At 40.0% G+C, this 144,179-nt stretch overlaps 1 protein-coding gene across 1 annotated transcript; it reads right to left on the minus strand.

Annotated features, from left to right (window-relative positions):
- Positions 1–40,674: 40,674 nt before the first annotated feature.
- On the minus strand, positions 40,675–111,923 carry LOC121523180 (teashirt homolog 1-like). Its single transcript, XM_041807955.1, has 3 exons — positions 111,385–111,923; positions 110,817–111,288; positions 40,675–44,974 (listed from the first exon to the last, which is right to left on the minus strand). The coding sequence occupies exons 2-3, from the start codon at positions 110,854–110,856 to the stop codon at positions 41,646–41,648; spliced, it is 3,369 nt and encodes a 1,122-aa protein (XP_041663889.1). The 5' UTR covers positions 110,857–111,288; positions 111,385–111,923; the 3' UTR covers positions 40,675–41,645.
- Positions 111,924–144,179: the final 32,256 nt, after the last annotated feature.

The following is a 144,179-nucleotide window of genomic DNA, read 5'->3' on the forward strand; positions in this document are numbered from 1 at the left end:
TTTTGGTATTTTATTTTTTTATTTAGTGATGCAAGACAACACAAACAATAACGGAATAGTGAAAAACAAGATCCAATCCTACAAATAAAGACTAATAAAGACATAATTTAAGAATCACAGAAAAACCATCAACAAGTCCAGGGTCTACCCCGCCTCACTTATTTGATATTCCACGTTTTTCTGTGTTTTTGCTTAAATCACTCAGCGGGTTGATCTGAGGTCTAATTTTGACTCTACAGAGGTCTGAATTTAGAAAGATTCTTTTACTGAAAAATGTTGATGTAGAACTGAGAGAGATAATGGAGCATTATTTTAATTTTTGTTCTTCCTTTTTTCATTTGGCTTGTCTCGTCTTCCTTTGGCATTAAGAACATATTTTTGTATGATGACTCCTGTTTACTCTGCAGAGCTAACGTTCAGATAAAATGTCTGTTCGAGCCATAAAAAGGTCTTGATTGTTTTCAGACTGATTCACTGTTGATTGTGCTGACAGTTTCAGAAATGGTTGTCATCCTGGTTGTGATTTCAGTAGAAACATTAAGATGTATGGTCTAAAAATATGGACTGGTTTTAAGTCTTATGGTTTAGTTTTAACAGGGATTTAGACTGGAGCTGCACGGTGGTGCAGAGGTTAGTGCTGCTACCCCACAGCCAGAAGGTTCCTGGTTCTCCTCCTGGTCAGGGCCTTTCTGAGTGGACTTTGCATGTTCTACCCGTGCATGTGTGGGTTCTTTCCAAGTTCCTCCCAACATCAAATAATAAATATATATGCTTATATTGAGTATATTTCACTTCTTTTTAGGCTATAGGAAATTCAGTTTTAATCAATCTCAGCTTAAATCAGCATTTCTGCTTATTTTCACCCTTTTGAAGCTTATTTCTAGATTTAACAATCTTATTTCAAGTTGTCTTGCCAAGTCAAATTATGTCTCTGCATGGAGAGATAGTTTCACCAGTTTTGAGTACGTTTCTTCCCAGATTCAGCGTTTTTATCTTGTATCATCTTTTTTTTTTTTTTTGCAGCGCAGAAACCCTCTTCAGAATAATTTGAGTGTTTTTATGCCTTTATTTACAGAGAAGGAAGAGCCAGAGATGAGAGAGTGAGGAATAGCATGTGGAAAAGGAGCCACAGGCCAGAGTTGATCCTGGGCACCTGCAGACATGGGGGCCAACCTAACCACTAGTCCACCTGTACCCTGTTTTCATGAGCTATTAAGGTCTTTGCACACTGAGTCAATTAACCCCCCCCACACACACACCCAAACCTTGCACACTGAGTCCATTGTGTTTATTTGTATTGACTTTGGAAAGTGGTAGCATGACTGGGACTCAGTGAGGATGGGCCTGTGGGTCAGTCTGGGTCCCTCCATCCTGACAGAGATACAGCACATGCTCAGACATCCCAACTGTGCAGAGAGGAGAGAAACTGTTAGTTGGCTGTGAGAACAATCTTTATCTGGTATATTTCCATGGTTGATATTCACATACGGTATATAAGGTTAGAGTGCATGTGAGGGGACGGGCGAGTGAGCGAGAGAGAGAGAGAGGGCAGGAAGCAGAATGCCCTGTTTTACCCACCAAGCATCTAAATGACTTTGACTGATAAAGAAATTCTCATAAGATCAAATCTGCTCTAAAAATAATAGCAGACAAAAGTTTAGGCTTCAGCTTGCACACAAGATTAGGACGACAAGATTATTTATTTATTTTTAACTTGTGACAAGGAAAGACAGGTGTGTGTGCTAAGGCCTCTAGTCTGGGTGGGACAGTTGTTTGACTGCAGTCTATTATGACGTCTGTTTTCCTTTAAAAACATGAATTTTGAGACCTCTTTTTGGTTTAGAAGGAGGAAGATATTTCATTCTGAATATTGGTTTCTTTTGTGGGCTCAGATTTTCCATCTGGTTCTACTGTATGTATGTTTATTTTATTTACTGAAAATATCCTCTCCTCTCTGAAGTCTCCCGTTGGATCCAGATTTATTGTGTCCAAAAAAAATGAATTTCTGTCCACCCTGGTTGAAAATGTAAATGACTCCTCCCCCTCTCTTCGATGGCTTATTTCTGCCTCTAATGCATCCTGATAGGAGCAGCTGAATTATATTTACTTTGACTTTCTTGTCAACACCAAGTTCAGCAGCCATCCTGTAATGTTTGAGGCTAATAAAGCAGAGTGGATAAAAGAGAACAACATTTCAGTGAAGAGACACTAATTCAAACACTTCATAATAAAAAAGACAACAGAATACTCAGGATGTCAGTGTGGGGAAAACCTTCCAAAAACAAATGGACGTATCTTTCCTACAGGAATGAAAAATGGCATCCCATAATAACCCTCAGTGATGCTAAGCTACTTAATGTAAATTCTGCCCTGGAGCAGCAGAAAGCTGCCCAGTCTGACCGGTACAAGGACGTCCACCCATCACAGCACGGCGCAGGAGTGAGTCTGGGAAGAGAAGAGGAGGAAAATTGATTTCAAGTCCTGTCAGTGACGATGAAGACAAGAAAACAACCTCTGTGCACCACACTGCCGGCACAAAACAAAAAGTGTGCCATTAAAGGTATAATAGGATTATGGTTTCTGTTTGTTTGTCACGGTGGATCAGGAAATTACAGTTAAGAGAAGAGCTTAGAGCCACATTGTTATCGCTGCTTTGGAGAAAAAACAGAAGCAGACACGCACAATTTACATATTCATTTAGTGCCTTAGAAATGCACCTTTTTAATTAGGCTGAGTGGAACAATCACTTCATATCTGAACAACACTGAGAGCTCTGGAAACTCCACATCCTCAGCTGCTCTACCTTTAAAAACAATCACTTCATATCTGAACAACACTGAGAGCTCTGGAAACTCCACATCCTCAGCTGCTCTACCTTTAAAAACAATCACTTCATATCTGAACAACACTGAGAGCTCTGGAAACTCCACATCCTCAGCTGCTCTACCTTTAAAAACAATCACTTCATATCTGAACAACACTGAGAGCTCTGGAAACTCCACATCCTCAGCTGCTCTACCTTTAAAAACAATCACTTCATATCTGAACAACACTGAGAGCTCTGGAAACTCCACATCCTCAGCTGCTGCACCTCTAAAAACAATCACTTCATATCTAACATGCCAGACGTGTCATGTCTAATTTCTCCTGTTTTCTCAGAGCTGCATGTGAAGAGCCGTTGATCAGACCACAGATTGTTACAGAAACCGGTGATGACAAGAGGAGCATCAGTCTGATGTAAATGTGTGTTCATTATCTGTACATCTGTCACTGCTGATCATCAAAGAATGTCAGAGAGTAGAGAAACCACTCCACTGCTCTGACAGAGGACTGGCTGCTGTCGGCATGATTCAGTGATGTCTAAAAAGAGACAGAGCTGAACTTAGTCCTGACAAGTTAGTCCTGACAAGTTAGTCCTGACAAGTTAGTTCTGACATGTTAGTTCTGACATGTTAGTCCTGACAAGTTAGTCCTGACAAGTTAGTCCTGACAAGTTAGTCCTGACAAGTTAGTTCTGACATGTTAGTCCTGACAAGTTAGTCCTGACAAGTTAGTTCTGACATGTTAGTCCTGACAAGTTAGTCCTGACAAGTTAGTCCTGACAAGTTAGTTCTGACATGTTAGTCCTGACAAGTTAGTCCTGACAAGTTAGTCCTGACAAGTTAGTTCTGACAAGTTAGTTCTGACATGTTAGTCCTGACAAGTTAGTCCTGACAAGTTAGTCCTGACAAGTTAGTTCTGACAAGTTAGTCCTGACAAGTTAGTCCTGACAAGTTAGTCCTGACAAGTTAGTTCTGACATGTTAGTCCTGACAAGTTAGTCCTGACAAGTTAGTCCTGACAAGTTAGTCCTGACAAGTTAGTCCTGACGTGTTAGTCCTGACAAGTTAGTTCTGACATGTTAGTCCTGACTTGTTAGTCCTGACATGTTAGTCCTGACATGTTAGTCCTGACAAGTTAGTTCTGACAAGTTAGTCCTGACAAGTTAGTCCTGACAAGTTAGTTCTGACAAGTTAGTCCTGACAAGTTAGTCCTGACAAGTTAGTCCTGACGTGTTAGTCCTGACAAGTTAGTTCTGACATGTTAGTCCTGACAAGTTAGTTCTGACATGTTAGTCCTGACGTGTTAGTCCTGACATGTTAGTTCTGACATGTTAGTCCTGACGTGTTAGTCCTGACAAGTTAGTCCTGACAAGTTAGTCCTGACAAGTTAGTTCTGACATGTTAGTCCTGACAAGTTAGTCCTGACAAGTTAGTCCTGACAAGTTAGTTCTGACATGTTAGTCCTGACAAGTTAGTCCTGACAAGTTAGTCCTGACAAGTTAGTCCTGACAAGTTAGTTCTGACATGTTAGTCCTGACTTGTTAGTCCTGACATGTTAGTCCTGACAAGTTAGTTCTGACATGTTAGTCCTGACAAGTTAGTTCTGACATGTTAGTCCTGACAAGTTAGTCCTGACAAGTTAGTCCTGACAAGTTAGTTCTGACATGTTAGTCCTGACAAGTTAGTCCTGACAAGTTAGTCCTGACAAGTTAGTCCTGACAAGTTAGTTCTGACATGTTAGTCCTGACTTGTTAGTCCTGACTTGTTAGTCCTGACAAGTTAGTTCTGACATGTTAGTCCTGACAAGTTAGTCCTGACAAGTTAGTCCTGACAAGTTAGTCCTGACGTGTTAGTCCTGACAAGTTAGTCCTGACAAGTTAGTCCTGACAAGTTAGTCCTGACATGTTAGTCCTGACAAGTTAGTCCTGACAAGTTAGTCCTGACAAGTTAGTCCTGACATGTTAGTCCTGACAAGTTAGTTCTGACATGTTAGTCCTGACAAGTTAGTCCTGACATGTTAGTCCTGACGTGTTAGTCCTGACAAGTTAGTCCTGACAAGTTAGTCCTGACGTGTTAGTCCTGACAAGTTAGTCCTGACAAGTTAGTCCTGACAAGTTAGTCCTGACATGTTAGTCCTGACAAGTTAGTCCTGACAAGTTAGTCCTGACAAGTTAGTCCTGACATGTTAGTCCTGACAAGTTAGTTCTGACATGTTAGTCCTGACAAGTTAGTCCTGACAAGTTAGTCCTGACAAGTTAGTCCTGACATGTTAGTCCTGACAAGTTAGTTCTGACATGTTAGTCCTGACAAGTTAGTCCTGACATGTTAGTCCTGACGTGTTAGTCCTGACAAGTTAGTCCTGACAAGTTAGTCCTGACAAGTTAGTCCTGATGTGTTAGTCCTGACGTGTTAGTCCTGACAAGTTAGTTCTAACATGTTAGTCCTGAAATGTCAGGACTGAAATGTCAGGACTGACATGTCAGGACTAACATGTCAGGACTGAAATGTCAGGACTAACATGTCAGGACTAATTGGTCAAGACTAATGTGTCAGGACTGACATGTCAGGACTAACATGTCAGGACTAATTGGTCAAGACTAATGTGTCAGGACTGACATGTCAGGACTAACTTTGCCCAGTGTTGGTCTTCACCCAGCAGATCTGGAAGCTTCTGTTGGTGTTCATCCTGGTGAATTTGTTTGTGTTTGCTGGTGAAGAGTGGAAAGAACATGTCTCTGATGTTTCTGTCCAATGGGCAGGTGGTTAGAAAATGGAGCTCTGTTCAGCCTCCTGTTGGCTCCGGTGTGTCCTCTTTAGGGATCCAGCTTAGTCTGTGGCGTCCTCTCTCAATGGATAGGTTACTTAGCTGTACATATAGGTTACATGTTAAAACTTCAGTAGGTGTAGAAAGTCAAGCCCCAAATCCCTTTGCACACACGATTTAGACCAGTGGTACTCAACGTGTGGCTCTTCAGCCACATGTGGCTCTTTTGTGTCTACATTGAAAATATTATACCCCAGAAAACCTTCAAACAGAGAAGCTTTGACCTCAGAAATTATCCAATGCAAGTCACATTGATCAGTTTATTTCCTACACTTATACAGACGGCTTTTCCATTTCCATTGCCCTTATTTGCAATGTTTTTGGAACTTTTAATACATTTTTGCTGCCTATAGCCCATTTTTGCTGCTTTTATTGCCACTTTCTGCCAATTTTTGCCCTTTTTAACCAGTTTTTGCCTCTTTTATTCTGCTGTTTGCTATTTGCATTTTTTCCCTTGTTCCTTTTCTTGTTTGTTGTTTTGTTTTGTTTTTACCATTTTTTTGTCCATTCTAGCTGCCTTTTGCCATTAAATGCCACTTTTTGGCCTATTTTTTGTCACTCTGCTGCTTTTTACCTATTTAAGTCACTTTCCACTCATTTTTTTTGCTACGTTTTTGTCGCTTTTTTTTTTACCATTTTTCCCACCTGTGACTTAGTTTTTTCACTTCTCACCCATTTCTGCCAGTTATTATCCCAATTTTTGTCACTTTCACCAATTTTTGACACTTTTTTGCTGCTTTTAGACCTTTTGTTGTCAACTCAAAATTAATTTATCGCCACTTTTCACCACTTAGATCGTGGCTCTTGCAGTTGTATTTTTCAACAGTTTGGCTCTTTGCTTGAGCAGGGTTGAGTAACACTGATTTAGACACTACCCTGTATGCAGTCTAGGCCTGTTATTTCTGTTATTTTACATTAACGCTCTGTCAAGACTTTCTTCTTCAGGCCTTTTTCTCGGTATTTTCAAAAACTAATTTCAGCTCAGACTGTTTTGGTCTTATTTTGTTTGAATCAAAAACATCTGTAGTTATGAATTAGAAACCAAATTCAGGTTACAGAGGACTAAACATGCAGCATTCTGGGTAATATTAGATCAAACAAACTGAGACTGAAGCTTAAAATCTCTGTCAGAACCAACATCAGTCCAACAGTCAAAGAATAAATGAGACAATAATTTAGTTTCTTAAAATAATTCAGGAAGATGATGTTTGAAGACGGCTGTTTTTCCCTCTCATTGTTCAGACTGATGACAGCTGGGCTCGTATGACTGACAGAGAGACTCAGACGACATGACAGATGTGATTTCATTTCTGCTGCTTGTTTTCCTCTGTTTGGACAGGACAGAATGAGAGGATCGATTGAACGCAATATCTTCTGACGGCTGTTTTTACCCTCACAGCTTGTTTTGTTTCTGAACTGTCACAGCATTTTGGTCTTTTTATTGTTAAGAATTAAACACTGCACCAGCATGGGACAAATGAGCATGGTGAAGATGTGAGCCATGCCCAGATTTAAGGTTTGAACTCCATAGTGGGGTTTTAGCCACAGCGTAGCATTAATCTAGCTAAAGGTGTTTCAAACTTTGTCGTAACTGCTCATCTTCCATCATCCATCGTTTCAGGATGACATTCCCAGCCTCTTGTTTGTTTTTTGGGGATATTCCCGACATTTCTTGTCAGGAAATGAAGCCAATTCACAGAGTTCTGTGTAACCAAGCCTGTTATTCTCCAGGCCGCTGTGGAGCACTTCCTGACATGTTTGACGTGTTAGCACGTCTCGGTGTGATGTGAGCGTGCATCAATAACAGCTCTGAATATTTCTGTGTGCACTTTAAGGATGGGGGTCCTCCTGCAGCGCCGTCTTGTCGCCGTGTTTCTGGCTGACAGGTCTGATCAGAAAGTGACGACAGCCTATGATTGTCAAACGGCCTTCTCTGAGTGGCAGCTCGGTGTTCATCGCGCCCTTATTTTCCACTTCCCTCCCCCCTGGTTTTTGTCACATCTCTTTCCCAGCAGCCGTGAGGTCGGCTTAACTCAGAGTGAAGGTAAGCAGAGACTCGTATTTGTAGCGTGAGGAACTCAATCTCGGCATGTTGTGTTGAGGCCGTTGTGGATGTCAGCCGTTAATACTCCCACGGCGGTGCAGGAGCCAGCCGGGTAGTGACAGTGTGGGAGTTAAAGCAGGAGCAGGAGAGCTGAGTTTGGAGAGTGTCGAGACAAACAACACGCTCCTTTGCATTGTGTGCTGGACAGGTATGACAAGAGCAGAGAATGGAGCTTCACTGGAAGATTGCTCCCACCCAGGAAGTCTAAATGGAGCACCAGACATTTAAATATCTCAGATTATAAAAGGGGCGACTGTTTTCAAGAGCTACAGTCAGTGACGGGCCGTGAAAGGGTTAACAGGCTGCTCTAAAGGTACAAGAGGTAAAGTTTAAGCTCTGAAATGACCACATTTATTAAAAAACGATGATTCCTATGTAAAATTCTTTAGTTCACAGCGTCCGAAGGAGGTCATTATTTCAATATCCATTATGGTCACACACCTGCATCAATCCAGAGATCTGTGGAGAACATTTAAAGATGTGAACAAAACCTGATCTGGACGTAAATGGTGATGGTGTCCTCATACAGACTGTAGAAGTCCTCCGAGAGACTGTAGATGTCCTCATAGAGACTGTAGATGTCCTCATAGAGACTGTAGATGTCCTCATAGAGACTGTAGATGTCCTCATAGAGACTGTAGATGTCCTCACAAAGACTGTAGATGTCCTCATAGAGACTGTAGATGTCCTCATAGAGACTGTAGATGTCCTCATAGAGACTGTAGATGTCCTCATAGAGACTGTAGATGTCCTCATAGAGACTGTAGATGTCCTCATAGAGACTGTAGATGTCCTCATAGAGACTGTAGATGTCCTCACAAAGACTGTAGATGTCCTCCTAGAGACTGTAGATGTCCTCTTAGAGACTGTAGATGTCCTCATAGAGACTGTAGATGTCCTCATAGAGACTGTAGATGTCCTCATAGAGACTGTAGATGTCCTCATAGAGACTGTAGATGTCCTCATAGAGACTGTAGATGTCCTCACAGAGACTGTAGATGTCCTCACAGAGACTGTAAATGTCCTCATAGAGACTGTAAATGTCCTCATAGAGACTGTAGATGTCCTCATAGAGACTGTAGATGTCCTCACAGAGACTGTAGATGTCCTCATAGAGACTGTAGATATTTATAGAGACTGTAGATGTCCTCATAGAGTCTGTAGATGTCCTCATAGAGACTGTTGATGTCCTCATAGAGACCGTAGATATTTATAGAGACTGTTGACGTCCTCATAGAGACTGTCGATGTCCTCATAGAGACTGTAGATGTCCTCATAGAGACTGTAGATGTCCTCATAGAGACTGTAGATATTTATAGAGACTGTTGACGTCCTCATAGAGACTGTAGATGTCCTCATAGAGACCGTAGATATTTATAGAGACTGTTGATGTCCTCATAGAGACTGTAGATGTCCTCATAGAGACCGTAGATATTTATAGAGACTGTTGATGTCCTCATAGAGACTGTCGATGTCCTCATAGAGACTGTAAATGTCCTCATAGAGACTGTAGATGTCCTCACAGAGACTGTAGATGTCCTCATAGAGACTGTAAATGTCCTCATAGAGACTGTAAATGTCCTCATAGAGACTGTAGATGTCCTCACAGAGACTGTAGATGTCCTCATAGAGACTGTAAATGTCCTCATAGAGAATGTAAATGTCCTCATAGAGACTGTAGATGTCCTCATAGAGACTGTAAATGTCCTCATAGAGAATGTAAATGTCCTCATAGAGACTGTAGGTGTCCTCATACAGACTTTAGGTGTCCTCATACAGACTGTAGGTGTCCTCATAGAGACTGTAGATGTCCTCACAAAGACTGTAGATGTCCTCACACAGACTGTAGGTGTCCTCATACAGACTTTAGGTGTCCTCACACAGACTGTAGGTGTCCTCCTAGAGACTGTAGATGTCCTCATAGAGACTGTAGATGTCCTCCTAGAGACTGTAGATGTCCTCATAGAGACTGTAGGTGTCCTCTTAGAGACTGTAGATGTCCTCATAGAGACTGTAGATGTCCTCACAAAGACTGTAGATGTCCTCATAGAGACTGTAGATATTTATAGAGACTGTAGATGTCCTCATAGAGTCTGTAGATGTCCTCATAGAGACTGTTGATGTCCTCATAGAGACCGTAGATATTTATAGAGACTGTTGACGTCCTCATAGAGACTGTCGATGTCCTCATAGAGACTGTAGATGTCCTCATAGAGACTGTAGATGTCCTCATAGAGACTGTAGATATTTATAGAGACTGTTGACGTCCTCATAGAGGCTGTAGATGTCCTCATAGAGACTGTAGATGTCCTCATAGAGACCGTAGATATTTATAGAGACTGTTGATGTCCTCATAGAGACTGTCGATGTCCTCATAGAGACTGTAGATGTCCTCATAGAGACTGTAGATATTTATAGAGACTGTTGACGTCCTCATAGAGACTGTAGATGTCCTCATAGAGACTGTAGATGTCCTCATAGAGACTGTAGATGTCCTCATAGAGGCTGTAAATGTCCTCATAGAGACTGTAGATGTCCTCATAGAGACTGTAGATGTCCTCATAGAGACTGTAGATATTTATAGAGACTGTTGACGTCCTCATAGAGGCTGTAGATGTCCTCATAGAGACTGTAGATGTCCTCATAGAGACCGTAGATATTTATAGAGACTGTTGATGTCCTCATAGAGACTGTCGATGTCCTCATAGAGACTGTAGATGTCCTCATAGAGACTGTAGATATTTATAGAGACTGTTGACGTCCTCATAGAGACTGTAGATGTCCTCATAGAGACTGTAGATGTCCTCATAGAGACTGTAGATGTCCTCATAGAGGCTGTAAATGTCCTCATAGAGACTGTAGATATTTATAGAGACTGTTGACGTCCTCATAGAGACTGTAGATGTCCTCATAGAGACTGTAGATGTCCTCATAGAGGCTGTAGATGTCCTCATAGAGTCTGTAGATGTCCTCATAGAGACTGTAGATGTCCTCATAGAGACTGTAGATGTCCTCATAGAGACTGTAGATGTCCTCATAGAGACTGTAGATATTTATAGAGACTGTTGACGTCCTCATAGAGACTGTAGATGTCCTCATAGAGACCGTAGATATTTATAGAGACTGTTGATGTCCTCATAGAGACTGTAGATGTCCTCATAGAGACCGTAGATATTTATAGAGACTGTTGATGTCCTCATAGAGACTGTCGATGTCCTCATAGAGACTGTAAATGTCCTCATAGAGACTGTAGATGTCCTCACAGAGACTGTAGATGTCCTCATAGAGACTGTAAATGTCCTCATAGAGACTGTAAATGTCCTCATAGAGACTGTAGATGTCCTCACAGAGACTGTAGATGTCCTCATAGAGACTGTAAATGTCCTCATAGAGAATGTAAATGTCCTCATAGAGACTGTAGATGTCCTCATAGAGACTGTAAATGTCCTCATAGAGAATGTAAATGTCCTCATAGAGACTGTAGATGTCCTCACAGAGACTGTAGATGTCCTCATAGAGACTGTAAATGTCCTCATAGAGACTGTAGATGTCCTCATAGAGACTGTAGATGTCCTCATAGAGACTGTAGATGTCCTCATAGAGACTGTAAATGTCCTCATAGAGACTGTAGATGTCCTCACAGAGACTGTAGATGTCCTCACAGAGACTGTAGATGTCCTCATAGAGACTGTAGATATTTATAGAGACTGTAGATGTCCTCATAGAGTCTGTAGATGTCCTCATAGAGACTGTTGATGTCCTCATAGAGACCGTAGATATTTATAGAGACTGTTGACGTCCTCATAGAGACTGTCGATGTCCTCATAGAGACTGTAGATGTCCTCATAGAGACTGTAGATGTCCTCATAGAGACTGTAGATATTTATAGAGACTGTTGACGTCCTCATAGAGGCTGTAGATGTCCTCATAGAGACTGTAGATGTCCTCATAGAGACCGTAGATATTTATAGAGACTGTTGATGTCCTCATAGAGACTGTCGATGTCCTCATAGAGACTGTAGATGTCCTCATAGAGACTGTAGATATTTATAGAGACTGTTGACGTCCTCATAGAGACTGTAGATGTCCTCATAGAGACTGTAGATGTCCTCATAGAGACTGTAGATGTCCTCATAGAGGCTGTAAATGTCCTCATAGAGACTGTAGATGTCCTCATAGAGACTGTAGATGTCCTCATAGAGACTGTAGATATTTATAGAGACTGTTGACGTCCTCATAGAGGCTGTAGATGTCCTCATAGAGACTGTAGATGTCCTCATAGAGACAGATATTTATAGAGACTGTTGATGTCCTCATAGAGACTGTCGATGTCCTCATAGAGACTGTAGATGTCCTCATAGAGACTGTAGATATTTATAGAGACTGTTGACGTCCTCATAGAGACTGTAGATGTCCTCATAGAGACTGTAGATGTCCTCATAGAGACTGTAGATGTCCTCATAGAGGCTGTAAATGTCCTCATAGAGACTGTAGATATTTATAGAGACTGTTGACGTCCTCATAGAGACTGTAGATGTCCTCATAGAGACTGTAGATGTCCTCATAGAGGCTGTAGATGTCCTCATAGAGTCTGTAGATGTCCTCATAGAGACTGTAGATGTCCTCGTAGCGACTGCAGATTTTGATGCAGATGTCACCCCCTCCCCTACCTTGTTTCTCCAGTACCCTGACCATGTTTTGTCACGGCCCTACAAGATTTTCACAGGTCAAGTACTGTAACTCGCCTCCATTCTGTCCACCTCTGCTGCTTGATATTTTGAACTCAGGAGCCGTCCTAATAGAACCAGAACAATGCAAACTAACTAAGGTGTTTTTAAAGCAGTGTTTCCTTTTTTGATTTTTTTGCATAATGAGGTTGAATTTCTGATTCAGGAAGAGCATGGCTAGAAATGTCCATGTCTAACCTTTAAAATATTTAAATTAGCCTCTCAGCTCAGTTCTTCTGGTCTCAGGTTAAATAGATCCAGTTTGTTCAGGGCATTAATAATCTTAAACTTACTCAGAATCATTTTTTCTGCTGAGTCCACACTCGTCACCAGGCTGCCATTCCTCTCACCCTTATTTTACTCTGATTGTGATCAGGATTTTTGGTTTGCTGTTGCTCCCACAGTTAGGCTCTGACTGTAGTATATGTGGTGAATCTAGAGAGAAAGGAAGATGGAGGCCTTGGCTGACTCTGCAGGATCAAGGACACAACTCTCCCTCAGTGGAGATGTTAGAGAAGGCAGAAGTGACAGACCAACATCCATCCGCCTCCTCCACCTGTCTATTTATATGGGTATTCATATTCATGAGCTATTGGACCATGGGCTGTTGGTGCTGCATTTAGCGTTATTGGAGAAAACGAATCTCGGTCCTTCCCCCTGGCGACTGACAGAGAAAGATTGCAGTGCCTAAGTGACGAAGGCCTGGCAGGGCCTGGTGCTAAATCATGGTCCTGATGTGTGCAGTGAGAGCAGAATCTCTCCTCCAGACTTTACAGACGACTCCACCCTTCAGTCTGGTAGAGGAGCTGTGGAAGTCTTTTGAGGGATATTTGGGGATTTTTGAAGTTGGGTGGTATGAGGTGCTTGGCGTTAGCCTCCAGTGATTTCTGTGAAAGTTGCTTCGGTGGATATTATGAGCTCAGAGAAATCTGGAGTATAGTGGCTGTAGAACATTTTATTCATGTAGTCTAATGAGTTTTATGTAAAAATGTGCCAATAAAATATGTTGGCTCACCTTTATGCTGTGTGGAAAAACACACAAAGCGATTCATTCTCCCAAAAAAAACCTCTGTGTCAGGTGCTAACTTACGATGCAGCTGTAGGCATTTCGTCTCCTTCCACCTCTGCGCACTGATATCCTCTGACCAGCTGTGTGGGTCTGCAGCCTTCTACAGGGATATTAACATCACACCAAGCAAGAGAATATGAGCGATTTAGACTCAAGTGATGATAACGTGGCGTTTACTGTGGATATGAGAGGATATTTGTATGAACCGGAATACAACAAAGAACTACAGATGGAGAGTCAGCGGGCTGAAAGAGAGAGCAGAGAAACTTCGTTTGAGAGTTTTGATTAGGAAAGATCCTGAGCATGGGTTTGCATATTCCACACCTACATCACCAGATAACTCAAGATCCCCCTGCTAGCTCAGGACAGATGATATGTTTTGAGCGTGGGGATGTGGGCCAGAAATGCTGTCAGTGAGAGCGTAGTGAGTGCCGTGACTACAGTAGCCACGCCTGTTTCCTCTTGGTGGCTACTGCCTCCGTGCCAGTTGCCGGCAGGTCGTCAGCGGGAGTGATAAATTGTGCTCAGAGGAGTGTGGAAACCTGTAACGCTGGGCCACAGCCTGATCATAGAAATGTTGAGAAGGAGAAAGAGGACATGGAGCTTCATAGTAGTGAGAGGACATAAACGAGGGTCGAGAAACCATCCCTGATCTGGAGGAAAACATCGATACCTCTAATCCTAGCACAGGTCCCTTACTGCAGGAGAAGAGGCTGGAGCTGAGCTCTTTCCTGCAAGAGAGAGTGAAAGGAGCCCTGGTTAGATCTGGCTTCCTCTAGCTGAAGGACATGGATGCACCAAGCTCCTTTCTCTTCAACCTGGAGAAATCAGTGGCCCAGAGGAAGCTCATGGCATGTCTAAAGCTCCCAGGAGGCAGGATAACCAGTCCTGCAGAGATGAGGGGACATGCAGTGGACTTCTATGCTGATCTGTTTGGAGCAGAACACTGTGATGCTGGGAGTCAGAGACCAGGTCCTTCTGAAGAACTGGAGGCTGGTGGTCCTGCTGGGCATGGACTGTAAAATCCTTTCTAGAGCTCTATCAAACAGACTGAGGGAGGTCCTAGGAAGAATCATACACACCAATCAAAGCTACTGTATGCAGGATTGAACAATCATGGACAATATTTTCTTGGTCAGAGATGTTACTGATGTGTGTGGACTCTATGATGTCAGTGCTGGGATCGTGTCTTTGGACCAGGAGAAGGCTTTTGACAGGGTGGATCATTCCTATTTGTTTTCTACTCTCAGGGCTTTTGGTTTTGGTCAGGTTTTTGTTCCATGGGTTTGTTTATTGTACTCTAATGCACAGTGTTTGGTGGAGATGGGGGCAGGGCTGAGTCGGCCAATCCCTGTGTGGCAGGGGATCAGACAGGGCTGTCCCATCTCCAGCCAGTTATATAGCATAGCTATTGAGCCCTTTGTGCACAGACTGAGGGGCCGGCTCAGTGGGCTGTCTTTGCCTGGGTCCTGTGGCTTTGAGTGTCCCCCTACTGTCTCTGCCTCTGCAGATGATGTTAATGTGTTTGTCTCCAGTCAGGGGGACATTCAGGGTCTTAAGGACACCCTGTCCCAGTATGAGAGGGCTACATCAGCAAGGGTGAACTGGGCGAAGAGTGGAGCTCTGCTGTTTAGATGCTGGAGAGATCAGGCAGTGCCCAGTCTGGTGGACTCAGGTGGACTCAGGTGGGGGAGGGAGGGATTAAAGGTGCTGGGAGTGTTTTTGGGCACTGAGGGCTTCAAGGCCAAAAACTGGGAGGGAGTTAAGGAGAAGGTGTGTGCTCGGTTGTCTATGTGGAAATGGTTGCTACCACAGCTGTCGTATAGGGGGAGAGTCCTGGTTGCTAATAACTTGGTCGCCTTGACTCTTTGGCATCGTCTCATCGCTCTGTCTCCACCAAAAGGTCTCACAGAGGACATCCAAAAAGCCATCTTGGACTTTTTCTGGTCAGGCAAGCACTGGATCCAGGTGGCAGCCTTCTACCTGCCTGTGGCTGGAGGAGGGCAGGGGTTGGTTGACATCAAGTAGAAGATCACATCCTTCAGAGTGCAGACTGCTCAAAGTCTCCTCTACAGCTGTGGTCCCAGTTGGTTGGACTCTGCTTGACTGCTGCTGAGCAGGGCCGGACGGCTGGGCTACAGCAGACAGTGATTCTACTAAAGCTTGAGGATGTGGACCTCACTGGACTAACACCTTTCTAAACCTCAGTGCTGCAGGCCTGGCAGATCTTCAAGGCCACAAGAGCTACAGGTGAGAGACCAGGAATGTGGGTCTTTGAGGAGCCGCTCTTCTTTAAGACCTCCTTAAGGACTCAGACCTTACAATCAGCCAGTCTTTGGACCAGCTTCAGAGCAGCAGGATGCTCCAAACTTGGTCATCTGGTGGCCCTGACATCTTCATCTGTGGACACCCTGAAACATCGGACTATCATAACCTCCAGCAAGCTGGTCCACAGAGTGGCGGAGGAAGTCTTTGCTGCCCTTCCACATTACCTGAAGGCGTTTGTCAGGAACAAGGACGACGTTGAACAGTGGAGTGAGGACAGTGAGTACAGTTCCCCCCCCCTGTCTGTTACTCCTGCTGTTGGGGAGTGGCAGGAAGGAGAGGGTGGGCTACTGTCCTGTCCCTAACCTGACATGCCAGATGGATGTGTGAAACACATCCATCTGGGAAAGCTTCAATAGGAAACATTTGGGAAAAGGCAGAGGCTTTGAAAAAAGCTCGGAGTGTGATTGGATGAATGTTCTGTCTGTCACATCTTTACAGGCCAATCAGAGCAACAAAACACGTGACGTAGCCGCTATCGAGCTGCGCGTGCGCAGCTACGGAGAAATAACGTGAACCATGGCGACTGTAGACATGTCAGTACTCGACTTTTGTGGTTTAAGAAAAGAAAACAACTCACTGCTGTTCTCTGTTCTTCTTTTAACAAAGAAATGTTGTCAAGTTCTGATAAAACTGGCGCTTTAGCAGCATCCACGCTAATCTCTTCCTCCACAATTTCACCAGCCTCTTGTTGCCGCTTGCTTACGTCACGACTCTGCCGCGCCTGAAAGTACTGCCCCTCATCGCTGATTGGTCCTGTCACTTTCTAACCAGGCCAAAATGGTTCAGATGGGAGCTTTGCAAGATGGATTCACCAGTGAGAAACAAGGAAACAGGCGTATCCGTCTGCTTTGCAAGGTCATCAAAATCCCTCTTCTGGAGAAATACAGGACATGGGATAAAAGGCTCTCTACCAGTCATGAGTTAAGGTCCTTAATCTGCGTTCCCTGTCTGGAGTGAAGGAGTCAAGGTGGATTGAGCTTTTTGGCCCAGATATTTCCCCCAAAGGCAGCTGGTGGTTCCTGTACAAACTGCCCGCTGAAAGCAGACAGCAGACCTCCAGTGGAGGGTGGTCCATAAGGCTATAGCTACAAACAGATACAGAGCACACATGGATCCTGGGCTGGGAGAGGAGTGTTGTTTCTGTTCACAGACTGACACCCTTCCTCAGGCTGGGGTCCTTGTTTGAGTTTATGAAAGAAGCTCTAATCTAATCAGCTCTAATCAATTTATCCCCTACTATTCCCTCTTTTCTCCTCCTCTCTCACCTCCTCCTCTCTCCTCCTCCTCCTCTCTCTCTCTCTCTCTCCTCTCCTCTCTCTCTCCTCCTCTCTCTACTCTCTCCTCCTCCTCCCTCTATCTCCTCCTCTCTCCTCTGTCTCTTCTCTGTCTCTTTTCCTCTTTAGTCTCACCTCTCTCTCCTCCTCCTCCCTCTATCTCCTCCCTCCTCTCTCTCTCTCTCCTCTTCTCTCTCTCTCTCTCTCTCTCTCTCTCCTCCCTCTCTCCTCCTCCTCCCTCTCTCTCCTCCTCTCTCTCTTCTAGGTTCCTCTAGGGCTATCTGTCAGAGCTGCAGACTCTCTCATCTCTCCTCCTCTCTCTTCCTCTCTGTCTCCTCTCTCTCCTCCCTCTCCTCCTGTCTGTCTCCTCTCTCTCCTCCTCATCCTGTTTCTCCACTCTCCTATTCCTCCTGTCTTTCCTCTCTCCTCCTTTCCCCTCTCTCTCTCTCTCCCCCTCCCTCTCTCTTCCGGTCTCTCCTCTTTCTCCTCCTCCTGTTTCTCCTCTCTCCTCTTCCTCCTGTCTTTCCTCTCCTCCTTCTCCCTTTCTCTTCTCTCTCCTCCGCTCTCCTCCTCTCTGTCTCCTCTCCCTCCTCCTCCTCTCTATCTCCTCTCTCCTACCTCTCTCTCTCCTTATCTCTCTCTTCTCAGTTCCTCCAGCGCTCTCTGTCAGAGCTGCAGTCTCTCTTCATCTCTCTCTTCCTCCTCTCTCTCCTCCCTCTCCTCCTCTCTGTCTCCCTTCCTCCTCCTCCTCTCTCTCCTCCTCTCTGTCTCCTTTCTCTCCTCCTCTCTGTCTCATCTCTCTCTCTCTCCTCCGCTCTCCTCCACTCTGTCTCCCTTCCCTCCTCCACCTCTCTCTCCTCCTCTCTGTCTCCTCTCTCTCCTCCTCTCTCTCCTCCTCCTTCTGTCTCTCCTATCTCCTCCTTCTTCCTTTCTCTCCTCTCGATCTCCTGTCTCTCTCTTTTCCTCCTCTCTCTCTCTCCTCTCTCTCTCCCTCCTCCTCCTCTCTGTCTCCTCTCTCCTCCCTCTCTCTCTCCTTATCTCTCTTCTCTCAGTTCCTCCAGCTCTCTCTGTCAGAGCTGCAGTCTCTCTCTCTTCATCTCTCTCTTCCTCCTCTCTCTCCTCCCTCTCCTCCTCTCTGTCTCCCTTCCTCCTCCTCCTCTCTCTCCTCCTCTCTGTCTCCTTTCTCTCCTCCTCTCTGTCTCATCTCTCTCTCTCCTCCACTCTCCTCCACTCTGTCTCCCTTCCCTCCTCCACCTCTCTCTCCTCCTCTCTGTCTCCTCTCTCTCCACCTCTCTCTCCTCCTCCTTCTGTCTCTCCTATCTCCTCCTTCTTCCTTTCTCTCCTCTCGATCTCCTGTCTCTCTCTTTTCCTTCTCTCTCTCTCTCCTCTCTCTCTCCTCCTGAGATCCCCTCTGTCTCCTCTCTCCTCCCTTCCCTCCTCCTCCTCTCTCTCCTCCTCTGTCCCCTCTCTCTCCTCTCTCTCTACTTCTCTGTCTCTCTCTCACTCTCCTCTCTCTCCTCCTCCCTGTCTCCCTTCCCTCCTCCACCTCTCTCTCCTCTCTCTCCTCCTCTCTGTCTCCTCTCTGTCTCCTCTCTCTCTACTTCTCTGTCTCCTCTCTCTCCTCCTCCTCCTCTCTCTCCTCCTCCTCCTGTCTCTCCTATCTCCTGTCTCTCTCTTTTCCTCCTCTCTCTCTCTCCTCCCCTGTCTCTCCTCTTTCTCCTCTCTCCTCCCTCTCTCTCTCCTCATCTCTCTCTTCTCAGTTCCTCCAGCGCTCTGTCAGAGCTGCAGTCTCTCTCTCTTCCCCTCTCTCTCTCCTCTCTCCTCCTCCTCTCTCTCCTCCCTCTCCTCCTCTCTGTCTCCTCTCTCTCTCTCCTCCTCTCTGTCTCCCTTTCCTCCTCCTCCTCTCTCTCCTCCTCCTTCTGTCTCTCCTCTCTCCTCCCCCTTCTCTGTCTCTCTCTCTCCTCCTCTCTGTCTCCCTTCCCTCCTCCTCCTCTCTCTCCTCTCTCTCCTCCCTCTCTATTCCTCTCGCTCTCCTCTCTCTCTACTTCTCTGTCTCTCTCTCACTCTCCTCTCTCTCTCCTCCTCAGTTCCCCTCTGTCTCCTCTCTCCTTCTCCTCTCTCCCCTCCTCTCTCTCTTCTCAGTTTCTCCAGCACTCCCTGTCAGAGCTAAAGTCTCTCTCTCTCCTCCTCCTGTCTCACCTCTCTCCTCCTTCTCAATTTATCTCCTCTCTCTCCTCCTCCTGTCTCTCCTCTCTCCTCCATCTCCCTTTCTCTCCTCTCTCTCTATTCCTCCTTTCTCACCTCTCCCCTCTTCCTCCTGTCTCTCCTCTTTCTCCAACTCCTGTCCCTCCTCTCTCCTCCTTCTCCCTTTCTCTCCTCTCCCCTCCTCCTTCTGTCTCTCCTCTTTCTCCTCCTCCTATCGTTCCTCTCTCCTCCTTCTCCCTCTCTCTCTCCCCCTCCTTCTTCCGGTCTCTCTCCTTTCTCCTCCTCCTGTCACTCCTCTCTCCTCCTGTCTCCCTTTATCTCCTCTCTTTCCTCCTTTTGTCTCCCCTCTCTCCTCCCCCTTCTGTCTCCCCTCTCCCCTCTTCCTCCTGTCTCTCCTCTTTCTCCTCCTCCTCCTCCTGTCTCTCCTCCATCTCCTCCTCCTCTCTCTCCTTTCTCCTCCTTCTCCCTTTTCTCTATCTCTCTCCTCCTCTCTGTCTCCTCTCTCTCCTCCCTCTCCCTTCCTCTCGCTCTCCTCTCTCTATCCTCTCTCTCTCCTCCTCAGTTCCCCTCTGTCTCCTCTCTCCTCCCTCTCTCTCCCCTCCTCTCTCTCTTCTCAGTTCCGCCAGCGCTCTCTGTCAGAGCTGCAGTCTCTCTCTCTCCTCCTCCTCTTTCTCCTATCTCTACTCCTCTCTGTCTCCTCTCCCTCTCCTCCTCTCTGTCTCCTCTCCCTCCTCCTCCTCTCTCTCCTCCCTCTCCTCCTCGCTGTCTCCTATCTCTACTCTCGCTCCTCCTCTCTCCTCCTCCTCTCTCTCCTGTTTCTCCTCTCTCCTACTCCTCCTGTCTTTCCTCCTCCCTCCTTCTCCCTCTCTCTTCCTGTCTCTCCTCTTTCTCCTCCTTCTGTCTCTCCTCTCTCCTCCCCTTTCTGTGTCTCCTCTCCCCTCCTCTTCCTTTCTCTCCTCTTTCTCCTCCTCCTGTCTGTCCTCTCTCCTCCCTCTCCATTTCTCTCCTCTCTCTCCCCTTCCTGTGTCACCTCTCCCCTCCTCCTTCTGTCTCTCCTCTTTCTCCTCCTCCTGTCTCTCCTCTCTCCTCCTTCTCCCTTTCTCTCCTCTCTCCTCTTCCTGTGTCACCTCTCCCCTCCTCCTCCTGTCTCTCCTCTTTCTCCTCCTCCCGTCTCTCCTCTCTCCTCCTTCTCCCTTTCTCTCCTCTCTCTCCTCCTCCTGTCTCACCTCTCCCCTCCTCCTTCTGTCTCTCCTCTTTCTCCTCCTCCTCTCTCTCTCTCTCCACTCTCTCCTCCCCCTCTCTCCTCCTCTCTCCCTCAGTTCCTCTCTGTCAGGGCTTCACATAAAGATAGCGATACCTTTGCATAATGTGGATGCTGCTTGTGTAGGTCGACTGGAGCTCCTTCGACATGTGTCAGAAGCTCGCCGTGCAGGCTTGTACTAATGATGGCACGGCGAGCCGGCCCACTGGCCCTCAGCGTATGCCCACTCTCACATACAGCTCTGTGTGAGCGCGCATGCATTGGGTGGCAGGGGTTCTTCACGCTGATTAAAAGCACCCCCCCCCTTCACAGAACCCCTCAGAAAAAGACAGCAGGGAACATGAACCACTGTCAGGTCGGCCCAGATGAGGACACAGGATCTGTGTCACCTGAATTTACCGGCCTAATATGACAGCCCAGTTGTGATCCCTTGTCTGGGACGTGTCACGTTTGCACAGTTTTGGTGCTTATTCTCATGCAAATGATGTCAGCTTTGGACAGAATGTGAATGAGACTCGTCACGCTGTCCACGAGTCTGAACCAAAAACACATGACAGCAGTTTCCTCGCCCAGCTCACGATGAAATAAAGATGACATTTGACATTCAAACCTGGCAACCCGTGCCAGGAATAGTTCCAAATAATGAGGAGCAGCATGAGTGTAACCTATTTACCTTTTCTTAGGTCCATAATAGCACATTTCCAGACTCCAAAAGGAATGAGGGGAAGCAGTGGTGGAGGATCGTAGTCTGACAAACCCACCTCCAATAACAAGTCTAAGGGCCGCTCTAAGTCATTCTATGATTTAACAAGCTCTAATATATGCTTCTGTTACAATAATTGATGGGTTTGATCTGAATCAGCATCATAGCGGTGGGTTCTTGTTGTCCAGGCTGGTTTACTGATGTAGGCTGGTTCACTGATGTAGGCTGGTACACTGATGTAGGCTGGTTCACTGATGTAGGCTGGTTCGGTGATGTAGGCTGGTTCCCTGATGTAGGCTTGTTCGCTGATGTAGGCTGGTTCCCTGATGTAGGCTTGTTCGCTGATGTAGGCTGGTTCCCTGATGTAGGCTGATTCACTGATGTAGGCTGGTTCCCTGATGAAGGCTGGTTCCCTGATGTAGGCTGGTTCGCTTATGAAGACTGGTTCACTGATGTAGGCTGGTACACTGATGTAGGCTGGTTCGCTGATGTAGGCTGGTTCGCTGATGTAGGCTGGTTCGCTGATGTAGGCTGGTACGCTGATGTAGGCTGGTTCGCTGATGTAGGCTGGTACACTGATGTAGGCTGGTTCGCTGATATAGGCTGGTTCACTGATGTAGGCTGGTTCGCTGATGTAGGCTGGTTCGCTGATGTAGGCTGGTACACTGATGTAGGCTGGTTCGCTGATGTAGGCTGGTACACTGATGTAGGCTGGTTCGCTGATGTAGGCTGGTTCACTGATGTAGGCTGATTCGCTGATGTAGGCTGGTTCACTGATGTAGGCTGGTACACTGATGTAGGCTGGTTCACTGATGTAGGCTGGTTCACTGATGTAGGCTGGTACACTGATGTAGGCTGGTTCGCTGATGTAGGCTGGTTCACTGATGTAGGCTGGTTCACTGATGTAGGCTGGTTCACTGATGTAGGCTGGTTCGCTGATGTAGGCTGGTTCACTGATGTAGGCTGGTTCACTGATGTAGGCTGGTTCACTGATGTAGGCTGGTTCGCTGATGTAGGCTGGTTCGCTGATGTAGGCTGGTTCACTGATGTAGGCTGGTTCGCTGATGTAGGCTGGTACACTGATGTAGGCTGGTTCGCTGATGTAGGCTGGTTCGCTGATGTAGGCTGGTTCACTGATGTAGGCTGGTTCACTGATGTAGGCTGGTTCACTGATATAGGTTGGTTCACTGATGTAGGCTGGTTCACTGATATAGGTTGGTTCACTGATGTAGGCTGGTTCGCTGATGTAGGCTGGTTCACTGATGTAGGCTGGTTCACTGATGAAGGCTGGTTCACTGATATAGGTTGGTTCACTGATGTAGGCTGGTTCACTGATATAGGTTGGTTCACTGATGTAGGCTGGTACACTGATGTAGGCTGGTTCGCTGATGTAGGCTGGTTCACTGATGTAGGCTGGTTCACTGATATAGGCTGGTTCACTGATGTAGGCTGGTTCACTGATGTAGGCTGGTTCACTGATGTAGGCTGGTACACTGATGTAGGCTGGTTCACTGATGTAGGCTGGTTCACTGATGTAGGCTGGTTCACTGATGTAGGCTGGTTCACTGATATAGGTTGGTTCACTGATGTAGGCTGGTTCACTGATATAGGTTGGTTCACTGATGTAGGCTGGTACACTGATGTAGGCTGGTTCACTGATGTAGGCTGGTTCACTGATATAGGTTGGTTCACTGATATAGGTTGGTTCACTGATGTAGGCTGGTTCACTGATATAGGCTGGTTCACTGATGTAGGCTGGTACACTGATGTAGGCTGGTTCGCTGATGTAGGCTGGTTCACTGATGTAGGCTGGTTCACTGATGTAGGCTGGTTCACTGATATAGGTTGGTTCACTGATGTAGGCTGGTACACTGATGTAGGCTGGTACACTGATGTAGGCCTGTTCGCTGATGTAGGTTGGTTCACTGATGTAGGCTGGTTCACTGATATAGGTTGGTTCACTGATGTAGGCTGGTACACTGATGTAGGCTGGTACACTGATGTAGGCCTGTTCGCTGATGTAGGCTGGTACACTGATGTAGGCTGGTTCACTGATGTAGGCTGGTGCCTAAGTGGACTCTCATCAGTAAGTGTATTTGTTTGTGATGGGGACTACATATGGGTGGTTCCTGAAGATTTCTACCAGTGTTGGGATAACAACAATCATAGCTGCCCTGATGTATTCAGACTGAACCAAATTAACACTTTATCAGGTTAAACAGAGCTAAATCAAACTGATGGGCACACATCCAACCGTCCTGTGGCTCAGTGGGTAGAGTGGGTCTTTCTACAGTCAGACAGATGTGGGTTTGATCCCCATCTCCTGTAATCAGCCAGAATACCATGTTTAATGGTGGAAAATAAACCCAGTGTCTTCTCAGTGCCTCCTATGATGAAAGTAAGGATCCACTGACAGGATGGTGTAATGAATCCTTGATCCTGGTTCTGATGTAGTCCTGATCTCTGAGGTGAAGAGAAACATTTCACGGCTATGTGACATCCTTTTCTATTTTCTGCATTGATTAAATAAAAGAGATTAAGATGTTAACTCCTGGTCTGCTTCTAAAAACATCTGAATAAATATCTCAATATTGGTGACATTTCCACTCATCACACCTGTGCAGCAGAGAGGAGAGGCTCTTAAAGACTCTATCCATTCAGCACGCTGGCAGCCATCATTATTCTCTGAAGAATCCACTTTGTCACTTCTCCATTCTTCAGGAGCCTCGGTCTGATGAATGATGTCATGTGTATCTTCCAAAACAAGGCTCGTTCCTGACAGGTACACAACACTTTACACGATGGTTCTGACTGCCTGCAGATCTCAGCGGGGACTGGCGTGTCAACCAGCGCTCAGATTGAACTCTCTGTCCATGATGAGATTTCTCAGGTGACTTTAAACCTTCAGCTTCTCATCAAATCCTGCACCAAGGCCTCATGTTCCAACTGGAACTTAAGGTGTTATATTGTTTTAGCTGTCAGACAGAAGCCGGTCTGACACCTCAGGTATTTTTATTTGGTATGATAGCTCACATCTTAACACAGACAGGCATCTCTGGTACCAGCTAACAGTCTGAGTTCTCAGCAGTAAACTCATTTCTGTGAATATTTCTCAACATTGTTCAAGCACGTGTTCCTCCTCCACATAGGTTACCTGCTGAAAGTTGTTTGCCTGTCCTTTTAGAAAACTGAAGACTGAAAGAAAGGCCTGGGAAATACCATCACATAGATATACTGCATATACACGGATTGGTGCAGTTCCTTTTTAAACAAACATTGTTTTTGGCCTGATTATTAGTATCCTGTTAAGAAGACAATGCTGCATGTCTGTGTCATAGACAGAGAATAGAGCCTCTCTGCTAGAGTCCGTGTCAGTGTTGTAGACAAACCAAATATTTGAATTTAACATTTTAATCCTGATGAGATTAGGGTCCAAAATAAATACATTCAATTCTTTAAATTGGCATTAATTGTATGTAGGAAACTGTAGCTGAAGGACAAATGGATGCTGGCATCTCCTTGCTCACTAAAGCCAGGTGTACACTGTGCCATTTCATGTTAAATCCTGTAAACTCCACTGTACGAGTGAAGTAAGGACGGACTGTAACAGAAATCCATGGAGATAACAGATGTAACTCTCCATGCATGTACAGATGTAACTCTCCATGCATGTACACGTAACTCTCCGTTCATGTACAGACGTGACTCTCCATTCATGTACAGACAAAATTCTCCATGTATGTACAGACATTACTCTCCATGTATGTACAGACATAACTCTCCATGTATGTACAGACGTAACTCTCCATGCATGTACACGTAACTCTCCGTTCATGTACAGACGTGACTCTCCATTCATGTACAGACAAAATTCTCCATGTATGTACAGACATTACTCTCCATGTATGTACAGACATAACTCTCCATGTATGTACAGACATTACTCTCCATGTATGTACAGACATAACTCTCCATGTATGTACAGACATTACTCTCCATGTATGTACAGACATAACTCTCCATGTATGTACAGACATAACTCTCCATGTATGTACAGACATAACTCTCCATGCATGTACAGATGTAACTCTGTTCATGTACAGGCATAACTCTCCATGTATGTACAGACGTAACACTCCATGCATGTACACATGACTCTCCATGTATTTACAGACATAACTCTCCATGTATGTACAGACGTAACTCACCATGTATGTACTGACGTAACACTCCATGCATGTACAGACGTAAATCTTCATGCATGTACAGAAGTAACTCTCCATGCATGTACAGACATAACTCTCCATGCATGTACAGACATAACTCTCCATGTAAGTACAGACATAACTCTCCATGCATGTACAGACATAACTCTCCATGCATGTACAGACATAACTCTCCATGTAAGTACAGACGTAATTCTCATGCATGTACAGATGTAACTCTCCATGCATGTACAGATGTAACTTTGTTCATGTACAGGCATAACTCTCCATGTATGTACTGACGTAATTCTCATGCATGTACAGATGTAACTTTGTTCATGTACAGGCATAACTCTACATGCATGTACTGACGTTACTCTCCATGCATGTACAGATGTAACTCTGTTCATGTACAAGCATAACTCTCTATGTATGTACAGATGTAACACTCCATGCATGTACAGACGTAACTCTCCATGCATGTGCAGTCGTAACTCTCCATGTATGTACAGACATAACTCTCCATGCATGTACATGTAACTCTCCATGTATGTACAGTCTTGACTCTACATGTATAAAGAGATCCAACTCTCCATGCATGTACAGACATAACTCTCCATGCATGTACAGATGTAACTCTGTTCATGTACAGGCATAACTCTCCATGTATGTACAGATGTAACACTCCATGCATATACAGACTTTACTCCATGCATGTACACTTAACTCTCCATGTATGTACACTCGTAACTCTCTATGCATGTACAGACATAACTCTCCATGTATGTACAGACATAACTCTCCATGTAAGTACAGATGTAACTCTGTTCATGTACAGACATAACTCTCCCTGTATGTACAGATGTTACCCTCCATGCATGTAAATACCTTTCTCCATGCATGTACAAGTATCTCTCCATGTAAGTACTGACATACCTCTCCATGCATGTACAGACGTTACTCTCCATGCATGTACACATAACTCTCCATGTATTTACAGACGTTACTCTCCATGTTTTTACAGACATAACTCTCCATGCATGTACACGTAACTCTCCATGCATGTACAGACGTAACACTCCATGCATGTACAGACGTCACTCCCCATGTATGTACAGTCGTGACTCTACATGTACGAGATCCAACTCTCCACGTATGTACAGACGTAACTCTCCACGTATGTACAGGCATAACTCTCCATGTATGTACAGACATAACTCTCCATGTATGTACACGTAACTCTCCATGTATGTAGAGATGTAACTCTCCATGCATGTACAGACGTTACTCCATGCATGTACACATGACTCTCCATGTATTTACAGACATAACTCTCCATGTATGTACAGACGTAACTCACCATGTATGTACTGACGTAACACTCCATGCATGTACAGACGTAAATCTTCATGCATGTACAGAAGTAACTCTCCATGCATGTACAGACATAACTCTCCATGCATGTACAGACATAACTCTCCATGTAAGTACAGACGTAATTCTCATGCATGTACAGACGTAACTCTCCATGCATGTACAGATGTAACTTTGTTCATGTACAGGCATAACTCTCCATGTATGTACTGACGTAATTCTCATGCATGTACAGATGTAACTTTGTTCATGTACAGGCATAACTCTACATGCATGTACTGACGTTACTCTCCATGCATGTACAGATGTAACTCTGTTCATGTACAAGCATAACTCTCTATGTATGTACAGATGTAACACTCCATGCATGTACAGACGTACTCTCTATGTATGTACAGACATAACTCTCCATGCATGTACACGTAACTCTCCGTTCACGTACAGACGTGACTCTCTTTTCATGTACAGACAAAATTCTCCTTGCAAGTACAGACATTACACTCCATGCATGTACAGACGTAACTCTCCATGTATGTACAGACGTAACTCTCATGTATGTACAGACATAACTCTCCATGTATTTACAGACGTTACTCTCCATGTTTTTACAGACATAACTCTCCATGCATGTACAGACATCAACCTCCATGCATGTACACGTAACTCTCCATGCATGTACAGACGTAACTCTCCATGCATGTACAGACGTCACTCCCCATGTATGTACAGTTGTGACTCTACATGTATAAAGAGATCCAACTCTCCACGTATGTACAGACGTAACTCTCCATGTATGTAGAGATGTAACTCTCCACGTATGTACAGACGTAATTCTCCATGCATGTACACGTGACTCTCCGTTCATGTACAGACGTAACACTCCATGCATGTACAGACGTTAACTTCCATGCATGTACACATAACTCTCCATGTATGTACAGTCGTAACTCTCCATCTATGTAGAGATGTAACTCTCCATGCATGTACAGACATAACTCTCCATGCATGTCCAGACATAACTTTCATTGCATGTACAGACGTACCTCTCCATCTATGTAGAGATGTAACTCTCCATGTATGAACAGACGTAACTCTCCATGTATGTACAGACGTAACTCTCCAGGCATGTACAGACAGAACTCTCTATGTATTTACAGACGTCACTCTCCATGCATGTACAGACGTAACTCTCCATGCACGTAGAGATGTAAATCTCCATGTTTGTACAAACGTAACTCTCCAAGCATGTGCAGTTGTAACTCTCCATGTATGTACACACATAACTCTCCATGCATGTACAGACATAACTCTCCATGCATGTAAAGGTAATTCTCCATGTATGTACAGACGTAACTCTCCAGGCATGTACGGACAGAACTCTCTATGTATTTACAGACGTCACTCTCCATGTATGTACAGATGTAACTCTCCACATATGTACGGACATAACTCTCCATGCATGTACAGACGTAACTCTCCATGTATGTATACAAGTAAATCTCCACGGATGTACAGACATAACTCTCCATGTATGTGCAGACGTCAACCTCCATGCATGTACAGATGTAACTTTCCATGTATGTAGAGACCTAACTCTCCATGCATGTACAGACATCACTCCCCATGTATGTACAGACATTACTCTCCATGCATGTACAGACGTGATTCTCCATGTATGTACAGACGTAAACCTCCATGCATGTACAGATGTAACTCTCCATGCATGTGCAGTCGTAACTCTCCATGTATGTACTGACATAACACTCCATGCATGTACAGACGTAAACCTCCATGCATGTACAGATGTAACTCTCCATGCATGTGCAGACGCAATTCTCCATGCATGTACACGTAACTCTCCGTTCATGTACAGACGTAACACTCCATGCATGTACAGACATAACTCTCCAGGCATGTACAGACAGAACTCTCTATGTGTTTACAGACGTCACTCTCCATGTATGTACAGATGTAACTCTCCACATATGTACAGACATAACTCTCCATGCATGTACAGACGTAACTCTCCATGCACGTAGAGATGTAAATCTCCATGTTTGTACAAAAGTAACTCTCCAAGCATGTCCAGACGTAACTCTCCATGTATGTACAGACATAAACCTCCATGCATGTACAAATGTAACTCTTCATGCATGTGCAGTTGTAACTCTCCATGCATGTAGAGACATAACTCTCCATGCATGTAAAGGTAATTCTCCATGTATGTACAGACGTAACTCTCCATGTATGTATACAAGTAAATCTCCACGGATGTACAGACATAACTCTCCATGTATGTGCAGAGGTCAACCTCCATGCATGTACAGATGTAACTTTCCATGTATGTAGAGACCTAACTCTCCATGCATGTACAGACATCACTCCCCATGTATGTTCAGACGTGACTCTCCATGTATGTACAGACGTAAAGCTCCATGCATGTACAGATGTAACTCTCCGTGCATGTGCAGTCGTAACTCTCCATGTATGTACTGACATAACACTCCATGCATGTACAGATGTAAACCTCCATGCATGTACAGATGTACATGCACGTAACACTCCATGCATGTACAGAATTCAACCTCCATGCATGTACACGTAACTCTTCAGGTATGTACAGTCGTACCTCTCCATGTATGTACAGACATAACTCTCCATGCATGTACAGACGTAACTCTCCATGTATGTACACATAACTCTCCATGTATGTACAGTCGTAACTCTCCATGTATGTAGAGATGTAACTCTCCACGTATGTACAGACGTAACTCTCCATGTATGTACAGGTAACTCTCCATGTAGTTAGAGATGTAACTCTCCATGTATGTACAGACGTACTCTTCATGTATGTACAGACGTAACTCTCCATGTATGTACACGTAACTCCCCATGCATGTACAGATGTAACTCTCCATGCATGTACAGATGTAACTCTTCATGCATGTACACCTAACTCTCCACGTATGTACAGTCGTGACTCTCCATGTATGTAGAGATGTAACTCTCCACGTATGTACAGTCGTGACTCTCCATGTATGTACAGACATTACTCTCCATGTATGTACAGTCGTAACTCTCCATGTATGTAGAGATGTAACTCTCCACGTATGTACAGACGTAACTCTCCATGTATGTACACGTAACTCTCCATATATGTAGAGATGTAACTCTCCATGTATGTACAGACGTACTCTTCATGTATGTACAGACGTAACTCTCCAGGCATGTACAGACATAACTCTCCATGTATTTACAGACGTAACTCTCCATGCATGTCCAGACGTAACTCACCATGTATGAGCACACGTAACTCTCCATGTATGTACAGACGTAACTCTCCATGTATGTACAGTCATAACTCTCCATGCATGTACAGACGTACCTCTCCATGCATGTACAGAAGTAACTTTCCATGTATGTAAAGACGTAACACTCCATGTATATGCAGATGTAACTCTCCATGTATGTACAGATGTACCTCTTCATGTATGTACAGATGTAACTATCCATGCATGTACAGACGTACCTCTCCATGCATGTACAGATGTAACTTTCCATGTATGTACAGACGTGACTCTTCATGTTTGTACAGACATAACCCACCATATACGTATATGCAACTCTCCATGTATGTACATGTAACACCCCATGTATGTACAGACAGAACGCTCATGTATGTACAGACGAAACACTCCATGTATGTTCACCTATCTCTCCACGTATGTACAGACGTAACTCTCCATGTATTTACAGACGTAACCCTCCATATACGTACATGCAACTCTCCATGTATGTACAGACGTAACTCTTCATGTATGTACACGTAACTCCATGTATGTACAGATGTAACTCTTCATGTATGTATAGATCTCACTCTCCATGCATGTACAGAAGTAACTCTCCATGCATGTACAGATGTCACTCTCCATGTATGTACAGACGTAACACTCCATGCATGTACAGACGTAACTCTCCATGCATTTACTAAAGCTGGGTGTACACTGTGCCTTTTCAAGTTAACTCAATTACAGCCGCATTATTCATGTGCTCACACTATACGGGCTAATAGTCATGCACGACCAGATCGCTCCCACTGTACGAGTGACGTAAGGACGGACTGTATCAGACATCTATGGATTTCACAGATGTAACTCCCTCTGCATGTACAGACGTAACTCTCCATGCATGTACAGATTATCTTACACAGTTTAACATAACCCTTTTCATGTTAGTCACTAGTCACTAACTGCTGATAGATCAATATTTATAGATTCATATCCTGTTTCTTTGCAATGGGGTCCTGACTGACCTTAAACATCTTGCCAGTTCATCTTTAAAACAGTGTGGGTACTTGTACAACGTTTGAAGATTACTCTGCAAAGTTTTTCCTTAGATGTGCTTTAAAGAAGAGCAGATGGATGCATGGACTAAATGTTTTTTATGAGCATACATAAAGACAACCTGAAGAAATGCGGGCATCAGTCATGGTTTGATCAGCACAGATGCAGACAGAGGACAAAAGAAAGCCTCCAGAGTTACTTTCAGGCTCTTTTCACCACAGTAGATGTACAGTATTTGTCTCTACCTAAAGAGTCTTCAGAAAGTAAGAAAGTTTTCCATTATCTATCCTGTTTATAGTGAACATTCCCTGTTCCTCACGCTGTCTAACTTCCTCTTGTGCTCCTGAACGTCCCCGTTCATGGTTTGTGACTTGCATTGTGCCTCTTTTCTGCATCTCTCTGCTGCTTCTTATTTTCAGAGCGTGCTGGGAGGCTCTGGAATGCCATTGTTTCTTGGGAAAAGTGCCTGGGGCTAGTGTTGAAGAGCTGCGTGGGGAGGGAGCATGTCGACTTAAATAGCGTCAGTGGAGACATGCCACGGCCTCTTTTATCAGGTGTCTCAGCACTGAACTATAAAGCTTAGCTCTGTGTTAAACCATGAAGTCAAATCCTGTTTTTTCATGACGATGTTTTATTCACTCTTTCTCCCAAACAGGGATAATGTCTCCATTCCAGACTGCTCATACACATTTAAAGATTTGGCTTTATCATAGGGCTGAGTTTAAAAGCTCACATTAACTTCAACTTTAAAGGTGTCACATTACCCAAGAGGCCGTGTTCTAAAGGTGTCACACTAACCAAGGGGCAGCGTTCTAAAGGTGTCACACTAACCAAGGGGCAGCGTTCTAAAGGTGTCACACTTACCAAGGGGCCGTGCTCTAAAGATGTCACACTACCCAAGAGGGCAGGATCTAAAGGTGTCACACTAACCAAGGGGGCAGGATCTAAAGGTGTCACACTAACCAAGGGGGTAGGATCTAAAGGTGTCACACTAACCAAGGGGCCACGTTCTAATGGTGTCACACTAACCAAGGGGCCAGGTACAAAAGGTGTCACATAAACCAAGGGGCCAGGTACTAAAGGTGTCACATAAACCAAGGGGCCAGGTTCTAACGGAGTCACACTAACCAAGGGGCCGTGTTCTAAAGGTATCACACTGACCAAGGGGCCGTGTTCTAAAGGTATCACACTAACCAAGGGGCCGTGTTCTAAAGGTATCACACTGACCAAGGGGCCGTGTTCTAAAGGTATCACACTAACCAAGGGGGCAGGATCTAAAGGTATCACACTGACCAAGGGGCCGTGTTCCAAAGGTGTCACACTAACCAAGGGGCCAGGTACTAAAGATGTCACACTAACCAAGGGGGCAGGATCTAAAGGTGTCACACTAACCAAGGGGCCATGTTCTAAAGGTGTCACACTAACCAAGGGGCCGTGTTCTAAAGGTGTCACACTAACCAAGGGGCCGTGTTCTAAAGGTATCACACTGACCAAGGGGCCGTGTTCTAAAGGTATCACACTAACCAAGGGGGCAGGATCTAAAGGTATCACACTGACCAAGGGGCCGTGTTCCAAAGGTGTCACACTAACCAAGGGGCCAGGTACTAAAGATGTCACACTAACCAAGGGGGCAGGATCTAAAGGTGTCACACTAACCAAGGGGCCATGTTCTAAAGGTGTCACACTAACCAAGGGGCCGTGTTCTAAAGGTGTCACACTAACCAAGGGGCCGTGTTCTAAAGGTGTCACACTTACCAAGTAGCAGCGTTCTAAAGGTGTCACAATAACCAAGGGAAGCATTCTAAAGGTCACACTAACCAAGTAGCAGCGTTCTAAAGGTGTCACACTAACCAAGGGAAGCATTCTAAAGATGTCACACCTACCAAGGGGCAGCGTTCTAAAGGTGTCACACTAACCAAAGGGCCACGTTCTAAAGTTGTCACACTAACCAAGGGCCAGTTTCCAGATGTGTCACACTCACACAGGGTTGTGGTCTAAGGGTATTTTTTTTTTTTTTTTAGGTGTTATTAAAAACAAGGCAGGAAAGGTTGGTAGGTTAAAGGTAGGCATTAGTGTTATTTTTACATTTTCCCCCTCTCTCTTTCTAGGGAAACATGTTTTCATTAGTTTTTTATATGTTAAGTTTTAATGATCTCAAAGGGAGTGGTTTTAGACCAACTCAAGAATTTTCTACACATTTTATTAAGGTCATAAATACATCACTTTTCTATCTCAGAAACAGAGTTTACTTTCTTAAAACAAAACAACACTGAAATTGTAATTCACAGTATCTTATAACCAACCATTTAGATTATTGTATCCCTCTTTCTTACCTCCGCCAAGGAGGTTATGTGATCAGGTGGGTTTGTCTGTTTGTTTGTTCATTTGTTTGTTAGCAACATAACTCAAAAAGTCATGGACGGATTTTCATGAAATTTTCAGGAAATGTCAGAAATGGCATAAGGAAGAACTGATAAGATTTTAGGAGTGATCCAGATCACCGTCTGGATCCAGGAATTTTTTTAAAGGATTCTTTACTATTGGGAGATAGGGCTGATGGCCGAGGTCTGCACTTTACCACTTTTTTTTTCAGGAGATGGTGGACATGAGTAACTTCAATCTCAGCAGCATTTTTGGGTGTGTGTGAGACGAGTTGGAGCGTAACAGAGAGAAAGACAGTGAACTGTAGCAAGAATACTCACAATGCTGGGAGGAACAGAGGAATATTCACCCTCTGACATGACTTCCAGTTGTCTGGTCAGACCATGGGTGCTTCCGCCATGACAGTCCACGCGTAGCAAAGCCAATGCTTTGCCTCACTGTGTCTCCACCCCACCAGGGAGGGAGTAATCGTCAGATTAGATTTTGGGAGTGATCTGGATCATCGTCTGGATCCAACATTCTTTTAATTGAATGGGGGTTGGAACCTAGACCTAATTAAAACAACGAGCTGCATTAATGTTTTTAAAGGGAAAATAAAGACACCTGGCTTTAACATGGATTCATTGTAGGGGAGACTGGGGGCAATTGTTAGAGCTCAGCAAGAGTTCAGTCATGAAGACTGTGATTTATTAGTCACAACTTCTTCATATCTCTCCCTTCTCTCACACTTCTCTCTTCCCACTCTAGTGATCAGCTGTTCATTCTCTTTACGCTTCGTTCCAAATTATTATGCAAAATTATATTTTTCTCTGATTTTCCTAAATAGTCGATGCAATTAACAGTCAGTATAATTTTCAAGTCATGAACTGTTAGAACATAATTTAAATTTTATTGAACAAACCTCCCAATGATAACTTTTTTTCTTTCCAAAATAAAAAAAAAACCTCAAAATGCACTGTTCCATATTATTAAGCACAACAGAGTGTCTAAACGTTTTATTGGTTGTAAAGAACTGAAAATGGTCATTTGTTGAGTTTGCAGCATTAGGAGGTCATATTTAGTGAAATCAAAGCTATTTCAATCAAAAACATCTGAACAGGCCAAGTTCATGTTAACATAGGAGCCCTTCTCTGATATCACCTTCACTATTCTTGCATCCATTGAACTTGTGAGTTTTTGGAGAGTTTCTGCTTGAATTTCTTTGCAGGATGTCAGAATATCCTCCCAGAGCTGCTGTTTTGATGTGAACTGCCTCCCACCCTCATAGATCTTTAGCTTGAGGATGCTCCAAAGGTTCTCAGTAGGGTTAAAGGTCAGGGGAGGATGGGGGCCACACCATGAGTTTCTCTCCTTTTATGCCCATAGCAGCCAATGACACAGAGGGATTCTTTGCTGCATGAGATGGTTCATTGTCATGCATGAAGATCATTCTGCTACAGAAGGCACGGTTCTTCTTTTTGTACCATGGAAGAAAGTGGTCAGTCAGAAACTCTATATACTGTGTCGAGGTCATTTTCACACCTTCAGGGACCCTAAAGGGGCCTACCAGCTCTTGTCCCATGATTCTAGCCCGAACATAACTCCGCCCCCTCCTTGCTGACATCACAGCCTCATTGGGACATGGTGGCCATCCACCAACCATCCACTACTCCTCCATCTGGACCATCCAGGGTTGCACGGCACTCATCAGTAAACCAGACTGTTTGAAAATGAGTCTTCATGTATTTGTGGGCCCACTGCAACCGTTTCTGCTTGTGAGCATTGGTTAGGGGGGGCTGAATAGTAGGTTTATACACGACTGCAAGCCTCTGGAGGATCCTACACCTTGAGGTTGGTGGGACTCCAGAGACACCAGCAGCTTCAAATACTAGTTTGCTGCTTTGTAATGGTATTTTAGCATCTGCTCTCTTAATCTGATGAATTTGTCTGTCAGAAACCTTCCTCATTATGTCTTTATCTGCAGGAACCCGTCTGTGCTCTGAATCAGACACTAATTTCTTCACAGTATGATGATCACGATTAATTTTTCCTGAAATATCGAATGTTTTTATTCCTTGTCCAAGGCATTACACTATTCATGGCTTTTGAGCAGCAGAGAGATCCTTTTTCTTTCCCCTATTGCTGAAACCTGTGGCCTGCTTAATAATGTGGAACGTTCTTCTTCAGCAGTTTTCCTTTAACTGGGCTCATCTGGCAAAGTAATGATCACAGGTGTCTGAGATATAATAATAATAATAATAATAATAATAATAATATAATATAATAATAATCTGGAACACGCTGTGGTACAAAGCTCATCAGATTCTGCCACAGCCTGGTCTGACCAATCATCATGCACCTACCATATTTTAAATCTGTCCTCCTCCACCCCAGCCACCTCCATTCAGTTCATCAGCATGTAGTCCAGATCCTAACAGGTCTCCTGCTCATCTAATCCTGCACAACTCTGTGTCCTCCTCCAAGCTATCCCATCAGCTTCTCAGAAGTCTCCTCCTCATCTGATCCCTCATCAACACCACCACCAGAGTCTAGACTCCATAGGAGACCCCCTTAGTGTGGTGGAGTCTGGTCACCAAAGACTGCACATTTGCCTTTCATTCAAATGCCTAGAATCAATTACTGTTTAACTTGTATTGAGTCCCTCTTGATTGAATTGTCTGGTAAACAACAAGTAATAAAGGAGAACTGTCTCTCATTCAGGAGCCAGTCCTGTCCTTCAGAATAAGGGGCTGGCTCTCAGAACACCAGTGACACATCACTACTGGTTTTAACCTGTTGTCTTGAATAATTTTGACCCAATGTGAACCCCACCCGTTGATTGGTCAGTTACTGGGCCTCTAAAGCAGTGGTCCCAGTGCTGGTCTTAGTGAGTCATCAATTTGTTTCTGCAAAAAAAAAAAAAAAAAAATGGTGGCAAAAAGTCAGTGAGGTACTAAACCCCATAGTGGACATGAACATGCATCCATAGATTTGATTTCACCCTAGTTTTATGGAGATAATGGCTGTTTTTTTTTCAATGTTTCAACCCTTTTAACTCCCTTTTCTTTGCTTTTCCCAACAAAGTGAGGTAATTCTTTGAGATTTGAAACAACATGGACAAAAATGAAGGTTATCATGGGTGTCAGACGGGTTTATGTCCTATCTTTTTCAGTCATGTGTTTAGTTCGATCCAAGATTCAAACAGCAACATTTTTCCAAAATGTGGGCCTAAAGTTGCCTTTATAGACCAGTGTTCATTTTGTCAACAGAAACCAAGACTACAATGATTCATCAACAGCCTTTTTTACCATGAAAAAAACTAGACCAAGACTACCAAAAATAGATCTGTGATGACTGAAACAAGAATAAGACTACCAAAAATAGATCTGTGATGACTGAAACTAGACTAAACTAGACTAATACTAACAAAAATAGATCTGTGATGACTAAAACTAGACTAAGACTAACAAAAATAGATCTGTGATGACTAAAACTAGACTAAAACTAACAAAAATAGATCTGTGATGACTGAAACTAGACTGAGACTACCAAAAATAGATCTGTGATGACTGAAACTAGACTGAGACTACCAAAAATAGATCTGTGATGACTGAAACTAGACTAAGACTAACAAAAATAGATCTGTGATGACTAAAACTAGACTAAAACTAACAAAAATAGATCTGTGATGACAAAAACTAGACTAAGACTAACAAAAATAGATCTGTGATGACTAAAACTAGACTAAGACTAACAAAAATAGTTCTGTGATGACTGAAGCTGACTAAAACTAGACTAAGACTAACAAAAATAGATCTGTGATGACTAAAACTAGACTAAGACTAACAAAAATAGATCTGTGATGACTAAAACTAGACTAAGACTAACAAAAATAGATCTGTGATGACTAAAACTAGACTAAGACTAACAAAAATAGATCTGTGATGACTGAAACTGACTAAAACTAGACTAAGACTAACAAAAATAGATCTGTGATGACTAAAACTAGACTAAGACTAACAAAAATAGATCTGTGATGACTGAAACTGACTAAAACTAGACTAAGACTAACAAAAATAGATCTGTGATGACTAAAACTAGACTAAGACTAACAAAAATAGATCTGTGATGACTAAAACTAGACTAAGACTAACAAAAATAGATCTGTGATGACTAAAACTAGACTAAGACTGACAAAAATAGATCTGTGATGACTGAAACTAGACTAAGACTAACAAAAATAGATCTGTGATGACTGAAACTAGACTAAGACTAACAAAAATAGATCTGTGATGACTAAAACTAGACTAAGACTAACAAAAATAGATCTGTGATGACTGAAACTAGACTAAGACTGACAAAAATAGATCTGTGATGACTAAAACTAGACTAAGACTGACAAAAATAGATCTGTGATGACTGAAACTAGACTAAGACTAACAAAAATAGATCTGTGATGACTAAAACTAGACTAAGACTAACAAAAATAGATCTGTGATGACTAAAACTAGACCAAGACTAGAAGAAATAGAACTGTGATGACTAAAACTAGACTAAGACTGACAAAAATAGAGCTGTGATGACTGAAACTAGACTAAGACTAACAAAAATAGATCTGTGATGACTGAAACTAGACTAAGACTAACAAAAATAGATCTGTGATGACTAAAACTAGACTAAGACTAACAAAAATAGATCTTTGATGACTAAAACTAGACTGAGACTAACAAAAATAGATCTGTGATGACTAAAACTAGACTAAGACTAACAAAAATAGATCTGTGATGACTAAAACTAGACTAAGACTAACAAAAATAGATCTGTGATGACTAAAACTAGACTAAGACTAACAAAAATAGATCTGTGATGACTAAAACTAGACTAAGACTAACAAAAATAGATCTGTGATGACTAAAACTAGACCAAGACTAGAAGAAATAGAACTGTGATGACTAAAACTAGACTAAGACTAACAAAAATAGAGCTGTGATGACTGAAACTAGACTAAGACTAACAAAAATAGATCTTTGATGACTAAAACTAGACTAAGACTAACAAAAATAGATCTGTGATGACTAAAACTAGACCAAGACTAGAAGAAATAGAACTGTGATGACTAAAACTAGACTAAGACTGACAAAAATAGAGCTGTGATGACTAAAACTAGACTAAGACTGACAAAAATAGAGCTGTGATGACTGAAACTAGACTAAGACTAACAAAAATAGATCTGTGATGACTAAAAATAGACTAAGACTAACAAAAATAGATCTTTGATGACTAAAACTAGACTGAGACTAACAAAAATAGATCTGTGATGACTAAAACTAGACTAAGACTAACAAAAATAGATCTTTGATGACTAAAACTAGACTGAGACTAACAAAAATAGATCTGTGATGACTAAAACTAGACTAAGACTAACAAAAATAGATCTGTGATGACTAAAACTAGACTGAGACTAACAAAAATAGATCTGTGATGACTAAAACTAGACTAAGACTAACAAAAATAGTTCTGTGATGACTGAAGCTGACTAAAACTAGACTAAGACTAACAAAAATAGATCTGTGATGACTAAAACTAGACTAAGACTAACAAAAATAGATCTGTGATGACTAAAACTAGACTAAGACTAACAAAAATAGATCTGTGATGACTAAAACTAGACTAAGACTAACAAAAATAGATCTGTGATGACTAAAACTAGACCAAGACTAGAAGAAATAGAACTGTGATGACTAAAACTAGACTAAGACTGACAAAAATAGAGCTGTGATGACTAAAACTAGACTAAGACTGACAAAAATAGAGCTGTGATGACTGAAACTAGACTAAGACTAACAAAAATAGATCTGTGATGACTAAAACTAGACTAAGACTAACAAAAATAGATCTGTGATGACTAAAACTAGACCAAGACTAACAAAAATAGAACTGTGATGACTGAAACTAGACTAAGACTAACAAAAATAGATCTGTGATGACTGAAACTAGAATAAGACTAACAAAAATAGATCTGTGATGACTAAAACTAGACTGAGACTAACAAAAATAGATCTGTGATGACTAAAACTAGACTAAGACTAACAAAAATAGATCTGTGATGACTAAAACTAGACTAAGACTAACAAAAATAGTTCTGTGATGACTGAAGCTGACTAAAACTAGACTAAGACTAACAAAAAAAGATCTGTGATGACTAAAACTGACAAAAACTATGTTTTGTTTTTGTCAAAATGACTAAAACTAGACAAAAATGTTTTTGGCGGACATTCTAAATCTGTGATATTTCTCCTCTACAGGTAAATCCGTCAAAATGTATTGCATTGGAATTTCCCCCTGTGGGACAAATAAGGAATGTCTTATCTGTATCTATTCTGCTTCTCAGCTGTGGAAAGCAGGGACCCCAGGTTAGACAGAGAACACACTACCATGATTTGGAACCAGATTTAGACAAGAAAATAAATACTTGGATTAAAAGTAAAGACTTCAGTAAAGATGTGAGGACTTTTTAAGGTCTAAAACTAGACTAAAATGTTTTGAGTTTCCGTTGACTGAAACTAGACTTAAACTAGAAAGGGTAGAAAAGACTAAAATGGGACTAAAACTGAAATGCATTTGATTTAAAGACTAAAATTAATAATAACTGCCAAAATTAACACTTTTATAAAGACTGTGGTGGGTCCGAAGACAAGACCAGTTGAGAACCGCTGGTCTAAAGACCTGTTGATGAAAAAATGAAGGAGAAAAGCTGCTAAAAAGAAGCTGATAGCCTCTTAGGTAATGGATAATTTGCTGCTGTTCATTCTTAATGACAGTTTAATGATGAACAGTTAACATGAGAGCCACTGCAGTGATGACTGTTACTGATAAGAGGAGGGCAGGTGAGTCTGGTCGCAGGTAGTCACTGATGTGCTTTTGTTCATGTGTAGTGTGGATGCATGTTCCAACTCCAAAAAACTTGGTACCCAAGAGCCCACTGTACTCTCATAAACCCATGCAACACAGATGGACATCCCCCTCCTCCAAAAAGAGCCAAAGAACGCAGGTGGATCCAGGACACTGAATTTATTTGACAACTGAGGATAAAAGAATGTTATTCTGAATAATCATGTGGATGATAAAACCTGGAAATCTGTTTTAATGCTATATACAGTACCATGCATCAGAGACGATGCCTGTAGAGTTATTTTATGTAAAGCACATTGGAGGACCGACTTTTTACTGAAAAAGGACAATGTGGTCCAACAATAATCTGTAGTTTTATACCATGTTTGTCTAGAAAATAACATTATCAAAATGCACACAGTACAAATTACGTTGGACTGTACAGAGCAAGATATGCTAACATACATGTACACATACTTGCCATATTCATAGAAGTTTTAAACGTCATTATTTTTACAACTTTAGCTTCACAATAATCAAACCAGTGGCCTACGAACTCAAATACTGTACATCATGGAACAACCAGGAAGTAATGGTCACGAGGGGAACACGTGTGATTTAATGCTTAACGACATCTTCGTTAGTCCGTCAGCTGCCTGATGACCGAGGGGATGAAGAGTCAAAGATGTGATGTGTTCTCATTTTTACCCATAATTCTTCATCACTTCTTTAAAGTGCTGGGCCGTCTACAGTTTCACTTCATCTTCATCCATAAACCTTCACAGAGACACCTCTATTCTCATGTATTCATGATAAACATGCACACACTGTCTCATAAATAATATTTATGTGTTGAAACAGTCATGTAAAAGCATTCAGTGATCAATTAAGAGCATGGTCCAGTTTAAAACAACAGATGGACATTTACCCAGGAAGGCTCAGGTAAGATGCAGTGCATTAGAAAAGCAACAATCAGTCAGTGCCTACATAGTGCCATGGCTGCTGCACCGCTACGCTCAGTTTAACAGTAATGGGAACGTCATAGTTAGCTAGCATGTTCTCAGAACTCCTGACACTTGTGGCACTATCTATTATGACAGATTGTAGCTTAGAGATTTAGTGCAACAAGAAACTGTCGTGCTCTCTGCTTTCTCTTCATTGTGTGTCAGACTTTTCCAGCTCTTTCACAAAGCTCAGATGGTCTTCTGGGGTTTTCCCATGTGTTTTGCAAAGGTGCAATTTGATTGCATGTTTGCTGGCAAATGTCCGACTGCAGAGTTTGCACTGATAAATTAATCCTGTGTCTTCTTCAGAGAGTCCAGAGGAAATGAAAGTCTTGTCATCTAACCTGCTGACCGCCTGCTGTTCTAATAAATCGATGGAAAGCTTGGAGAGGTCCTTCAGGGTAAACCCCAGATGGGTCTCCAGATGGTGAATGTAGGACGATGGAGTCCTGAACTGGGAAGCACAGTCACTGCATAAAAACAACGGCTGACCAGAGTCGATATTTTTTAGGAACTTTGTGCCTCCTGTGCGCTTTAACTGGTACTTTACATTGGCCAGCCAATGAGAGATAGTAGTCATGGAGAGACCGGTGAATTTACAAATGTGGACCCGTTCTTGGGGCCCCAAGTCACTAATCACAAATTTTCCTTCAGGAGTTTCCCTGAGACTGGAGGCGAACTGGGCCTGAAGAATCAGGAGGTGCTGGGGATTCCAGTTGGACTGTCTGCCTTTCCGTCTCTGGATGGGGGATAACTCCTCCAAACTGTCCTCAAAAGCACAGCCGTCTACGTCGGACTTTTCAGAGACAGACGACGGGGTCGTAGACTTTGGCGTCAGACGGCCAGTCAGGTTTTTGACCATGTCTGAAATGTCCATCAGAGCATTCTCCCTCAGAGGTGGAGATGAAGACTGAGAGAAACTTTTAAAGGCTGGTTTAGTGTTCATGCTGCCGTTTGGTGCTGTGGTCCCCCTAACAGGACTTCCGTTGGTGGGTTTGGATTTGGTCAGGTCCATGGGCTGATCATCGTTGTGGTACTGACCCGCAGGCTCTGCAGGCTTCATCTGAGCAGCATTACTGTTGATCTTATACAGCATTGAGAACGGGTCTATGAAAGGGGTGGCCACTTTGGCAGCTTTGCCCAGGTGATTGTTCATGATGGACTGCAGAGCGCTGAGAGGGTTGACGGAGGGTTGTTCAGGGGAGTGATCAGTGATGATGCTCAGGCGACTGCAGCCATTACTGACTGGCCTTTTTGGTGAATCAGCTTCCCTCTTTATCTGAGCATCTGTTTCTCTCTGCTCTCCTTCTTTACTTTTGGAGCCGGTCTGCTCCTCTGCTGTACTCACGGCCTTTAAGGCGGTATCTGGACTGGGTGAAACCTGTTTGTCCTTAGGTACTGGTAATGGAGACTTTACAGACCTGGTTTTAGTCTCTATGGGGTGCTCTTCCTTTTCATTCTTGGCTGAAGTTTTCCCTGTCACCTTCTCCACCAGCTCCTCCATGGCCAGAACGTTACTCCTGTGGTTTGGAGGTGGAGAGGGGCTGTTAGGGGAGTGGATCAGGGTGCCAGTGTCAGAGGGAAATACCTTCAAACTGTTGCTACTGAATAAAGGTTGGACCTGTGCACATGAAGGTAAGGTGGACTTTAAAGACCCGTGAAGCTGATATGCAGCATGAATGCTCGGGTATCCTCCCCAGGTTGGGGTGCCTGTTTGGGCCTTGCTGATTGCACTGGACACTGTATTCTCTAAAGACTTTAGGATGTCCAAGCCTCCTTTTGGCGTCTCTTCCAAGTCTTCTTCTGTCAGATATTGGTAAGTTCTGGTCTTTACAGGTTTCTCAGCTTTTTCTGAAACTTCTTCCTTCTCCTCTTTGATTTTTGCCACTGGTTCCTGAGCGTCCAGGTTCTCTCCCTCTGGCTCTTCCTCTTTCTTCTCTTCATTCTCCTCCTCCGGACTCGGAGGCTGCAGGGGAGAGTCAGGCTGGGACTTCTCGTTTGGTGCTGGGAGTCGTGTGGTTGTTGGTGGCAGTGGAATCGACTGAATTTTCTCCTCAACCACAGGATCAAAAACCAACTGCTTCCCCTTCTTGGAGGCTGAATTAGTGACTTTGAGAAAGTGCCCAGTGACCATCATGTGGGCTGTTAGCTGCTGCAGGGTGTCATGTGAACTTCCACACTCCATGCATTTGAGGATTTGTGCCTTGCGTGCTTCAAACTGCCAGGTGTAACTGGCACCGTTTTGGTAACCGTATCGATTGTTCGGGGTGACGTATGGATTGGCCACTTTTTGGTCTTTGGGAGACTCTCCTAGAAGTATTCCAGACGAGATGGACTCTGGTGAACTTGGGGATATGATCAAGTCTTGAAAGGCTCGTTTTTTAGTTGGGGGGACTAACTTTGAGGTGAGGGCTGGCATTGGTTCTTTGAGAGGCACTTTCTGATAATGTTTTGTTTTGATCATGTGGACACTGAGGTCTTGCAGGGACTCAAAAGAGTGACCACAGTACATGCATTTAAGAACTTTCTGGGCATCTTCTTTGCCCTCCATCTCCATCAGAGAACGCTTCCGTGGCTTAGACCATTTCTTGCTGCGATCATCCTCAGTGTCCTTGTTGTCATCACGGTAGTGACCCGTTTCATTCATGTGCACTGTCAAGCCCACTAAAGTGTCGTAGGCTGCGCTGCAGTCTTTGCACCTGAACTTGCTGGCTCCTGTAAACACGGGGCCATAGAGCTTATTGTTCTGTCTGTAGAGCTGCACTGTGCTGAACAGGCTTGGCTCAGGGAGGAGCTGGTATGGGGTATGTTGCAGGGTCTTTGCCAGCGCTGCCTGGTGCCAGTCATAGGCTAGTCCTCCAGTGCTACCAGAGCTGACACTGGTGCCACTGGTGCTGTTGCTGGATACTGCTCTGGTGGTAGTACTGCTGGTGGTGGTGTTGGTGGTGGTTGAGGCGTTGCTCGTGCTACATCTACTCTTCACATTGACGTTGCCTGGGCTGTGACTGCGCAGAAACCCATTGCTCCCTTTATAACTGCTTCCATTTCCATTGCTAGCTGTGTAACTGTTTCCTTGTTTGCTTTTCAGTATATCCAGAGCGATGCTGGACCAGGAAGCATCAGAGATGAGGTTTGCATAGACAGCTTTCATTTGTGCCAGACTGTCCTGTAGCGAGAGCCCATTGATGGAGTCTGTGCTCTCCCCTAATCTGTCCTTCATCTTCTCCTCATCACTGTGGGAGGGTGTGGTCTTATGGTCCACCATATGATCGCTGGTGGTGCTGAGTGGAGATGCATACCCAGCGTCCGGGTTAGTGCCATTGCTGAGGGGAGAGTTCTGACAGCTGAAGCGATCCCCAGCCTCCTCGTCATCGTTGAAGAGGAAGTCTGCATCCTGGCCATCCAGGGACAGACCGTCGTCCTGCAGATGTTCCTCTTCATCAGTTTTATCAACCTTGAATTCATCTTCAGGTCCATAAGCTGAAAAACACAAAAGAAGAGAAATGTAACATTAGAGCAGTGATACTCAACGTGTGGCTCTAGAATCACATGTGGCTCTTTTATGGTGATTTGTGGATCTTTTATGTCTAAATGTTAAATATTATACCCCAGAAAACCTTCAAACAGAGAAGCTTTGACCTCAGAAACTATCCAGTGCAAGTCACACTGATCCGTTTATTTCCCATACTTATACAGCAGGCTTTAACTGTCAAACTTAATTTTCAACCTTTATTTTTTGTGTGTATATTTCATTTGCCTGTATTTGTAATTTTTGCCACTTTTTAACTACTTTTGCCACCTGTAACTTAGTTTTTTGTCACTTTTAACCCATTTCTGCCACTTGTTATCCCAATTTTTGTCATTTTCACCAATTTTTTGCCACTTTTAGTAATTTTTGCTGCTTTAAGTCCAATTTTGCTGCTTCTTTTTGCCTTTTATTTTATAATTTTTTTCCCACTTTTATCCCATTTTTTGCCCTTTTTAACCAGTTATTGCCTCTTTCATTCTGCTTTTTGCTATTTGCATTCCCCCCTTTTTTAACCATTTTTTCAAGCTGCCTTTTGCCATTAAATGCCACTTTTTTGCCTATTTCTTTGCGGCTTTTTGCCCTTTTAAGTCACTTTCCACTCATTTTTGCTACATTTTTGCCACCTGTAACTTAGTTTTTTGTCACTTCTCACTCATTTTTGCCACTCATCCCAATTTTTGTAATTTTTCACCAATTTTGGCCACTCTTTGCTGCTTTTGCCCATTTCCACCCATTTTTGCTGCTTTTTGACTCTTTTTGCCACCTGTAACTTAGTTTTTTTGCCACTTCTCACCCATATCTGCCACTTATTATCCCCATTTTTGTCACTTTTCACCCATTTTGCCACTTTTTTGCCGCTTTTAGACCTTTTTGTCAGCTTAAACTTGATTTATTGCCACTTTAACACGTTTTCACCCCTTAGATTGTGGCTCTTGCAATTGTATTTTTGAACAATTTGGCTCTTAGCTTGAGCAGGGTTGAGTAACGCTGCATTAGACCCTTCTGTGAGTACAGTTTTTTAACACAAGCCCTAAGTAGATGAAGGTGGTATCTGCAATCATCCCTACAGAAATTTCTGTCAGTAGTCCCAGCAGAGGACACTGGTTTGCACTAATAAAGTGGCAAACATCCATATGTTGACAATGACAGATCGTCCTCTTCACTGCTCTGCCTAATGAAGCTATTGAACACTGCAGAGACCAAGGGCACAGAGACGAGCTGCAGAAATGTCTCTGCTTACTTTAAACATTTAAAATCAGCATGTTTTCATAGAACACAAGGGAACTTTCTAGGGAGAACAGGAGTCATATAAATCATGATGTGAGAAATCAGAACAGTTTGTCTTTTAGGACTAAAAGGAAATATTCCTCATTTCTGACCAAACAGTCACTCTGATGCTGCTTTCACAGTAGACACCAGTGCTCACAGTAAATACACTGACTTTCCGATCAGAGTGTTCATTGGCCGGCTTTTCTGCTGTATGGTTGCTATGGATCTATCACGCCACACAAACTATGGATTCACAAGTAAGAGATAGTGGAGGAAGATGCCAGATGCATCCTCTGTGCCAAGCCACGGTTGGCTGGAGTCGACTTGGCATCGTCTGTGGAAGTCCTCACAGCGTGATGCTAGGAAATGGCCAGTGGACATGACAGGCTGTGTTGTTCCCGCCTGTGCTCCTCCAGTACCCACGGCTTCAAGTGTGCCATTTTAAAAGAACGCTGAGATTTCTGCACGCTTTCTGGGACTGTCTGCAGATTGTATTTATTCATTAAAATCTGCATTATAATTATTCTAATCTTAGATGGAGATGCAACAATGACACGTCCATCAAAGTGTTTCAATCTGATCTGCAAGCAGATTAAAAGAGAGATTTTATAGGGAGAGAGAAAAATGGAGGGTTAAATATGCGAAGGCAGCTCTCCCATCTATTCCTCATAGATGCTTGTCTGAGATGCCAGAATCAGTCTCCAGTGAGGAGGCAGATGTGCTGTCAGCTTCAAACAGCATGCAGCTCTCTCTGCCATAATGGAAGTGGACATAATACCTGATGTTTGTGAGGAGCCAGTGACGACTGCCTGGGAAAGCTGAGGGTCCAACAGCTGCAGCGCTGCCGTTATGTTAGACTCATTAAACTACTGCTGCACTAATCTGTTGTCACATTTCACTCCCACACAGGTCACACTTAAACCAGTCACCTCTGGTGTCTTCTCAACTAGTGGATTTGAACCTGCACCAACGCAGATGCACAGCTTTCTTCCACCTGTCTTCTTGTTGTGGAGATTCAGCCCACTGTTTGTAACAAATGCAGGAGTACGCCTGTTCAAAGTCAGCGTGGTAGAGGAGGTAAAGACAAAGCAGCTCAGAGAGCTGACACTCCACTAACGCCATCCTCTGTATGTTTCTCTGACAGGCGTCAGTGTCAGGACCATGTCAGTGTCGGCCCGAGGAGGTGTCGGTGTCCACACAAACAGCCCTGAGAGGAGAACAACAACAAACACTAGTCAGCCCTTTCTCCCTCCTCCTCCTCCTCCTTCACCATCTGTGTCAGGAAAGCTGCGGGTGCCACCGCCGGCTAATAAGGCAATCAGAGATGGAAAAGATGCTGACACGGCGGCTTTCCAGCGTCACTCAGAACAAAAGAGGAAGAGGAGAGGGAGGGAGGGGATTAGAGGGGGGGAGGAGGATGGGGGAGAGGTGTCTGTTGTGGTTGTCAGTCAGAAACGTAAGCCCACTTTATGCTGTCAGCAAGTAAGGGGAGGTGAAGGGAGGAGACAGGGAGAGGGGAGGTGAAGGAGGAGAGGGACGATAGGGGAAGAGAGGGGAGGATGGGAAGGAGAGGGAGGTGAGGGGAGGATAGGGGAAGAGAGGGAGGAGAGGGGAGGTGAGGAGAGGGGAGGTGAGGGAGGAGAGGAGAGGTGAGGGGAGGTGAGGGAGGAGAGGGGAGGTGAGTGAGGAAAGGGGAGGATGGGGAGGAGAGGGGAGAAGAGAGAGGAGAGGGAGGTGAGGAGGAGAGGGAAGAGAGGAGGAAGGAGAGGGGAGGTGAGGAGAGGGGAGGTGAGGGAGGAAAGGGGAGGATGGGGAGGAGAGGGGAGAAGAGAGAGGAGAGGGAGGTGAGGGAGGAGAGGGAAGAGAGGAGGAAGGAGAGGGGAGGTGAGGAGAGGGGAGGTGAGGGAGGAGAGGGAAGAGAGGGAGGAGAGGGGAGGTGACGAGAGGGGAGGTGAGGGCGGAGAGGGAGGAGACGGAGGAGGGGGGAGGTGACGAGAGGGGAGGGGAGGGAGTAGAGGGAGGAGAGGGGAGGTGAGAGAAGAGAGGGAGGAGAGGGGAGGAGAGGGTAGGAGGGGGAGGAGAGGGGCGGAGAGGGAGGTGAGGGGAGGTGCGGGAGGAGGGGGAGGTGAGGACGGTGAGGGTGGCGGAGGAGGAGAGGGGAGGTGAGGGGAGATGAGTGAGGAGAGGGGAGGAGGGGGAGCAGAGGGGAGCAGAGGGAGGAGAGGGGGGAAGAGGGAGGAGAGGGAGGTGAGGGAGGAGAGGGAAGAGAGGAGGAAGGAGAGGGGAGGTAGGAGGAGAGGGAGGTGAGGAGGAGGAGAGGAGGAGGGGAGGTGAGGAGAGGGGAGGTGAGGGAGTCTAGGGAGGAGAGGGGAGGTGAGAGAGGAGCGGGAGGAGAGGGGGGGAGAGTGAGGAGAGGGTAGGGGGGGGCGGGGAGGGGAGGAGAGGGAGGAGAGGGAGGAGCGGGGAGGTGCGGGGTGGTGCGGGTGGAGAGGGAGGGGAGGAAGGTGAAGGAGGAGAAGGAGGAGAGGGGAGGTGAGGGAAGGTGAGTGAGGAGAGGGGAGGAGGGGAGGAGAGGGGAGGAGAGGGAGGAAAGGGAGGAGAGGGCGGAGAGGGGGGGTGAGGGAGGAGAAGAAGGATAGGGAGGAGAGGGAGAAGAGGGAGGAGAAGGACGAAAGGGAGGAGAGGGAGGAAAGGGAGTTGAGGTAGGAGAAGGAGGAGACGGAGGAGTGGGAGGAGAGGGAGGAGCGGGAGGAGAAGGAGGATAGGGAGGAGGGGGAGGAGAGGGAGGAGAAGGAGGAGAGGGAGGAGAAGGAGGATAGGGAGGAGAGGGAAGGTGAGGGGAGGTGAGGTAAGGGAGGAGAGGGAGGAGAGGGGAGGATAGGGAAGAGAGGGAGGAGAGGGGAGGAGAGGGGAGGTGAGGAGAGAGGGGAGGAGAGGGGAGGTAAGGGGAGGTGAGTGAGGAGAGGGTAGGAGGGGAGGAGAGGGGAGGAGAGGGAGGAGAGGAAGGTGAGGGAGGAGGGGGAGGTGAGGGGAGGAGAGGGAGGTGAGGGAGGAGAGGGGAGGTGCGGGAGGAGAGGGAGGTGAGGGGAGGAGAGGGAGGAGAGGGAGGAGAGGGAGGTGAGGGAGGAGAGAGAGGAAAGGGAGGAGAGGGAGGAGAGGGAGGTGAGGGAGGAGAAGGAGGAGAAGGAGGATAGGGAGGAGGGGGAGGAGAGGGAGGAGAAGGAGGAAAGGGAGGAGAGGGAGGAGAGGGAGGTGAGGGAGGAGAAGGAGGATAGGGAGGAGGGGGAGGAGAGGGAGGAGACGGAGGAAAGGGAGGAGAGGGAGGAAAGGGAGTTGAGGGAGGAGAAGGAGGATAGGGAGGAGGGGGAGGAGAGGGAGGTGAGGGAGGAGAAGGAGGATAGGGAAGAGGGGGAGGAGAGGGAGGAGAAGGAGGATAGGGAGGTGAGGGAGGTGAGGGAGGTGAGGGAGGAGAGGGGCGGTGCGGGAGGCGAGGGAGGTGAGGGCGGAGAAGAAGGAGAGGGGAGGTGAGGGAGGTGAGTGAGGAGAGGAGGAGAGGGAGGAGAGGGGAGGAGAGGGGAGGTGCAGGAGGAGAGGGAGGTGAGGGAGGAGAGGGAGGAAAGGGAGGAGAGGGAGATGAGGGAGGAGAAGGAGGATAGGGAGGAGGGGGAGGAGAGGGAGGAGAAGGAGGAAAGGGAGGAAAGGGAGTTGAGGGAGGAGAAGGAGGATAGGGAGGAGGGGGAGGAGAGGGAGGAGAAGGAGGAGAGGGAGGAAAGGGAGTTGAGGGAGGAGAAGGAGGATAGGGAGGAGGGGGAGGAGAGGGAGGTGATGGAGGAGAGGGAGGATCGGGAGGTGAGGGAGGAGAGGGAGGTGAGGGAGGAGAAGAAGGAGAGGGGAGGTGAGGGGAGGTGAGTGAGAAGAGGGGAGGAGAGGGAGGTGAGGGAGGAGAGGGAGGAGAGGGGAGGAGAGGGGAGGTGAGGGAGGAGAGGGAGGTGAGGGAGGAGAAGAAGGAGAGGGGAGGAGAGGGGAGGTGAGTGAGGAGAGGGGAGGAGAGGGAGGAGAGGGAGGTGAGGGAGGAGAGGGAGGAAAGGGAGGAGAGGGAGGTGAGGGAGGAGAAGGAGGATAGGGAGGAGGGGGAGGAGAGGGAGGAGACGGAGGAAAGGGAGGAAAGGGAGGAAAGGGAGTTGAGGGAGGAGAAGGAGGATAGGGAGGAGGGGGAGGAGAGGGAGGTGAGGGAGGAGAAGGAGGATAGGGAAGAGGGGGAGGAGAGAGGAGAAGGAGGATAGGGAGGAGGGGGAGGAGAGGGAGGGGAGGAGAGGGAGGAGGTGCGGGAGGAGAGGGAGGTGAGGGAGGAGAAGAAGGAGAGGGGAGGTGAGGGGAGGTGAGTGAGAAGAGGGGAGGAGAAGGAGGTGAGGGAGGAGAGGGAGGAGAGGGGAGGAGAGGGGAGGTGCGGGGGGAGAGGGAGGTGTGGGTGGAGATGAAGGAGAGGGGAGGTGAGGGGAGGTGAGTGAGGAGAGGGGAGGAGAAGGAGGTGAGGGAGGAGAGGGAGGAAAGGGAGGAGAGGGAGGAGAGGGAGGTGAGGGAGGAGAAGGAGGATAGGGAGGAGGGGGAGGAGAGGGAGGAGAAGGAGGAAAGGGAGGAAAGGGAGGAAAGGGAGTTGAGGGAGGAGAAGGAGGATAGGGAGGAGGGGGAGGAGAGGGAGGTGAGGGAGGAGAAGGAGGATAGGGAAGAGGGGGAGGAGAGGGGAGGAGAGGGAGGAGAAGGAGGATAGGGAGGTGAGGGAGGAGAAGGAGGACTGGGAGGACGGGGAGGAGAGGGAGGAGAGGGAGGTATATTGCGGTATGCTGATTATGGCAGTATTGCTGTATTGTGATACTCTGGTGTATTGGTGTGGTATTGTGAGGCACCCTGTGAGTCCCACCCCTAATATACAGTTCCTATAAAAACTATTGAGCCCCATAAATGTTTGACACCTTTACTGATTTCAGACGTCAATCATGGTCAGTATGATTTAACCTTTTTAAAAAAAACTTTGAAGAAATTTGTTTTCACTTTGACGTTAAAGCGGAGTTTTTTTCATAAAACTTGATTTATAAAATCAATAAGAGTAAAACATCCAAGAGGGTTAGTATTTTAATACAGTGGCTCTTAAACTGGGGTCCAGGGACCCCTGGGGTTCTGCGAGCCACAGCTTGGGGGTCGTCCATGAAATAATTCAAAATAAATGATTACAGAAATGTCATGTCATTAAAAATCATATAAATACATAGAAGGACCACAGCGCCATAAAACAACCAAACTAAACCAAGGACTCTGACATCAGTCAGCTTTGGCCAATCAAAACTCAGATATGATTGTGACATCACATAAATCCATCACTCCTCAGGCATCAGTCACTTAGCTCAGGACATGAGGCGTGCAGGTCCAGCTAGCAACGATGGGTAAACATTTAACTGTGGCTGCTTCATCAAGTGATGCTCAGCCCAAAGAAGCTAAACTGAAAAACTGACGACAGCCGTCTGGAGTTTGGTTTTACTGAGAACAGAGACAGAAGGCCGTCTGGAGTTTGGTTTTACTGAGAACAGAGACAGAAGGCCGTCTGGAGTTTGGTTTTACTGAGAACAGAGACAGAAGGCCGTCTGGAGTTTGGTTTTACTGAGAACAGAGACAGAAGGCCGTCTGGAGTTTGGTTTTACTGAGAACAGAGACAGAAGGCCGTCTGGAGGTTGGTGTTACTGAGAACAGAGACAGAAGGCCGTCTGGAGTTTGGTTTTACTGAGAACAGAGACAGAAGGCCGTCTGGAGTTTGGTTTTACTGAGAACAGAGACAGAAGGCCGTCTGGAGTTTGGTTTTACTGAGAACAGAGACAGAAGGCCGTCTGGAGTTTGGTTTTACTGAGAACAGAGACAGAAGGCCGTCTGGAGTTTGGTTTTACTGAGAACAGAGACAGAAGGCCGTCTGGAGTTTGGTTTTACTGAGAACAGAGACAGAAGGCCGTCTGGAGTTTGGTTTTAGTGAGAACAGCAGCAGAAGGCCGTCTGGAGTTTGGTTTTACTGAGAACAGAGACAGAAGGCCGTCTGGAGTTTGGTTTTACTGAGAACAGAGACAGAAGGCCGTCTGGAGTTTGGTTTTACTGAGAACAGAGACAGAAGGCCGTCTGGAGTTTGGTTTTACTGAGAACAGAGACAGAAGGCCGTCTGGAGTTTGGTTTTACTGAGAACAGAGACAGAAGGCCGTCTGGAGTTTGGTTTTACTGAGAACAGAGACAGAAGGCCGTCTGGAGTTTGGTTTTACTGAGAACAGAGACAGAAGGCCGTCTGGAGTTTGGTTTTACTGAGAACAGAGACAGAAGGCCGTCTGGAGTTTGGTTTTACTGAGAACAGAGACAGAAGGCCGTCTGGAGTTTGGTTTTACTGAGAACAGAGACAGAAGGCCGTCTGGAGTTTGGTTTTACTGAGAACAGAGACAGAAGGCCGTCTGGAGTTTGGTTTTACTGAGAACAGAGACAGAAGGCCGTCTGGAGTTTGGTTTTACTGAGAACAGAGACAGAAGGCCGTCTGGAGTTTGGTTTTAGTGAGAACAGCAGCAGAAGGCCGTCTGGAGTTTGGTTTTACTGAGAACAGAGACAGAAGGCCGTCTGGAGTTTGGTTTTACTGAGAACAGAGACAGAAGGCCGTCTGGAGTTTGGTTTTACTGAGAACAGAGACAGAAGGCCGTCTGGAGTTTGGTTTTAGTGAGAACAGCAGCAGAAGGCTGTCTGGAGTTTGGTTTTAGTGAGAACAGAGACAGAAGGCTGTCTGGAGTTTGGTTTTAGTGAGAACAGAGACAGAAGGCTGTCTGGAGTTTGGTTTTACTGAGAACAGAGACAGAAGGCTGTCTGGAGTTTGGTTTTAGTGAGAACAGAGACAGAAGGCTGTCTGGAGTTTGGTTTTACTGAGAACAGAGACAGAAGGCCGTCTGGAGTTTGGTTTCAGTGAGAACAGCAGCAGAAGGCTGTCTGGAGTTTGGTTTTAGTGAGAACAGCAGCAGAAGGCTGTCTGGAGTTTGGTTTTACTGAGAACAGAGACAGAAGGCTGTCTGGAGTTTGGTTTTACTGAGAACAGAGACAGAAGGCCGTCTGGAGTTTGGTTTTACTGAGAACAGAGACAGAAGGCCGTCTGGAGTTTGGTTTTACTGAGAACAGAGACAGAAGGCCGTCTGGAGTTTGGTTTTACTGAGAACAGAGACAGAAGGCCGTCTGGAGTTTGGTTTTACTGAGAACAGAGACAGAAGGCCGTCTGGAGTTTGGTTTTAGTGAGAACAGCAGCAGAAGGCCGTCTGGAGTTTGGTTTTAGTGAGAACAGAGACAGAAGGCCGTCTGGAGTTTGGTTTTACTGAGAACAGAGACAGAAGGCCGTCTGGAGTTTGGTTTTAGTGAGAACAGAGACAGAAGGCCGTCTGGAGTTTGGTTTTAGTGAGAACAGCAGCAGAAGGCTGTCTGGAGTTTGGTTTTAGTGAGAACAGAGACAGAAGGCTGTCTGGAGTTTGGTTTTAGTGAGAACAGAGACAGAAGGCCGTCTGGAGTTTGGTTTTAGTGAGAACAGAGACAGAAGGCTGTCTGGAGTTTGGTTTTAGTGAGAACAGAGACAGAAGGCCGTCTGGAGTTTGGTTTTACTGAGAACAGAGACAGAAGGCTGTCTGGAGTTTGGTTTTAGTGAGAACAGAGACAGAAGGCTGTCTGGAGTTTGGTTTTACTGAGAACAGAGACAGAAGGCCGTCTGGAGTTTGGTTTCAGTGAGAACAGCAGCAGAAGGCTGTCTGGAGTTTGGTTTCAGTGAGAACAGCAGCAGAAGGCTGTCTGGAGTTTGGTTTTAGTGAGAACAGCAGCAGAAGGCTGTCTGGAGTTTGGTTTTACTGAGAACAGAGACAGAAGGCTGTCTGGAGTTTGGTTTTACTGAGAACAGAGACAGAAGGCCGTCTGGAGTTTGGTTTTACTGAGAACAGAGACAGAAGGCTGTCTGGAGTTTGGTTTTACTGAGAACAGAGACAGAAGGCTGTCTGGAGTTTGGTTTCAGTGAGAACAGCAGCAGAAGGCTGTCTGGAGTTTGGTTTCAGTGAGAACAGCAGCAGAAGGCCAACATGTGTCTTCATGTGAAACCATGAAGCCCACCAAGCTAAAGCGTTGTCTGATAACAAAGCATGCAGAGTTTAAGAATTTATTCAGACCAAAGAGTGAGGAATACATCCACCAGAAAACGTGAATGCTGAACCTGACCACACCCTCAGAGAAGCACAGAGGGATTCTGATTGGCTGCTCAAAGGATCGCAGAAAGTAAGAAGCCACACTCAACTGGACCAGAGCTTGTGTTTAGGTTGAAGAGTTTAAAATAGCATCTAGGAGTACAGATAGGGGTGTGACGAGACACTTATCTCACCAGACGAAACGAGACGAGATGAGATTTTACACTTTTTTCAATTTTGGAAAAAAAAAATCATGAGTGGATAATATGTCCTTTATACAACTGAAAGTGATAATTACAACGCATTCAGGTCTATTCAAAAATGTTTGAATTGAGTACTGAATAGGCTTTTAATGCTTCCAAAGAGTATGTTTAGTCTAACTTTGACTCAAACTGTACCTTTTAATGCTCTTCAAATCAAACCTTTCGTTTTAACAGCCTACAAAACCTCTAATTTACTACACTATGCTCTCATTGCTACAATTACAATAACTATTTTTAATATTAAAAACAACATAATATTATTATACTTAATTACATATATTAAAAAATGTCGATTATTTAAAAGTACTTTAAGCACTGTTTACAACAGGCTGAAATGTAAAGAGCTGCATCAGTAAAATCAAACTATTTCTCATCCTCTTTAAGGACATCCATATTTAAAACACTAAAAAGAAATATTTCTGTCAATAACAGGTTTGCTGTAATTTAAAGAAACAGATTAGCTTATTGTTTTGTGGTCTTTCTCATATGAGCTTTGACAGTGTTGGACACGACACACAGATGAGCGTGTGTTAATGTGTGTGCATTTGTGAGTGCGTGTGTCTCTCTGCTCTGTCTGCTGTCAGACAGCAAACAAGACGCGTTTAACTGGAGCTCTAACTTCGCTTTTGGGAGCTACTCTATGGTGCTCATACAGAGTTTGTTTTGCTAAGTTTACTGCTGCAGTATGCAGATCCGTTGCACTACTCATGTTAAGCTTCTGATTGATGATAGCACAGCCAACAGCTGATGATGACATGACGAAGCAGCGACTCAGAGTTACAAAGTCACAAACAGCGGCACTACCCGCATGTTTGCGCGCATATACGAGCTAATTAAATGCTGTATTCTCCTCATGAAGAAGGCACAGGCTTTCACCTGCAGCATTTTATCAGTTCACACTGTTAGGATGATGCATAGGCGGATCATGTGCGGCTCAAGTAGCGCACAAGGGGGTGTGGGAGGTCGGATACCGGATCAGCTCCATTTCCTCATTTGCTCTCTCACCAACAGTTTATAGTGTCCAGAGCATCTTTGTGATCTTTTATAACTTCCAGTTTGGTATCGTCTTCTGTAAGGAGAGCTGCTGCTCCAAGTGTCTGAACAACATTGATCTCGCGAGATTGATTTTTTGAGAAATCTTGTGGCGTTTTGATCTCGTCACACCCCTAAAGTTAACATTTGTTTAGTCAGCATGAGGGTTATGTGGGGGTCCTTGGAACATTTCCTGCCCTTTAAGGGGCCCCTAGCCCCCAAAAGTTTGAGAACCTGGGTTACCACCTACACCTGAAGGTACGGTCTAGTTTCCTAAAGGCAGGTATATATCTGCTGTAAATCCTGGCAGAAATGCTCATATCTGCTGATAATACCGTTCATCCCTGCAGAATCATGCTGTCATTAAATAATCCTGTTAGTGTTAGGGAGGTGGACCAGTTCCCTGGTGAGATAGCTCAGATATCTGTAGAACAATCAGCCCCCCCCTCTCCAGGACTCACCCCCCGCCCCCCTGAACCCTCTTCATTTATTCATGCTGTCTCTGAGAACAGACCAATCCTGGCTCTCATTTGCAGTGCTAATGTCCAATCCCTGCTGATTTAGCCTGCGTGGCTGAGCGCTGCACTTGGAGCGGGCCAACCCTCACAGCGTTTAGCATCTCTTCAGAGTGGAAGCTGTGGCGTGGCAGTCTTATTTCTCTCTCTCGTTTCGCTTTGTCACCGGCCGCTCCATTCGCTGCCACTCACCTCTGATGGCTTTGGACAGGCCTGATCAGTGTGTGGCAGTGACCTGCAGCCGTGCACCAGTGAGTGTGGGTTTGGGCTGTAAATAAAATGACATTATTATTTCCTCTGTCCTATCATGTAGAAAAGCCAATTATGGTAATGCTTAGTATGTCAGGCAATCTCTGTCTCCCTGTCCTCTTCATTCTGGCTCTCTCTTTCTCTCAGGGACGGTCGAGGCTGTGCTTTCATAGGAGCTGACACTCTGTAAAGACGGCCACTGAGGAGAACGGTCACAAAACAGCCGTCTGAGCTCAGCCCAGGGCCAGGCTTACATTAACACCAGAGGAATCATGGGAGATTTCTCTGTAAACGAATACCTTTACTGATCAGACAGTCAGGCTTCCGAATATCAAAAAAAAAAAAAAAAAAAAAAAAAGTGTTTGTAAAGTGAAGGGAAGAACATCTCTGCTGCAGAAATGTATGAAAGCGCTGTTAGGACAAACTTTACCATGAAATACAGAACCTTCAGAGATTTATGAAACATGTGGTGGACTGACCACGGAAAAATCAACATTTCTATTAACAGAACAACCCCATCTAACACCCTAGTCCACCCTAGTCCTCTAACCCTCATGGAATAGTCCACCCTAGTCCTCTAACCCTCATGGAATAGTCCACCTCTCCTAACCCTCATGGAATAGTCCATCCTAGTCCTCTAACCCTCATGGAATAGACCACCTCTCCTCTAACCCTCATGGAATAGTCCATCCTAGTCCTCTAACCCTCATGGAATAGTCCACCTCTCCTAACCCTCATGGAATAGTCCATCCTAGTCCTCTAACCCTCATGGAATAGTCCACCTCTCCTAACCCTCATGGAATAGTCCACCTCTCCTCTAACCCTCATGGAATAGTCCACCTCTCCTAACCCTCATGGAATAGTCCACCTCTCCTCTAACCCTCATGGAATAGACCACCTCTCCTCTAACCCTCATGGAATAGTCCATCCTAGTCCTCTAACCCTCATGGAATAGTCCACCTCTCCTAACCCTCATGGAATAGTCCACCTCTCCTCTAACCCTCATGGAATAGTCCACCTCTCCTAACCCTCATGGAATAGTCCACCTCTCCTCTAACCCTCATGGAATAGACCACCTCTCCTCTAACCCTCATGGAATAGTCCATCCTAGTCCTCTAACCCTCATGGAATAGTCCACCTCTCCTCTAACCCTCATGGAATAGACCACCTCTCCTTTAACCCTCATGGAATAGTCCATCCTAGTCCTCTAACCCTCATGGAATAGTCCACCTTTCCTAACCCTCATGGAATAGTCCACCTCTCCTCTAACCCTCATGGAATAGACCACCTCTCCTCTAACCCTCATGGAATAGTCCACCTCTCCTAACCCTCATGGAATAGTCCACTTCTCCTCTAACCCTCATGGAATAGACCACCTCTCCTCTAACCCTCATGGAATAGTCCACCTCTCCTCTAACCCTCATGGAATAGACCACCTCTCCTCTAACCCTCATGGAATAGTCCACCCTAGTCCTCTAACCCTCATGGAATAGTCCACCCTAGTCCTCTAACCCTCATGGAATAGTCCACCTCTACTAACCCTCATGGAATAGTCCACCTCTCCTCTAACCCTCATGGAATGGTCCACCTCTCCTCTAACCCTCATGGAATAGACCACCTCTCCTCTAACCCTCATGGAATAGTCCACCTCTCCTCTAACCCTCATGGAATAGTCCACCCTAGTCCTCTAACCCTCATGGAACAGTCCACCTCTACTAACCCTCATGGAACAGTCCACCTCTACTAACCCTCATGGAATAGTCCACCTCTACTAACCCTCATGGAATAGTCCACCTCTCCTCTAACCCTCATGGAATAGTCCACCTCTCCTCTAACCCTCATGGAATAGTCCACCTCTCCTCTAACCCTCATGGAATAGTCCACCTCTACTAACCCTCATGGAATAGTCCACATCTCCTCTAACCCTCATGGAATAGTCCACCTCTCCTCTAACCCTCATGGAATAGTCCACCTCTCCTCTAACCCTCATGGAATAGTCCACCTCTACTAACCCTCATGGAATAGTCCACCTCTCCTCTAACCCTCATGGAATAGTCCACCTCTACTAACCCTCATGGAATAGTCCACCTCTACTAACCCTCATGGAATAGTCCACCTCTCCTCTAACCCTCATGGAATAGTCCACCTCTCCTCTAACCCTCATGGAATAGACCACCTCTACCAACCCTCATGGAATAGTCCACCTCTCCTCTAACCCTCATGGAATAGACCACCTCTACCAACCCTCATGGAATAGTCCACCCTAGTCCTCTAACCCTCATGGAATAGTCCACCTCTCCTTTAACCCTCATGGAATAGTCCACATCTCCTCTAACCCTCATGGAATGGTCCACATCTGCTCTAACCCTCATGGAATAGTCCAACTCTACTAACCCTCATGGAATAGTCCACCTCTCCTCTAACCCTCATGGAATAGTTCACCTCTACTAACCCTCATGGAATAGTCCACATCTCCTCTAACCCTCATGGAATAGTCCACCTCTCCTCTAACCCTCATGGAATAGTCCACCCTAGTCCTTTAACCCTCATGGAAAAGTCCACATCTCCTCTAACCCTCATGGAATGGTCCACATCTGCTCTAACCCTCATGGAATAGTCCACCTCTCCTCTAACCCTCATGGAATAGTCCACCTCTACTAACCCTCATGGAATAGTCCACCCTAGTCCTCTAACCCTCATGGAATAGTCCACCTCTCCTTTAACCCTCATGGAATAGTCCACCTCTACTAACCCTCATGGAATAGTCCACCCTAGTCCTCTAACCCTCATGGAATAGTCCACCTCTCCTTTAACCCTCATGGAAAAGTCCACATCTCCTCTAACCCTCATGGAATGGTCCACATCTGCTCTAACCCTCATGGAATAGTCCACCTCTACTAACCCTCATGGAATAGTCCACCTCTCCTCTAACCCTCATGGAATAGTCCACCCTAGTCCTCTAACCCTCATGGAATAGTCCACCTCTCCTTTAACCCTCATGGAATAGTCCACATCTCCTCTAACCCTCATGGAATGGTCCACCTCTGCTCTAACCCTCATGGAATAGTCCACCTCTACTAACCCTCATGGAACAGTCCACCTCTACTAACCCTCATGGAATAGTCCACCTCTCCTCTAACCCTCATGGAATAGTTCACCTCTACTAACCCTCATGGAATAGTCCACCTCTCCTCTAACCCTCATGGAATAGTCCACCTCTACTAACCCTCATGGAATAGTCCACCTCTCCTCTAACCCTCATGGAATAGTTCACCTCTACTAACCCTCATGGAATAGTCCACCTCTCCTCTAACCCTCATGGAATAGTTCACCTCTACTAACCCTCATGGAATAGTCCACCTCTCCTCTAACCCTTATGGAATAGTCCACCTCTCCTCTAACCCTCATGGAATAGTCCACCTCTACTAACCCTCATGGAATAGTCCACCTCTCCTCTAACCCTCATGGAATAGTCCACCTCTACTAACCCTCATGGAATAGTTCACCTCTACTAACCCTCATGGAATAGTCCACATCTCCTCTAACCCTCATGGAATAGTCCACCTCTCCTCTAACCCTCATGGAATAGACCACCTCTACCAACCCTCATGGAATAGTCCACCTCTCCTCTAACCCTCATGGAATAGTCCACCTCTACTAACCCTCATGGAATAGTCCACCTCTACTAACCCTCATGGAATAGTCCACCTCTACTAACCCTCATGGAATAGTCCACCTCTACTAACCCTTATGGAATAGACCACCTCTCCTCTAACCCTCATGGAATAGTCCACCTCTAGTAACCCTCATGGAATAGTCCACATCTCCTCTAACCCTCATGGAATAGTCCACCTCTACTAACCCTCATGGAATAGTCCACCTCTACTAACCCTCATGGAATAGTCCACCTCTACTAACCCTCATGGAATAGTCCACCTCTACTAACCCTTATGGAATAGACCACCTCTCCTCTAACCCTCATGGAATAGTCCACCTCTACTAACCCTCATGGAATAGTCCACATCTCCTCTAACCCTCATGGAATAGTCCACCTCTACTAACCCTCATGGAATAGTCCACCTCTCCTCTAACCCTCATGGAATAGTTCACCTCTACTAACCCTCATGGAATAGTCCACCCTAGTCCTCTAACCCTCATGGAATAGTCCACCTCTACTAACCCTCATGGAATAGTCCACCTCTCCTCTAACCCTCATGGAATAGTCCACCTCTCCTCTAACCCTCATGGAATAGTTCACCTCTACTAACCCTCATGGAATAGTCCACCCTAGTCCTCTAACCCTCATGGAATAGTCCACCTCTACTAACCCTCATGGAATAGTCCACCTCTCCTCTAACCCTCATGGAATAGTCCACCTCTCCTCTAACCCTCATGGAATAGTCCACCTCTCCTCTAACCCTCATGGAATAGTCCACCTCTACTAACCCTCATGGAATAGACCACCTCTACCAACCCTCATGGAATAGTCCACCTCTCCTCTAACCCTCATGGAATAGTCCACCTCTACTAACCCTCATGGAATATTCCACCTCTCCTCTAACCCTCATGGAATAGTCCACCTCTACTAACCCTCATGGAATAGTCCACCTCTCCTCTAACCCTCATGGAATAGTCCACCTCTCCTCTAACCCTCATGGAATAGTCCACCTCTCCTCTAACCCTCATGGAATAGTCCACCCTAGTCCTCTAACCCTCATGGAATAGTCCACCTCTCCTTTAACCCTCATGGAATAGTCCACATCTCCTCTAACCCTCATGGAATAGTCCACATCTCCTCTAACCCTCATGGAATGGTCCACATCTCCTCTAACCCTCATGGAATGGTCCACCTCTGCTCTAACCCTCATGGAATAGTCCACCTCTACTAACCCTCATGGAATAGTCCACCTCTACTAACCCTCATGGAATAGTCCACCTCTACTAACCCTCATGGAATAGTCCACCTCTCCTCTAACCCTCATGGAATAGTCCACCTCTACTAACCCTCATGGAACAGTCCACCTCTACTAACCCTCATGGAATAGTCCACCTCTACTAACCCTCATGGAATAGTCCACCTCTACTAACCCTCATGGAATAGTCCACCTCTACTAACCCTCATGGAATAGTCCACCTCTACTAACCCTTATGGAATAGACCACCTCTCCTCTAACCCTCATGGAATAGTCCACCTCTAGTAACCCTCATGGAATAGTCCACCTCTACTAACCCTCTTGGAATAGTCCACCTCTACTAACCCTCATGGAATAGTCCACCTCTACTAACCCTCATGGAATAGATGAAAGGTGGGACTGAGTATTTAGAAGTGCACCTAGCAAACCTCAGAGGAGCCTTCACATGTCCTCCATGAGGAGGATCAGCTTTTACCCTCAGGTAGATGTTTTAGGGGGCCATACTGTAAGAAGAACACTCCATTATTTAACAGCAGACTGGAGGTGGGACAGCTCCACAGCCCGGACACTGACGGAGGACATCCTTATGTATGTAGACCCCAGACTCACTATGTGTGATTTGCATACAGACTGTTGTAGGACAGTGGGACTTTTTATGACGTTTTTAATGATATGCTCTTTTTTTACAGGTGATGTGATTGTACTGTGTTGATGGTGATGCAAGACAAAGTTCCGAGCAAACGTACCATAAAGTGTAATTTTATCTAACCTCATCTTAGCCCTCCGTAAGAGTGTCATGTCCGTGTCAGAGCAGCTCCAGGCTCTGATAGCTTGTGTGGTAACAATCCTCCATCTCAGCCTCCTTGACTCTCCTGTTAGCAGAAAGCCATCCCTCCAGTCTGCTAATGCCGCGCTCATCTGAAAACATTTCTGTTTATTGCTGTGGATCCTTCAGAGGACATTAATGACCTTTCCATAAACTTTTTGACTGTCCTCAGGCTTTCCCATATGTTCACAGAAATACGCCATTACTCCAGCTCATATTATGCTAATAGCTTTTGTAAATGGGTCACATAGATGGTGAGTTTTACCTCTGGCTTAGCTTCATTAGGCCTCAGATGTTCACAGAACAGATGAGCAGTCAGAGAAGATCCAGAGGACTGTACTGATTTTTAGAAAGAAAATGAGTTCATTTCTGTGTTGGTGCTCTGGCCCTGTTTGTTCTGATTTCCTGTGAGCCAGTTCGACACGCCCTGATAGTGACTGTGCTCCATAAATCACCTTTTCCCTGAACTGTCAGAGCCGGCTTGTTCTCAGATGAAACAACAGCCATTAGCTCATGGCCAGCTCTGTTTCCAGCCCTTTCTATGCCAAAGGCCCCACACCCAACAATCCACCAGAGCTCTAGAGCTGAGCACATTCCAGACCATATGTTTGTTTTCAGGCAGATAGAGCATCAGTAAAGCTAATTAAAGATGGTGTGACTGAGATCTGATGGACCATAATAACAGATTCACAGCAGGCTGAAACAGACAGATGTCATTAAACACAGCCTACCAGAGCTGATGATGACCGTCTTTATTTGAAAGGGCACTCTGATATATTAAGTTCAATCAGGATTACAGTCTGGACTGCTGGAACAGAACACTGCTCTTCTACTTGGTCCTTTTAAAACACAGTAACACTCTTCCTTCGTTGATGCCGTCTACTATTCACCTGCACTGACCCTGACAGCAGAGCGCCATCCCACTAAACAACATCTGCTCCTATTGCCTAGCAACAACCAGTTGATGGATGACCCCAAAGATGGATAATTACCATAAATCACTGAGGTTGGAGAAAAGAAGCAGAAAATCACTGAGAGAAACAAAAACAGGCTGAACCACAGTCTACAGAAGTCTGACTGCTGTTTGGGCTGATGTCCCAGGATTTATGGTTTTGTCGTCTGTTAACCCTTAAATCAAATATGGCTAAAAGTGAAGTAAAAGAGTGTTTGGTAGAGTATTTCTTGGCTGTTTGCAGAGGAAACTGTCCAACACTGCACATGGACGGTTCAGGCCTCCATGTCGTCCATTACTCCCTGATAACTGGACACCTCGAAGGACATTAACCCTTACATACTGCTGGAATACGTGGCTTAGGAAGAACAGCATACTTCTTTATTCCCTCTACTGTGACAGACCACGAGGACGGGTAAGACCCAAACATTAGAACATGATAGAGGAGCTCCCAGAGACTGCTCTCCATCTCTGTAACGATAGTCTGATCGTTATTTTCATTGGTAGTTCCTGATCAGAGTCAGAATAGTCCCGATCATCTCTGACCAACAAGGACAAACATTTTAAGCCTTTGAGGCGTATCTGGTGTAAATCATACTGGTGCTCTCTGTTCTCTGCTGTCTGCAGCTGACAGGCAGAGGAGCTACAGATGTACTCAGATGTGTTTGTATGGATTTACCCACAGAGGACAAATATCAGGGGTTTGGACTACTTTAGTCTAGTTATGTGTCTAGTTTAGTTTATGTCTCAGTGATGAACACTAATCTGACTTTGAGTCAGAGGGACCAGGGACCCCCAAAATAAAGGTGCCAGGGACCAGGGACCCCCAAAATAAAGGTGCCAGGGACCAGGGACCCCCAAAATAAAGGTGCCAGGGACCAGGGACCCCCAAAATAAAGGTGCCAGAGACCGCCACCCCCAAAATAAAGGTGCCAGAGACTGCCACCCCCAAAATAAAGGTGCCAGAGACTGCCACCCCCAAAATAAAGGTGCCAAGGACCAGGGACCCCCAAAATAAAGGTGCCAGAGACCGCCACCCCCAAAATAAAGATGCCAGAGACCACCACCCCCATAATACAGGTGCAAGGGACCGGGGACCCCCAAAATACAGGTGCCAGAGACCGGGGACCCCCAAAATAAAGGTGCCAGAGACCAGGGACCCCCAAAATAAAGGTGCCAGAGACCGCCATCCCCAAAATAAAGGTGCCAGAGACCGCCACCCCCAAACTAAAGGTGCCAGAGACCAGGGACCCCCAAAATAAAGGTGCCAGGGACCAGGGACCCCCAAAATAAAGGTGCCAGGGACCAGGGACCCCCAAAATAAAGGTGCCAGAGACCGCCACCCCCAAAATAAAGGTGCCAGAGACCACCACCCCCAAAATAAAGGTGCCAGAGACCACCACCCCCAAAATAAAGATGCCAGAGACCGCCACCCCCAAAATAAAGGTGCCAGAGACCACCACCCCCAAAATAAAGGTGCCAGGGACCAGGGACCCCCAAAATAAAGGTGCCAGGGACCAGGGACCCCCAACATAAAGATGCCAGGGACCAGGGACCCCAAATATAAAGGTGCCAGAGACCGCCACCCCCAAAATAAAGGTGCCAGAGACCACCACCCCCAAAATAAAGGTGCCAGAGACTGCCACCCCCAAAATAAAGGTGCCAGAGACTGCCACCCCCAAAATAAAGGTGCCAAGGACCAGTGACCCCCAAAATAAAGGTGCCAGAGACCGCCACCCCCAAAATAAAGATGCCAGAGACCACCACCCCCATAATACAGGTGCCAGAGACCGGGGACCCCCAAAATAAAGGTGCCAGAGACCAGGGACCCCCAAAATAAAGGTGCCAGAGACCAGGGACCCCCAAAATAAAGGTGCCAGAGACCGCCATCCCCAAAATAAAGGTGCCAGAGACCGCCACCCCCAAACTAAAGGTGCCAGAGACCAGGGACCCCCAAAATAAAGGTGCAAGGGACCGGGGACCCCCAAAATAAAGGTGCCAGAGACCACCCCCCCCAAAATAAAGGAGCCAGAGACTGCCACCCCCAAAATAAAGGGGCCAGAGACCACGACCCCCAAAATAAAGGGGCCAGAGACCACGACCCCCAAAATAAAGGTTCCAGAGACTGGGGACCCCCAAAATAAAGGAGCCAGAGACCGGGGACCCCAGCTGTACCTGGAGGCTGATGAACAGCCATGAACATTCTAGAATAGTCATGTGGAGACAAGGCTTTCAATTGGGGAGATAGATGGGAGAGCTTTCTGGGACCCAGCCAAACTGGGAGTCCATGGAGGTCAACAAAATCACGGTCTGTTATAAAGTTAGCTAGATATCCATATCCATATTTTATACTTTTCCTGAATAATAATCACTCTTAACATAGCAACAGATAGCTTATCTAAGTCATTTGTGCTGCAGTATATCATCTTAAAAATTAAATCCCTTTTCTTATAAACAGAATTAAAATAGCAAAAAAAAAAAAAATCTAAAAAAGGTGGTGGGAAAGGCAGTTAAATGGGATTTTAGAAGTAGCAGAAATGGGTTAGAAGTGGCATAAATTTGATTACAGTGGCAAAAAGAGCAAAAAATGTCAAAAATTGGTTTAAGTGGGAAAAATAGGCACATAAAGTGGTAAAAGAGGATTACAAAGTGGCAGTATTAGGTTAAAAGTGGCAAAAAAATGGTGAAATGGGATTTAAAAGTGAGAAAACTAGCTTTAAACTGGCAAAAATAGGTTAGCTGGGGCAGATAAATATGCAGAAATTGGCAAAAATGGGTTGAACTGGGAAAAAATGGGTGTAAAATGTGATAAAAAGGGGTTGATAGTGGCAATAATGGGTCAACAGAGGCAACCATATACGGAAAGGGGCAAGAATTGGTTTAGAAGTGGCAAAACAGGCAGTAAAGAGCGGTGTAAAGGGTTTAAAATCGATGAAATTAGATCGGCAAAAATGTGTTAAAATTGGCAAAAAAAAAAAAAAACAAAAACAAAAAAAATTGGTAAAAAGCTTCCCAAGCAACAAATGTTGCTTGCTCATTTTTACAAATATCTTTGCATTTTAATGTGTTCTGGAATTATAATTTCCCATTTATAAGCAATATTTTTACTATGGTTGAACTGAATTTATTGCGTGATTTTGCAGCGCTGGACATTTGGACATTTTTAGGGAGGGGTAGAGGCCCCCCAGTGTTTACTCTATTTTAAAATTTCAGTCTGTTGACTGATTCATTTATTCACTTTTGATTCAATAATGACAGTAACAACTAAGAAAAATAAAAGAACAACTGTCATTGCAGGCTTCTTAAGGGCCCGTCCTGCTGGGGCCCGAGTAACCAGTACCTTTCCCCTGTGCTACGCCCACGCTGGAGCCTCTCCACTCTCTGATTATTATCAGTAACTGCTAGCTTCATGGAGCTATTAGCTGACAACATTTACCGCCTAGCCTTTAATACAGTAAACCTTATTACTGACCAACAGGGAAAGAGTCCTGCAGCACAGTAACGTCAGTAGCTAGCTAGAATGTCTGTCTGAAGCAGCTGAAGCTTATAAAACATCCTCTTGACTTAGGCCCTGACACTAAAAAGGTAAGATCACATGATCCATTCAACAGAGGATGAGGGCGATTTTACCAGAGGTGGCCAGCATCGTGAAGAGCTGAAAAAGAGACTTGGGCCATTATTCTAGGAAGGTGAGGATAGTCAGTGAGTGTTCACAGATAACCTGGAAGATCATTTATCTCAGTCTACTGTCCAAACTTCCATGTGCCACTCAGCATCCTGTTATCAGCTGATCCAACTGTTGATGTAAAACAGGAGGAAAAGCGTAGAAGAAGACAGAGGAAAGGAGAAATAACGGCTAACTGGAGACAGAAGAATGAGGAGTAAAGTAAAGATGGGCTCCAGACAGGAAACAGGAAGTGGTTTTAGGTGTGAACTTGTTGGTTCTACTCAGGCTCTCATGGACTCTTTCTAGTTTGACTCAGGGTTCTAATCTAGGGCTGCGTAAGGACCGGGGGGAACCACACACTGCCGAGTCTCTTTAGCATTTGTTTGTTTTTTTTCAGCTGAAACAGGTCGGTGGCTTTGTCCATCACCAAGCAGAGCAAACAGGATATAACAGGATACTCTGAGCTAAGGTAGCGCTCAGTTAGCTAGCTGGACTGTGCCAAGTAGGGGGGGAGCGACGGCCGTCGTGGCGGATTATTGATGCCAGTATTCGGCCTTTAGCTGAAGGAGTGTTTGATGTTCAAAGGTGTGACTCCTCTCTGCTCACAATGCCCCGCCCACACAACTATCTGACTGGCTTGATGTCACATGGCTGCCAGCCAATCAACACAGAGACCTGGGTGGCACTGACAAAGGGAGAGTATGATGTCACTTCCTGTTTGCTGCCATGTTGCTCTGAGCTGGTCCTCGTGTGTTGAATTGTTTATTTTACTTAGATCTTAGCCTGCAGTTTTACTTTGACACATTAAGAATATTTTGTACTTTAGGATAAATGCATTTGATTCCAATTATGGGTTATGTATTCCATCTCTACTTATAATCCTGATCCATATGGGCCCAGGAAAAGTGGTCTGAGTCCAGCATTTATACCAAAGCTAGTAAAACTGCAGGATTCCTCCTCATCAAGACCTGTTGACTGAATAATGACATGTCAACAAGTGCAGGTCATGTCAATTCTAGCATGCCAAAGTCAAACTAATAATAAACACCGCATGGCCAAAAAAAGTCGCCACCAAAAAAAGGTCACACACTCTAATATTTCGTTGGACCGCCTTTAGCTTTGATTACCCGCATTCACTGTGGCATTGTTTCGATAAGCTTCTCCAGTGTCACAAGATTTATTTCCATCCAGTGTTGCATTAATTTTCATATTGATGATGGGAGAGTCTGACCACTGCGCAAAGCCTTCTCCAGCACATCCCAAAGATTCTCAGTGGGGTTAAGGTCTGGACTCTGTGGTGGCCAATCCATGAGTGAAAATGATGTCTCATGCTCCCTGAACCACTCTTTCACAATTTAAGTCCGATGAATCCTGGCATTGTCATCTTGGAATATGCCTGTTCCATTAGGGAAGAAAAAATCCATTGATGGAATAACCTGGGGCCTCATGTACAAAGACTTGAATTTCTTACTGAAACATGGCATACGCTCAAATCCAGAAAACGTCGTACGCATAAAAATATCCAGATGTATGAATCTGTGCGCACGCATGAATCCAAGCACATTTCCTTTGTACATCCCAATCAACATAAAATTGAGCGCACATGTTGAAGTACCCGACTCCTCCCTGTCCACGCCCCCATTTAAATATGCAAATCATATTTAAATGAGTCCTGCACCTGAGATTCCCCCTCTCTGCACAATCAGAAACTTGAAAAAGAAAGAGTAAGACAGGGAAAAAAAAGGAATTTCACTGAAAGCGAATTGGAGACGCTTCTCACTGAAGTGGAGGCACACAAAAATGTCCTCTTTGGCACGCTGTCGGCATAAACTGTAAACGCAAGAGGAGTGAGTAGGAGAGTGTGTGTGAGGCTGTCAGTGCTGTGGGGTCAGAAAAGTGTACACTTGCTGAATTGAAGAAGAAGTGGTCTGACATCAAGGTGGATGTGAAGCGGAGAACAGCAGCCCACCGCCAAAGTGTGGCCAAAACAGGCAGGGGGACAGGAGAAGAGGGGCTCACCCTGTTTGAATAGAGAGTCGCCGCAAAGCAGACAAAGTAAACTGGATTTACAGTTTCCAGTTGTAAATTTTATACACTACTTACATGGATCACACACTATTGTTGCAAATTAATGCAGAAGTGCGCTGGGGAAAAAGTGAGGCTTATTAAGACATTTCACACTTTACACACGGAGTTATTAACATGAGTATTCTGCACACAGAGACAATCCAAGGCTTGCTGGAAAGATCTGAAGCTCTACTTTAACCAGCAAAAAACAGAAAGTCACTAACTTTAACCACTGACTAGTAATGATGCTGTGAAGACGGGATAGTATTTAGGGGCGCACATGATCAATGTGCATCACGGGGATTAATATTAGAACAATTAAACAAATACATTTACTCACCAAGAAGCCAATCGTAGCACACAGTGCCGACTTGTAGTCTGTTTCCAACCATGCTGTTACTCAGAATGTATGAATCGTGTGTTGAACCAGACCACCTCGCCACAATGTTGGTTAGTTGCATTTGCGCATCACATATGATCTGTACATTGATTGAATGAAAATTTTTTCCTGTTGGCATACTAATTCATCATGTGATGGCACTTTTATAGCAATGTGTGTGCAGTGATAGCTCTGATTACATTAGGAAAACTGGCTCTCGCTGCAAATTGCACTTTAATGTTGACCTGTTCAGCTGTATTGTATGGGAATTTGATATAGCTGGCGGACATGCGGATAATTCCGTCCCACACGGCTGGCACGGCTCGGTTCAGGGTCGACTGGCACTCCAGTGTGGTCAGCACCTGTATGGATACAGGCAGCGCGTGGCTCTTCACTATGTCGCGCTCCCGGCCGGAGGATTGCCATCGGGAACCTAAATCGGCTGATGAGCCAGTTGTCATCATGCGCCAGTAAATCCTCTCTGTCTCTGAACACACACTCCCTTCGTATTGCATCATTTACAATGTCTTCTAATACTGCTACAGCCATTGTTGTTAACGGTATTTATTTTCACCACTTAGCACATGCTTTTTTATCCACTCGTGTAATTGCAGACATGTGTGCGCGTTAATTGTTCATCAATGTTAATTGTTCGTGTGTCTCTGATGTGCACGTCACATTTATCTATTACTAGTGATGCACGATAACTATTTTTCTGAACCGATACAGATAACTGATAATTTCCTACTCCTGATGACCGATAACCGATAATAACCGATTTATTTTTTTCAAATGTTGATTTAACAAAAGAAGTTTTTTGATGGTTTTTTTTGCACATCTGGGGGTAAGAAGGGGTTAATATGTAGTGAGCAATGATATTTATAACTAATCTTAACTAATATCACTTGTGTTTTTCAAAACAAAGAACTATTCTGACTTTATAACTGTTATTATATTTCACTTGTCTTAGTTAAACATTTGTGTACCAAGTACAACAGACACAAACAACTGACATAGGTTTCCCCCATAAAACCAAATGATAACAGGCTGTTATGCTTAACAAATGGAGATATTTGGGGGTCTGTTTGTTCTTTTGCTTATGCCAGAATTAAAGCAAGCTGATGTTTTACATAAAGATTAAAAATATGCACTGACATAAGTCATATCAGAGATAGGTTAAGAATGTAAAGTCCACCGTGGTCTGTGGCTAAACTTCTGTTCATAACGCCGATCAGACTCAATGAAACCACGTCAACCAGAGCAGGCAGGTATACGTCTATGAAAGCAGTGATGGATCAGGAGACTGTCAGACTGACTTTTGCGACTGCGCCTTTTGGCTCTGGCAAACTTTCTGCAATTTTCAATGCCTGCTAATGCCCGCGACTGAGGCTAGTGGCTGCTGCCGCTTCGTTTTAACATCGTTAGGATGATGACTCTTAAATGACTTATAAGATCCGTTGAGGACTTCTTTCTGCTCTTTGCGACCTTTGCAGGGCAAAGTCTACAGACACGGTTGTGTTATCCTCCCCGTAAATACTGAATAACGCCACCGTGTTGTTAGCATTTTAGCACAGGGGCTGCTACTTTCCCTTCTTCTTTGGTACTTTAATAGCAGATCGTGTACTGCAGCGCCACCTGCTGTTTCAGAATGTGTAGTCTCGTGAGAAAGAAAACAAATGCCAGAACTCCCATGCTGACAAAAATATATATGTTATCGGGGCTTGTCGTAATGATATCGGACCGATAAGAATGACGTAATAATTTCCTGTAATCGGCCCGATAACTATCGGCCTGATAGTTATCGTGCACCCCTATTTGTTATAACAGTTTCCCAGCATCACCTCTAAGTGCCACCAAAGGATCCACAGCTGTAGAAACGTGCGTACGCCAGCCATGAAGTTGGTGTGAGGCACCGCACATTTACACAGTCATTTCACTCTTGATACATCTGAATTTTGCTGTGAAAAAAGAACGTATGCTACATTTTTGTGCATACGCACCCTTTGTACATGAGGTCCCTGGTCATTCAGTTTCAGGTAGCCAGCTGACCTCCTTCTTTGGGTACATAATGTTGCTGAACCTAGACCTGACCAACTGCAGCAACCCCAGATCACAGCCCCGCCCCCACAGGCTTGTACAGTAGGCACTAGGCATGATGGGTGCATCACTTCACCTGCCTCTCTTCTTACCCTGATGCTCCCATCACGCTGGAACAGGGTCGATCTGGACTCATCAGACCACATAACATTCTTCTATTCCTTGAGAGTCCAATCTTTATGCTCCCTAGCAAACTGAAGCCTTTTTTTCCGGTTAGCCTTACTGATTGGTGGTTTTCTTAAGGCTACACAGCTGTTCAGTCCCAATCCTTTGAGTTCCCTTCGCTTTGTGCGTGTGGAAAGGCTCTTACTTTCACTATTACACATACCCCTGAGTTCTACTGTTGTTTTTCTACGATTTGATTTGGCCAAACGTTTAAGTAATCGTCGATGACGACCATTCAGGATTGTTTTCCGACCACATTTCTTCCTGGAAGACGATGGTTCTCCACTATACCTTCAGTTTTTAATAATGCGTTGGACAGTTCTTAACCCAATTTTAGTAGTTTCTGCAATCTCCTTAGATGTTTTCTCTGCTTGATGCATGCCAATGATTTGACCCTTCTTAAACAGACTAACATCTTTTCCATGACCACAGGATGTGTCTTTCAGCATGGTTGTTTAAGAAATGAGAAGTTACTCGTTGCATCAGCTGGGGTTAAATAACTTGTTGCCAGCTGAAAGATAATTGCCCATGAAGTAATTATCCAATAGGAGGCTCGTACCTATTTGCTTAGTTAAATCCAGGTGGCGACTTTTTTGGGGGGCCAGGCAGTGTATCATTTTATGTACAACAAAAAGTTTGTGGCAAGTGGAAATTCAGAGTGGCTAATGACTGGAAACCTTTCATGTTAAACCCTACACATTTACTGAGTTATAAAGCCTCCAGTAAAGCGGACTGGCACAAGGAGAGAGAGACTAGGGGAGAGGAACTGGAATAAAACTAAAGGACATGAGGTTAGGAGAGAGAGAGTGTGTGCCTGCATGAGGCAAAAGAAGAAATGGCTGGGGGTGGAAAAGGTTCTCTAGGTGGACCAGTATTAGGAGGTATCCGGTCTCTAGGTGGACCAGTATTAGGAGGTATCCGGTCTCTAGGTGGACCAGTATTAGGATAGAGACCAGTATTAGGAGGTATCCGGTCTATAGGTGGACCAGTATTAGGAGGTATCCGGTCTCTAGGTGGACCAGTATTAGGATAGAGACCAGTATTAGGAGGTATCCGGTCTCTAGGTGGACCAGTATTAGGATAGAGACCAGTATTAGGAGGTATCCGGTCTCTAGGTGGACCAGTATTAGGATAGAGACCAGTATTAGGAGGTATCCGGTCTCTAGGTGGACCAGTATTAGGAGGTATCCAGTCTATAGGTGGACCAGTATCAGGAGCTGTCTGGTGGTGTGTGTATGAGCCTGTGTGCGGGCGTACGATGGCGTGTTCTGCTTCTCAGACAGGAAGTCAGGAAGCCATCGTTCAACAGAGCACAATATGGGAGTGTGGACAGACGTCCAGCGGCTGGAAGGTTCTAGAAACGAGAGAAAAATCTGCTTCCCTCACATTTCAGTCACACACACACACTCTCCATAACTCCATGAAGAACATCCATCTTCAATATGTTAATGGGAGGCTAGATGGGGGTAAAACACAGGCCATGTGACTGCACAGCTGACCTCAGAACAGTCTGAGCTAATACTACGTCTGTGTGTGAGAGAGCGGAGGTCAGGTGTGGGGGAGACAGACTGATGGCTGTCAGCTTACATCTGGCAGAGAAAATAAATTAGGCTTATGAAGACAAATGAAGAGGCAATGGAGAGAGTAAACGGGGGAGAGGGGAGAGAAAGTAGAGGAGAGGGGAGAAGAGGGGAGAGAGGGGAGAAGGGGAGGAGAGGGGAGAGAGGTGAGAGAGGGGCGAGGAGAGGGGAGAGAAAGTAGAGGAGGGGGGAGAAGAGGGGGAGAGAGGGGGGAGGAGAGGGGGAGAGAGGGTGAGAGAGGGGGGAGGAGAGGGGGAGAGAAAGTAGAGGAGAGGGGGGAGAAGAGGGGGAGAGAGGGGGAGAGAGGGGGGAGGAGAGGGGGAGAGAATGTAGAGGAGAGGGGGGAGAAGAGGGGGAGAGAGGGGGAGAGGGGGAGAGAAAGTAGAGGAGTGGGGGGAGAAGAGGGGGAGAGAGGGGGGAGGAGAGGGGGAGAGAGGGTGAGAGAGGGGGGAGGAGAGGGGGAGAGAAAGTAGAGGAGAGGGGGGAGAAGAGGGGGAGAGGGGGGGGAGAGGGGGAGAGAAAGTAGAGGAGAGGGGGGAGAAGAGGGGGAGAGGGGGGGGAGAGGGGGAGAGAAAGTGGAGGAGAGGGGGGAGGAATGAAGAGGAGGAGATATAATGACGGAGGGATAGAGGGATATTGTGAGAGAGCTGGCATTGACGTGAAAGAAGGAGATGGAGCGACGGTGCCAGCTAAGAGAGAGTTCATTAAGAAAGACGGGCACACAGACAGACAGGCCTGCTGCTGGACCCGGACCAGGACCAGGTCAAGGACCAGCTTTGGCTGAGAAGGGAGTATATATGCGGGCCTATGTGTGGGTTAATCCAGAGCCCACTGGTTCTTATCCTGCTTTATTTGAGCTCTTTAGTCGTGTCTTCCTTCTTCTGGAGGAGCAGTTCCAGCATCTGACCGCTGCGGTGGTATCTGTGCAGGACGCGCCTCTCAGTGTGCGTTTCCTGCGTTTGTGTGTCGGTGTCAGCGTGCATCCATTCGTGTTCTATCTCTGCAGATTTGTCACTGTCTATCCCATGACACATTCCCCTCGTTGTGAGAGGAGGAGAGCTCTCGGGGGGCTTTGTCACGCGGCGGTCTGTTCTTTTCCTGAGGCCTGGCGCCCCTCGTTTGATAAATGACACATGTCATTCTGTCAGCCCCTGCCATCCGGGCTGAGAGGCCCCCTTGCTGATGTATGGCCGTTTGGGCTAAAGGAAATCAGAGTGTTTTGGCAGCGCCCTGAGAACACGGCCTCTTAGACGGGCTTTGTATCTGTCGGCTGTACTGTGCATGTTTAATTGTGTATTTGTGAGCCTCTCTGAGTGTGTGTGTGTGCATGCATGCTCTCAACCTGTCAGGCAAATGGGCAGAGGGAGACAAATCATCGCCATGGCCGCCCCAGCTGTTCCCCAAATTTGGTGCGAGGAGGAGAGCGGAGGGAAAAAAATCCTGTCGTTTAAGTTTTAAACGACTGAAGCTTCCCAGAAACGGAGACGAGTGAGAGAGGGAGAGGAAACCGGCCAATCACAGACAGAGAGGGTGAAAACAAACCAGTAACCACACACTAGGACATAGTTTAGACAGAGATTTACACCCTGGGAGAAATAAGAAGTCAGAACAGCCTGGTCAGCTGACTCAGGGGGCGGAGCTTCCTTTACTAACCTGTACGCTCTGACTTTAAACCCTCACGGTCACATCGCTAACTTTCATCACTGGACTGTAACTCTCTCGCTGGAAAAGCAGCCCCTACAGCTCCACATATCCCACCCAGGCTCAGATGGTCCCTGTTGGAGGGCCGTCCCACCTGGAGGTTGTGAACTCTGGATGACCCCGCTGGATTGGGCGAGTGCCGAACTCCCTCCCCCTCTCCCACGGAAAAGAGGCAGGAGACGAAAAAAACACAGCGTCATTAAGCTGTGAGTGATGAGTGGCAGCCATGGGTAACATCCTTCCCTCCCTCCCCCTCCCTCACTCACTCTTTTCTTCTCTCTCTCTCTCTCCCTCTCGCTCCATCCCGCGGCCCCTACAGTCATTCCTCTCCCCCTCCTCTCTTGCTGCCTCGTCTTTCTCCACTTTCTCTCTCCTGGTTCTTTTTGTCTGCCGGCCCTCTCTTTCTCTCCGTTTTTCAAACCTTTATGCATCTTCTGCTAACACACAATAGTGCCTCCCTCCCAGACTAGCCATGGTCCTGTAGACTCTCAGCTCCTCTGTTCATAACAGGTCCTAAATATCCAGAGGAGGGGACAGGACTGTACCATCAGCATGTTTCCACACTACCTCCACTGTCAGTCAGGTCTGCAGGGCTAAAACAGTCTTGCTGTAGTCCAGTCTCTGTGAACAGGATTTTAATACAGGCCTGTCTGCTACCCAGACTACAGTGAAGTTTTCAAGCTTCTTAAACAGTGTCCCAGCTATTATGTCAGGGACATAGCAGACCACGCATAGCACTTAGGGCCTCACCACCCTGGGGGTCTCACCACCCTGGGGGGCCTCAACACCCTGGTGGGCGTCACTTTGAGTGTTTTTTTCTTCTCTCTCTCTGCCTATCTGTATGATAAATATGATCCAGGTTATGCATATACAATGTTGACCAAACGTAATCTTTACCTGGCCGTCACATCAGTAAATTAACCCTAAAGATACCTGTTGTTGGAGATCGGTGCCATCCGTGATCAATGAAGTGTCCACAGTGTCCGCTCTCTCTCTCTCTCTCTCTCTCCCTCTCTCTCTCTCCTGGTGCTTGCAGCACAGAAACTCTCTGTCCTGTATGTAAATGTATATTCTACAACCTCTCAAACATCAACTTCTACCACTGTTTAGTTTGTGAATTTATGATAAAACTCTGTAAAGTTCCTGCCATGGTTCTGACCAGGAAGTAAATGATGATGTTGAACTTCCTCGTGTAGATCAGCTGTTTTAAAATCAGATCGCAGGTGAAAACAAATATAGACAACGTATATTTCTAAAGTGATTTAATCAAAGAAAGGCACGTCTGCCTCATTGACCAATCAGAATCAGAAGGAGGCGGAACTTCTGCTCCGTCAAAGCCAGTGGTGGCAGGGGGATTCCTTAGACTGGTGTGTTCAGGGGCACAGAGTCAGTACCTAGCATCCTGCTGCCATAATGCTCTTCAACATGGATGTGAACAGTGATGAGTATCGATAGCTCCAGTGGCATCAATAAAGTTTCTATCTGATCTAATATCATCAGTTTGGCTCAGGTTGATAATGAGACTGCACAAAGCTGTCACCATATAACACACAGCCAACGCTATGACTGAGCACATGTAGCACCTGGGGGGGGGGGGGGTTAAGGCTGTAGCATCACTAGCATTAGCCATGCTAACTGATTTCACATATAGTCATAGATGAAAGTATTGGAACCCCTGGAATTTATCCAGAAAATACACCATTTCTCCCAGAAATTGTTGCAATGACAAATGTTTTTGGTATACATGTGTTTATTTCCTTCATGTGCATCGGAACAACACAAAAAATCTGAAGAAAAAGACAAAATTGACATAATTTTACACAAAACTCAAAAAATGGTCCGGACAAAATGATTGTGCCCCTTTTAACACTGTGGATAAATCATTTTATTTCCAGCATGTGATGCTCATTTAAACTCACCTGTGGCAGTAACAGGTGCTGCAATCTAGAAATCCACCTGAAGCCAGTTAGAATGTCTAAAAGTTGACTCAACCTTTGTGTTGTGTGTCTGTGTGTGTCACACCAAGCATGGAGGAGAGAAAGAAGAGCCCAGAATCGTCTGAGGACTTAAGAAGCAAAATAGTGGAAAAATATGAGCAATCTCAAGGTTAAAGACCATCTCCAGAGATCCTGAAATTCCTTTATCCACTGTGTGTAATATAATCAAGAAGTTTATAACCATGGAGCTGTGGCTAATCTCCCTGGACGTGGACAGAAGAGAAATACTGACAAAAGAATGCAACGCAGGATAGTTGGAATGGTGGATAAACATCCTCAGTCAACTTCCACACAAATTCAGGCTGTCCTGCAGATTTCATAAACTTCTCTGATTGACCCGACAGTTTTACAGAACACCTTCAGGCTTCACTATTCAAGTCCTGTTTGGTGCTTCCCTCTTCTCTCCCCCTCTCTCTCTCCCTCTCTCTCTCTCTCCCTCTCTCTTGCTCCCTCTCTCTCTCTCTCTCCCTCTCTCTCTTGCTCCCTCTCTCTCTCTCTCCCTCTCTCTCTTGCTCCCTCTCTCTCTCCCTCTCTCTCTCTCCCTCTCTCTTGCTCCCTCTCTCTCTCCCTCTCTCTCTCTCCCTCTCTCTTGCTCCCTCTCTCTCTCTCCCTCTCTCTCTCTCTCTCCCTCTCTCTCTCGCTCTCTTTTCTGCATGCACAAGTTATACATTGAAATATAAATTATCTAAAATTCAGCACACTGATGTCTTGATTGCATCATATTTTTCAAAATGTTAAGCATCCTGAATGATTTGATAAGACTTACATTGATAATGAATTCACACCAATTAAATAGAAACACCTTATTGTCACAGACAGTGACAGAGACGAAGTAGGTCAAAGTTCATCATCATATAGTCAGGATTCAACAGGTCACAGAAGCAGCTTTATCCCTTAAAATGTGTTCTCCATGTCTGTGGATGGTCTTAAAAGATCATATTTTTATCTTATAGTGGATGAACTCACAAAAAAATGTGCGAAAATTAAAAGTGAACACCCTTTTGAAAAATAGACCATATTCCTGTAATGTAAAGGTTGACCTTTCAGACATCATCAGACCTCTGTGTGGATGATGGAGCTTTATTCCTGCTATAATGTGAAATATTACATTCATGCATAAATAGCAGATTTTAAAATGATTAAGTGTCCCTTTACTTTAATGACAAACTGGAGAATAGAAATAAATTATAATGAAAGAAATAAAGTGTTGGCACCAAACACTTCTGCTAAAGGATCCCTAAATATGGCATAACCTAATGTGATTAGTTAACTAGTTTTCCTTGTAACTTTAAGAAATGTAAACTGTCATCAGAACTTCATTGCACTTTGTAAAATATATTTCTTTAGAGAACCTATTAATACTAATTTTTAATGTAGAAATAGTTCGTTTAAGGGACCCAGCTTCTTTTCTCATTTGTCTAGTACTACTTCTCTTGAAAAAGCAAAAGTGATTGATTAAAAAAATGCAATATTTCTTATTGGAGAACTTGATTAATCGTCAGAAGAATCAATAGAGTACTCGACTACAAAATGAATATTACTGCAACCCTACTGGAGTTTGCAAAAATGTACCTAAGTAAGCCTCAATCCTTCTGGGAGAACATTTTGTGGAGAGATGAGACTAAGGTAGAGCTTTTTGGAAAAGCACATCATTCTACTGTTTACAGAAAACAGAATGAGGCCTCCAAAGAAAAGAACACAGTACCTACAGTCAAACATGGTGGAGCTTCAAGGATGTTTAGGGTTGTTTTGCTGCCTCTGGCACTGGGTGCCTTGACTGTGTGCAAGGAATCATGCAATCTGGAGACTATCAAAAAATTTTGGACCGCAATGTAGGGCCTAGTGTCAGAAAGCTGGGTCTGTGTCAGAGGTCATGGGTGTTCCAGCAGGGCAACGACCCCAAACATACCTCATTAAAAAAACAAGAAATGGTTGGAGACAAAGCTGGAGAGTTCTGAAGTGGCCAGCAATGAGTCCAGATCTAAATCCCATTGAACACCTATGGAGAGATCTCAGAACTGCTGTTGCAAGAAGGAACCCTTCAAATCTGAGAGACCTGGAGCAGTTTGCAAAAGAAGAGTGGTCCAAAATTCCAGCTGAGAGGTGTAAGAAGCATGTTGATGGTTATAGGAAGAGATTGGTTCAGTTATTTTTTCCCAAGTGTGTGCAACCAAATATTAAGTTGAGGGTGCCCATCATTTTGTCCAGCCCATTTTTTGAGTTCTGTGTAAAATTATGTAAATGTTGTCTTTTTTCTTCAGATTTTTTGTGTTGTTCCAATGAACATTAAAGAAATAAACACATGTACACCAAAAACATTTGTTGATTGCAACAATTTCAGGGAGAAATGGTGTATTTTCTGAAAAGATTCCAGGGGTGCCAACACTTTGGTCACTGACTGTAGTTTACCTGTGATGTTCATTAAACAGAGCTCCATCCTGACAGGTTTCAGTGTTTCCCCAGCTTCTACAGCAGCCTCTGCTATCAGTGTGTGAGTGTGTGAATATGACTGGTTAATACTGATGACCACAGCGGCCTCTGCTATCAGTGTGTGAGTGTGTGAATGTGACTGGTTAATACTGATGACCTCAGCGGCCTCTGCTATCAGTGTGTGAGTGTGTGAATGTGACTGGTTAATACTGATGACCACAGCAGCCTCTGCTATCAGTGTGTGAGTGTGTGAATGTGACTGGTTAATACTGATGACCACAGCAGCCTCTGCTATCAGTGTGTGAGTGTGTGAATGTGACTGGTTAATACTGATGACCACAGCAGCCTCTGCTATCAGTGTGTGAGTGTGTGAATGTGACTGGTTAATACTGATGACCACAGCAGCCTCTGCTATCAGTGTGTGAGTGTGTGAATGTGACTGGTTAATACTGATGACCACAGCAGCCTCTGCTATCAGTGTGTGAGTGTGTGAATGTGACTGGTTAATACTGATGACCACAGCAGCCTCTGCTATCAGTGTGTGAGTGTGTGAATGTGACTGGTTAATACTTTTGACCACAGCAGCCTCTGCTATCAGTGTGTGAGTGTGTGAATGTGACTGGTTAATACTGATGACCTCAGCAGCCTCTGCTATCAGTGTGTGAGTGTGTGAATGTGACTGGTTAATACTGATGACCTCAGCAGCCACTGCTATCAGTGTGTGAGTGTGTGAATGTGACTGGTTAATACTGATGACCTCAGCAGCCTCTGCTATCAGTGTGTGAGTGTGTGAATGTGACTGGTTAATACTGATGACCACAGCAGCCTCTGCTATCAGTGTGTGAGTGTGTGAATGTGACTGGTTAATACTGATGACCACAGCAGCCTCTGCTATCAGTGTGTGAGTGTGTGAATGTGACTGGTTAATACTGATGACCTCAGCAGCCACTGCTATCAGTGTGTGAGTGTGTGAATGTGACTGGTTAATACTGATGACCACAGCAGCCTCTGCTATCAGTGTGTGAGTGTGTGAATATGACTGGTTAATACTGATGACCACAGCAGCCTCTGCTATCAGTGTGTGAGTGTGTGAATGTGACTGGTTAATACTGATGACCTCAGCAGCCACTGCTTTCAGTGTGTGAGTGTGTGAATGTGACTGGTTAATACTGATGACCACAGCAGCCTCTGCTATCAGTGTGTGAGTGTGTGTGAATGCATCTGCATCGTTCCACAAAGGCAGGACAGTCTGCATGAAGCATCCATGCGGCAGACAGAGAAGACTCACATTTCCAGAGCAACAGCTGGGTCAGAGAAATAAACGGAGACAGACAGGTGATCAGAAGACTCAGGTAGACAGCTGTCAGACTCAGCTTTGCTGAGACAGACAGACGATGGAGACGTGCTGTCAGAGGAGACATTTAGATGTTATGGAGGCGTCCCGCTGCTCTCTGTGGGACAGACGACTTAGCGGGACAGAGCCCAGCTTAGACCCCCTGTGACTGTCACTGTCTGAGACAGGACGGCGGCTCAGGGCAGATTTGGGAGGATTTTTTTTTTGGGTGGGTGGGGGGCATGTGGTGTTGTTGTATTGAGTGTGATCCCGGGACATTATACCCCCTTTCAACTGCCCATCAAGATGACGACTGCTAAGTGATTAGCTTGTGTAACCCCGAGCAAACTGTGGTCAATTGGAGCTTTGATGCTTCTCCATGCAGCTCTCTTCTTTAGAGTGGAGCGTTCAGTACAAACAGAAATGGAAAATACATGACAGTCATGTGTTCAGGCTTCAAAGACGATGATACAAGTCTTAACTAGCCTGTGACCTTTGGGTTTTTACAACTCAGAGGCTGATGGTGCTGCAATCAGACTATTGTGGAGGAAAAGAGGTTATTAAATAGAAAGAGCAGCGAGCCATTTGGCTTTCTCCTTCACATGCTGAGTTCATGTTCCTGTAGCCAGTTCATTGACTCTGGAGCATCAGGAGAGAGAGGAAGAGAGCTGCAGACAGGGAGGAAGATGAAAGAAAATATGAGCAGGGTAGAGGAGAATTGAGTCAGTAAGATAGAGATTGATGACAGATAGGAAGATGGGAAAAGGCTTAGAGGAAGAGAGAGGGCCGGTAATCCTCCCCAAAAAGACCAGAGATAGAGAGGGAGCAGGCTGAGATAAAGATGAAGAGGTAAGATGGTAGTGGAGCCACAGCAGGCTGCAGTATGACCTTCTCCAGCGTCCGCTCTCAAGGACAAAGTGTCATCTGGTTACTGTATCTGTTCCTAGATGGCTTATCAGCTCTGAACTAGTGTCAAAGAAATGATATTCATTGCTTCTCAGCCCTCCTTATCAGACAAATAAACAGTCCCTTAGGACAGAAAAACCCGCCCTCTGACTTTAGTCCACTAGCACTGTTAGGATATGCTGAGGCAGCTTTTATCAGCCTCCATATGAAAACAGTTCCTTTATTCTAGTGATAAACTAGTGTAGGAAACAGCACAGCCCAGGTTTCCTGTAGCTCTCTCTCCCTGTAGCTGCATGTTTAATTAATGCTAATGTTCTCCTGGTGTGTACAGGGGGATTACATTAAAAACACCAACAGTTATCATGTGCATTCATATTTGAGCCCATATCCAGCCTTTACCTTGGCAGCCCCCAAAAATACGTAAACACAGGCACTAATTCTGTAAGAATGCCTCAAGCCTCTGGAGTAGCTTTAGAGTTTACTGTGAAAAACAGATGCTGCTGTTCAGAGCAGACTTTTCTGTCTGCTCATTTCAATTCAACATTTCTGCAGAGATGTAAAACTGTCCACAAATCACTGAGTGTGTCTGAAGTAGGGACTTTTAGCTGCAGCTGGCAGCTTCTGCATCAATCATCTATCAACCATCCATCATCCATCATCAATCCATGCATCCAACATCCATGCATCCATCCATCCATCCATCCATCTATATATTCATCCAACCATCATCCATGCATCCATCCATCCATCATCCATCCTTGTTTTCATCTATCCATCTATCCATCCATTCATCATCCTTCCATGCATCCATCCATCATCAATCTATCAATCCATCCATCCATCCATCCATCCATCCATCCATCAATCATCCATCCATCCATCCATTTATATATTCATCCAACCATCATCCATGCATCCATCCATCCATCATCCATCCATCCATCTATACATCCATGTATCCATCATCCATCCATCCATCCATTCATCCATCATCCATCCAACCATGCATGCTTCCATCCATCCATCCATCTATACATTCATCCATCTATACATCCATCCATCATCCATTCATCACCCATCAATCCATCTATACATTTATCCATCCATCTTCCATCATCAGTCTATCCATCCATCATCAATCCATGCATCCATCCATCCATCATCGCCAATCCATGCGTCCATCCATCCATCCATCATCTATACATTCATCCATCCATCATCCATCCATCCATCCATCCATCATCCTTCCGTGCATCCATCCATCAATCTATTAATCCATGCATCCATCATCCATGCATCCATCCATGCATCCATCTATCCATCCATCCATCCATCTATACATCCATCCATCCATCTATACATCCATGCATCCATCCATCCATCATCCATCCTTGCTTTCATCTATCAATCTATCAATACATGCATCCATCCATCATCAATCCATCCATCCATCATCCTTCCATGCATCCATCCATCCATCCATCCATCCATCATCAATCCATGCATTCAACAATCCATCCATGCATCCATCCAACCATCCATCCATCCATCAATTAACCATCCATGCAACCATCCATCCATCATCCATCCTTCATTCATCCATCCATCATCATCCATCCATGCTTCCATCTATCCATCCATCCATCCATCATCCTTCCGTGCATCCATCCATCAATCTATTAATCCATGCATCCATCATCCATCATCAATCCATGCATCCATCCATGCATCCATCTATCCATCCATCCATCCATCTATACATCCATGCATCCATCCATCCATCATCCATCCTTGCTTTCATCTATCCATCTATCCATCCATCATCCTTCCATGCATCCATCTATCAATCTATCAATACATGCATCCATCCATCATCAATCCATCCATCCATCATCCTTCCATGCATCCATCCATCCATCCATCCATCATCAATCCATGCATTCAACAATCCATCCATGCATCCATCCAACCATCCATCAATCCATCAATTAACCATCCATGCAACCATCCATCCATCATCCATCCATGCATCCATCTATCAATCTATCAATACATGCATCCATCCATCATCAATCCATCCATCCATCATCCTTCCATGCATCCATCCATCCATCCATCCATCATCAATCCATGCATTCAACAATCCATCCATGCATCCATCCAACCATCCATCAATCCATCAATTAACCATCCATGCAACCATCCATCCATCATCCATCCTTCATTCATCCATCCATCATCCATCCATCATCATCCATCCAACCATGCATGCTTCAATCCATCCATCATCTATACATTCATCCATCTATACATCATCCATCCATTCATCCATCCATCAACCAACCATCCATCCATCATCACCCATCAATCCATCAATACATCCATCCATCCATCATCCATCCATCCATCTATACATTCATCAATCCATCATCCATCATCAATCTATCCATCCATCATCAATCCATCCATGCATCCATCCATCATCAATCCATGCGTCCATCCATCCATCCATCTATACATTCATCCATCCATCCATCATCCATCCATCCATTTATCTTTCTATACATCATCCATCTATACATCCATCCATCTATCCATCATCCATTCATGCTTCCATCTATCCATCCATCCATCATCCTTCCGTGCATCCATCCATCAATCTATTGATCCATGCATCCATCATCAATCATCAATCCATGCATCCATCCACCTATACATTCATCCACCTATACATTCATCCATCCATCCATCCATCAATCTATACATTCATCCATCCATCATCCATCCATCCATTCATCCATCCATCCATCCATGCATCCATTTATCAATCTATCAATCCATGCATCCATCATCCACCCCAATCATCCATCCATCCATCATCCATCCATACTTCCATCTATCCATCCATCCATTATCCTTTCATGCATCCATCCATCCATCCATCCATCCATCTATACATCCATCCATCCATCCATCTATACATTCATCATCAATCTATCCATCCATCATCAATCCATCCATACATCCATCCATCCATGCATCCATCCATCCATCCATGCATCCATCATCTATCCATACATCCATTCATGCATGCTTCCATCCATCCATCCATGCATCCATCCATTCATCCATCTATCCATCCATCATCCATCCATCATCCATTCATCCATCATCCATCCATCATCCATCCATCCTCCATGCATCCATCCATCATCCATCCATCCATCCATCCATCATCCATGCATCCATCCATCCATCATCCATCCATCCATCCATCCATCCATCCATCCATCCATCCATCCAACCCTGTTGGGTGCATGGGGGGCTGGAGTCTTCCACAGCTTTCTCCGGTCTAGAATGGCTGTACACCCTAGACTGGTTGCACTTAAAATCTTTGTCCATAAGGTAGACAGTAAATCTTTGAGCCTCATCTTAAGGTCAGAGCTTCTAATGTGTTTGTTCTGAATTGAAAGTGAAATAGTTTAAAGTTATTTCTGTTTACTTTATTTAAGGAGGAGGTTTTATGAGATTCAGATCTGTTCTATATGGAGACCTGGCCGAGGTAGCAGCCAAAAACACAAAGCATGTAAAAAAAAAAAACAACACATTTAAAAACATAAGAGTAATCACCCTGGTCTGATAGAAGAACAACTAATGTCTGCATGTCCATCATTTATGATCCTCTAGCATGTTCTCAGCAGTATCAGTGAATTTACCCCTTCTGCTTTTAGAAGGTTATTTCATGTTTAAGGGACACTGTTTCCCAGAACTGTAAAAAACAACAGAGCTTCAAATATTCAAACAGCTCTGTTAATGGGCACGGTGTCAGCAAAAGACTGATTCTTCAACTCTTAAAAAATGATGATGTAAATCTCTACTGGTGCAGCGTGAGCAGCCGAGCTCTGCAGGTGGAGAGGCTTTAGCTGCTGCTACAGACACACACACATTAGAGATCATCTGGGGTACTACGTTCAAGAGGAGCAAACCCCCACTTTTTTGTGGAACCCCGTATGCATTGCTCCGTTGTGTGCTTTATTTTACTACTCTCATTCCTCCCTTTCACAGCCGCGCAAATTACACACAGCCTCGCTGTTACAGAAGGGAAATGACGGAGCGCTCAGCCATTTAGAAAGATATGAGTAATAAACTCACATCTCATTAGATTTCCTATAAAGTTAGCATAATATAACATTACCAGCAAGAGTTTCAGCTCTGAGTGATCTCTGTTAAAGCAGACATGGTGGGGCCTGGCAGCTCTGCTCCACTGAAGGAAGCTCCAGACTGAAAAGAGGATATCAGACTGCATGTTGGATTTAAACACTAGAGACAGAGGCAGACTGGACTACAGTGGCCATATCCAGGATGGGCCACATGGAGGTAAAATAGGGATGTAAATACTACTAGTTAAGGGTCCATTTTTAATGCAAACCCTGAAATGTTTAGTAATGTGCCTAGTTGGAACATTCTTGCACTATTTCCATCTGAAGTTCTCTGATAATCTCTTAAATGTAGAAGCAACAAAGGTTTTGTTTCTGAAATATCCCTACATGAATGGATATCTAATCCAATCAAATCGGATTGATTCAGGCATCCAAGGCCAAGGCCTGTTATCCATACAGGAAAACTGGGAACTAATCATCTGAAGCGTCAGCCCAGAAAGGAGGAAATGTGGGGCCCTTCTTAACAACACTAGGAGTTCTCTTATTATCATAAAGATAATATTTATAACACTAGAGGACCATCACTGGTAACCAGCAGAGCTGAGAAAAAGGCCAGTTTCCCAGTATGGCTTTGTGAAAATAAATGTACCACTAGTGAATCAGAAAGAGTCAGAGATGTGGAACCTATGAAGATCCACTGAATCAGGTGAGTAAAGTCAATAAGAACCGGGTACCAACAATCAAACTGCATCACATCTGATGATAATTCTGAAAAATTCATATTTATTTTTGGATTATCCAGGTATGTACTTTAACTCTTCTACAAATGTAGAACAGCACTGGGACCAGTTAAGGTAACAGAAAGAAAAAGAGATGTCTACGTCTCCAGCCAATCACAAAACATGGTTGTCCAGAGGACCACAGTACTGGTAATCTGCTAAACAGACCAGTCTGAACTAAAGGTCAGAACCAGAGTCATGTCATACTGCTGGATGATGGACCGTCCGGACCTCAGCGGGCCTGGAGGCTGCTCATTCTGCCCTGCATGAGTCTGATGGCTGCTGATATCCACAACGCCGTTGGAAGACAATATGCCAAAAGTTCCAGACTAAAATGACCCGTCAACGTGGACAATTCTGACTATTAGCGGCATTGTCAAGAAACCCGGATCCTGATTCTTTTACTGACACCCATATAGGCTCCATCAAAGAAAAGAGCTGTGAATTAAAACTGAAATATCAAAAATCAGTCTGTAGAAAACCAGAACCAAAAACAGGTTTCTAAACGCTTCAGTTGTTGGTAGGGGTGCACCGATTGCACTTTTCTGGCCGATCACCGATCTTTAAAAAGCCTGACCTGCCGATTCCGATTTTGGCCGATCAATCGGTGCACCCCTAGTTGTTGGCAGACTGGATTTAAAGGAAGCCAGTACACAAAAATAATTTTTCCAGTCCTTTCTTAAATTCGATCTCTGCTGATTATTTTATTGAAGGATGTGGAAAAAATGTGTGAAAAAAGAAGGAGAAAGCAGTTTAAACAGATGATCTGATTCAGAATGGATGTCAGAATCCACCATAAAACAGGATGAAACCACAGCTCTGTTTATCACTCTGTTAATTACAAACTACAAGGTCTTTACTGTTAGATATTTCAGACCTCATACTGAGCTGAATTAATAAAACCACAGCTCTATTTATCACTCTGTTAATTACAAACTACAAGGTCTTTACTGTTAGATATTTCAGACCTTATACTGAGCTGAAACAATAAAACCACAGCTCTATTTATCACTCTGTTAATTACAAACTACAAGGTCTTTACTGTTAGATATTTCAGACCTCATACTGAGCTGAAACAATAAAACCACAGCTCTATTTATCACTCTGTTAATTACAAACTACAAGGTCTTTACTGTTAGATATTTCAGACCTCATACTGAGCTGAAACAATAAAACCACAGCTCTATTTATCACTCTGTTAATTACAAACTACAAGGTCTTTACTGTTAGATATTTCAGACCTTATACTGAGCTGAAACAATAAAACCACAGCTCTATTTATCACTCTGTTAATTACAAACTACAAGGTCTTTACTGTTAGATATTTCAGACCTCATACTGAGCTGAATTAATAAAACCACAGCTCTATTTAACACTCTACTGATTACAAACTACAAGGTCTTTACTCTTAGATATTTCAGACCTAATACTCAAAGAACCAAAGCTCTCCCCTCAACAGGGACTCTGTCTGCCTGCCAGTCCACAGTCTAACACAGGCTCATATAATAAGCAGCTAATAAGAACACAGTGGGAGTCGCTCCCCACTGTAAATCAATGGCCAAAATAATTGCTAATACACTGGTTATCGATTAGCGTGGCCGCCATGCTCTCATTTTATGGAGCGAGTGTGCTAAGCGCTAACGCAGTGACAAGGGTAAAGTGTTATTTCTCTAAAAGGCGAGCAGACAGACAGCTGGGCAGGAAAAACCCTGACTACAGGGCCTCAGCAGTAATTCTTAATTGACACCTGTCAGAACAATAGCAGCAGTCACAGCTGCTGAGGGAGAACAGTCCTGTTCATCTGTCACTTTTAATACCTTTTCTTCTTCCCCTCACCAACACCCTCTGTTACCCACAATGCTTCAGGCCCAGATGTTCAAGGCTGGCTAACAGAAGCAGCACAGAGCAGAGCCTTTAACGGTGAAAGAGGGAGACCGAGGCCAGCTCTGAATGCTGACAGACCCTGCAGAGAAAACACCACCAATAAGCTTCATATCCACTGGTAGACTGCTTTTGTATATTTATATGTATTTTTGGATTTGCAGCTTTTTCTTTCTCTTGAATCTTTGAGGCGGCTGCAGCAATGATCCTTTTAGGCCACTAACTCACCTCTGTGCTTTTATAAAGTTGATTTTGTGGCTCAGAGGTTCTGTTGTTAGCGTAGCTTAGCTGACAGAGTCAAATCCATCACTGATATTGTGGAGGAAGAGTTTTACTGTAAAGAAGTGACTTCTTGTCCTCCATTGTGCTTGCAGACTCACTCTAACATGATAACCATGATGGTCTCGGAGCTAAATCCTGATGGACCTGGTCAAATTCTTCTAAAGGATCCTGAATGTAAAATAGAGAAGGAAAAACTGGGTGAAAGCAGAGCGTCTTAGCTCTGACAGCAGTGGTGGATACTAACGGCGTCTCCTCTGCAGCAGCAAACAGAGCATCAATCATCCCATCATGGAGGAAGAAAACACCTGAATCTGTGACCAAGAACACGCCAGAAGTCCTGCAGACACACACATGACAGACAGGACGAGAAATAGAGCATCTAAACACACATGGAGGCAGACTAGACCAGGACTCCCTGTAGCCCAGGCTGACCTCTCAGTGTACCGGGACCTCCCATCTTCAGGCTTTAAATCACAGTCGGACCTTTCTCTGTCTCTGAGACTCAGGGCTTCTTCTCTTTGGGCTGAATCATGGAAAGAAACAAATGCAGTCTAAAAATGTTTGGAGTATTTTCAGTCTGGGTTTCCTCGTGTTTGAGGACTGAACGGGCTACATGCTCCTGACTCAAAGGGACTGAGCCAGGACCCTGTAGAATATCTAAGCCTGTAGTTTGGACTATGTTTGTCGTTATTTCAGGTCAAGTTAGAGTCGGCCTGGTGTTCTTTGTTTTTAACCTGTGAGAGCAGTCGCATCCTGTTAACACGGTTTCTCTTTATTCATAAATCATTCATGGGAGATTTTTCCTCATTTTTGAGTTTTAAAATCTTTTAAAAATGTGTTTCTTTTATTCTAGGTGTGTTTAGAGGAACATCTGATGATTCGAGTCTTTTTTCAACCGTACATTTATTTTTAACAGCAGAGATAATCTCAGCCATCCTCGTGGGACTAAAAATGGTTTTCCTCATTCTGAAGCATATTTCTGACCTATCCCCTATTTCAGTCTTCAGACTTCAGCCATCTGTGTTCAGTCATTCACACTCTGATGTATTTATGGTCAGGTCCTCAGAAACATGGAGGAAGCCTGCTGGACTCAGCAGGAGCGGAGAAATATCTGACCTTCAGTATGATCGTTCTAGAATTAAAGCTTCTTTTTCCAGTTAGTCTGCTTATAATAAACCCTTAGAGTACGGGTGTCAAACTCAAGGCCCGGGGGCCAAATCTGGCCTGTGGTACAGTTGTACCTCATGATATATATGATCATATCATATTTTAATTTGACCTGGCCCACTGATCTGCAGATTTCCTCCACTTTAAACATGTAAAAATCTAATCTTGATGATTTCAAATATCCTTCTGTCATAAAAATAAGAAAAAGTTAAAATAATCAGTCAGGAATATAGGAGAACAAATTTCTGTTTTCATTTCATATTCTTGATTTTGCATCTCACAGTTATCAGGCAAAGTTATGGTTTTGACTTTTTATTTCATATTTTGACCTTTTTAATTCACATTTTTGACTTTTTATCTTACTTTTTACCTTCTTTGATCCTCCATTTTAAAATTTTTCTGTAATATTTTGACCTTTAAATTGACAATTTTATTTTTTTTCAGGTTTTGACCTTTGTAGCTCCTTACTTTGACTTGACTCATGATTTGACCTTTTGTTTCCTCTTTTTTACATTTTAATAATATTGTGACCTGTGAAACTCCAAATTTATTTTATTGCAGGCGTTGACATTTTTAACCAATAATGTTGAAATTCATCTCATATTTTGACCTTTAAAACTCATGATTTCAAATTTTTATCTCATGTTTTGGCCCTTAAAAATCATGATTTAAACTTTCTTTCTTGTATATTTGCCTTTTAAAAACATGGTTTTGACTTTATATGCCTTTTGAGCTAACAAGTTTGAATTTGAATCTCAGATTTTGAGCTTTCAAACTTAGCATTTTTCCTGTTTTAAATCTTAAAATTATTTATCGTCAGTGCTAAGGTTTTTTCCCCCGTAATTTATTGCTGTTGAAAATGAGGCCGACAGTTTATGGTTAAATGTGGACCTTGTTCGGCCCTCAGGTTGGACCCCAATTCAGACTTGGGCCCCTGCTGTGAGTTTTGTTTTGTATAATTCTAGCTCTCACCTTATTAGACCTGATCCACAGTCTCACTCTTGTCTCTGGGATTATGCTTAGTTCCCGTTTTGGATGAATTTAGATTATTACAAACTGGTGCATGAACAGAAGCAGTCAGGGGAAGGTCAGGGTAAATGTGACTGATATCAGATCAATAATAAACGATCAATGATAGATATATAAGACAGAGCTCTGTGCTGCTTTAGTATAGAACATTACTAATCAGAATTCTGTGAATTTATTTCAGGGTTTACAAAAACCCTGAAAAACAGAATAAGTGATGGTGTGTTTACATTTTTATAAAATACCCAGAGTTTATTTTGAGGGTTTATTCTATAGGATGTAAGTGATGTGTGTGAGGGAACCATCCCTGAAAATAAAACCAGATTTATTTCATCAAAATTTTAGGGAGCCGGTCAGTTCATGTTTTTGTCATTTATAATTAAACGTCTGTAGTTTTGGATGTTTCCTACAGAAATAAGGAGGTTGACTGAGAAAACGAACCATGGATTAAGGTGTGATAGTGAAGACAGCATGAACAGTGTATAATCCCAGAAATGCTGCTCATCCGTCAGAGATTTGAACTAATATTTCACGTTGTTCACTGCAGCCGTTAGAGCCATCAGACACAGAGACGTTGTGAACAACAGCCCCACTATTTCAGCTTAACCGTCTGTACGTGGCTCTTCTCCTGCTGTTCTTTAGAGAAAATCCAGATTGGTCTGCTTCTCCTGATCCTGGTCAGACTCTAGGAGAGTTTAACCTCTCAGCTCTGAACACCTGTCTGTCGTCACCGGCCTCCCAACCCCAGCCTCTGCTCCCCATCATCTATCTTCGTTTGTCTCTGAACCTCCAGCAGGATGAGGACGGAGAGCGCCATGGAGCGAGGGTGTGTCTCTGACACGTAAATGAACGTGTGAGTGTGCTCGTAAATCTGCTTCAGTCAAAGTCACCTGTTCACATCCAGCTCCCTATCAGCTGATCGGAATATTTCACCCTCAGCTCCAACTACCCGTCTTTCTCTCCGCAGCATGCCGACATGCTCCGCTCTCATCTGCAGACTTCAAATAAAATAATTTTTTCCCACAGTGCAGCTTCAGCTCCTGACAAATGTCATTAAACGCTTTATCAGAAGCATCCTGATAAAACCTACAGCAGTTTCCGAGGTGCTGCCTTCTGAGCTGACAGGAGCCGTGAGCTAAATTTCCTGCAGAGGAAACACAATCGGAGGAGCAACAACAACAGAACTTTGTTCCTGTTCTGTCAAACAACCCTAAAAATGCTGTAATGAGAAAGATCAGAGCAGAAATAGAAGAAAACCATAGTGGGAGCTCAGTCTGTTCTCCTAGTTCTACAGAGAACCAGTCAGAGTCCAGTCCAGGTTAGCCTAGCACAGCTGTGTTCCACAGGTCTGAGAGGATGAGGAGGGATAACACCTGACTTACATGGAGGCAGAATCTGTAAGCATCCATGGGTGCAGCGCTGTCACTGCTCCGTCAGCTCTACCTGGATAATTAGGGACCGGAGCTAACGTCGCCGCCGGGAAGACGGGAGACTTGACTTCTACCCCCACCGCCAACCTTCAAGTCATAATTAAGAGAGTCCTTTAGGCACAGAGGTGGTGTGGAGGTGTTTAGATGTCTGAGTATCTGCTTCAATCAGTCTGCGTTCAGCCCGACACGCTGCACGGAGCGTTAATTAGCTAAGCTCGCTATACAGACACATCATTAAACCTAGATCTGGACTTCGTCTACGAGAACGCTGAAGAAGTTAGCAGCATGCACATTTGTGTTAGAACTTTTTAATTAGCAGCGTCTGAGTCTGATCACAGAGATGGCTAATATTTCTATCAGAAGACTGATGGAGGAACACGCTAACAACACGCTAACAGCATGCTTAGGAGAAACACGCTCCCCTGTCTGACAGAGTCCCAGTGTGGTCTGCTCACCCTCCAGGACCTGGACTAACCCTACCAGGAAGACTGCAGGTTTACATAAATAGATAAATATGAATATTTAAATTCCTGAAAACATGTTCATCCCTCTCTGATTGGTCCCTCACTGCTCCGTCTATGTAACTAAACCTGAGGGTAATGAAATGTGATTTTTCCACATGTAGACCTTTGAACTGGTGCTGGATAAATCTAAGACAGCATGGGGCTGTAATCAGGCGGACATGCTGAATGATTAGTGGACAGATTCATTCCACAGAGTGACAGTGTTTGATTTAAGAGACTGTTGGAGTAAACGCAGAGACCATCATTTTCCTGCTCCAATCATGAGTGAGCTCAGAATCAGCCTGAGCACATCAGCGGTGGCTAACACAGTCTCTAACATGAGTTAAACCTGTTATCTTCAGGTTTAAAGAACCAGGCTGACTCTAACAGGATCAGGTCAGTGCCATCTGAAGGTTCAGAGGATGTGCAATCATCCAAAAGGAGACATCAACCTGACTGCTTTTCCTGCAGCTCAGGGACATTTTTCCAAACATTTACTGTTTGTGATGAATCCATGATTGTTCAATCGACTGTAAAATCCCAGTTTACAACAAAAATCCACCAGTTTGTTGGATCACAGGCTAAGAAGGAAAAAAAAATTACATCTGAAAGATGTGTTGGTGATTTCCACAAAAACTGCAAAAACAAATGACGATCAAAATTAAGAGTTTTTATTTCAACACTTTCCCAAACATCAAAGACTTTACGCCTCAGTTATCCAACTCTTCAATGGCCAATAGGAGGAGAGAGTTACATCTATGACTCATGCACTACAGGAAAAGAACCTGAGACCACTGCCTGATAATTCTGTTGATTCTCAATCCTGGTAATGGTTACGACCCTGTATTCATCCCCTAACATTACCAACATTTTACTAACATTACATGCACAACAACATTACATTACCACCATTCTACTAACAAAACATTCATACCAACATTACACTACCACCGTTCTACTAACAAAACATTCATACCAACATTACACTACCACCGTTCTAATATAAACATTCATACCAACATTACAGTACCACCGTTCTAATATAAACATTCATACCAACATTACACTACCACCGTTCTGATATAAACATTCATACCAACATTACACTACCACCATTCTACTAACAAAACATTCATACCAACATTACACTACCACCGTTCTAATATAAACATTCATACAGACATTACACTACCACCGTTCTAATATAAACATTCATACCAACATTATACTACCACCATTCTACTAACAAAACATTCATACCAACATTACACTACAACCGTTCTAATATAAACATTCATACCAACATTACACTACCACTGTTCTACTAACAAAACATTCATACCAACATTACACTACCACCGTTCTAATATAAACATTCATACAGACATTACACTACCACCGTTCTAATATAAACATTCATACCAACATTATATTACCACCATTCTACTAACAAAACATTCATACCAACATTACACTACAACCGTTCTAATATAAACATTCATACCAACATTACACTACCACTGTTCTACTAACAAAACATTCATACCAACATTACACTACCACCGTTCTACTAACAAAAATTTAAGACCAACATTACACTACCACTGTTCTACTAACAAAACATTCATACCAACATTACACTACAACCGTTCTAATATAAACATTCATACCAACATTACACTACCACTGTTCTACTAACAAAACATTAACACCAACATTACACTACCACCGTTCTACTAACAAAACATTAAGACCAACATTACACTACCACCGTTCTACTAACAAAACATTCATACCAACATTACATTACCACCGTTCTACTAACAAAACATTCATACCAACATTACACTACCACTGTTCTACTAACAAAACATTCTAACAAAACATTCATACCACCATTCTTCTAACAAAATATTCATATCAACATTACATTACCACCGTTCTACTAACAATCCATTCATACCAACATTACATTACCACCCTTCTACTAACAAAACATTCATGCCAACAATACATTACCACCGTTCTACTAACAAAACATTCATACCAACATTACATTACCACCATTCTACTAACAATACATTCATACAACATTAAACTACCACCATTCTACTAACAATACATTCATACAACATTAAACTACCACCGTTCTACTAACAATACATTCATACCAACATTACATTACCACCATTCTACTAACAATACATTAACACCAACCTTACATTACCACCATTCAACTAACAAAACATTCATACCAACATTACATTACCACCGTTCTACTAACAAAACATTCATACCAACATTACACTACCACCATTCTACTAACAAAACATTCATACCAACATTACACTACCACCGTTCTAATATAAACATTCATACCAACATTACACTACCACCGTTCTAATATAAACATTCATACCAACATTATATTACCACCATTCTACTAACAAAACATTCATACCAACATTACACTACAACCGTTCTAATATAAACATTCATACCAACATTACACTACCACTGTTCTACTAACAAAACATTCATACCAACATTACACTACCACCGTTCTACTAACAAAACATTCATACCAACATTACACTACCACCGTTCTACTAACAAAACATTAAGACCAACATTACACTACCACCGTTCTACTAACAAAACATTCATACCAACATTACACTACCACCGTTCTACTAACAAAACATTCATACCAACATTACACTACCACCGTTCTACTAACAAAACATTCATACCAACATTACACTACCAACGTTCTACTAACAAAACATTCATACCAACATTACACTACCACCGTTCTACTAACAAAACATTCATACCAACATTACACTACCACCGTTCTAATATAAACATTCATACCAACATTATATTACCACCATTCTACTAACAAAACATTCATACCAACATTACACTACAACCGTTCTAATATAAACATTCATACCAACATTACACTACCACTGTTCTACTAACAAAACATTCATACCAACATTACACTACCACCGTTCTACTAACAAAAATCTAACACCAACATTACACTACCACTGTTCTACTAACAAAACATTCATACCAACATTTCACTACCACCGTTCTACTACCAAAACATTAAGACCAACATTACACTACCACTGTTCTACTAACAAAACATTCATACCAACATTACACTACCACCGTTCTACTAACAAAACATTAACACCAACATTACACTACCACTGTTCTACTAACAAAACATTCATACCAACATTACACTACCACTGTTCTACTAACAAAACATTCATACCAACATTACATTACCACCGTTCTACTAACAAAACATTCATGCCAACATTACATTACCACCATTCTACTAACAAAACATTCATACCAACATTACATTACCACCATTCTACTAACAAAACATTCATACCAACATTACACTACCACCATTCTACTAACAAAACATTCATACCAACATTACACTACAACCGTTCTAATATAAACATTCATACCAACATTACACTACCACTGTTCTACTAACAAAACATTCATACCAACATTACACTACAACCGTTCTAATATAAACATTCATACCAACATTACACTACCACTGTTCTACTAACAAAACATTCATACCAACATTACACTACCACCGTTCTACTAACAAAAATTTAAGACCAACATTACACTACCACTGTTCTACTAACAAAACATTCATACCAACATTACACTACCACTGTTCTACTAACAAAACATTCATACCAACATTACATTACCACCGTTCTACTAACAAAACATTCATACCAACATTACATTACCACCGTTCTACTAACAAAACATTCATACCAACATTACATTACCACCATTCTACTAACAAAACATTCATACCAACATTACACTACAACCGTTCTACTAACAAAACATTCATACCAACATGACACTACCACCATTCTACTAACAAAACATTCATACCAACATTACACTACAACCGTTCTAATATAAACATTCATACCAACATTACACTACCACTGTTCTACTAACAAAACATTCATACCAACATTACACTACCACCGTTCTACTAACAAAACATTAAGACCAACATTACACTACCACTGTTCTACTAACAAAACATTCATACCAACATTACACTACCACCGTTCTACTAACAAAACATTAACACCAACATCACACTACCACTGTTCTACTAACAAAACATTAAGACCAACATTACACTACCACTGTTCTACTAACAAAACATTCATACCAACATTACATTACCACCGTTCTACTAACAAAACATTCATACCAACATTACACTACCACCATTCTACTAACAAAACATTCATACCAACATTACACTACAACCGTTCTAATATAAACATTCATACCAACATTACACTACCACTGTTCTACTAACAAAACATTCATACCAACATTACACTACAACCGTTCTAATATAAACATTCATACCAACATTACACTACCACTGTTCTACTAACAAAACATTCATACCAACATTACACTACCACCGTTCTACTAACAAAAATTTAAGACCAACATTACACTACCACTGTTCTACTAACAAAACATTCATACCAACATTACACTACCACCGTTCTACTAACAAAACATTAAGACCAACATTACACTACCACCGTTCTACTAACAAAACATTAAGACCAACATTACACTACCACCGTTCTACTAACAAAACATTAAGACCAACATTACACTACCACTGTTCTACTAACAAAACATTCATACCAACATTACACTACCACCGTTCTACTAACAAAACATTCATACCAACATTACACTACAACTGTTCTACTAACAAAACATTCTAACAAAACATTCATACCACCATTCTTCTAACAAAATATTCATACCAACATTACATTACCACCCTTCTACTAACAAAACATTCATGCCAACAATACATTACCACCGTTCTACTAACAAAACATTCATACCAACATTACATTACCACCCTTCTACTAACAATACATTCATACAACATTAAACTACCACCATTCTACTAACAATACATTCATACAACATTAATCTACCACCGTTCTACTAACAATACATTCATACCAACATTACATTACCACCATTCTACTAACAATACATTAACACCAACCTTACATTACCACCATTCAACTAACAAAACATTCATACCAACATTACATTACCACCATTCTACTAACAAAACATTCATACCAACATTACACTACCACCATTCTACTAACAAAACATTCATACCAACATTACACTACCACCGTTCTAATATAAACATTCATACCAACATTACACTACCACCGTTCTAATATAAACATTCATACCAACATTATATTACCACCATTCTACTAACAAAACATTCATACCAACATTACACTACAACCGTTCTAATATAAACATTCATACCAACATTACACTACCACTGTTCTACTAACAAAACATTCATACCAACATTACACTACCACCGTTCTACTAACAAAACATTCATACCAACATTACACTACCACCGTTCTACTAACAAAACATTAAGACCAACATTACACTACCACCGTTCTACTAACAAAACATTCATACCAACATTACACTACCACCGTTCTACTAACAAAACATTCATACCAACAGTACACTACCACCGTTCTACTAACAAAACATTCATACCAACATTACACTACCAACGTTCTACTAACAAAACATTCATACCAACATTACACTACCACCGTTCTACTAACAAAACATTCATACCAACATTACACTACCACCGTTCTAATATAAACATTCCTACCAACATTATATTACCACCATTCTACTAACAAAACATTCATACCAACATTACACTACAACCGTTCTAATATAAACATTCATACCAACATTACACTACCACTGTTCTACTAACAAAACATTCATACCAACATTACACTACCACCGTTCTACTAACAAAAATCTAACACCAACATTACACTACCACTGTTCTACTAACAAAACATTCATACCAACATTACACTACCACCGTTCTACTAACAAAACATTAAGACCAACATTACACTACCACTGTTCTACTAACAAAACATTCATACCAACATTACACTACCACCGTTCTACTAACAAAACATTAACACCAACATTACACTACCACTGTTCTACTAACAAAACATTCATACCAACATTACACTACCACTGTTCTACTAACAAAACATTCATACCAACATTACATTACCACCATTCTACTAACAAAACATTCATACCAACATTACATTACCACCATTCTACTAACAAAACATTCATACCAACATTACACTACCACCATTCTACTAACAAAACATTCATACCAACATTACACTACAACCGTTCTAATATAAACATTCATACCAACATTACACTACCACTGTTCTACTAACAAAACATTCATACCAACATTACACTACAACCGTTCTAATATAAACATTCATACCAACATTACACTACCACTGTTCTACTAACAAAACATTCATACCAACATTACACTACCACCGTTCTACTAACAAAAATTTAAGACCAACATTACACTACCACTGTTCTACTAACAAAACATTCATACCAACATTACACTACCACTGTTCTACTAACAAAACATTCATACCAACATTACATTACCACCGTTCTACTAACAAAACATTCATACCAACATTACATTACCACCGTTCTACTAACAAAACATTCATACCAACATTACATTACCACCATTCTACTAACAAAACATTCATACCAACATTACACTACAACCGTTCTACTAACAAAACATTCATACCAACATGACACTACCACCATTCTACTAACAAAACATTCATACCAACATTACACTACAACCGTTCTAATATAAACATTCATACCAACATTACACTACCACTGTTCTACTAACAAAACATTCATACCAACATTACACTACCACCGTTCTACTAACAAAACATTAAGACCAACATTACACTACCACTGTTCTACTAACAAAACATTCATACCAACATTACACTACCACCGTTCTACTAACAAAACATTAACACCAACATCACACTACCACTGTTCTACTAACAAAACATTCATACCAACATTACACTACCACTGTTCTACTAACAAAACATTCATACCAACATTACATTACCACCGTTCTACTAACAAAACATTCATACCAACATTACACTACCACTGTTCTACTAACAAAACATTCTAACAAAACATTCATACCACCATTCTTCTAACAAAATATTCATATCAACATTACATTACCACGTTCTACTAACAATCCATTCATACCAACATTACATTACCACCCTTCTACTAACAAAACATTCATGCCAACAATACATTACCACCGTTCTACTAACAAAACATTCATACCAACATTACATTACCACCATTCTACTAACAATACATTCATACAACATTAAACTACCACCATTCTACTAACAATACATTCATACAACATTAAACTACCACCGTTCTACTAACAATACATTCATACCAACATTACATTACCACCATTCTACTAACAATAAATTAACACCAACCTTACATTACCACCATTCAACTAACAAAACATTCATATAAACATTACATTACCACCGTTCTACTTACAATACATTCATACCAACATTACAATACCACCATTCTACTAACATTTAATTCACACAAACATTACATTACCACTGTTCAACTAACAATACATTCACACCAATATAACATTACCATTATTCTACTAACCCTACATTCATACCGGCATTACAATACCAATGTTCTACTAACAAAACATTCATACCAACATTACACTACCACCATTCAACTAACAATACAATCATACCAACATTACATAACCACCATTCTAACAATACATTCATACCAACATTACACTACCACCATTCTACTAACAATACATTCATACCAACATTACACTACCACCATTCTACTAACAATACATTCATACCAACATTACACTACCACTGTTCTACTAACAATACATTTATACCAACATTACACTACCACCATTCCACTAACAATACATTCACACCAACATTACACTACCACCATTCTACTAACAATACATTCATACCAACATTACACTATCACCATTTTATTAACAATACATTCATACCAACACTGCACTACCACCATTCTACTAACAATACATTCACACCAACATTACACTACCACCGTTCTATTAACAATACATTCACACCAACATTACACTACCACCGTTCTACTAACAAAACTTTCATACCAAAATTACATTACCACCATTCTACTAACAATACATTTATACCAACATTACAATACCACTGTTCTACTGACAGTACACTCATACCAACATTACACTACCACCATTCAACTAACAATACAATCATACCAACATTACATAACCACCATTCTAACAATACCTTCATACCAACATTACACTACCACCATTCTACTAACAAAACATTCATATCAACATTACACTTCTGACGTTATACTAACAACACAATCATACCAGCATTGCATAATCAGCATTCTACTAACAATACATTCATATCAACCTTACACTACTACCATTCTACTGACAGTACACTCATACTAACAATACATTACCACCATTCTACAAACAATACATTAACACCAAAATTACATTACCACCATTCAACTAACAATACATTCATACCAACATTACACTTCCACCGTTATACTAACAATACAATCATACCAGCATTACATTACCAGCATTCTACTAACAATACATTCATATCAACATTACACTACCACCATTCTACTAACAATACATTTATACCAACATTACAATACCACTGTTCTACTGACAGTACACTCATACCAACAGTACTTTACCACTGTTCAACTTACAATACATTCATACCAACACTGCACTACCACCATTCTAACAATACATTCATACCAACATTAAACTACCACCATTCTACTAACAATACATTCACACCAACATTACATTACCACCATTCTACTAACAAAACATTCATACCAACATTACATTACCACCATTCTACTAACAATGCATTCATACCAACATTACATTACCACCATTCTACTAACAAAACATTCATACCAATATTACATTACAACCATTCTACTAACAATACATAAATACCAACATTACATTACCACCATTCTACTAACAATACATTCATACCAACATTACAAAACCACTGTTCTACTGACAGTACACTCATACCAACATTACATTCCCACCGTTCTACTAACAATTTATTCATACCAACATTACATTACCACCGTTCTGACAATACATTCACACCAACATAACACTACCACCATTCTACTTACAATACATTCATACCAACATTACACTACCTTCATTCTACTAACAATACATTCATACCAACACTGCACTACCACCATTCTACTAACAATACATTCATACCAACATTACACTACCACCGTTCTTTTAACAATACATTCACACCAACATTACATTACCACCATTCTATTAACAATACATTCACACCAACATTACATTACCACCATTCTATTTCATACCTACATTACAAAACCACCATTCTACTAACATTAAATTCACACCAACATTACATTACCACCATTCTACTAACAGTACATTAACACCAACATTACATTACTACCATTCAACTAACAATACATTCACACCAACATTACATTACCATCATTTAACTAACATCACATTCACACCAACATTACATAACCACCAATCTACTAACAAGACATTCACACTAACATAACATGACCATCATTTAACTAACATTACATCCATCTCAACATTACATTACCACAATTCTACTAACAATACATTCATACCAACAGTACATTACCATCATTCTACTAACAATACCTTCACACCAACATTACAATACCACCATTCTACTAACATTTAATGCACACAAACATTACATTACCACTGTTCAACTTACAATACATTCACACCAAAATAACATTACCATTATTCTACTTACCCTACATTCATACCGGGATTACAATACCAATGTTCTACTAACGATACTTTCATACCAACATTACACTACCACTGTTCTACTTACAATACATTCATACCAACATAACATTACCACCATTCTACTAACAATACATTCATACCAACATTACATTACCACCATTCTACTTACATTACATTCATACCAACATTACATTACCACCATTCTACTAACAATACATTCTCACCAACAATACATTACCACCATTCTAATAATACATTCATACCAATGTTACATTCATACCAATGTTATACGGACACCAACGTTACATTCACAACACCGTTACATTCACACCAATGTTACATTCATACCACCATTACATTAATACCAAAGATACATTCACACCAAGGTTACATTCATACCAACGTTACATTCACACCAACGTTACATTAACACCAAAGTTACACTCATACCAACGTTACATTCATACCAACGTTACATTCACACCAAGGTTACATTCACACCAAAGTTACACCCATACCAATGTTACATTCATGCCAACTTTACATTCATACCAACGTTACATTCATACCAATGTTACAATCATACCAATGTTACAAACATACCAACACTACATTCATGCCAATGTTACATTCATACCAATGTTACAATCATACCAATGTTACAACATACCAACGCTACATTCATGCCAACATTACATTCATACCAATGTTACAAACATACCAACGTTACATTCATGCCAACGTTACATTCATACCAATGTTACAATCATACCAATGTTACAAACATACCAACGCTACATTCATGCCAACGTTACATTTATACCAAGGCTACAATCATACCAATGTTACATTCATGCTAATGTTACATTCATACCAATGTTACATTCATACCAATGTTACATTCATGCCAACATTACAATCATACCAATGTTACATTCATACCAATGTAACATTTATACAACGGTAACATTCACACCACCGTTACATTCATACCAATGTTATACGGACACCAGCGTGACATTCACACCACCGTTAAATTCATGCCAACGGTACATTCACATCAACGTGACATTCACACCAACGTTACATTCATACCATTGTACATTCACACTAAAATTACATTCACACCGTTAACATCACACCACCGTTACATTAATACCAATGGCACATTCACACCAAGGTAAACATCACACCAAAGTTACACTCATACCAATGTTACATTCATGCCAACGTTACATTCATACCAATGTTACAAACATACCAACGTTACATTCATACCGTTACATTCATACCAATGTTACAATCATACCAACGTTACATTCATGCCAATGTTACATTCATACCAATGTTACATTCATACCGTTACATTCATACCAATGTTATATTCATGCCAATGTTACATTACTGACACACATCAACATGGGTGCTTCCAGTGAGAGGGTGACCAACGCAGAGGAGTTGACGAAGGACTGCTGCATAATCCTATGCACTGAAGTCAGAAGCCAAAGCTAACAGATGCAGTAGTGCTGCTCCAGATAAAGGAACACAGTGATGTATTGTCAGTGGTCATAAAGGAGATAGGCTACAGTGCCATTAGCGTGTCTAAAATCATCACTGAGGATGGCACACACACAGCCATTCACTCTCTGGTTTATATTTGTTTTCTAGTGCTACAACAATGTGGAAATACCAGCTCATGTAAATGGAGAAAACAGCCATTTTTAGGCACTTACAGGAAAGAGGCCAGAGCAGAGGTGTTGAAGTTTTCATTGACCATATGTCATGCTCTGGAAATAATACAGAGACAAAGCCTGCCAGGCTTGGACTGACCGAGGGTGATGTATGTGTATGTCACAAAAACAGACAATTCAATCAATATTCAAAAGCTGGGCTGGACTGGGACCACATCAGAGCTGGGCTAAGGGACCACAAGAGTCTGGATCAGGGAAAAGCAGCAGTGTTTTTAAGAGGAGGAGGTTACCAGAGGTCTAAAAACTGTTCATTTTGGCTCTTCAAACACATTTCTCTCCATCCATCACCAAAGCCTGGCGTCAATTAGAAATTACAGCCCCACCGAGTTCAAAGTCTTCTGTCACAACCTTGATTAAGTCTGCTTAACCTCACATTTCCAAGCGCCTGCTTAACATTCTGCAGCTGTTTTATTGGGCTTTGGTCATTACTGCACAAACTTCAAAGGCTCCTCTTCCTCTCCCCCCTCGTCATTCTCTAATGTGTGTCAATCACAAGCATCTCTCAGGGACATCCCATGGATCCAGACAAACATGTGATGGTCTCTGTGAGCGCGGCACGTCTGCTCTGCTCTGACATGAGGTCAGAGACTGACCAGTGCCGGGACTATCTGAGACAAAGGTCCTAATATTCGGTTTGACTCAGAAGAACAGCCTTTATTCTTCTTTATGGGAAGTATACTTGAACACGCCTGCCGTGTTTTTACAATTGCTGGAAAGAAACCTGTAACAAAATCTAAGTTTAACATACTTAACTTTTTACTCATTTGATATAAAATATTCTTGTGGGGATTCAAAGGACAATTTTCAAGTTCTTAAAGTGTATTAAACATTATTTAACTGCAGATTTTTCTCTATAAAAGTCTTTTTTGTTTTTATTCTGGTGTATTTTCATGGTTTTAGACCTCTCTTGTCCTAACTCAGAGTTCAGGAACTTAAAGTGACCATCAGACGCCCCCCTCCTGCCCCTCCTCTGTTGCCATAGTTGTCTCTCTGTGATCTCGCTACGCCCCAGCACCCTCCTTCCTCCCCCTCCCCCTCCCCCTGGGGTATTAATCGTAAAGTATTTATCCTGCTTGAGAACTTTTCTTTCAATTTGTCTTTCCTCTTCTCCTCCACGGGGGTAAAAAGTTCCTCCCTTTGAGGCCGTCCAGCTGCCGCGGCGCATGCGTGTGAGCGTGCTGACTGATTTACTGATGTTTATCAGGAATGAATAGATCAAAGGCGGTCGCATGACAGGCGATCAATCAAGCATCAAATCAAAGATGGCAATCCCGGAGCGGAACAGCGGCTCCAAAAACGCCACTTTTCTTTCTTTTCTGTTCTTTTTAGTGGCACCGACACATCAGACAGCCTGTTAGAGGAGATAAGATGAGCTTTGTTTCTGCTGGATGGAGGATTAAAAAGCTTGGAAGTGCATTCATTTCTCTCAGGCAGGACTGGAGAAGGCTGAAGCACACTGTTAAAGTCAAGCACCGAAGGATCTGCAGAAAAACACTTATGGATGTAAAAGACCTGCAGAATACACTTATCATGACTGTAGATGTAGAAATAAACTTATCATGACTGTAGATATAGAAATAAACTTATCATGACTGTAGATGTAGAAATAAACTTATCATGACTGTAGATATAGAAATAAACTTATCATGACTGTAGATGTAGAAATAAACTTATCATGACTGTAGATGTAGAAATAAACTTATCATGACTGTAGATATAGAAATAAACTTATCATGACTGTAGATATAGAAATAAACTTATGACTGTAGATACAGAAATAAACTTATCATGACTGTAGATATAGAAATAAACTTATCATGACTGTAGATGTAGAAATAAACTTATCATGACTGTAGATATAGAAATAAACTTATCATGACTGTAGATGTAGAAATAAACTTATCATGACTGTAGATATAGAAATAAACTTATCATGACTGTAGATATAGAAATAAACTTATCATGACTGTAGATATAGAAATAAACTTATCATGACTGTAGATGTAGAAATAAACTTATCATGACTGTAGATATAGAAATAAACTTATCATGACTGTAGATATAGAAATAAACTTATCATGACTGTAGATATAGAAATAAACTTATCATGACTGTAGATGTAGAAATAAACTTATCATGACTGTAGATATAGAAAAAAACTTATCATGACTGTAGATATAGAAATAAACTTATCATGACTGTAGATATAGAAATAAACTTATCATGACTGTAGATGTAGAAATATACTTATGACTGTAGATATAGAAATAAACTTATCATGACTGTAGATATAGAAATAAACTTATCATGACTGTAGATATAGAAATAAACTTATCATGACTGTAGATATAGAAATAAACTTATGACTGTAGATATAGAAATAAACTTATCATGACTGTAGATATAGAAATAAACTTATCATGACTGTAGATATAGAAATAAACTTATGACTGTAGATATAGAAATAAACTTATGACTGTAGATATAGAAATAAACTTATCATGACTGTAGATATAGAAATAAACTTATCATGACTGTAGATATAGAAATAAACTTATGACTGTAGATATAGAAATAAACTTATGACTGTAGATACAGAAATAAACTTATCATGACTGCAGATGTACAAATAAAATTATCATGACTGTAGATATAGAAATAAACTTATGACTGTAGATATAGAAATAAACTTATCATGACTGTAGATATAGAAATAAACTTATGACTGTAGATATAGAAATAAACTTATCATGACTGTAGATATAGAAATAAACTTATCATGACTGTAGATATAGAAATAAACTTATGACTGTAGATATAGAAATAAACTTATCATGACTGTAGATATAGAAATAAACTTATGACTGTAGATATAGAAATAAACTTATGACTGTAGATATAGAAATAAACTTATGACTGTAGATATAGAAATTAACTTATGACTGTAGATATAGAAATAAACTTATCATGACTGTAGATATAGAAATAAACTTATCATGACTGTAGATATAGAAATAAACTTATGACTGTAGATATAGAAATAAACTTATCATGACTGTAGATATAGAAATAAACTTATGACTGTAGATATAGAAATAAACTTATCATGACTGTAGATATAGAAATAAACTTATGACTGTAGATATAGAAATAAACTTATGACTGTAGATATAGAAATAAACTTATCATGACTGTAGATATAGAAATAAACTTATGACTGTAGATATAGAAATAAACTTATCATGACTGTAGATATAGAAATAAACTTATGACTGTAGATATAGAAATAAACTTATCATGACTGTAGATATAGAAATAAACTTATCATGACTGTAGATATAGAAATAAACTTATGACTGTAGATATAGAAATAAACTTATCATGACTGTAGATATAGAAATAAACTTATCATGACTGTAGATATAGAAATAAACTTATGACTGTAGATATAGAAATAAACTTATCATGACTGTAGATATAGAAATAAACTTATGACTGTAGATATAGAAATAAACTTATGACTGTAGATATAGAAATAAACTTATCATGACTGTAGATGTGGAAATAAACTTATCATGACTGTAGATATAGAAATAAACTTATCATGACTGTAGATGTAGAAATAAACTTATCATGACTTTAGATATAGAAATAAACTTATCATGACTGTAGATATAGAAATAAACTTATCATGACTGTAGATATAGAAATAAACTTATCATGACTGTAGATGTAGAAATAAACTTATCATGACTGTAGATATAGAAAAAAACTTATCATGACTGTAGATATAGAAATAAACTTATCATGACTGTAGATATAGAAATAAACTTATCATGACTGTAGATGTAGAAATATACTTATGACTGTAGATATAGAAATAAACTTATCATGACTGTAGATATAGAAATAAACTTATCATGACTGTAGATATAGAAATAAACTTATCATGACTGTAGATATAGAAATAAACTTATCATGACTGTAGATGTAGAAATAAACTTATCATGACTGTAGATAGAAATAACCTTATCATGACTGTAGATATAGAAATAAACTTATCATGACTGTAGATATAGAAATAAACTTATCATGACTGTAGATATAGAAATAAACTTATCATGACTGTAGATATAGAAATAAACTTATCATGACTGTAGATATAGAAATAAACTTATCATGACTGTAGATATAGAAATAAACTTATCATGACTGTAGATATAGAAATAAACTTATCATGACTGTAGATATAGAAATAAACTTATCATGACTGTAGATATAGAAAAAAACTTATGACTGTAGATATAGAAATAAACTTATCATGACTGTAGATGTAGAAATAAACTTATCATGACTGTAGATATAGAAAAAAACTTATGACTGTAGATATAGAAATAAACTTATCATGACTGTAGATATAGAAATAAACTTATCATGACTGTAGATATAGAAATAAACTTATCATGACTGTAGATATAGAAAAAAACTTATGACTGTAGATATAGAAATAAACTTATCATGACTGTAGATGTAGAAATATACTTATGACTGTAGATATAGAAATAAACTTATCATGACTGTAGATATAGAAATAAACTTATCATGACTGTAGATATAGAAATAAACTTATCATGACTGTAGATATAGAAATAAACTTATGACTGTAGATATAGAAATAAACTTATCATGACTGTAGATATAGAAATAAACTTATCATGACTGTAGATATAGAAATAAACTTATGACTGTAGATATAGAAATAAACTTATGACTGTAGATATAGAAATATACTTATCATGACTGTAGATATAGAAATAAACTTATCATGACTGTAGATATAGAAATAAACTTATGACTGTAGATATAGAAATAAACTTATGACTGTAGATACAGAAATAAACTTATCATGACTGCAGATGTACAAATAAAATTATCATGACTGTAGATATAGAAATAAACTTATGACTGTAGATATAGAAATAAACTTATCATGACTGTAGATATAGAAATAAACTTATGACTGTAGATATAGAAATAAGCTTATGACTGTAGATATAGAAATAAACTTATCATGACTGTAGATATAGAAATAAACTTATGACTGTAGATATAGAAATAAACCTATCATGACTGTAGATATAGAAATAAACTGTAGATATTGAAATAAACTGTAGATATAGAAATAAACTGTAGATATTGAAATAAACTGTAGATATAGAAATAAACTGTAGATATTGAAATAAACTGTAGATATAGAAATAAACTGTAGATGTAGATATAAACTGTAGATATAGAAATAAACTGTAGATGTAGATATAAACTGTAGAAGTTGAAATAAACTGTAGATGTAGATATAAACTGTAGAAGTTGAAATAAACTGTAGATGTAGATATAAACTGTAGATATAGATATAAACTGTAGATGTAGATATAAACTGTAGATATAGAAATAAACTGTAGATGTAGATATAAACTGTAGATATAGATATAAACTGTAGATATAGATATAAACTGTAGAAGCTGAAATAAACTGTAGATGTAGATATAAACTGTAGATATAGATATAAACTGTAGATATAGATATAAACTGTAGAAGTTGAAATAAACTGTAGATATAGAAATAAACTGTAGATGTAGATATAAACTGTAGATATAGATATAAACTGTAGAAGCTGAAATAAACTGTAGATGTAGATATAAACTGTAGATATAGAAATAAACTGTAGATATAGAAATAAACTGTAGATATTGAAATAAACTGTAGATATAGATATAAACTGTAGAAGTTGAAATAAACTGTAGATATAGAAATAAACTGTAGATGTAGATATAAACTGTAGATATAGAAATAAACTGTAGATATTGAAATAAACTGTAGATATAGAAATAAACTGTAGATATTGAAATAAACTGTAGATATAGAAATAAACTGTAGATGTAGATATAAACTGTAGATATAGAAATAAACTGTAGATGTAGATATAAACTGTAGATATAGAAATAAACTGTAGATGTAGATATAAACTGTAGATATAGAAATAAACTGTAGATATAGAAATAAACTGTAGATATAGATATAAACTGTAGATATAGATATAAACTGTTAAAGCTGTTAACGCTGTGAACATTTAAATTTACAGCAGCTGAATACAGATCCGTATTATTGAGGTCCAGTTCTAGGCCTTTTGGCTAAACTGGTCTAGCTCTGGCCCTGCCTGTCCACCCAGAACCCTCGGACCATAGAGGAGTCTGAGTGCCGGGGCTTACCTACTGACCGCCGCGGGGCTTGCTGCTTCCTCCTCGGCATGCTGCTGCAGGACTTCCCGCTGACTTCTCATGCGGAGCTGAGAGGAAACCGAGGAGACGGGAAGCGTTTCCTCACTTCTTCTTCAGCGGGCTGAGAGAAGGATTCCTCACAGGGTGAGGGGGTCTGTTTTCAACCTTCTTAGTGTATTTTTAATCTCTATCGATCATTCCAGACGAACGGGGCTCGTCCGGGAACTTCTGCCGACCACACAAACTCATCAGGCTGGATGGTGAAGGGGGACGGTTCGTGCTGGTTTCGGTCTGTCGTAGAGGTGGATTCAGACAGTTTCCATCCAAACAGGAGCACCGGACTGTTTTAGACCTCCTTCAGCCCGGGGACCTCCGTCCTTCTTCCCTTTAGGAGTCCAAACGTGTCCGTCTCTCCGCCCGTCCGGGTTCCCGAGCTCCGACGGTCTCCACCTTTGGTTTCAGTCTTTGTGGAGGAAAAGAGGGCAGAGAGTGAGACGTTAGCCCCGGCACTGAGGGGATTTCTGTCCCTAAAAGCTCCCTGGAAGGAGGAAATACTCACATTCCGGCTCCGCTGTCCCTCCGACTGTCAGCACGGACACTTGACGAATTCCCCCCAAACTCATCCCCCAGCAGGGCCGCCCTCTGAGCCCGCACCGAGCCTCCACCGAGCCCCGCCGTCCCCTCACAGTTCTTCTTTACCGTAAAGAGCGCCAAACGGGCTTTCGCGGCAGTGAAATGTGCGCACTTTGGCTGATGCGGTGCGCTGAGACAGCTCCCACTGATAGACAGACACATCCAGCTGCCTCTCCGGCCTCTCCTTTACTCCACCCCTCCACGAGCGTCACCCTGACAGTCAAAGCCCACCTGTCAATCTGCAACTGTTCAAGGGGATGGCTTCCTGTCCCACGCACGCGCGTGGCAGAGGCGCGAGCTGCTGAGGATCACGCGCCCATTTTTTTCAACTTTAATACCAAAACACCAGGATGAGAGGAGGGGGTGAAAGTCTGAAAACAGACACGGTGTGATGGTCGAATCAGAGTCAGGTGGGGTCAGGTGTCATGCTTGGACTGGGAGCTTTGATTTCCATGGACAGTGAACGTCTCAGCTGGCTGATAAGGACAGGAACATCAGTGAATGACCAATAAAGCTGCAGTCTGCTTTAAACCAGGCCTGACTGCTTTTGTTATCATTCTAGTCTGAAACAGTGAAATTCATCAACACGAAGAGTTCAAACCAACCCTGTCCCCCTCTGATCGACCCTCTGTCCCCCCCCGGAGTAAACCTCCAAACTTCACCCTAACGTGAGTCTCTGCTGTGACCTCTTTAGAGGGACAAAGGAGCTGCAGATCGATTCGTTACACCTTTTTAGAGAAGGCTTGAGCTGAAGGGGAGGGGCTCTGGATCCACCAGAGGCTCCATTAATAGCCTACCCTCCATCCCAACTATTATCCAGCATAAAGTGTTTATAAAGGGCCACAGAGGGGCCAACGTGAGCCTAGACCAGACTGGAGGATCTCTGATCAGACTGGACCTCACAGTCTTTGTTAACTACAGGAGGAGAGACAGAGGTCAGTCTGGACACCTATTCTGGACTGTAAACCAGATCCAAATCCACCTACCAAGGGATCTTAGCAGGAGCCTGGATTACAGACTTCCTTCAGATCACTTCTGGTGAGTTTATCTAATTTTATTAATTATAGTAAAGCTCTGCAGGACGTCTCCGCAGGTTTCTCCCCTCAGGGGGTCAGGGGTCTTATCCTGTCTGTATGTACCCAGAGAGGGGGTCTGAGGTCTCAGCCGGTCTGTATGTACCCAGAGAGGGGTCTGAGGTCTCAGCCGGTCTGTATGTACCCAGAGAGGGGGTCTGAGGTCTCAGCCTGTCTGTATGTACCCAGAGAGGGGGTCTGAGGTCTCAGCCTGTCTGTATGTACCCAGAGAGGGGTCTGAGGTCTCAGCCAGTCTGTATGTACCCAGAGAGGGGGTCTGAGGTCTCAGCCTGTCTGTTTGTACCCAGAGAGGGGGTCTGAGGTCCCCTGTTATGCGGCAAAGACCAAGAACCGGCCCATCACGTGTCTGTCATCCCCGTCCGTCAGAGCGGCCCTCGCCCTGATTGATGGAGCCGACCTACGGCATTGACACCTGCATCCTGGAGGAGGATTAGGGTTAGACTCTCAGAGGGATCTGTACCTGCGAGGTAGTGGTCCTGGTCCTGTAGAGGTCATTAATACTCAGATTCTCTGGTAGTTTTATGGCTCAGTCAAAATAGTTTGCAAACAAAAATCAGAATGTTTCCAGTGAGGGAAATCTCTGGTAGCTTCACAGAAGCGATTTATTTCCTGTACATAAAGTATTAAATGACTGGAGTGTTCAAACCTTTAAAGCCTTACATTTATAAAAAGACTGTTATTTTAATAATCGTACAAACATGTAAAAAAAAAAAAAAAACAGATTCTGGTGTATTTAAATTCAGTCATAACCTTTGTTTAAACCCATCCTAAGGCTCCAGAGCTCAGGGAAACGTAAAGGTCAGCAGATAAATAAAAAAGAACCCATCATCAAGTCTGTATTTAAAGCTGACAACAGTGAGGTAGAAGTGATTCTTTCCTGCAACGAAGGCCTTCTGAGGGATCTAAGACTGTAGGTTTGTAGGGTCACACAGCAGAGGAAGGACAGCTCAGAGGATCCTGCAGGGTCTGAGCCTGGACCAGCAGGGGGGGACATGTCTCTCCATCACAGACCACAGAGTTCGCTCTCAAACCATCCCTCCATGCATGTACACAGGAGAACGTCCAGTCTTAAACCGTCCCTCCATGCATGTACACAGGAGAACATCCAGTCTTAAACCGTCCCTCCATGAATGTACACAGGAGAACATCCAGTCTTAAACCGTCCCTCCATGAATGTACACAGGAGAACGTCCAGTCTTAAACCGTCCCTCCATGAATGTACACAGGAGAACATCCAGTCTTAAACCGTCCCTCCATGAATGTACACAGGAGAATGTCCAGTCTTAAACCGTCCCTCCATGCATGTACACAGGAGAAGGTCCAGTCTTAAACCGTCCCTCCATGCATGTACACAGGAGAACATCCAGTCTTAAACCGTCCCTCCATGAATGTACACAGGAGAATGTCCAGTCTTAAACCGTCCCTCCATGCATGTACACAGGAGAAGGTCCAGTCTTAAACCGTCCCTCCATGCATGTACACAGGAGAAGGTCCAGTCTTAAACCGTCCCTCCATGCATGTACACAGGAGAACGTCCAGTCTTAAACCGTCCCTCCATGCATGTACACAGGAGAAGGATGTTCATTTAAATCTGAAATCATGTTTTTTTCTGTTATAGAAATACTTGTGCATATTAATTTCTTACACACATATTGTCTCTTGTTCTGCTATCATTCCTGCAGCTTCCTTCTTTTTTCTCCCTTTCTGTGTTTCGGCTGCATTCACATTCCTCCTGACTGATATACAGCATGAAGAGTTTTTATTCACCATGTTGACATCACTCAAGAGTCATCTACGGTACAACTGTGACCTTACGGCTGAATCTGATCAGACATAAATGTGTCTGCTCTGCCTCTAAAGAGTTTTAACAACTCATATTTGTATTTTATTTAACCATTATTTATCTATTTCATTTGCACACGTATAGAATGACATCAAATTGAATTAGAAACACATAAATGGTGTGTCAGGAGAGGCTGAGAAGCCATCAGGCTTGTATAAGGACCGCATCTTTCTCTGAGACAAAAAGAAAATCACGCTTTCACGAAGAACACAAACTATGCATGCATACTCCTTCCAGCATTCAGCCACGTGTGTATTAAAAAAGAAAAGCAAACGAGAGCTAACTAAACCACAGAGACATAGACACTATAAAAAAGCTGCATGATTATATGTGAAGACTTTTAAACATTTGTGATGATGACCAGCTCTCAGTGTTTTACTGCTCCACACTCATAAACCCCCATATCTGTCTCTATATAGAGGAACGATCAGCCTGTCCAGTTATACAAATCCATCTGTGAGTTTAATGTAAACAAGATCCTAAAGATGCAGAATTATACGAATCCCTCTGTGAGTTTAATTTAAACAAGATTCTAAAGATCCAGAATTATACGAATCCCTCTGTGAGTTTAATTTAAACAAGATTCTAAAGATCAAGAATTATAAAAATCCCTCTGAGTTTAATTTAAACAAGATTCTAAAGATCCAGAATTATACGAATCCCTCTGTGAGTTTAATTTAAACAAGATTCTAAAGATCAAGAATTATAAAAATCCATCTGTGAGTTTAATTTAAACAAGATTGTAAAGATCCAGAATTATATGAATCCATCTGTGAGTTAAATTTAAACAAGATTGTAAAGATCCAGAATTATACGAATCCATCTGTGAGTTTAATTTAAACAAGATTGTAAAGATCCAGAATTATACGAATCCCTCTGTGAGTTTAATTTAAACAAGATTCTAAAGATCCAGAATTATACGAATCCATCTGTGAGTTTAATTTAAACAAGATTCTAAAGATCCAGAATTATACGAATCCATATGTGAGTTAAATTCAAACAAGATCCTAAAGATCCAGAATGATACGAATCCATCTGTGAGTTTAATTTAAACAAGATTCTAAAGATCCAGAATTATACAAATCCATCTGTGAGTTTAATGTAAACAAGATTCTAAAGATCCAGAATTATACGAATCCCTCTGTGACTTTAATTTAAACAAGATTGTAAAGATCCAGAATTATACGAATCCATCTGTGAGTTAAATTTAAACAAGATTGTAAAGATCCAGAATTATACAAATCCATCTGTGAGTTTAATTTAAACAAGATTCTAAAGATCCAGAATTATACGAATCCCTCTGTGAGTTTAATTTAAACAAGATTCTAAAGATCCAGAATTATACGAATCCATCTGTGAGTTTAATTTAAACAAGATTCTAAAGATCCAGAATTATACGAATCCATATGTGAGTTTAATTTAAACAAGATCCTAAAGATCCAGAATTATACGAATCCCTCTGTGAGTTTAATTTAAACAAGATCCTAAAGATCCAGAATTATACAAATCCATCTGTGAGTTTAATTTAAACAAGATTCTAAAGATCCAGAATTATACGAATCCCTCTGTGAGTTTAATTTAAACAAGATTGTAAAGATCCAGAATTATACGAATCCATCTGTGAGTTTAATTTAAACAAGATTCTAAAGATCCAGAATTATACGAATCCATCTGTGAGTTTAATTTAAACAAGTTTCTAAAGATCCAGAATTATACGAATCCATCTGTGAGTTTAATTTAAACAAGATCCTAAAGATCCAGAATTATATAAATCCATCTGTGAGTTTAATTTAAACAAGATTCTAAAGATCCAGAATTATACGAATCCATCTGGGAGTTTAATTTAAACAAGATTCTAAAGATTCAGAATTATAAAAATCCATCTGTGAGTTTAATTTAAACAAGATTCTAAAGATCCAGAATTATACGAATCCATCTGCAAGTTTAATTTAAACAAGATTGTAAAGATCCAGAATTATACGAATCCATCTGTGAGTTTAATTGAAACAAGATTCTAAAGATTCATTATTATTTGAATCCATCTGTGAGTTCAATTTAAACAAGATTCTAAAGATCCAGAATTATACGAATCCATCTGTGAGTTTAATTTAAACAAGATTCTAAAGATCCAGAATTATACGAATCCATCTGTGAGTTTAATTTAATCAAGATTGTAAAGATCCAGAATTATACGAATCCATCTGTGAGTTTAATTTAAACAAGATTCTAAAGATCAAGAATTATATAAATCCATCTATGAGTTTAATTTAAACAAGATTCTAAAGATCCAGAATTATACCAATCCATCTGTGAGTTTAATTTAAACAAGATTCTAAAGATCCAGAATTATATAAATCCTTCTGTGAGTTTAATTTAAACAAGATTCTAAAGATCCAGAAACATACGAATCCATCTGTGAGTTTAATTTAAACAAGAGTCTAAAGATCCAGAATTATACGAATCCATCTGTGAGTTTAATTGAAACAAGATTCTAAAGATCCAGAATTATATGAATCCATCTGTGAGTTTCATTTAAACAAGATTCTAAAGATCAAGAATTATAAAAATCCATGTGAGTTTATTTAAACAAGATTCTAAAGATCCTAACTATACGAATCCATCTGTGAGTTTAATTTAAACAAGATTGTAAAGATCCAGAATTATACGAATCCCTCTGTGAGTTCAATTTTAACAAGATTCTAAAGATCCAGAATTATACGAATCCATCTGTGAGTTTAATTTAAACAAGATTCTAAAGGTCCAGAATTATACGAATCCATCTGTGAGTTTAATTTAAACAAGATTCTAAAGATCCAGAATTATACGAATCCATCTGTGAGTTTAATTGAAACAAGATTCTAAAGATCCAGAATTATACGACTCCATCTGTGAGTTTAATTTAAACAAGATTCTAAAGATCCAGAATTATATAAATCCATCTGTGAGTTTAATTTAAACAAGATCCTAAAGATCCAGAATTATACGAATCCATCTGTGAGTTTAATTTAAACAAGATTTTAAAGATCCAGAATTATACGAATCCATCTGTGAGTTTAATTTAAACAAGATTCTAAAGATCCAGAATTATACGAATCCATCTGTGAGTTTAATTTAAACAAGATTCTAAAGATCCAGAAATACACGAATCCATCTGCGAGTTTAATTGAAACAAGATTCTAAAGATCCAGAATTATACGAATCCATCTGTGAGTTTAATTTAAACAAGATTCTAAAGATCCAGAATTATACGAATCCCTCTGTGAGTTCAATTTAAACAAGATTCTAAAGATCCAGAATTATACGAATCCATCTGTGAGTTTAATTGAAACAAGATTCTAAAGATCCAGAATTATCAAAATCTATCTGTGAGTTTAATTGAAACACGATTCTAAAGATCCAGAATTATAAGAATCCATCTGTGAGTTTCATTTAAACAAGATTCTAAAGATCAAGAATTAAAAAAAATCCATGTGAGTTTAATTTAAACAAGATTCTAAAGATCCAGAATTATACGAATCCATCTATGAGTTTAATTTAAACAAGATTCTAAAGATCCAGAATTATATAAATCCATCTGTGAGTTTAATTTAAACAAGATTCTAAAATCCAGAATTATACGAATCCATCTGTGAGTTTAATTTAAACAAGATTCTAAAGATCAAGAATTAAAAAAAATCCACGTGAGTTTAATTTAAACAAGATTCTAAAGATCCAGAATTATACGAATCCATCTGTGAGTTTAATTTAAACAAGATTCTAAAGATCCAGAATTATACGAATCCATCTGTGAGTTTAATTTAAACAAGATTCTAAAGATCCAGAATTATACGAATCCATCTGTGAGTTTAATTTAAACAAGATTCTAAAGATCCAGAATTATATAAATCCATCTGTGAGTTTAATTTAAACAAGATTCTAAAGATCAAGAATTAAAAAAAATCCACGTGAGTTTAATTTAAACAAGATTCTAAAGATCCAGAATTATACGAATCCATCTGTGAGTTTAATTTAAACAAGATTCTAAAGATCCAGAATTATACGAATCCATCTGTGAGTTTAATTTAAACAAGATTCTAAAGATCCAGAATTATACCAATCCATCTGTGAGTTTAATTTAAACAAGATTGTAAAGATCCAGAATTATACGAATCCCTCTGTGAGTTCAATTTAAACAAGATTCTAAAGATCCAGAATTATACGAATCCATCTGTGAGTTTAATTGAAACAAGATTCTAAAGATCCAGAATTATCAAAATCTATCTGTGAGTTTAATTGAAACAAGATTCTAAAGATCCAGAATTATAAGAATCCATCTGTGAGTTTCATTTAAACAAGATTCTAAAGATCAAGAATTAAAAAAAATCCATGTGAGTTTAATTTAAACAAGATTCTAAAGATCAAGAATTATACGAATCCATCTATGAGTTTAATTTAAACAAGATTCTAAAGATCCAGAATTATATAAAGCCATCTGTGAGTTTAATTTAAACAAGATTCTAAAATCCAGAATTATATAAATCCATCTGTGAGTTTAATTTAAACAAGATTCTAAAGATCCAGAATTATACGAATCCATCTGTGAGTTTAATTTAAACAAGATTGTAAAGATCCAGAATTATATAAATCCATCTGTGAGTTTAATTTAAACAAGATTCTAAAGATCCAGAATTATATGAATCCATCTGTGACTTTCATTTAAACAAGATTCTAAAGATCCAGAATTATACGAATCCATCTGTGAGTTTATTTAAACAAGATTCTAAAGAGCCAGAATTATATAAATCCATCTGTGAGTTTAATTTAAACAAGATTGTAAAGATCCAGAATTATACGAATCCCTCTGTGAGTTTAATTTAAACAAGATTCTAAAGATCCAGAATTATACGAATCCATCTGTGAGTTTAATTTAAACAAGATTGTAAAGATCCAGAATTATACGAATCCATCTGTGAGTTTAATTTAAACAAGATTCTAAAGATCAAGAATTATAAAAATCCATGTGAGTTTAATTTAAACAAGATTCTAAAGATCCAGAATTATACCAATCCATCTGTGAGTTTAATTTAAACAAGATTGTAAAGATCCAGAATTATACGAATCCCTTTGTGAGTTCAATTGAAACAAGATCCTAAAGATCCAGAATTATAGGAATCCATCTGTGAGTTTAATTGAAACAAGATTCTAAAGATCCAGAATTATAAAAATCTATCTGTGAGTTTAATTGAAACAAGATTCTAAAGATCCAGAAATATACGAATCCATGAGTTTCATTTAAACCAGATTCTAAAGATCAAGAATTAAAAAAAATCCACGTGAGTTTAATTTAAACAAGATTCTAAAGATCCAGAATTATACGAATCCATCTATGAGTTTAATCTAAACAAGATTGTAAAGATCCAGAATTATACGAATCCATCTGTGAGTTTAATTTAAACAAGATTCTAAAGATCCAGAATTATATAAATCCATCTGTGAGTTTAATTTAAACAAGATTGTAAAGATCCAGAATTATACGAATCCATCTGTGAGTTTAATTTAAACAAGATTCTAAAGATCAAGAATTATATGAATCCATCTGTGAGTTTAATTTAAACAAGATTCTAAAGATCCAGGATTATACGAATCCATCTGTGAGTTTAATTTAAACAAGATTGTAAAGATCCAGAATTATAAAAATCCATGTGAGTTTAATTTAAACAAGATTGTAAAGATCCAGAATTATACGAATCCATCTGTGAGTTTAATTTAAAAAAGATCCTAAAGATCCAGGATTATATAAATCCATCTGTGAGTTTAATTTAAACAAGATTGTAAAGATCCAGAATTATACGAATCCATCTGTGAGTTTAATCTAAACAAGATTGTAAAGATCCAGAATTATACGAATCCATCTGTGAGTTTAATTTAAACAAGATTCTAAAGATCCAGAATTATACGAATCCATCTGTGAGTTTAATTGAAACAAGATTCTAAAGATCCAGAATTATACGAATCCATCTGTGAGTTTAATTTAAACAAGATTCTAAAGATCAAGAATTATACGAATCCATCTGTGAGTTAAATTCAAATAGGATTCTAAAGATCCAGAATTATAAAAATCCATGTGAGTTTAATTTAAACAAGATTCTAAAGATCCAGAATAACACAAATCCATCTGTGAGTTTAATTTAAACAAGATTCTAAAGATCCAGAATTATACGAATCCATCTGTGAGTTTGATTTAAACAAGATTCTAAAGATCCAGAATTATAAAAATCCTTAAGAGTTTAATTTAAACAAGATTTTAAAGATCCAGAATTATAAAAATCCATCTAAGTTTCATTTAAACAAGATTCTAAAGATCCAGAATTATATGAATCCATCTGTGAGTTTAATCTAAACAAGATTTTAAAGATCCAGAATAACACAAATCCATCTGTGAGTTTAATTTAAACAAGATTCTAAAGATCCAGAATTATACGAATCCATCTATGAGTTTAATTGAAACAAGATTCTAAAGATCCAGAATTATACGAATCCATCTGTGAGTTTAATTTAAACAAGATTCTAAAGATCCAGAATTATACCAATCCATCTGTGAGTTTAATTTAAACAAGATTGTAAAGATCCAGAATTATACGAATCCCTCTGTGAGTTCAATTTAAACAAGATTCTTAAGATCCAGAATTATACGAATCCATCTGTGAGTTTAATCTAAACAAGATTGTAAAGATCCAGAATTATAAAAATCTATCTGTGAGTTTAATTTAAACAAGATTCTAAAGATCCAGAATTATAAGAATCCATCTGTTAGTTTCATTTAAACAAGATTCTAAAGATCAAGAATTATAAAAATCCTTATGAGTTTAATTTAAACAAGATTCTAAAGATCCAGAATTATACGAATCCATCTATGAGTTTAATTTAAACAAGATTCTAAAGATCCAGAATTATATAAATCCATCTGTGAGTTTAATTTAAACAAGATTGTAAAGATCCAGAATTATACGAATCCATCTGTGAGTTTAATTTAACCAAGATTCTAAAGATCAAGAATTATATAAATCCATGTGAGTTTAATGTAAACAAGATTCTAAAGATCCAGAATAATACGAATCCATCTGTGAGTTTAATTTAAACAAGATTCTAAAGACCCAGAATTATACGAATCCCTCTGTGAGTTTAATTTAAACAAGATTGTAAAATTCCAGAATTATACGAATCCACCTGTGAGTTTTATTTAAACAAGATTCTAAAGATCCAGAATAACACAAATCCATCTGTGATTTCAATTTAAACAAGATTCTAAAGATCAAGAATTATAAAAATCCATGTGAGTTTAATTTAAACAAGATTGTAAAGATCCAGAATTATACGAATCCATCTGTGAGTTTAATTTAAACAAGATTCTAAAGATCCAGAATTATAAAAATCCATGTGAGTTTAATTTAAACAAGATTCTAAAGATCCAGAATCATACGAATCCATCTGTGAGTTTAATTGAAACAAGATTCTAAAGATCAAGAATTATATGAATCCATCTGTGATTTCAATTTAAACAAGATTCTAAAGATCAAGAATTATAAAAATCCATGTGAGTTTAATTTAAACAAGATTGTAAAGATCCAGAATTATACGAATCCATCTGTGAGTTTAATTTAAACAAGATTCTAAAGATCCAGAATTATAAAAATCCATGTGAGTTTAATTTAAACAAGATTCTAAAGATCCAGAATCATACGAATCCATCTGTGAGTTTAATTGAAACAAGATTCTAAAGATCAAGAATTATATGAATCCATCTGTGAGTTTAATTTAAACAAGATTCTAAAGATCCAGAATTATACGAATCCATCTGTGAGTTTAATTTAAATAAGATTGTAAAGATCCAGAATTATAAAAATCCATGTGAGTTTAATTTAAACAAGATTGTAAAGATCCAGAATTATACGAATCCATCTGTGAGTTTAATTTAAAAAAGATCCTAAAGATCCAGGATTATATAAATCCATCTGTGAGTTTAATTTAAACAAGATTGTAAAGATCCAGAATTATACGAATCCATCTGTGAGTTTAATCTAAACAAGATTCTAAAGATCCAGAATTATACGAATCCATCTGTGAGTTTAATTTAAACAAGATTCTAAAGATCCAGAATTATATAAATCCATCTATGAGTTTAATTTAAACAAGATTCTAAAGATCCAGAATTATACGAATCCATCTGTGAGTTTAATTTAAACAAGATTCTAAAGATCCAGAATTATAAAAATCTATCTGTGAGTTTAATTGAAACAAGATTCTAAAGATCCAGAAATATACGAATCCATCTGTGAGTTTAATTTAAACAAGAGTCTAAAGATCCAGAATTATACGAATCCATCTGTGAGTTTAATTGAAACAAGATTCTAAAGATCCAGAATTATACGAATCCATCTGAGTTTAATTTAAACAAGATTCTAAAGATCAAGAATTATAAAAATCCATGTGAGTTTATTTAAACAAGATTCTAAAGATCCTAATTATACGAATCCATCTGTGAGTTTAATTTAAACAAGATTGTAAAGATCCAGAATTATACGAATCCCTCTGTGAGTTCAATTTTAACAAGATTCTAAAGATCCAGAATTATACGAATCCATCTGTGAGTTTAATTGAAACAAGATTCTAAAGATCCAGAATTATCAAAATCTATCTGTGAGTTTAATTGAAACAAGATTCTAAAGATCCAGAATTATATAAATCCATCTGTGAGTTTAATTTAAACAAGATTCTAAAGATCCAGAATTATACGAATCCATCTGAGTTTAATTTAAACAAGATTCTAAAGGTCCAGAATTATACGAATCCATCTGTGAGTTTAATTTAAACAAGATTCTAAAGATCCAGAATTATATAAATCCATCTGTGAGTTTAATTTAAACAAGATTTTAAAGATCCAGAATTATACGAATCCCTCTGTGAGTTTAATTTAAACAAGATTCTAAAGATCCAGAATTATACGAATCCATCTGTGAGTTTAATTTAAACAAGATTCTAAAGATCCAGAATTATACGAATCCATCTGTGAGTTTAATTTAAACAAGATTCTAAAGATCCAGAATTATACGAATCCATCTGTGAGTTTAATTTAAACAAGATTCTAAAGATCCAGAATTATCAAAATCTATCTGTGAGTTTAATTGAAACAAGATTCTAAAGATCCAGAATTATAAGAATCCATCTGTGAGTTTCATTTAAACAAGATTCTAAAGATCAAGAATTAAAAAAAATCCATGTGAGTTTAATTTAAACAAGATTCTAAAGATCCAGAATTATACGAATCCATCTATGAGTTTAATTTAAACAAGAGTCTAAAGATCCAGAATTATACGAATCCATCTGTGAGTTTAATTTAAACAAGATTCTTAAATCCAGAATTATATAAATCCATCTGTGAGTTTAATTTAAACAAGATTCTAAAGATCCAGAATTATACGAATCCATCTGTGAGTTTAATTTAAACAAGATTGTAAAGATCCAGAATTATATAAATCCATCTGTGAGTTTAATTTAAACAAGATTCTAAAGATCCAGAATTATATGAATCCATCTGTGAGTTTCATTTAAACAAGATTCTAAAGATCCAGAATTATACGAATCCATCTGTGAGTTTAATTTAAACAAGATTCTAAAGATCCAGAATTATATAAATCCATCTGTGAGTTTAATTTAAACAAGATTGTAAAGATCCAGAATTATACGAATCCCTCTGTGAGTTTAATTTAAACAAGATTCTAAAGATCCAGAATTATACGAATCCCTCTGTGAGTTTAATTTAAACAAGATTCTAAAGATCCAGAATTATATAAATCCATCTGTGAGTTTAATTTAAACAAGATTCTAAAGATCAAGAATTATAAAAATCCATGTGAGTTTAATTTAAACAAGATTCTAAAGATCCAGAATTATACCAATCCATCTGTGAGTTTAATTTAAACAAGATTGTAAAGATCCAGAATTATACGAATCCCTTTGTGAGTTCAATTGAAACAAGATTCTAAAGATCCAGAATTATAGGAATCCATCTGTGAGTTTAATTGAAACAAGATTCTAAAGATCCAGAATTATAAAAATCTATCTGTGAGTTTAATTGAAACAAGATTCTAAAGATCCAGAAATATACGAATCCATCTATGAGTTTCATTTAAACAAGATTCTAAAGATCAAGAATTATACGAATCCCTCTGTGAGTTTAATTTAAACAAGATTCTAAAGATCCAGAATTATACGAATCCCTCTGTGAGTTTAATTTAAACAAGATTCTAAAGATCCAGAATTATACGAATCCATCTGTGAGTTTAATTTAAACAAGATTCTAAAGATCCAGAATTATACGAATCCATCTGTGAGTTTCATTTAAACAAGATTCTAAAGATCCAGAATTATACCAATCCATCTGTGAGTTTAATTTAAACAAGATTGTAAAGATCCAGAATTATACGAATCCCTCTGTGAGTTCAATTTAAACAAGATTCTAAAGATCCAGAATTATACGAATCCATCTGTGAGTTTAATTGAAACAAGATTCTAAAGATCAAGAATTAAAAAAAATCCATGTGAGTTTAATTTAAACAAGATTCTAAAGATCCAGAATTATACGAATCCATCTATGAGTTTAATTTAAACAAGATTCTAAAGATCCAGAATTATATAAATCCATCTGTGAGTTTAATTTAAACAAGATTCTAAAATCCAGAATTATATAAATCCATCTGTGAGTTTAATTTAAACAAGATTCTAAAGATCCAGAATTATACGAATCCATCTGTGAGTTTAATTTAAACAAGATTGTAAAGATCCAGAATTATATGAATCCATCTGTGAGTTTCATTTAAACAAGATTCTAAAGATCCAGAATTATACGAATCCATCTGTGAGTTTAATTTAAACAAGATTCTAAAGATCCAGAATTATATAAATCCATCTGTGAGTTTAATTTAAACAAGATTCTAAAATCCAGAATTATATAAATCCATCTGTGAGTTTAATTTAAACAAGATTCTAAAGATCCAGAATTATACGAATCCATCTGTGAGTTTAATTTAAACAAGATTGTAAAGATCCAGAATTATACGAATCCATCTGTGAGTTTAATTTAAACAAGATTCTAAAGATCAAGAATTATATAAATCCATCTATGAGTTTAATTTAAACAAGATTCTAAAGATCCAGAATTATACCAATCCATCTGTGAGTTTAATTTAAACAAGATTCTAAAGATCCAGAATTATCAAAATCTATCTGTGAGTTTAATTGAAACAAGATTCTAAAGATCCAGAATTATACCAATCCATCTGTGAGTTTAATTTAAACAAGATTCTAAAGATCCAGAATTATCAAAATCTATCTGTGAGTTTAATTGAAACAAGATTCTAAAGATCCAGAATTATAAGAATCCATCTGTGAGTTTCATTTAAACAAGATTCTAAAGATCAAGAATTAAAAAAAATCCATGTGAGTTTAATTTAAACAAGATTCTAAAGATCCAGAATTATACGAATCCATCTATGAGTTTAATTTAAACAAGATTCTAAAGATCCAGAATTATACGAATCCATCTGTGAGTTTAATTTAAACAAGATTCTAAAGATCCAGAATTATATAAATCCATCTGTGAGTTTAATTTAAACAAGATTGTAAAGATCCAGAATTATACGAATCCCTCTGTGAGTTTAATTTAAACAAGATTCTAAAGATCAAGAATTATATGAATCCATCTGTGAGTTTAATTTAAACAAGATTCTAAAGATCCAGAATTATACGAATCCATCTGTGAGTTTAATTTAAACAAGATTCTAAAGATCCAGAATTATAAAAATCCATCTGTGAGTTTAATTTAAACAAGATTCTAAAGATCCAGAATTATACGAATCCATCTGTGAGTTTAATTTAAACAAGATTCTAAAGATCCAGAATTATATAAATCCATCTGTGAGTTTAATTTAAACAAGATTGTAAAGATCCAGAATTATACGAATCCATCTGTGAGTTTAATCTAAACAAGATTGTAAAGATCCAGAATTATACGAATCCATCTGTGAGTTTAATTTAAACAAGATTCTAAAGATCCAGAATTATATAAATCCATCTGTGAGTTTAATTTAAACAAGATTCTAAAGATCCAGAATTATACGAATCCATCTGTGAGTTTAATTTAAACAAGATTCTAAAGATCCAGAATTATACGAATCCATCTGTGAGTTTAATTTAAACAAGATTCTAAAGATCCAGAATTATATAAATCCATCTGTGAGTTTAATTTAAACAAGATTCTAAAGATCAAGAATTATACGAATCCATCTGTGAGTTAAATTCAAAAACGATTCTAAAGATCCAGAATTATATAAATCCATCTGTGAGTTTAATTTAAACAAGATTCTAAAGATCCAGAAACATACGAATCCATCTGTGAGTTTAATTTAAACAAGATTCTAAAGATCCAGAATTATACGAATCCATCTGTGAGTTTAATTGAAACAAGATTCTAAAGATCCAGAATTATACGAATCCATCTGTGAGTTTAATTTAAACAAGATTCTAAAGATCCAGAATTATACGAATCCATCTGTGAGTTTAATTTAAACAAGATTCTAAAGATCCAGAATTATACGAATCCATCTGTGAGTTTAATTTAAACAAGATTCTAAAGATCCAGAATTATACGAATCCATCTGTGAGTTTAATTTAAACAAGATTCTAAAGATCCAGAATTATACGAATCCATCTGTGAGTTTAATTTAAACAAGATTCTAAAGATCCAGAATTATATAAATCCATCTGTGAGTTTAATTTAAACAAGATTCTAAAGATCCAGAAACATACGAATCCATCTGTGAGTTTAATTTAAACAAGATTCTAAAGATCCAGAATTATACGAATCCATCTGTGAGTTTAATTGAAACAAGATTCTAAAGATCCAGAATTATATAAATCCATCTGTGAGTTTAATTTAAACAAGATTCTAAAGATCAAGAATTATACGAATCCATCTATGAGTTTAATTCAAATAGGATTCTAAAGATCCAGAATTATAAAAATCCATTTGAGTTTAATTTAAACAAGATTCTAAAGATCCAGAATCATATGAATCCATCTGTGAGTTTAATCTAAACAAGATTCTAAAGATCCAGAATAACACAAATCCATCTGTGAGTTTAATTTAAACAAGATTCTAAAGATCCAGAATTATACGAATCCATCTGTGAGTTTGATTTAAACAAGATTCTAAAGATCCAGAATTATAAAAATCCTTAAGAGTTTAATTTAAACAAGATTTTAAAGATCCAGAATTATAAAAATCCATCTAAGTTTCATTTAAACAAGATTCTAAAGATCCAGAATCATATGAATCCATCTGTGAGTTTGATTTAAACAAGATTCTAAAGATCCAGAATTATAAAAATCCTTATGAGTTTAATTTAAACAAGATTTTAAAGATCCAGAATTATAAAAATCCATCTAAGTTTAATTTAAACAAGATTCTAAAGATCCAGAATCATATGAATCCATCTGTGAGTTTAATTTAAACAAGATTTTAAAGATCCAGAATAACACAAATCCATCTGTGAGTTTAATTTAAACAAGATTCTAAAGATCCAGAATTATACCAATCCATCTGTGAGTTTAATTTAAACAAGATTGTAAAGATCCAGAATTATACGAATCCCTCTGTGAGTTCAATTTAAACAAGATTCTTAAGATCCAGAATTATACGAATCCATCTGTGAGTTTAATCTAAACAAGATTATAAAGATCCAGAATTATAAAAATCCATCTTTGAGTTTAATTTAAACAAGAGTCTAAAGATCCAGAATTATAAGAATCCATCTGTGAGTTTCATTTAAACAAGATTCTAAAGATCAAGAATTATAAAAATCCATATTAGTTTAATTTAAACAAGATTCTAAAGATCCAGAATTATACGAATCCATCTATGAGTTTAATTTAAACAAGATTCTAAAGATCCAGAATTATACTAATCAATCTGTGAGTTTAAATTAAACAAGATTGTAAAGATCCAGAATTATACGAATCCATCTGTGAGTTTAATTTAACAAGATTCTAAAGATCAGAATTATAAAAATCCATCTGTGAGTTTAATGTAAACAAGATCCTAAAGATGCAGAATTATACGAATCCCTCTGTGAGTTTAATTTAAACAAGATTCTAAAGATCCAGAATTATACGAATCCATCTGTGAGTTTAATTTAAACAAGATTGTAAAGATCCAGAATTATACGAATCCACCTGTGAGTTTTATTTAAACAAGATTCTAAAGATCCAGAATAACACAAATCCATCTGTGATTTCAATTTAAACAAGATTCTAAAGATCAAGAATTATAAAAATCCATGTGAGTTTAATTTAAACAAGATTGTAAAGATCCAGAATTATACGAATCCATCTGTGAGTTTAATTTAAACAAGATTCTAAAGATCCAGAATTATAAAAATCCATGTGAGTTTAATTTAAACAAGATTCTAAAGATCCAGAATCATATGAATCCATCTGTGAGTTTAATCTAAACAAGATTCTAAAGATCCAGAATTATACGAATCCATCTGTGAGTTTAATTTAAACAAGATTCTAAAGATCCAGAATTATAAAAATCCTTAAGAGTTTAATTTAAACAAGATTCTAAAGATCCAGAATTATACGAATCCATCTGTGAGTTTAATTTAAACAAGATTCTAAAGATCCAGAATTATACCAATCCATCTGTGAGTTTAATTTAAACAAGATTGTAAAGATCCAGAATTATACGAATCCCTCTGTGAGTTCAATTTAAACAAGATTCTTAAGATCCAGAATTATACGAATCCATCTGTGAGTTTAATCTAAACAAGATTGTAAAGATCCAGAATTATAAAAATCTATCTGTGAGTTTAATTTAAACAAGACTCTAAAGATCCAGAATTATAAGAATCCATCTGTTAGTTTCATTTAAACAAGATTCTAAAGATCAAGAATTATAAAAATCCTTATGAGTTTAATTTAAACAAGATTGTAAAGATCCAGAATTATACGAATCCATCTATGAGTTTAATTTAAACAAGATTCTAAAGATCCAGAATTATATAAATCCATCTGTGAGTTTAATTTAAACAAGATTGTAAAGATCCAGAATTATACGAATCCATCTGTGAGTTTAATTTAAACAAGATTCTAAAGATCAAGAATTATATAAATCCATGTGAGTTTAATGTAAACAAGATTCTAAAGATCCAGAATAATACGAATCCATCTGTGAGTTTAATTTAACCAAGATTCTAAAGACCCAGAATTATACGAATCCCTCTGTGAGTTTAATTTAAACAAGATTGTAAAATTCCAGAATTATACGAATCCACCTGTGAGTTTTATTTAAACAAGATTCTAAAGATCCAGAATAACACAAATCCTTCTGTGATTTCAATTTAAACAAGATTCTAAAGATCAAGAATTATAAAAATCCATGTGAGTTTAATTTAAACAAGATTGTAAAGATCCAGAATTATACGAATCCATCTGTGAGTTTAATTTAAACAAGATTCTAAAGATCCAGAATTATAAAAATCCATGTGAGTTTATTTTAAACAAGATTCTAAAGATCCAGAATCATATCAATCCATCTGTGAGTTTAATCTAAACAAGATTCTAAAGATCCAGAATAACACAAATCCATCTGTGAGTTTAATTTAAACAAGATTCTAAAGATCCAGAATTATACGAATCCATCTGTGAGTTTAATTTAAACAAGATTCTAAAGATCCAGAATTATAAAAATCCTTAAGAGTTTAATTTAAACAAGATTGTAAAGATCCAGAATTATAAAAATCTATCTGTGAGTTTAATTTAAACAAGACTCTAAAGATCCAGAATTATAAGAATCCATCTATGAGTTTAATTTAAACAAGATTCTAAAGATCCAGAATTATATAAATCCATCTGTGAGTTTAATTTAAACAAGATTGTAAAGATCCAGAATTATACGAATCCATCTGTGAGTTTAATTTAAACAAGATTCTAAAGATCAAGAATTATATAAATCCATGTGAGTTTAATGTAAACAAGATTCTAAAGATCCAGAATAATACGAATCCATCTGTGAGTTTAATTTAAACAAGATTCTAAAGACCCAGAATTATACGAATCCCTCTGTGAGTTTAATTTAAACAAGATTGTAAAATTCCAGAATTATACGAATCCACCTGTGAGTTTTATTTAAACAAGATTCTAAAGATCCAGAATAACACAAATCCTTCTGTGATTTCAATTTAAACAAGATTCTAAAGATCAAGAATTATAAAAATCCATGTGAGTTTAATTTAAACAAGATTCTAAAGATCCAGAATTATACGAATCCATCTGTGAGTTTAATTTAAACAAGATTCTAAAGATCCAGAATTATAAAAATCCATGTGAGTTTAATTTAAACAAGATTCTAAAGATCCAGAATCATATCAATCCATCTGTGAGTTTAATCTAAACAAGATTCTAAAGATCCAGAATAACACAAATCCATCTGTGAGTTTAATTTAAACAAGATTCTAAAGATCCAGAATTATACGAATCCATCTGTGAGTTTAATTTAAACAAGATTCTAAAGATCCAGAATTATAAAAATCCTTGAGAGTTTAATTTAAACAAGATTTTAAAGATCCAGAACTATAAAAATCCATCTAAGTTTCATTTAAACAAGATTCTAAAGATCCAGAATCATATGAATCCCTCTGTGAGTTCAATTTAAACAAGATTTTAAAGATCCAGAATAACACAAATCCATCTGTGAGTTTAATTTAAACAAGATTCTAAAGATCCAGAATTATACGAATCCATCTGTGAGTTTAATTTAAACAAGATTCTAAAGATCCAGAATTATATGAATCCATCTGTGAGTTTAATTTAAACAAGATTATAAAGATCCAGAATTATACGAACCTCTCTGTGAGTTCATTTAAACAAGATTCTAAAGATCCAGAATTATACGAATCCATCTGAGTTTAATTTAAACAAGATTCTAAAGTTCCAGAATTATACGAATCCATCTGTGAGTTTAATTTAAACAAGATTTTAAAGATCCAGAATTATACGAATCTATCTGGGAGTTTAATCTAAACAAGATTCTAAAGATCCAGAATTATAAAAATCCATCTGTGAGATTAATTTAAACAAGATTCTAAAGATCCAGAATTATACGAATCCATCTGTGAGTTTAATCTAGACAAGATTTTAAAGATCCAGAATTATACGAATCCATCTGTGAGTTTCATTTAAACAAGATTCTAAAGATCCAGAATTATAAAAAAATCCATCTGAGTTTAATTTAAACAAGATTCTAAAGATCCAGAATCATATGAATCCATCTGTGAGTTTCATTTAAACAAGATTTTAAAGATCCAGAATTATACGAATCTATCTGGGAGTTTAATCTAAACAAGATTTTAAAGATCCAGAATTATATAAATCCATCTATGAGTTTAATCTAAACAAGATTCTAAAGATCCAGAATTATACGACTCCATCTGTGAGTTTAATTTAAACAAGATTCTAAAGATCCAGAATTATACGAATCCATCTGTGAGTTTAATTTAAACAAGATTCTAAAGATCCAGAATTATACGAATCCGTTTGTGAGTTTAATTTAAACAAGATTCTAAAGATCCAGAATTATACGAATCCATCTGTGAGTTTAATTCAAATAGGATTATAAAGATCCAGAGTTATAAGATTATAATCCAGATAAAATCATCTACTTAGTTACACAAATTAATGTTTCTGTCATAAAATGGAGGAATGTTCAGCTTTACACACTTACAAACCAGATCATCTATCTGTTTAAGTCATGTTTAAATCATCTTTTTATTATTCCTGTTTAAAGGGATACTTTAACATTTTGGCAAATTCACCCACTGCCATAATCCCTATAATTTTAGTAATAGGTTTGTTACCTTTAGTTGTCGGTTCAAGTTGTTTCTAGATTTGGGGTCACTGTTAAACCAGCTGCACCGCAAACGCGATGTTAGCAGACGGAATTTTTGGCTTTCACTCATCAAACTCTTCAAATACACAACCCAACAATTTCAAAACGCTCTCAAGTTGTGACCTGTACATTCAGCACGCTATGGAATAATAACGTGTAATTATGTAACATTATGACATATTAAGCAAATGCTCAGAACTTTTTCTCGGGTAAAGCACTGGGCGTAGTGACAAAGTGCAGCAGCCATGCCTGGAGTGTAGTTCCGGCTTTGCATTTAGCTTTAAACATCTACGTCTCGTAATGTTCCATTATTATTTCATAGCGTGGTGAATGTGCAGGTCACAACTTGTCCATGAGAGCGTTTTGGAGTTGTTGGATTGTGTATTTGATGAGTTTGATGAGGGAAAGCAAAAATTTCGTCTGCTAACATAGCGTTAGCTGTGCAGCTGGTATATCAGTCCCCTATTTAAATCTTTTTTTTATTAATCCTGTTTAAATCATGTTTATATCAATCCTATTTAAATCTTGTTTTTATTAATCCTGTTTAAATCTTGTTTTTATTAATCCTGTTTAACTCCTGTTTTTATTGATGCTGTTTAAATTCTCTTTTTATTAATCCTGTTAAAATCTTGTTTATATCAATCCTTGTCAATCCTGTTTTTATTAATCGTGTTTCATCCTGTTTTTATGAATCCTGTTTAATCCTGTATATATTAAACCTGTTCAAATTCTGATTTATCAATCCTGTTATTTGTTTATTTTAATCCTTTTTGTATTCTGTTTTTTAAAATCCTGCTTAAATCATGTTTTCATTAATCCTTTTAAAATCCGGTTTTTATTCATGCTTTTTGATCTTGTTTCTATTAATACTGTTAAAATTATTTTTTTATTAACCCTGTTTAAACCTTTTTTTTTTTTTAAATAATCCTGTTTTAATCAATCCTGTTTAACCCTGTTTTTTTAAATCTTTTTTTTCCCTGTACATATTCATTCTGTTCAAATCATATATTTATTAATCCTGTCCAAATCCTGTTTTTATGAGTCCTGTTCATATTAATCCTGTTTAAATCCTGTTTTTATGAGTTCTGTTTAAATCCTGTTTTTATGAGTTCTGTTTAAATCATGTTTTTATTAATCCTGTTTGAATTCCATTTTTATGAAAACTGTCCAAATCCTGGCTGTATGAATCCTGTTTAAATCCTGTTCATATGAATCATGTTAAAATCCTGTTTTATGAATCCTGATTTAAACCCTGTGTATATTGATCCTGTTCTTATGTTGTTTGTCTCAGTCGCCCCCCCTCACTGTGAGGCATCTCTCCATGTCTTTGTTCATGTACGACAAAGCCGAACACAGGAACAGTCGTCCCCCACCATGTACACATGAAGCCCCTCTGCTACAGACTAGCGAGACAGCATGATGACATGTCAGCCTGTTTCCTTCTGTGACCATCATCCCTGTTCTCCTCCGCAACATTTACATACATTATTCTCCTCTTTATTCTAGGGCTGATATCAGGAGTGAAGCTGGTTTAAATGTCATTATTCTCCTCTTTATTCTAGGGCTGATATCAGGAGTGAAGCTGGTTTAAATGTCATTATTCTCCTCTTTATTCTAGGGCTGATATCAGGAGTGAAGCTGGTTTAAATGTCATTATTCTCCTCTTTATTCTAGGGCTGATATCAGGAGTGAAGCTGGTTTGAAAGGAGGAGGACAAGGATCTATCCAGGTGAGGAAACTGTATCAAAATAATTAAATTCCTGTCATCAAGAAAATCGTGGAGTAGTTCTTACAGACATGAAATTTTATTCTGTGGAAGACTAGCCATTTTTTTAAACTTGCGCTCTAAGTTTTGTGTATAAAGAGACTTTTATCAGCATGTTTACACAGAGTCATGGGTAATATCTTTGCTCTGTTGTTAGACTCTTTTACCTTTAACCCTTTATCTTCTGAGTCTAAAAATGGCGATTTGGACATATTTTGTTATTATGGCTGTAAAATAGTCAGGAAATGCTCTAAGTCTGAGAGCTTTGGTCCCTTTTCCCAGGAGTACTTGAACTTGACTTTTCAACATCTGGTTAATGATTATTGCACATTATATGGAATTGTCAGCAGTTTAAAAGAAGAAAAACACAAAAACAGATTTGTTTTTCATGGCTTTTATAAGAAGAAATGTTGTTATTGCTCATGAGGTTTTGATTTGACATTTGAAATGTGAACCTATAAATGTTTAGAACAATCAGCAGTCATTTTTTGAGTCTAGGACTCTGGGTGTGCAAAACACAGTGCAAAAGATAACTATATACATACGAGACAGTTAGTGCAATAAAGGTGGAAAAATGCATTCTCAACATTCTCAGTAACATATTGTTATTGCACATGACAGACACGCACAAATGCCACTATCTAACACTATTTTTAGAAAACGAAACACCACTCTCACTCTCTCTCCTTTTACTCTCTTCCTTCACTCTCCTTTCTCACTCATCTTCTGCCAAAGCTGCTGTTTTCATGGTGCTGTTCAACATTACTGTAATATATATACCACACATCATATATTGCCGGAAAGCACGGATTCTCAGCTCTCTGTCAGCGTTGGAATTTTTTAGATTGAGCAAACTTTCAAGGAGTCACAGTGTTGAGAATCTGTGTAGTGGTCTCGCGATACTTCTGATGTTTTGTTATGAATGCTCACGTTATGGTTGCGAGTACCGTATGAACCATATATGTGCACATGCCCACAATTCTCAGCTCTCCAACACCATTGGAATTTTTCTGATCGCATAAACTTTGACAGAGTTACAATAATCATACTCCAGACAAATAAAACACAGCGCCAGCACTGCCTCAGTAGGTAAAGGGTTGAGCTCATCCACAGTAAACCTGCACAGCCGTACACTTTCTCCTTTGTCTCACCTTTGTACTGATGTAATGTTTCATTGGATTTTGTATTTTTTATCTTTTTTTTTTAATCTTTTTTCTACAATGACCTATTAAAGTTTTTTTACTCTACCTCTCTGTTACCTGTTATTGCACCAAACACTTGGTCAGATTCCTCATGTGTGAAAGTATCCATGTCCATAAAGCCATTCTGATTGTGTGAATGTAACTGTTATGGTAGCTGATGTATTGCCTAATTCAATCATTCTGAATGGTCTGTATTAGAAATATTGAGCTGTATCATCTGTAGAACATTAAATAAAGATTCTACATACATTTGACTGAGGTTTGGCTGTTTTGTTGTAAATCTTACATTCGTCTGTTGCTTTTATTTAATAAAGTCTACTGCTGTTTTTCACATCTAAGTGTGGTGTAAGTCTGCGGGGACACACACACTTGTCTGTTTTTCTCCTCTTCCTCCTCATCCTCTCTGATTCACGCTCACTCAGATGTCGCTGTCTGTGCTCCTCTGGTTTACTAGCACTGATATTTATAATAATATATATAATATCAGCTGACTGACATTTCTATTTCCAACACGCCTAAAGAGCAACAACGAGACGTTTAAACGAGACCAAAGCATGAGACAGTGATGGAGTGTGTGTGAGTTGAGTTAGAGGTGTGTGTGGAGACGAGCCTAAAGCCAAGGAGTAAATGCTCTAACATCTTCCAAACTACATTCATTTCATGCCTGTCCCTGCCACAGACTCAGACTTTCTCTCCATGTTTGACACTAGTACACATACTGGAAACCAGTCTGAGTGTTGGTCTTTACGTATCTGGACTGTGCATGAGTAAATATGGCTGTCACTGTGTCTGCATGATGAATCAGTCAGATTATTTTACTATGAGAGGAGAGATCATTTCAGGCCCCTATAAGGCTTCTTTAGAATATTCTTGGTGGATGAGCTGAAATCAGGCCGACACAAACCCAGGTTTGAATGGCTGCAGATGTGGCTAACCGCCGAGCTGCTCTACGCTCTCTGACACCTCTTCTTCTCTGATTGGAAGGTTTAAGCTTCACACCGTCCCATCTTTTTTAGAAGATGGTGATAATGCTGCCTTCATAATCTTCTATCAATGACGGTGCTATCTGACGGATCATTGACAGCCTGAATGTAAGAATATATGATATCAAATTAATAAAGAGGCTCTAACTCTGACGTGAGCTCTATCTCCACATCTATCAGATAAGTCTGCATAATTAAAATGCCACGAGTGAGAGAGGAGCTTTACTTCACTCTTTAAAGGAGATGTTTCTGGACTTTTGACAATGCAATTAAAGCTTTGTAATCCCAGCGGAGCTTTCTCTCCGTCTTTTCCGTGGTCTGGACCGAGGATGTGCTGGCAGCAAAGACAGATGCAGGTTTCTGAAAGGACTGGAGTCTGTTTACATGAACTGTAAGATAACTGTTCACTAGATTCAATACTGCTGCATTCCAGCCAACTTTGGAGTTCCTCTCTTCAAACTAAAGAAAGCGACAGATTTGAGCAGCCTCCCTGACATCCTCTCTGGCTCACTCTCCTCCTCCCGCTCCTTTTGTTTTCTCTGACACGCGCTCTCCAATTAGCATTTTTCAGCCATTAAGGAGGGGGAAGCAGCCAAATGTTTGTCTCCTTTTCTTTGAGCCCCTGTTCTTAAAAATAAATAAATAGAAGAGTGAGACAGACTCGATATTATCCTCAATGTTAACATGATCTTCTTCACATAACAATGACCCACAGCTTTGTGTGGGAACGTGACGTGACGATGCAGCAGCAGCGAGCCGGTGTCAGTCTGTGATTGGAGCAATTAAAATGATTAAAAAATCTTTAGGAGAGAATACAAGCAATGAGGATTAGTTTCTTTAACGGTGACATCCTGTAATCTGTTCACTTTTTGAATGTTTCTACTCCTAATGTGGAGGAGAGTGCTGTCTTCCTGGAACCTTTAGCGCTGAAACACTGAAGTCCCTGCAGGATTACACACACAATCTGAACCCTAATGTGCAGCTATTTTACTACCAGTCCTCTTACATGCCACATTAGAGCGCCCTAATCTCCAGCTTTAGTCCTTCATTCAAATCTGCACATCTCAAACTGCTCAGATCCCTGGCTGCAGGAATGTGTCTGTGCTGCACCTGAAGGCTGGAAAGGCTCCTAAAACGGTGCTTGGGTGACACTAAAGTGACTTGTGTGCACACGCATGTCCATGCACGTCATTTGAGGCATATATTTATGAATAGGAACCTTTAATTAGGGCTTGTGTTTCCTCCCTCGTCACAGTGAGGGATGGTCCTGGCCGACATTCATTAATGATAATCACCAAGAGCGATGGTGTAGCTGCAGGCCGAGTCTCGGGGGAGCCGACACTTGAAAAGAAGCATTAAATTACACACGGGGACTCTTTAATTGCAAAAGGAAAATATATAGCCATCATTGTTAAAAATGATCTCTGTGCTGGTTTAAGGATTAGTCTGAGGGTTTCTTATCTTTCCCCCCTTTCAGAGGAATCTGCAGACACAGTTCTGCCGCCGATGCACTGCAGGCCTTTTTTTTTTTTTTTTTTTTTTCAAATAAACACACACTGTTATGGCAGAGGATTGTTCTGGAAGCCCAGATCTGTGCATCTGTGTGGTTTCTCCTTCGCATTAGACTGAGTTTAAGGTGACACTTATCTAAGCACAAAGGTCAGAGGTCAGACCTGAATATCAGAAATAGTAGTCTACATAATCTGAGTTTAATCTGCACAGCTAGTTTCTTAATCACAGCGCTCGCTCACATGTTCAGAGAACAACTGACTGACTGTTTCAGCTCAGACAGAGCGGGAATAAAGGAGGTCATAAATCACATTTATTATCAGACTGATTAAAGGAGGATTGCAACAATTCTACATGGCATGGCAGCTATTATTAGCCTGCTTCATATTCAGTATCATGAACTTTGACCTTTGGGTGACTCGGATTAATAAACACACACTTTAGCATGAATATAGCACATTATTAGTTATGTTTTTATCATTTCTACAGCTGCTGTAGTGATGCATTACAGACCTGCTTTTATTTTGAAATAAAACCAGGAACTTTGATCAAAAATCATGACATAATTTAATCTAGAGAAAGGAGCATGTTTGGGATCTTAAAAAAAAAGAACAGTGGAAAGGTAGGTTTCTGAAAAAATAAGGGTCAGAGCCTCTGAGCTGTTTTTTTGTAATATATCAGACGATAAATATTGACGGGAGAGTGAGAAAATAACACTTTAACAATCAGTTTTAATGTAAAATATCTGCAAAATCACCAAAATAGGTAAACCTGTAAAAATATTTACACTGTGTATTTTATTAAAAAAGCTTAGAAATAGTGACTAATTCTTTAAAAATAGTGACAAATTCTCAATAAAAGAGTGAAAAATTCTTAATAAATAGTAAGTAATTATTTATAAATAGCAAAATATATTCCTAATAAATAGTGAATAATTATTTATAAATAGCAAAATATTCTTAAAAATACTGAATAATTCTAAATAAATAGTGAAAGATTCTTTAAAAAATAGTGAATTGTTCTTAATAAATAGTGAAATATTCTTAGTAAATAGTGAATAATTCTTAAGAAAAAATGACTAAATCTTTAGATAGAGAGTAATTCTTAATGAATAGTAAATACATATTTATAAAGAACCAAATATTCTTAATATATAGTGAATACTTCTGTAGAAATAGTGACTAATTCTTTTTGAAAGTGAATAATTCTTAATAAACAGTGAACAAATCTTAAAAAATTCAAAAATTCTTGATCAAAAGGTAATTTTTTTAAATAGTGAAAAATTTTTAATAAATTGTTAATAATTCTTTATAACTAGTGAATAATTCTTAATAAATAGTGACTAATTTTGTTAATATGAATAATTCAAAATAAATAGTTAATATTTTTTAAAGTGAATAATTTTTAATTGATAGTGACTAATTCTTCATAAATACTGAATAATTCTTAACAAAAGTGAACAATTCTTCATAAATACTGACCAAATTTTAATAAATAGTGAATAATAATTTTTAAATAGTGAATAACTCTTCATAAATAGTGAATAATTCCAAATAAATAAATGATTCTTTATAAATGCTCAATATTATTTTATAAACAGTTTATAATTTTTTTTTATTAACAGTGAAAAAATCTTTATAAATAGTGAATAACTCTTACTAAAAAAGTGAAAATTTTTTCATAAGTAGTGAATAATTATTCATTAATAGTTACCTATTCTTTATAAATAGTGAATTATTCTTAGTAAATAGCGAAATATTCTTAATAAATAGTGAATAATAATAAATAAATAAATAATAATTATTCATGAATGGTTAATAATTCTTTATATGTAGTGACTAATTCTTAATTAATAGTTAATTACTATTTATTTTATAAAGAGTGGATAATTATTAATGAACAGAGAATAATTCTTTTAAAATAGTAAAAAATTCTTAATAAATAGTAAATAAGTCTTAATGAATAGTTAGCTATTCTTTATAAATAGTGAATAATTCTTAATAAATAGCTAAACATTCTTAATGAATAGCAAAATATTCTTAATAAATAGATAATAATATTAATAAAATACAATAATTATTTATAAAAAGTGAATAATTTTTAATGAATAGGGAATAACTCCTTATAAATAATGAATAATTCTTTATAAATAGTAAATGATTCTTATAAGAATAGTGAATGATTCAAAATAAATAGTGAACAACTTCAAATAAGGAGTGAAAATTATTTTTAAAATGTGAATAATTCTCAATAAATAGTGAAAAATTCTTAAAAGATACTGACTAATTATTAATGAATGGTGAATAATTCTTAATCAATAGTGAATAATTTTTCATAAATCGTGAAAAATTCTTAATAGTGAAAAATTCAAAAAAATTGTTCACTATTCTTTATAAATAGTGAATAATTCTTAGTAAACAGCAAAATATTCTTAATAAATAGTGAAACATTATTAATAATTAAATAATACTTCTTGATAAATGGTTAATAATTCTTTATAAATATTGACAAATCCTTAATTAATAGTTAATAATTTTTTATAGTCTATAATTTGTAATGAACAGTGAACAATTCTTTTTTTTTAATGACTGATTCTTAATAGATAGTGAACAAACGGTAATAGATATTGAATACTTATTTTAATTAGTGAATAATTCTTAATAAATAGTGACCAAATCTTTATAAACAGTGAATAATTCTTTATAGATATTTAATAATTATTGATAAATAATGACTAATTCTTTATAAACAGTGAATCATTCTTTATAGGTAGTGAATAATTCTTTATAAATAGTCAGTAATGCTTTATAAACAGTGAATAATTCTTTAAAGATATTTAATGATTATTAAAAAATAGCGAATAATTCTTTATAAACTGAATAATTCTTTAAAGATAGCGAATAATTCTTAAAAATAGTGAATAAGTCTTTATAAACAGTGAAATTTTTATCTTTAAAAGAAGTGAATAACTCTTCATAAATAGTGACATATTCTCTATAAATCGTGAATAATTCTTAATAAATAGTTGATATTTTATAAACAGTTAATAATTCTTCATTACCAGTAAATGAGTCTGAACAAATAGTGACAAATTCTTTATAAACAGTAAACAAGCCTTTATAGATAGTGATTCATTTTTAATAAACAGTGACTCATTCTCTAGAAATGGTGAATAATTATTGAGCAAAAGTGACTAATTCCTTGTAAACAGTGAATAATTCTTTCAAGATAGTGAATAATTCCTTATAAGTAATGACTAATTCTCTATAAATGGTGAAAAATTTTTAATTGACAGAGAATAATTCTTTTTAAAATGGGAATATTTTTTAAGAAAAAGTGAAAAATGCTTTATAAATTGTAACTATTCTTTTTAAATAGTGAATAATTCTTAGTAAATAGCAAAATATTGTGAAAAAAACAGAGAATAATTATTAATAAATAAATAAAAATGTTTTATAAAGAGTTAATAATTCTTTATAAATAGTGAATAATTCTTCACAAATAGAGAATAATTCTTTATAAATAATGAATAATTCTTTATAAACAGTGAAAAATTCTTTAAAAAAAATTAAACGATTGTTAAGAAATAGTGACCAAATTTAAATAAAATGTGAATAAATATTATTAAATAGTCAATAATTCTTAAAAAATAGTGAATGATTCCTAATAGATAGTTACAATTTATAGCGAAATATTCTTAATGAATAGTGAATATTTCGTTAGAACTAGGGGTGAATTGTTAACAAATAGTTAATGGTGAATAGTGAATAATTTTTGAAAAATGGTTAATATTAAAAAAAATGAGTATTTCTTTATAGATAGTGAATAATTCTTAATAAAAAGTGAATATTTCTTTATAAAAGCGAATATATATTACAAATAGTGACTTACTCTCTATAAATGTGAATACTTTTTAATGAAAAGTTAATAACTCTTTACAAATAGTGAATAATTCTATATCAATCGTGAATAATTCTTTATAAACAGTAATTAATACTTTAATTCTTTAATTCTTAAAAAATAAGGACTAAGTCTTTATAACCACTGAATAATTCTGTAGATAGTGAATAATTATTTATAGAGAAAAATTCTATATAAACAGTGAATAATTCTTAATAAATAATGACTAATTCTTCAAAAACAGTAAATAATTCTTAATAAATAATGACTAAATCTTTATAGACAGTGAATAATTCTTTATAGATAGTGACCAATTCTGAAGAAATAATGACTAATTCTTTATAAACAGTGATTAAATCTTTATAAACAGTGAACAGTTCTTAATAGATAGTGAATAATTTTTAATATATAATGACTCATTCTTCATAAACAGTGAATAATTCTTAATAAAAAGTGACTAAATCTTTATAAACAGTGAACCATTCTTTAGAGATAGTGAATTATTCTAAATAAATAGTGACTAAGTCTTTACAAACAATGAATAATTCTTTATAGAGTGTGAATAATTCTTATAAAAAGTTGCTAATTCTTTATAAACAATGAATAACCCTTATAGATAGTGAATAATTCTTTATAAATATTGACTCATTCTTAATAAATAGTGACTCATTCTTTATAAACAATGAATAATTCTTGATAGATACTGAATAATTCTACATAAATAGTGACTTATTCTTTATAAGCAGTGACTAATTCTTAATACATAGTGAATACTTCTTAAAACATAGTGACTATTTCTTTATAAACAGTGAATAGTTCTTAATAAAAATTGACTAATAATTCATAAACAGTTAATAATTCTTAAATAACAGTGACTAATTCTTCATAAACCATGGATATTTCTTTATAGATAGTGAATGATTCTTTATGAATAGTGACTTATTCTTATTTAGAATGAATAATTTGTTATAGATAGTTAATAATTCTAAATAAATAGTGACTAATTCTTCATAAACAGTGACTAGTTCCTAATAAATAGTGACTTAATCTTTATAAACAGTGAACAATTATTTATAGATAGTGAATAATTCTTAATAAATAGTGACTAATTCTTCAGAAATAGTGACTAAATCTTAATAAATAGTGATGAAATCTGTATGAACAATGAACAGTTCTTTATAGATAGTAAATAATGTTTAATAAATAATGACTAATTTTTTCATAAACAGTGAATAATTCTTAAAAAAAATTGACTTAATCTTTATAAACAGTGAACAATTCTTTAGAGATAATAAATAATTCTACATAAAAAGTGACTAATTATAATTAATCAATAGTGATTAATCCTTTATAAACATTTGTTTATAAATAGTGACTAAATCTTCATAAACAATGAATAACTCTTTATAGATAGTGAATAATTCTACTTAGTGACTAATTCTTTATAAACAGTGAACAATTCTTTATCAGTAGTGAACAGTTCATTATAAATAGTGACTGATTCTTTATAAACAGTGAACAATTCTTAATAAAAATTGAATTAAATAATTTATTAACAGTGAATAATACTTAAATAATAGTGACTAATTCTTTATAAAAAGTGAATATTTCGTTATAGATAGTGACTAATTCTTAATAAGTAGTGACTAATTCTTCATAAACAGTGAATAAATCTTTATAAATAGTGGCTCTTCATAAACAGTAAATAAATCTCAATAAATAATGACTAATTCTTCATAAACACTGAAAAGTTCTTAATAAATAGCGAATAAATCTGTATAAACAGTGAACAATTCTTTAAAGATAGTGAATATTTTTAAGAAATAGGGACTAATTCTTCATAAACAGTGAACAATTCTTTATAGATAGTGAATAATTCTTTAATAAACAGTGACCAATTCTTTATAAACAATGAATAATTCTTTATAAATAGTGAATAATTCTTTATAGATAGTGAATAATTCTTTAATAAACAGTGACCAATTCTTAATAAACAATGAATAATTCTTTATAAATAGTGAATAATTCTTTATAGATAGTGAATAATTCTTCATAAACAGTGAACAATTCTTTATAAACAATTGATTATTCTTCATAGATAGTGAATCATTCTTTATAAATAGTGCCTAATTCTTTATAAACAATGAATAATTCTTTACAGATAGTGAATAATTCTTTAATAAACAGTGACCAATTCTTAATAAACAATGAATAATTCTTTGTAAATAGTGAATAATTCTTTAGAGATAGCGACTACTTCTTCATAAATAGTGAATAATTCTTTATAGATAGTGGTCACTTCTTTATAAATAGTGACTAATTCTTCATAAACAGTGAATAATTCTTTTCAGATTGTGAAGAATTCTTTATAAACAATGACTAATGCTTTGTAGATAGTGATTCATTTTTTTATAAATAGCGACTTATCCTATATAAACAGGG

The sequence above is a fragment of the Cheilinus undulatus genome, linkage group 16, assembly GCF_018320785.1.
Source record: "Cheilinus undulatus linkage group 16, ASM1832078v1, whole genome shotgun sequence".
NCBI lineage: Eukaryota > Metazoa > Chordata > Actinopteri > Labriformes > Labridae > Cheilinus > Cheilinus undulatus.

Bases quoted from the DNA above. Each gene is read 5' to 3' on its own strand.
- LOC121523180 (XM_041807955.1), bottom strand. From the start codon at position 110,856: ATGCCGAGGAGGAAGCAGCAAGCCCCGCGGCGGTCAGTAG. The intron at 44,975-110,816 runs GTAAGCCCCGGC...TGTGTTTTTCAG, and splicing joins AGCCCCGCGGCGGTCAGTAG to CTTATGGACCTGAAGATGAA.